Genomic DNA, 121,896 nt, shown 5'->3' on the forward strand with positions numbered 1-121,896 from the left:
ATCTGCAACAATGTCAACAATTCTGTGTTTTTCTGTCAGTATGGGGTGCTATGTGTACATTCATGAGGAAGAAGAATGAACTTAAATGATTTTAGCAAATGGCTGCAATATAACAAAGAGTGAAAAATTGAAGGGGGTCTGAATACTTTCCGTACCCACTGTATATAGATGGGGAGATATATATAGATAGATAGAGAGAGAGCTATAGAGATATATATATATATATACACAGGGCTCTTTTTCTCAGAGACTAGGTGCAGGAACTCCCTCTTTTGGACTTACCCCTTGTCTCCGCCCCTACCTACGTCCGTGAAGGGTTCCTTGGTTCCACCCACTACCCACCTCCCAGTACCATCACTTTTTGAAAATACAGAACCAAGTAACATTTTGTGGTACAAAGTAATTTTTATGGAATTTGTTAATAAGAGAAAAGCAGTGAAATAGATCCCCTGAAGCGAACAACAATACCCCAGCAACAACAGATCCAGCCAGAAACAATGGGCCATCAGCAGCAACAACAGATCTCCCAGCAGCCAGCATCAATAGACTGCTGCCTAAACAGTAGATCCCTCCCAGCAACAACTGACCCCTCAGCAACATAAGACCCACCCCAGCTAAAATAGACCCCCCTGCCAAACGAGATCTCTTCCAGAGACAATATATCCCCCAGCAGCCACACTAGATCTCCCCAGCAGCAATAAGCCCTCCTGCAGGAATAGATCCCCTCCAGCAACAATAGATCCATCGGCAGCCAGCATCAATAGGCAATGTAGGACAACCCAGCACTCCTTGCCATTACATACATTCAGTGCTAGAGGTGCCGGAACTGCGTTCCCTCCGCATTCCCGCTGAAAAAAAGCCCTGGAAATATGGGCAGGAAGGAGATGAAAGTGCCGATTATGAAGTGGTTAATCGTAGAGATGGCGGTGGGGTGGAGCCGCTTGGAGGGGCGAATCTGATGTTTCAAAGGGAAGCTAATGTTCTTACAGACTCTTGGTAACTTTGTAACGCCTTCAGGTATCTGGTGGTATTGAAGTTGTTTTATCTCCTAATATATGATTCATCTTCTCTTCCCAGGGTCACATGGATGCAGACGTACAGGATGCTTTATTACAGATTATCAACATGCGACAAGAGCTCGTCTGCTGATTTCTCATCGGTGTAATCTAGGAGTTGGTGGGGTAGTGGGCAGAACACTACTAAACAGAAAATACAACTTTCACTGTATACAGTGCTAATATTGGGTGCTACAGTCCCAGCATCAAATCACCCCACAAGACACACTCTGCTGTTAGAAAGTATGGAATGTAACAGATAAAAGAAGGAATGTAACAGATAAAAGAAGGAATGTAACAGATAAAAGAAGGAATGTTGTGATCTCAAAGAGGGGGAGAGCTGTTGTCTAGGAAGAGGAAATATAGACACTAACAAGGGGGGGGAGGGGATTGGTGGAGATTTAGGAACACTGGATGTGATATTGGAGGTTGGTGGTATATGTTATGTGAATCTCAGAGAGCAAAGAATGTGATGAGCCACGAAGCAAGACGGGGGATGTGATGGTTTGGATAAGAGGAGGAGAGGAAAGACATATTGATCCGATTATAGGAGATTGGTGCAGAAGGTGCATTAACAGAATGATGACCGTATGTAGAAAGTCTGGTGGAAACCTTGGGGGGTGAAGATGGCAGAAATACAAGGCGGTGAGAATTAATATCAGATAGTGATGGGGGATTAGTAGTATGTTAAAGCAATGGAAGGGAGGGACCTATGACATTTTTTTTTTTTTAATGGAGGTTCCCATTCAGAGGTCTCAGCATTCAAATACTTTTGACCTATCTCTTCACTTGGTGCACAAGAGACTCGCACATTCTTACAATTTGGTTGAACTGGCTCATGCAGTTACTAATTCTTGGGTTTGATTTTGACTGGTTAACTGTTCTTAATTGCTACGACTGGGATTCCTCGGGTTGGAGTATCTCACTATTGGTGGTACAGAACACTTTTTTTTTTTTTTAAAGCTGAACTCTGGGAATAAGACCAACCCTACTCTTGCAGTGATCCCCGCACTGCAAGAGTTAAAATGCTCGACTAGTCTAGGAGTGCGTGGATAAGGTGTATTAAGCTGGATACACACTATACAATTTTTTTTTTAGCTTTTTTTTTTTTCATTAAGAGTCGGTTCACACTACCGCGACCATAACGTCGCCCCATGAAGGAGCGACTTTTTAGCTCGACTTGCGAGAGACTTGTGACAGACTTGAATGATAGGCGACTTTGTCTGTGGGGAATGCCTGGCTAATCTTTTTTTCTTCTTCCTGGAAAGTCTGATCACAGTCGCTTGAAAATAGATAAGGATCCGACTTGGAGGCGACTCCCATTGAAGTCTATGTGCACAAGTCGGATAGAGGTCGCCTTGAAGTAGTACAGGAACCTTTTCTGAAGTCGGAGCGACTTCAGTAGAGCATATTAAGACAGCTCTCATTCATTTACATTGCATTTGTAATGACAAGCGACTTGGGGTGACTTGAGGGCACACAAGTCGCTTCCCAAGTCGGAGTAGTGTGAACCGGCTCTTAGATTTACCAAAACCATATAATATGAGGTCAAACCCAAACACTTTTAATTAGTATGCAATCAGGCAGACCCTTATACTACATAGTTGAAGGTAAATATAAAGGAAATCAACCAAAAAAAGTTGTATTGTGTGTATCCAGCTTTATTCTGGCTCCTGCAGGCCCTACTGCTCTGCCTGTCTGTGTCAATGGATGCAGCAGCGGGCTCGGGAGCGAGCGCACACAAGTGCCCCCATGGAAAGCGGCTTCCTGTGGGGAGACTGGACAGAGAGGAGGCCATTAGCTGCTGCTGCTATCAATCAACATCAGTGATGAGGGAGCAAGGGGGACTGGACTGAGAGGAGGGGCCAGGAGCGCCAGTGGGAGACCCGAGAAGAGGAGGTTCGTGCTTACTCTGTGCAATTCCATTGCACAGAGCAGGTAAATATAGAGACATGTTTGTTTTTTTTAAAAAAGGTTTTGTTTTAGGGTGTTTCTCTCTTTGACAAGATGGTTTAGGGCAGGGGTAGGCAACCTCGGCCCTCCGGCTGTTGTGGAACTACAAGTCCCATGAGACATTGCAAGACTGACTGCTGCAGGCGTGACTCCCAGAGACAGAGACGTGATAGGATTTGTAGATTCACCACAGCTGGAGTGCCGAAGTTGCCTACCTCTGGTTTAAGTAATTCCGATCCAGTTCAACCAGTTGGATGTTGGTGGAGGATGAGGTCAGACTGGCACCTTTAGCACTGCTTCAGAAAACGAGTCAATTTAGTCTGTTCCATAGATATGTCTGTCCTATCACAAGGCCTGTTTAGAGAAGGTGGTGGGCAACTGCAGCCCTCCAGCTGTTCTGGAACTACATGCCCCATGAGGCATTGAAAAACTGACAGTTGCAAGCATTACATACAGAGGAAGAGACATGATGGGAAGACTAACAGTTACTTCCAGAGGCATGATGAGACTTATAGTCCCACCACAGTTGCCCACCCCTGACTATTAATAGATTTTTGGTCCATGTGACCAAAACAGTTCCTGTTTGAAAATGTTGTGAAGAGTCTCACACTAGCGGTTGGGGTTGCGGTAAAATTCTGCAGTTGAGCCCACCCTCACCTCTTCCCCTTTAGATTTAGAGGCGGTGGGGGGGGGGGGAGGAGAATTCAACATGCCGCAGCATGAATTATACCCCTTGTCGCCCGCCGATCGTAACCCATTCGGTTGTAGCGCACTAGTGTGGGGTCAAAGGGGTTTAAAACGTGTGGCGATACAGTGCCCCCCCCCCCCACCTGTCAAATGCTCCCTGAAGAGCGATCTGAAAACAGACCACACCTTGTGTGAATAAACCCTTCCTGGACAGGAGAGACTTTCTATTATCCAATCGTTTTACGAAAAATAAATAAATAAGATCCAGTTTGTTACTGCGTAACGTCAGAGAAAGATTTGGTAATATTGAAGCCTCGGTTCACACTGCTGCCACTCCATTGTCATGCAATTTCCAGTGCAACTTGCTTGCGACTTTCACGTGACATTGGAGCCTCTGGGACTCAAGTTGCATGGAAGTAGTGCAGGAACCTTTTTAAGAGATAGGGAAAAGTCTACAGAGGGACAAGGAATGGGGGGGGAGGGGGATTGGGACTGTGCGATACCAAATAAAGAAAAATGTAATAGAGAATAGAAATGTAAATATTGGAAATTCATATTCTAAAAAAAGTATTTTTATTGATGCAAAACGCAGTAAAATACATTAATGAAAGATCATTGTTGGGTAAGATAAAAAAAAAAAAACATGAAAGCATGCAAGAGGACATTAATGTGTGTATGTATGTGTGTGTATATATATATATATATATATATATATATATATATAGGAAGGCCCCTGATACAAATACAGATGTCGAAAGTAGTGGACACAGAATATCCGATGCGTTTTAACCTGAAGACGACTTCTGGGTGGTGGATGTCCACTTTCCAAACAGTGGACGTCCACCCCCAGAAAGACGTCACGTTGAAACGCGTCGGGGGCCCACTACTATTATATAATATATATAATATAATAAATAAATATATATATATATATATACATACATACATACATACCAGGGGTCTTCCCATATATATATATATATATATATATATATATATATATATATATATATATATATATATATATATATATATATATATATATATATATATATATATATATATATATATATATATATATATATTTATTAGGATTTATATAGCGCAGACAGTTTACGCAGCGCTTTACAACTGGTACAAGTACAATACACTTTAATAGAGTAGAAATCAGGCTCGTTAGAGCTTGCTATCTAAGAGATATATACATTAATATCCTCTTGTATGCTTTCATGTTTTTTTATCTTACCCAACAATGATCTTTCATGTATTTTACTGCGTTTTGTATCAATAACATTTTTTTTTATAATATTAATTTCTAATATTTACATTTCTATTCTCCATTATATTTTTCTTTGATAATTGCATAGTCCCAATACCCCCCCCCCCCCCTTGTCACTTTGTGGACTTTTCACTATATTTTCTGGAATAGATACCCCCCTCCTTTTTTTTTTTTTTTTTTTTTTTGTATTATTACTTTCACATTTTGGAACCTATTTAAGAGCCGCATTGAAATTTAATTTATTTTCACTTAAGTCGCACCAGCGTGAACCGGAGCTAAACCGGTGCCAATCATCTGACATCACCCCCGAGTCTCTTTGTGCAAAGGCTTCGACCTTTTTGTGTTTGTCGAGTACCAACGAATGGCGCGATGGAGACCCAAGAAGTAGGAGGAGACCAGGATTAATTAGACCTCGCAGAGCAAAGTGTGTCACCGAGGGGCGAACCTGGCTGGCCGGGTTCATAGACAGCTTATTTTTATGAGACTTTTGGGGGTCGTCCTATATACCAGTTTACACTTTCCAATACAAGTTTACACTCCCAGTACATAGAGATCTATATTTATAAATATATATATATTTTGTATGGAGATTTTGATTTACTTATCTTTAACATGGAATAGATCAGCTGGTCTGATGATTTTTTTTTTTTTTTCAAGTTATCTAATCTTGTAGCACATAGTCTTTGGGGTGGTGGAACTGTACAGTAGGCCTGTATAGCTATAGATTTGCTGTCTGACTTTTGTTGCTGTCTAGTCTGATGTAATAGCAGGGTCTGCAAAGCAGTGTAGCATATATATATATATATATATATATATATATATATATATATATATATATATATAGCCTAGCTGGGCACCTCTGTGCTCTCTTAGGGGGTTGTCATGCTATAGGCTGAGGGGGGCTGTGTTCACCGGTTCATATAAACTAAAATAAAGAGACTTTACTTACGTGTGTTTGTGTTTTTATATGGCTTATATGTATCCCAATGACCCAGAACTATGTGGGACATTACAGTAAAAGTCAGTAAAGGATCAGCCCAAGTACAATAAACCAGCTGCTAGCAATAAAAGATACACATGCCTCTCACAAAAATAAATAAACTTCAAAATTGCAGCACTAATAAATTCTGATGAAATAGACCAAAATTATGGCATCAAAAAAATTCTTTGGAATAAAATTCATTTCAAAATTCACATGAAAAATGGGCAGCAATCCATAAAGGTCCCTGTAAAATCTGTCCTGATGAGAGGAGAGGGAGGTATATCTCAATTCATAGAGATTCTAAAGCTCGATTCATGGGAATAACCGTGAAAAATAAATAAAATAAAGAATATCATGGTGTAGTAGATTCAATATTCCATTGCAAAACAAACAGGAGGAGGTGCACCCGTGATGGAAAACATAGACCTGCTCCTTCACGCCGCATGCCGTGCAAACTCACCAGATTTTAATTAGTAAAACGCCTATTGCTCGCCAATGGTATCTCCACCCAAAGGTTCCGAGTTGGTAAGGTAGAAAGACGGGTTATCACACATCCACAGACTAGAGATGATCGATCCCATTCAAATAGCCAGGATAATGCCACACTTATTCCTCTCCATAAAGTCCAAAGATAAGTGTATAGTAAAAAAAAAATATTTATTGTAGTTACATTGCATATACAACAATAAAACAAAGTATAGCCACTCACATCTGAAACTCCGCTACGAGCAGCGATCACAGCTACGTGACGTCACGTGAGCAGCTCCGCCCAACGTGGACCTCTACTTGTAGGCGATAGTACACTTATCACATAGACCTGTGCGATTCCATAGTTTTAAGTGCTGCACTCGTGTCTAGCTAAAGTTCATGTGCGTATATGTGTATATACAGTGCTTTGCGAAAGTATTCGGCCCCCTTGAACTTTTCGACCTTTTGCCACATTTCAGGCTTCCAACATAGATTTAAAACTGTAATTTTTTGTGAAGAATCAACAAGTGGGACACAATCATGAAGTGGAGCGAAATTTATTGGAGATTTCAAACTTTTTTAACAAATGAAAAAACTGAATAATTGGGCGTGCAAAATTATTCAGCCCCTTTACTTTCAGTGCAGCAAACTCTCTCCAGAAGTTCAGTGAGGATCTCTGAATGATCCATTGTTGACCTAAATGACTAATGATGATAAATAGAATCCACCTGTGTGTAATCAAGTCTCCGTATAAATGCACCTGCACTGTGATAGTCTCAGAGGTCCGTTTAAAACGCAGAGAGCATCATGAAGAACAAGGAACACACCAGGCAGGTCCGAGATACTGTTGTGGAGAAGTTTAAAGCCGGATTTGGATACAAAAAGATTTCCCAAGCTTTAAACATCCCAAGGAGCACTGTGCAAGCGATAATATTGAAATGGAAGGAGTATCAGACCACTGCAAATCTACGAAGACCTGGCCGTCCCTCTAAACTTTCAGCTCATACAAAGAGAAGACTGATCAGACTGTGTGTGTGTGTGTATGTGTGTATGTATGTATGTATGTATGTATGTATGTATGTATGTATGTGTGTGTGTGTGTATATATATATATATATATATATATATATATATATATATATATATATATATATATATATACATATATACACACACACACACACACACACACACACACACAGTGTGTGTGTGTGTGTAAAGCTCCAATAGGGCGGTCGTTACCTGGTTAAGCGGACTCCTAGCCCGTGGCAGGCTGCACATTTTGTGATTACAGAATGATCAGCTTTTATTTTGTGGAGATGGGGGGAGTAGGTTGATCTTGGCAGTCTGGCAAGAGAAAGCTAGGCAGGGCTGACACCACATAGTCCATAAAATTGCTGTGTGTTGTCAGCCGACAGCAGGACTTAGAAGCTGATTACTTTTATATAAAAATCGGTATTATCCCCTGCAAGTACAAAAAATACCTAAGTACATGGATTGCAGAAAGACACTGCATTTGTTTTTTTTCTCTGACATACATTTGAATTGGAGGAACCCAAAACCACCAATCAGAATTCACTCTGCAAAAGTCAAACTTTTCTAAAAAAGAAATCTTTACTGATTATGGTTGTGTGTTTCCGTTTAGAAATTCAGTTCCTTCTAAAATATGATGTATACCTTTCCCCCGCTTTTTGGTATAATTTAAGCACAGAGTATCTTGTTAAATTACATTCAAAAGTGGTGCCGCACTCCCAAATGCTAATGTGCTAATATCCCTTTAAATCTGTTTGCATAGCAATTTTCAGAATCAGCATATCATAATAAACCATATATACCATAAAACAAACAATGCATCAGTCCATAAGGTGTCCTTTGGTATGAATTTGCTTTGCATATGGTCAGTCTTTCTTAAAAAAAACAGGCTTGTGTTCACATATCCAAATTCCTGCTTTCTTAATTAGTGTTCACCACTATGTGCTCCAATCATCCACATACATTAGTGATAATCCCCTCCCCCCTGATGTGCCCTCACCTGAGGGATAAGACCACCCAATGTGTCTCCTCTCTGGGGATCTGTTTTATGCGGTTTCCCTCCTTTGCTGCCAATCCTGAGATTAGAATCTTCCTCCTCTTACACTTTTCTCCATACACCTAAATCTTAAAGAGAGAAAGCTGGACATAGTGCTTTATCTTTTAAAATAACCGGTTTATTAAACACTAAGCATAAAAACACTCACATTTTCCTGGGGCTTATAGTGCAACAAACTGTGAATAGCATTCAGTCCTCACAGTCTGGGTATAAGACAATCAGACAATTACCACAGTATCACAGATATCCCCCTGAGGAGGCCACGTGTCCCTGTGGCGTAACATGTAGGGGAGGGGCCAATCTGTCGTCACGCTGAGGCACGCCTTGTAAGTATACCTTGGTAATACTGTCTGGTTGTCTTATACCTGCACTGTGAGGACTGAATGCTTTTCACAGTTTGGTCCACTCTAAGCACCAGGAAAATGTGAGTGTTTTTATACTTGGTGTTTAATAAACCTGTTATTTTAAAAGATAAAGCACTAAGTATAAAAACACTCACATTTTCCTGGTGCTTAGAGTGCACCAAACTGAGTGTTTTTATACTTAGTGTTTAATAAACCGGTTGTTTTAAAAGATAAAGCACTAAGTATAAAAACACTCACATTTTCCTTGTGCTTAGAGTGCACCAAACTGTGAAGAGCATTCAGTCCTCACACTGTGGGTATAAGACACAGCATTACCACGATATGCTCACAATGCGTGCCTTATCGTGGCGACAGATTGGCCTCTCCCCTACACGTTACGCCACAGGGTCACGTGGCTTCCTCAGGGGATATTTGTGGTACGGTCGTAGTACTGTTTAATTGTCTTATACTCGCAGTGATAATGCTTTTCACAGTTTGGTGCACTCTAAGCACCAGGAAAATGTGAGTGTTTTGATGCTTAATACCGGTTGTTTTAAAAGATAAAGCGCTATGTCCAGCTCTCTCTTTATGATTTGGGTGTATGGAGATAAGTGTAAGAGAAGGAGGATTCTAATCTCAACATTGCCACCAAAGGAGTGGAACCGCAAAAAAACGGATCCCCAGAAGGGGACACATTGGGTGGTCTTATCCCTCAGGTGAGGGCACATCAGGGGGAGGGGATTATCACTAATGTATGTGGATGATTGGAGCACATAGTGGTGAACACTAATTAAGAAAGCAGGAATTTGGATATGTGAACACAAGCCTGTTTTTTTAAGAAAGACTGACCATATGCAAAGCAAATTCATACCAAAGGACACCTTATGGACTGATGCATTGTTTGTTTTATGGTATATATGGTTTATTATGATATGCTGATTCTGAAAATTGCTATGCAAACAGATTTAAAGGGATATTAGCACATTAGCATTTGGGAGTGCGGCACCACTTTTGAATGTAATTTAACAAGATACTCTGTGCTTAAATTATACCAAAAAGCGGGGGAAAGGTATACATCATATTTTAGAAGGAACTGAATTTCTAAACGGAAACACACAACCATAATCAGTAAAGATTTCTTTTTTAGAAAAGTTTGACTTTTGCAGAGTGAATTCTGATTGGTGGTTTTGGGTTCCTCCAATTCAAATGTATGTCAGAGAAAAAAAACAAATGCAGTGTCTCTCTGCAATACATGTACTTAGGCTGGCCATACACTATACAATTTTCGGGGGAGGGGATTATCACTAATGTATGTGGATGATTGGAGCACATAGTTGTGAACACTAATTAACCACTTCTGGACCGAGCTAATTTCTGACACATGTTGTTTACAAGTTAAAATTTGTATTTTTTGCTAGAAATTACTTAGAACCCCCAAACATTATATATATATATATATATATATATATATATATATATATATATATATACAAAGACTGAAGAAAAAAGTGGCGGTCGTTGCAATATTTTTTGTCACGCAGTATTTGCGTAGCGTTCTTTCAAATGCCATTTTTGGAAAAAAATACATTTCACTGCATTTAAAAAAAAAAACTAAACAGTAAAGTTAGCCCCTTTTGTGTGTGGTTTGAACAGCGCTTTCGTTTGCGGGTGCGACTTCCGTATACGTTTTCTTTAGTGTGCGAGCTCACATCGATGGGGGCGCTTTTTACATTTTTTTTTTGTACTACTTTTAATTTTTGAACTTTAGCACAGGTTTTTTAAAAAAATAAAAAATAAATCTGATCACCTTTATTGCTGTCACAAGCAATGTAAACATCCCTTGTGACAGCAATAGGCAGTGACAGGTACTCTTTATGGAGGGATCGGGGGTCTAAAAGACCCCAAATCCCTCCACTACTCTTCCATTTATTCAAAATGCTGAAAACTGCATTTTTGAGCAGTCACTTTTTAAAATTTGGCGCCTTTAGCCACTGAGTAACCTGGACGTGACGTCATGAAATACGGCTTCCGGGTTACATCATCGGAGACCCGATCGAAGCCGAATCCGGTTTCGTTTGGGATTCCAACCAGCCCGTGGACGTGCCAGCTGGTTGCTCGTCTCCCAGTGGGACAAGAGACCTGGGCAGAGCTGCGGGAGGGTAGGTGGGGGGGCGCGTCCCCTCCCGCTTGCTGGGGTAACGCCCAAGCGGCTCCCACCACCTGAAAGCCGACCACCGGCTCTAAAAAAAAATGGTACCGGGATGATGCCTTTAGCTGCAGGCATCAACCGGTATAACCACTTATTGCAGCCGACGTAGATCTATGTGAGTTTGGGGAAGTGGTTAAGGAAGCAGACGTTTGGATATGTGAACACAAGCCTGTTTTTTATATAAGATTGAGCATATGCAAGCAAATTCATAACAAAGGACACTTTATGGACTAATCCATTCTTTGTTTTGTTTGTTATATATATTTTGATATATACTGATTCTGCAAATTGCTATGCAAAAATATTTAAAGGGATACTAGCACATTAACATTTGGGAGTGCGACGGCACTTTTTTTTTTTAGTATGGCACCACTTCTGAATACAAATTTGCACATTGATACACATTTAGAGGTTTAGAGAGTGTATATAGGTGTGAGCGATCCGCTTAGTAAGTTTTGGAGTCTTATAGCACAACATAGCAGCACACAAGCACACCCATTTTTAAGAGAATATCTTGTTAATTGATAATGACAGGTTGGTTACATGACCAAAGAAAATTAAATCTTTACAAAAAAAAAAAAAAAAGTTCTCACGCTAAACGAATGTTCATTCTGTGTTTTATCAGTAAAATACCAGGATCCTGTGGGGCCGGTGCACTCCCCACGGGCCCTATACCTTTCTTTGGAGCCAGAATGCATTCTGCATTTCGGCACATCTCTGCTTAAAAAGATCTGCAACCCCCCGGGCAATGATTTATGGGCCTGCGGGAGAAAGAGAACAGCATTGTAAGAATATGTTCTTGTCTGCTTTCTTCAACTCACGTGAAGAGTTCCATCTGGAAAGTGTTTGCTGAATCAAACATTTGATCTCCTTTATACTTCTGCACCTAAAGAGTATGGCTAAACAAAACCAATACATCTCTGCAATACATGAACAATTCCAGATGTGTTTCCCCCTTGAAAACGCTGAGAATTCTAAATGAACCCCTTTGCACACTGCTATACACCCTTGCACAGTTTTAGCACACTTTTGCATAAAAATGAATTTTTGGTTCATATTCACATAACTTGTTCAAACTGGCCAACTGTGCCTAAGGGCATTTTCACACTAGCACTTTTGGTGTGCACCCGGGTTCGATCGACGTCAAAATTCAGTTCTTTTTGATGATGTGAACACTGTCTTTGAACTCGGGTGCGCACCTGCGAACCGTACTGGAGTCCACTTAAAAAGGGTGGTCTGGGGTACGGTTCATGTGAACTCCAGTACGGTTCGCTGCTGATGAGAACACAATCGTACCAAAGCGAGCAATTCTATCCATTTTGGCACCTTCTCGTTTACAGCGGTTGCCAAGCAACATGAGTACATGCGGCTGCAGCTTGATGGCACAAGTATACTGCGGTTCGGATACAAAAATAGAATGTGAACATAGTCCATCGGGGGGAGCAATCGTACTCCGGTTCAGACCAGGCAATCGCACCAAGAGTGAAAACACCCTAAGTGATGCCTCTCTGACCAGTCCTTACTGTACTCTGCAAAATGCTAGACAATGGCTTATAAAACACTTTAATGGACATGTACAGGGAATTTAGCAAAGATTCCTGAGCCGTTATAATAGCACAAGTGCTGTGCTCCACCTTAACACCTTCCTGCCCGGCCTATAGCAGATTGCCGGCCAGCAATCTGCTATAGGCCAGGCGGGAAGGTGTTAAGGTGGAGCTCTGTAGAACTTGTGCCATTATAACTCACGGGCAGTGCAGGGTTGCGGTTTGTCACCGGCTGTGTCCAACAGACACAGTGGATGACTAATCACTATACCGGCCCGCCGCCAGTGTCATATGATTGCTGTGACCACTCACAGCAGATCACATGCCTTTCATGCCATCCATTGTATACAATTGTGTTGCTAGCTGTGATTGGTCACAGTGATCACTTGGTACAGACAGGGCCAATCAAAGCCCATCTGTACCATGTCATTAGCTTTGGCCAAACACAGCTAATCACAACAAAAGACACTGAATGAACCAGTTTCATTCAGTAAAAAATGGTTGCTTATAGCAATGAAATTGACTGGTATAAGCAATCATAATGTGTAAAAAAAAAATCCTGATCACTTCCTCAGAGTAGTATGGTGCTACTATGGTAGCACTGTATTTGTCTGGTCACAATGTGTTGAAAAAGAAATCTCTAAACAAAAAAGAAAATAATGTATTGATATATTAATATATATACACACACAGTATCTCACATAAGTGAGTACACCCCTCACATGTTTGTAAATATTTTATTCCATCTTTTCATGTGACAACACTGAAGAAATGACACTTTGCTACAATGTAAAGTAGTGAGTGTACAGCTTGTATAACAGTGTAAATTTGCTGTCCCCTCAAAATAACTCAACACATGTATACAAAGAAAATTCCCCTTTTGGAATGGGACTGTAAATGCCACTAGACACTGTGTATTGTATAAAAAAATAACTTTATTGAATTACCAAATTTTAAACAAACAAAAAAAGAGACAAAAAATAACAAGAGTCAAAAACACATACAGGGCATTAAAATATGCATGCATTTGATAGACCATATACCGAACCAAGATGAGGACGCTCAGGTGTACAAGGCGATCATGGAACCGGAAACGACCCTCAAAATAACTCAACACACAGCCATTAATGTCTAAACCGCTGGCAACAAAAGTGAGTACACCCCTAAGTGAAAATGTCCAAATTCGGCCCAATTAGCCATTCTCCCTCCCCGGTGTCATGTGACTTGTTAGTGTTACAAGGTCTCAGGTGTGAATGAGGAGCAGGTGTGTTAAATTTGGTGTTATCGCTCTCACTCTCTCATACTGGTCACTGAAAGTTCAACGTGGCACCTGAAGGCAAAGAACTCTGAGGATCTAAAAAAAAGAATTGTTGCTCTACATAAAGATGGCCTAGGCTATAAGAACATTGCTACGACCCTGAAACTGAGCTGCAGCATGGTGGTCAAGACGATACAGAGGTTTAATAGGACAGGTTCCACTTAGAACAGTCCTCGTCATAGTCGACGAAAGAAGTTGAGTGCATGTGCTCAGCATCATATCCAGAGATTGATTTTGGGAAATAAACATATGAGTGCTGCCAATATTGCTGCAGAGGTTGAAGGGGGTGGGGGGTCAGCCTGTCAGTGCTCAGACTACCCCACACACTGCATCAAATTGGTCTGCATGGCTGTCATCCCAGAAGGAAGCCTCTTCTAAAGATGATGCACAAGAAAGCCCACAAACAGTTTGCTGAAGACAAGCAGACTAAGGACATGGATTACTGGAACCATCTCCTGTGCTCTGATGAGACCAAGATAAACTTATTTGGTTCAGATGGTGTCAAGCCTGTGTGGCAGCAACCAGGTGAGGAGTACAAAGACAAGTGTGTCTTGCCTACAGTCAAGAATGGTGGTGGGAGTGTCATGGTCTGGGGCTGCATGAGTGCTGCTGGCAGTGGTGGCTGGTGCTCAAAATATTTGGGGGGGGGGGGGCGCAAATAAAAAAAATGTAATGGGCATTGCTTCGCAGCAAAAAACGCGGTAAAAAATAGCGTGACTTTGAGGTCACACAAGTGTGAAAGGGGACTTCAGTAATCAAGGTACAGCGTGCCCCCATCAATGCAGAGTGACCAGTGCCCCTTCAATGTAGAGTGACCACAGCATGCCCCCATCAATGTAAAGAAACTGGGAAATGGTCTGATGTTGTCTATTACATCCACTTCCATCCCTAAATCAACCAAAAAAGAGAAAAATGGCCCAGATGGGACTTTAAATGAAGTGGATTCATGAGTCGCTGATGCATAAAAGTAGATTTTAATGAGTAAAAAACATGTAAGCAAAAACATGCATTGACCAACAGATGGAGTACAAAATATGGCATGGCAAGATTTCAACAGCAATATTGATATAAAAAATCATATAACATGGAGTGAGCAGGGTACACACAAAATTGTCTTAAATATAATGTACAACATAGTAGAAAACTCAACGCGTTTCGTGGGTCTGTAGCCCACTCATCAGGAGTATGTACAGGTAAACCTGTCAAAGCAATAAAAGACTTGTATGTAATGTCAAAAACCAATAGATGTTGGAGATAAATCAGCAAGTATGGATTTTCAGCAATTGTATGACCCAAGTGGGGAAACCATACTTACATGGAGCCATATTTCACTGGTGAAAGCGACATTGCCATATGGTGGGGGCGCAAATTGTCTGACCCGGGAGCTGAAGGAACATGAGTCCACGGCAGTGAGATGGGAAGCCAGGGGAGGACACTTGTGGTAAATAATGTCTGAGCATGTAGGATAACGCAGCATTGAATAGAAAGATGTAGATATTTTGTATCAGAGTATAAGTACAATGTATCACTTAGTAGTAGTCAGAAAGGATATGAATGTATAGCACAAGGCTAGTACTTGCTGATTTATCTCCAACATCTATTGGTTTTTGATATTACATACAAGTCTTTTATTGCTTTGACAGGTTTACCTGTACATACTCCTGATGAGTGGGCTACAGACCCACGAAACGCGTCGAGTTTTATACTATGTTGTACATTATATTTAAGACAATTTTGTGTGTACCCTGCTCACTCCATGTTATATGATTTTTTATATCAATGTTGCTGTTGAAATCTTCCCATGCCATATTTTGTACTCCATCTGTTGGTCAATGCATGTTTTTGCTTACATGTTTTTTACTCATTAAAATCTACTTTTATGCATCAGCGACTCATGCATCCACTTCATTTAAAGTCCCATCAGGGCCATTTTTCTCTTTTTTGCTATCAATGTAAAGTGACCACAGCATGCTTCCATCAATGTAGAGTGACCACAGCGTGCCCCCTTCAATGTAGAATGACCACAGCGTGCCCCCATCAATGTAAAGTGACCACAGCATGCCCCCATCAATCTAAAGTGACCACAGCGTGCCCCCATCAATGTAGAGTGACCACAGCGTGCCCCCTTCAATGTAGAGTGACCACAGCGTGCCCCCATCAATGTAGAGTGACCACAGTGTGCCCCCCCACCACCGCCGGAGGAGAGAGAGGAGGGAGGCACTGAGTCTGAGGCAGCCGCTGCATTAACTCACTTACCTCCTGCTCTTGGGCTGGCTCTCTCATGACGACCGGACCGACTCTGATGCTCTTTGCTGCTGACGGTGGGACTCGGGAGACTCGGGACTCTGGAGACGAGACGTCTTCTTCCTCGATCACGCATGCCGCTGCTCCTCCTCTCTGACGGCGGGCGGGAAGGTGAAGCCGGGACGGTGAGTGATTGACGCACACACCGCCCCCACGCGACGTCAACCGGGATGTCCTCCTGTATGATTGATTGGTCCAGGTTGGAGTCTTGACCAATCACAGCCAAGACAGCACCACAGTGGGGAGTGTCGGGGCGCATTGCTCTGCGTCCCGATGACCCCCAGAAGGCCGCCAATCGGCACCTCTGCCTGGTGCACGTGGGGTGCAAAACCAGCAGTAGGTCTGGCGCCCCTAGTGGGCTTCAAATGCTAATTTTTTTTTTCCTTCTTTGCACAGATTGGGGGGCGGCGCACCTGCGCCCCCTATAGACCGGCCGCCACTGCCTGCTGGCACTGGAGAGCTACAGTTCATTGAGAAAACCATAAATGCCAACATGTACTGTGACATACTGAAGCAGAGAATGATCTCCTCCCTTCAGAGACTGGGCCGCAGGGCAGTATTCCAACATGATAACGACCCCAAACACACCTCCAAGACGACCACTGCCTTGCTAAAGAAGCTGAGGGTAAAGGTGATGGACTGGCCAAGCATGTCTCCAGACCTAAACCCTATTGAGCATCTGTGGGGCATCCTCAAATGGAAGGTGGAGGAGCGCAAGGTCTCTAACATCCATCAGCTCTGTGATGTCCTCATGGAGGAGTGGAAGAGGACTCCAGTGGCAACCTGTGAAGCTCTGGTGAACTCCATGCCCAAGAGGGTTAAGGCAGTGCTGGAAAATAATGGTGGCCACACAAAATATTGACACTTTGGGCCCAATTTGGACATTGTCACTTATGGGTGTACTCACTTTTGTTGCCAGTGGTTTAGACATTAACCACTTTAGCCCACGGAGGATTTGGCTGCTCAAAGACCAGGCCCTATTTTGTGATTCGGCACTGCGTGATTTTAACGGACAATTGCGCGGTCGTGCGACGCTGTACCCAAATGAAATGGACTTCCTTTTTTTCCCACAAACAGAGCTTCCTTTTGGGGGTATTTGATCACCTGTGAGATTTGGGGGTATTTGACCACCCTGGCCTGCTCTAAAGGGGGATCTATGGGGGTGAAAAGGGGCAGAGCATGGGTGACCTTAAAATGATGCCCCCCCCTGTAAAAAGTTCTGCGGACACCCATGGGTACATCGCTGTATTTGTAGGAGCCGCCTGTCCGCAGCACAATGCAGGCGGGTGGTCCTAAAGTGGTTTAACTTTCCCCTTTACGAATTATAAAAAAAAGATGGCATGTGATCTATTTTGAAAAGTCCAAACTCATACTGGAATTTTTCTGGCGATGAGTAATTCTTAGGGAAATGCGGCCAGGTTCTTCGTTCACCCAAACACAGAAGAAGACTCCAGGACTGACATTCCTTGGTCTGTCCAGATGGGAGATGGAATACAGACTCTGCCATGTGCTTGGAAGCAGAGGATAGAAAATGTTGGAGTAAACAGCCCAGGCGGAATATGTCATGTCTGCTGTATATCTCCAACTCAGAAGCTGACGGTGTAAAGCTTTTGTAAATAGCTGGGCTATGTACAGAAGCTTAGAACCAGACTGGAGACCACATCCCATAATTAGCTAAGACCCATTATAACAAGGATCACAGTCTGGAATGATGGGCATCTGACCTCCTTGTACCCTGAATATCCAGTAGCAGTAATTAGCTGGCTTCAGCTAAGCCTGCAGTCTGGATTCTCCTGGGCTTTCTTAGCCGGTAACAGCGAGAGGGACAGACTCCGGGTCTAGGCACTAATCTCACCAGAATTCGGGGTGACAACCTATAAATGTTCCATCAGGACACCGTGCCTCTAAATTTGGATAAGAGGGTGTCATCCGTGTTAAGGATGATTCTTGTCAAAAGTATTAAAAGAGAACTTGTCATGGAGTATTATTATCATCGCATACACAACCGGCGCTAAAGTTCAAATATGTGCTACAAATAATATACAATGTCACATTCTTTATGTGTAACTGTTTCATTCATTCACCACGCAAAGAATCATTTTGGAAATGGATCCACCAAGACCAGACCTTTTCTGGAACTTTTTGTTTAACCACTTCAGCTCCGGAAGTATTTGCCCCCTTAATGACCAGGCCATTGCGTTACTTTAACTAACAATTGCGTGGTCGAGCGACGCTGTACCCCAAAAAAAATTGATGTCCTTTTGATTCTTTTTTTTCCCCACAAATAGAACTTTCTATTGGTGGTATTTGATCACCTCTGCGATTTTTTGATTTTGTGCTATAAACAAAAAAAGAGACAATTTTCTTGTGCGACTCCGTATACATTTATATCGTTACATGTGTAACACTATTCAATATACATATACTCCTACATATTATTATTTCATTTTTTTTGCAGATAGATATAGCCTGGAGTCGCTATTAAACATTCTCATAATTTTGACCCTTTGTTACCTGGTACTCCCTCTGTTTGCCCAGGAGTTCGGTTGAGTTACTCCGCCACGGTCCCCGGCATAGACGTTTCTCCTTGATCCCCTTGCTCCATGGCTGCTGATTTTATTATTTTTATTTATTTATTTTTCTCCTTTTTGAGCTGATCTATATATTTCATGCATCCACTCCCGATGAGTGGACCAGCTCCACGAAACGCTTAGGATGACAAGCGATTATTTTAAAATGTGATAATATTTATGCCTATGTTGCGATGATTATGAAATTATATTTTTATACCTATTTATTGATTGTGGATTAGCTCATTCTATATAATGATTTGATGTCTGTCATTTGATTGTACCATTAAATCTATTTTTCCTACCATGTAATAAAAGTATTAATATGCTTATTTTGTGTGTTGCCTCATCTAAAGTCCCATAACCCATGTATGTTCCATTGTACTGACACTAAGTGACACTTTTTGGGGACCAGTGACATTAACCACTTAAGCTCCGGAGGATTTGGCTGCTGAAAGAAAAGGGCCTATTTTGCGATCCGGCTCTGCGTGACTTTAACGGACAATTGCGCGGTCGTGTGACGCTGTACCCAAATGAAATTGACCTTTTTTCCTCACAAACAGAGCTTTCTTTTGGTGGTATTTGATCACCTGTGCGATTTTTATTTGTTGCACTATAAACAAAAAAAGAGCGACAATTTTGAAAAAATAACAATATTTTTCACATTATTTTTATATGAAATTCTCAAACAAAATGTAAAAATCCAAATTTTTTAACATTTTAAGCCAATTTGTTTTCTGCTACATATTTTTGGTAAAAAAAAATCTCAATAAGGGTATTTTGATTGGTTTGCGCAAAAGTTATTGCGTTTACTAACTACGGGAAAGATTTACGTCATTTTTATTGTTTTTTTAACTAGTAATGGCGGCGATCTGCGATTTTTTTTTTTGCGGGACTGCGACATTGCGGCGGACAGATCGGACCCCTGACACTTTTGGGAGTACCAGTGACATTACTACAGTAATCAGTGCTATAAATATGCACTGTTACTGTAAAAATCACAACCAAAAAAGGTTCCCCTTGGGTGGGACTTTCAGGGCACCAAATTTAGAGGACAAGTAAAGTAGGTAAAATATAGAAACTTTATTAACTTATACAGAAAGATAAAAACAATGGGCAAGCTGTAAAATACTCCACATAAACCAGTGAAAATTAGACCACTGAACCCCCGGGTTTGACCCGACGCGTTTCGGAGTGTGAATTGAACTCCTTCCTCAGGGGTGCCCTTGGAGGGTGGTCTGTAGGTAATTGACATATAACAATTAATTGTCACATATTGCAAAAAACATACAATGCATTGAGGGTCAACATATACAATCTACTTACATAGTTCACTGAAGTGGGAAGTATGAATAGCCTGCCTAATGGTTAAAAGCAAAGGGTAAGCATGCCAACGTTGTCCACTAGGGGTGCCGTCTGGTTATCCTAGAAAGTCTAGGGATCTTGAATGAACTCCTGGATCCACGTGGTCAGCAATTGCCCGCTGGCTAGTCTCGGTCAGAGGCTAGATGGGAGCAGCTGAAACCTTATCACAGCAATTCTGCTGAACAAAAATTCGAGCAATTAATCAAAATGTATACTCAAACAAAAAATATAAAATATATAAAAGAGTGCCCAAAAATAGCTCAAAAAGGTCCATGGGAACAGACGGCCACCAGTGTTACGGGGTACATGGGAGACATAATATATGGGAATGAATGCTGGACTATAGTGTCAAACGCATAGAAAAAATCCCATACAGTAAAAAAGTTTGCAACACTGGCAAAATGGAGCAGAGTGTCTTCTTCATTAAAAGCATTGCAGTGTATCTACTTGATACAAGTATCTGGAGGCTGTCATCATCATGGATAGAGCTGGGCAAAATAGTGTTGGAGGGCAGGCTGAATTGCTTACCTATAACCGCAACAGTTCATATATACCCGATGGGTGTTGGAGCATGAGAGGTCCTGCGTGTCCGGCGAGGGAGCAAGCAGCTCTCATGTCAGACAGGCAGGGCTTAAGAGGCAGCGCCATCAGCTGAAACAATCATCAGCTGGGTGACACCGCTTGCTCAGCTGATTGCCAGTGAAGTTCCCTGAAGCGCAGCAGCCGCACACGCCCCCGACCAGAAGTGATCCGGCGGGAGCGCGGACGGCCGGTGCGTTCCACCGGCACGGAGTACACTCTGTCTGCGTGGAGCGCAAACAGAGTGTAGTGGGCATGCGCCGCCAATCTCAGCCAGAGATCGGGATGGAATGGTGCATGCATTTCAAGCGGGCGCCACTAGGTGGCGTCCGCTGTTACCGCGCCAGGCTGCTACCAAGGCGATTGTAGAGAGCAAAGGAGAGTTCTCTCTAGGAAGCAACTACTGACCGTGTCCAGGAGTGTCCAAGGGAAGAAAAAAAGCATATCTTTTGTGTTAATAATGTAAAGAAAGGGGAATTACAATCCACTGAACCTAAAATTGTCCAGGGTTAAATGATCCTCTCATAAATAGGCATAGATATCAGCTATATGAACATATGAGTGTAACCAGAACGTATTCGAGGGACTTATCCTCTAATGTGGCAAAGTAAAACATGCTATACCATTTGTTACAAATGCAGGAATATTGAGGCAGAATGCAGGTTATACACCGAAAACATGTAACACAATAGACAAAAAAAAATAATGATGTAGATGAAGAAAAAGGGGGATGAGGACTAAAAAAAGAAAGGATGGCTGTCTGGGAAAGGGAAAAAAGGGGGGGAGGGAAAAAAGGGGGGAGGAACGAAGGGAAGGACAGAACTGGATTGGGAAACTCAAAAGAAAAGAAAGGAGAGGAGGGAAGGGAAGAAGGAAGGGAAGGGGGACAAAAGGAGATAAGAAAACAGATGAGAAGGGGAAAAACAAGAAAGAGGGCCCACTTGTTGAGCCAGTTAAAAAGTCAATCTGGCATATGCCAGATTTGTCCACATATATAATGATGACAGTCTTGTCACGGGCCTATTTTTCCATGCCTCCAGAGGCAAACCCCTCAATGGTCTAAAGGATATTTGATCATTAAGTCCTGGTGGTTCAGTCGCTCTCAAGCGGTATATCCATCGTAACTCCATTTGGAGGAGGGTCTTATTCCAGTCCCCTCCTCTGGGGTTAGGATGTTTTCTGTCTAAGATCAAAAATTTGATCTTAGGGATTCTGTCTGGATGAACCAGGGCAGCATGGCGTCCTAGCGGTAAATCAGGGTCACGTGTTGTAATACTTTTTATGTGCCTACATGCATGTTTCGTAAATTCAAGTTTGGTCTTGCCAACATAGAAACAGCCGCACCCACAGAGAAGTAAATATACCACTCCGTGGGTGCGGCAGTTGGCAAAGTGTTGTGGCCTGAAGACCTGTCCATTTGGTAGTATTGGGTTTTTACTCGTGTACATGTATTTGCAGTACTTGCATGCTCCGCACATAAAGGTCCCTTTAAATTTACAATGATCTTTGCCTCTGTTGGCTGTAAATTCGCTTTGTACGAGTTGGTCTCTAAGGGCGGGCACTTTTTTATAGGTCAGTTGGGCATATGCCGCCACATGTTTGCCCACGATAGGATCGAGGGAAAGCATGTGCCAATATCTCGTTAGAATTTCGGGATGTTGTTCCGAGTATTTTGTGATAATTCTCAGGCTGTTATCGATGGGCTTAGAGGTCTTAGGAATCAACAGTTGTGCTCTGTCACTGGCCAGTGCTTTTTTTATATGCTTTTTTCAAAATGGATTTCGTGTAACCTCTAGATAGGAGTCTACATCGCAGAGCGTCCGCCGCTTTTTGAAAGCTGGCAGAGTCAGTGCAATTTCGTCTAGCACGAAGATATTGGCCATAGGGGATTGAACGAACCAAATTTTGTGGGTGGAAGCTCGAGGCGTGGAGTAAGGTGTTTCCAGCAGTGGGCTTTCGATAAAGCCCACTGTGGAGAACACCATCCTCGCCTTTGTAAACCTCCACGTCTAGAAAGGTGACCTGATGTATGTCGCAGTTCATGGTAAAGTTTAGGTTGAATTCGTTTTTGTTCATCCTGTCCATCCATTTTTCCAAGAGGTCCACTGGTCCATGCCAAAGCATGAACACATCATCGATGTATCGGACCCACATGATGATGTGGCCCGTGTACATCGTGGTGCCGTCATCATGCAGAAGAGTGTGTTCCCACTCCCCCAGGTACAAATTGGCGTAGGATGGGGCACAACATGTGCCCATCGCTACGCCTTGCACCTGGAGGTAGTGGGAACTGTTGAACGTGAACACGTTATGTGTTAGTATAAATTGTAGGATGGACAGGATGAATTCACCATAGGCATCAAAATTTTGTCCTTGTGTTAATATGCGTCTTACTGCTGCCAGATCCCGATCATGCGGAATAGAACTATATAATGCCTCGACGTCTATTGTGACCAATAGACAATTGTCGGGGACCACCACATTTTGTATTTTTTGTAGGAAATGTATTGTGTCTCGCACATAAGATGGTAATGCAACTACAAAGGGTTTTAGAAACTTGTCCACTAATTTGCTGGCGTTATCTGTCACCGAACCTCTCCCAGAGATAATAGGACGCCCTGGTGGATTTATGGCGTCCTTGTGTATCTTGGGGAGGGCGTAAAAAGTGGGGGTAACAGGAAAGACAGTGCGGACATATTCCCAGGTATGCTTGGGAATGATTGTATTGAGATATGCCATGTCAACAATCTTGTAGAATTCCAGCTGATATTTAGTAACAATATCAGCTGGAATTCTCCTATACCAATTAAGGTTTTTCAAAATCTTTAAACACATTGCAACATAGTCGCCATTGTTCATGACGACAACGTTGCCGCCCTTGTCAGCTTGCTTTATCGTGACCGATGAATTTTGTTTAAGTTTTTGAATCGCTAATTTTTGGTTGAAAGTAATATTAGTTTTGACTGGTTTAGCATGTTTTACTTTGCCACATTAGAGGATAAGTCCCTCGAATACGTTCTGGTTACACTCATATGTTCATATAGCTGATATCTATGCCTATTTATGAGAGGATCATTTAACCCTGGACAATTTTAGGTTCAGTGGATTGTAATTCCCCTTTCTTTACATTATTAACACAAAAGATATGCTTTTTTTCTTCCCTTGGACACTCCTGGACACGGTCAGTAGTTGCTTCCTAGAGAGAACTCTCCTTTGCTCTCTAGAATCGCCTTGGTAGCAGCCTGGCACGGTAACAGCGGACGCCACCTAGTGGCGCCCGCTTGAAATGCATGCACCATTCCATCCCGATCTCTGGCTGAGATTGGCGGCGCATGCCCACTACACTCTGTTTGCGCTCCACGCAGACAGAGTGTACTCCGTGCCGGTGGAACGCACCGGCCGTCCGCGCTCCCGCCGGATCACTTCCGGTCGGGGGCGTGTGCGGCTGCTGCGCTTCAGGGAACCTCACTGGCAATCAGCTGAGCAAGCGGCGTCACCCAGCTGATGATTGTTTCAGCTGATGGCGCTGCCTCTTAAGCCCTGCCTGTCCGACATGAGAGCTGCTTGCTCCCTCGCCGGACACACAGGACCTCTCATGCTCCAACACCCATCGGGTATATATGAACTGTTGCGGTTATAGGTAAGCAATTCAGCCTGCCCTCCAACACTATTTTGCCCAGCTCTATCCATGATGACAGCCTCCAGATACTTGTATCAAGTAGATACACTGCAATGCTTTTAATGAAGAAGACACTCTGCTCCATTTTGCCAGTGTTGCAAACTTTTTTACTGTATGGGATTTTTTCTATGCGTTTGACACTATAGTCCAGCATTCATTCCCATATATTATGTCTCCCATGTACCCCGTAACACTGGTGGCCGTCTGTTCCCATGGACCTTTTTGAGCTATTTTTGGGCACTCTTTTATATATTTTATATTTTTTGTTTGAGTATACATTTTGATTAATTGCTCGAATTTTTGTTCAGCAGAATTGCTGTGATAAGGTTTCAGCTGCTCCCATCTAGCCTCTGACCGAGACTAGCCAGCGGGCAATTGCTGACCACGTGGATCCAGGAGTTCATTCAAGATCCCTAGACTTTCTAGGATAACCAGACGGCACCCCTAGTGGACAACGTTGGCATGCTTACCCTTTGCTTTTAACCATTAGGCAGGCTATTCATACTTCCCACTTCAGTGAACTATGTAAGTAGATTGTATATGTTGACCCTCAATGCATTGTATGTTTTTTGCAATATGTGACAATTAATTGTTATATGTCAATTACCTACAGACCACCCTCCAAGGGCACCCCTGAGGAAGGAGTTCAATTCACACTCCGAAACGCGTCGGGTCAAACCCGGGGGTTCAGTGGTCTAATTTTCACTGGTTTATGTGGAGTATTTTACAGCTTGCCCATTGTTTTTATCTTTCTGTATAAGTTAATAAAGTTTCTATATTTTACCTAATTTACTTGTCCTCTAAATTTGGTGCCTTGAAAGTCCCACCCAAGGGGAACCTTTTTTGGTTGTAATTTGCACTTTTGGGATGTGGCACCTTGGGGATTATGCAGCATGAGCAATATTTCTTTGTTACTGTAAAAATGACACTGGCAGGGAAGGGGTTAACTTTATTGGTGATCAAGGGGTTAAGTGTGTCCGTAGGGGCGTGTTTCTAACTGTAAAGGGGCGTGGCTTTTGATGTAACCACAGAGACATACGATCCTACATAGCAGGATCGTATAGTCCAGGGGTGGCGAACAAGTTCGACAAAAGGAGCCAAAATTTTAAACTGTGAGAGTCAGAGAGCCACACCACGCAGTGACCTGCGAATGATCGCAGAGTGCCAGCCACACACTGCCCCCAATAATCGCAGAGTGCCAGCCACAGCATTGCCCCCAATAATTGCAGAGTGCCAGCCACACATTGCCCCCAATGATTGCAGAGTGCCAGCCACAGCATTGCCCCCAATGATCGCAGAGTGCCAGCCACACATTGCCCCCAATGATTGCAGAGTGCCAGCCACACATTGCCCCCAATGATTGCAGAGTGCCAGCCACACACTGCCCCCAATGATTGCAGAGTGCCAGCCACACATTGCCCCCAATAATCGCAGGGTGCCAGCCACAGCATTGCCCCCAATAATCGCAGAGTGCCAGCCACACATTGCCCCCAATGATTGCAGAGTGCCAGCCACACACTGCCCCCAATGATTGCAGAGTGCCAGCCACACATTGCCCCCAATAATCGCAGAGTGCCAGCCACACACTGCCCCCAATGATTGCAGAGTGCCAGCCACACATTGCCCCCAATAATCGCAGAGTGCCAGCCACAGCATTGCCCCCAATAATCGCAGAGTGCCAGCCACACATTGCCCCCAATGATTGCAGAGTGCCAGCCACAGCATTGCCCCCAATGATTGCAGAGTGCCAGCCACACACTGCCCCCAATGATTGCAGAGTGCCAGCCACACACTGCCCCCAATGATTGCAGAGTGCCAGCCACACATTGCCCCCAATAATCGCAGAGTGCCAGCCACACATTTCCCCCAATGATCGCAGAGTGCCAGCCACAGCATTGCCCCCAATGATTGCAGAGTGCCAGCCACACATTGCCCCCAATGATTGCAGAGTGCCAGCCACACATTGCCCCCAATAATCGCAGAGTGCCAGCCACACATTGCCCCCAATGATTGCAAAGTGCCAGCCACACATTGCCCCCAATGATCGCAGAGTGCCAGCCACACATTGCCCCCAATGATTGCAGAGTGCCAGCCACACATTGCCCCCAATGATTGCAAAGTGCCAGCCACACATTGCCCCCAATGATCGCAGAGTGCCAGCCACACATTGCCCCCAATGATCGCAGAGTGCCAGCCACACATTGCCCCCAATGATTGCAGAGTGCCAGCCACACATTTCCCCCAATAATCGCAGAGTGCCAGCCACACATTGCCCCCAATAATCGCAGAGTGCCAGCCACACATTGCCCCCAATAATCGCAGAGTGCCAGCCACACATTGCCCCCAATAATCGCAGAGTGCCAGCCACACATTGACCCCAATGATTGCAGAGTGCCAGCGATCCCCCGCACTTACCTCACGCAGCTTCTCTTCAGTCCCCGGCTCCCCGCGTCTCCGAGTCTTCAGTCCTCCCGCGGCGCCTCCTCCTCGTCCAATGGCACGGTGTTTGCCTTTCGGCCAATCAGGAAGCGGGAGGACCCGCTCCCTGATTGGCCAGGAGGAGGATCCGTGTGACAATAGCGAATTCTCATTCGCTATTGTTACAGAATGGGCGGGTCAGGGCGCACTGCTGCTCCCTGGCCGCCACGTCTGCGGCTGCGCGGTCCGAGCGCGGGACATTCAATTGTACTGCGCTCGGACGCGCAGAGGGATTCAGCCACAGTATACCATAAGAGCCAAAGAGCCGCATTCAGTTCGGCCGGGAGCCGCATGCGGCTCGAGAGCCGCGTGTTCGCCACCCCTGGTATAGTCTCTGCAGTTACACCAGGGAGAATGACAGGCGGCTTTGTTTACATCAGCCGCCTGTCTCTCTCCCTCTCCAGCGAGAGATTGCGAGTGACCGGCAGACATCAGAGCCGCCGGTCACTCGCGCGGGGATGTCAGGGAACGAGCGGGAGCGCGCCCCTGGCAGCGTGCGCTCGCCCCCTGCAGGCTCTTGGACGAGCGACGTAATCCTACGTCGGTTTGCCCAGGAGCGACTGCCCGCCGCAGTAAATAGTCGTGCGGTGGTCGGCAAGTGGTTAATACAGTAATCGGTGCTAAATAATATGCACTGTTACTGTATAAATGACACTGGCAGGAAAGGGGTTAATACTAGGGGGTGATCAAGGGGTTAAGTGTTAACCTAAATTTTGCTTACTGACTGTGACGGGGGGGCTCTGTGACAGGCACACAGAGATCGGTGGTTCAGCTTAGATCTCATTGTGCCTGTGTGACAGGAGAGCTGCCTGCTTTGTTTACATAGGCAGGCGGCTCTCTTGTCAGTTTCCCCCGAAGATCACGGGAGGCCGGCGGCGATCGAGCCCGCTCCTGCCACGGTTTGCATCCCACTATGTCTAATCAGAGTAGATCTACGTGATTATGTGTAGCAGAGCCACCCTGCCGCAGTAAATCTGCATGGGGCGGTCGGCAAGTGGTTGAAAGTTTAAATAGGTATTTTTTGCTGGAAAATTACTTAGAACCCTCGAACATTGTATATGTATATATTTTTTAGCAGAGACCCTAGAGAATAAAATGGCGATCATTGCAATTTTTTTGTCACACCATATTTGCACAGCGGTCTTTCAACACAATTTTAAAAAAATACACAGTACATTTTTCATGAATTAAAAAAAAAACAAAACAATATTTACCCCAATTTTTTTGTATAATGTGGAAATTTTATTAGGGTTAGTGTGGACATTTTTCAGCGTGTGTTTTATTTAGATTGTCATTATGGCTCCTGTTGTTGGTTTGCTTGTATGATGGGAGTCACTTTGGTTGAGGGGCCCATGGAACCCAGCTTACCTTAGAGAGGTTGGTAAATCCCTGTCTCAGCTCCCTAGGCTCCACTTATGTGTAAGTCACCATGTGTCTATTAGTGACACAGGAAATTATGGACTTCATGGACACTGAGAAAATGGTTTGGATAACTTCAAATGGGAGAGTAATATTCATCAACAATATCTCTCAAGGAATATGAAGATTTAATCCCACTTTACACTGTGAGACCTATAGCCTGTTGTCATGAAGTCTGTGACTCCTAAATAATCAAAGCAATGCTTAGATGTGGATTCCATGTACTTCAATGTAGGAGATGGACAGACTGCTACTGGGGTCTCTTGCTATTGTCTGTATAATAAGGTCTTCTGTGTTTATACTTAGGATAATGTGTAATTTTGTATTTTGTTTTAGCTTTGTTGCCGGCAGTCTTGTCTTCCAGGCTGGTTTAAGTGCACTGAATTAATTAGCATGTTAATGATAACATTGTCTAAATGGGATTAGCCATGAGTCATCTGTACCTCGTTATCTAACCATTGTGTGATGTTTTGGGTAAATATTCGGGTCATTGTTCATGTAGTGACTGACCTACTTCTCAAGTGTATAAAAAGTCTGTTTCCTATTCAATAAAGGCATTCGTTTTTTTCAGACACATACAAGCTAAGTTGTCGGCTAGTTTTGTATGTATGGCGGCGCGAAAATCTGGAATATCTATGTTCAAGACTGTGGGAAGCCGTATACTGACGGAAGCCCACAAGCACAGTGTGGGTCGTGGTTCCGATTTGCTTTAGGCCCCTTTCTCACGGTCGGGCCGATCAGGTCCGCTTGTCTGTTTTTCAGACCTGATCTGGCCACCCATTCTCCTCTATGGGGAGGCGGATGTCAGCGGACACATCTCGCATCCGATCCGTCAAGGTACGCTGAAAACAGACGGATGGCGATATGTTAGCCTTCCATCCAGCAGGTCGGATCCGAACGGATGAAAACAGACGTGCTGTCCATTTACATTTGATCTCCCCATAGAGGAGTGGGGGACTCTCACAGGTCTGTCTCTGCACAGTGAGCAGAGATGGACCTGCCAACCCCCTGCTCAGCGGGGATCAGCTGAGCAATCCCCCGCTGAGCTAGCGGAGTCTGCCAAGCGGATCTGCCCCATGAGAAAGGGGCCTTACTGAACTGTATTCATGAAAAAATTACTCTACTACCTACCCTAATTACCCTACCTAGCGAAACTAAACTCTCTCAATCAACATTATTTCTGTTTAATCCTTATGCTGCTGGAATTAGTAAATACAGTGCCTTGAAAAAGTATTCATACCCTTTGGAGACATTCAACACTTTTTCATGTTACAACGAAAAACGTAAATGTATTTAAATGGGATTTTATGTGATAGACCGACACAAAGTGGCACATAATTGCGAAGTGGAAGGAAAATGATAAATGGTTTTCAAATTTATTTATAGCATCTGAAAAGTGTGGGGGGCATTTGTATTCAGCCCCCCTTTACTCTGATACCCCTAACTAAAATCTCCTGGAACGAATTGCCTTCAGAAGTCACCTAATTAGTAAATAGAGTCCATCTGTGTGTAATTTAATCTTAGTATAAATACAGCTGTTCTGTGAAGCCCTCGGAGATTTGTTAGAGAACCTTAGTGAACAAACAGCATCATGAAGGCCAAGGAACACACCAGACAGGTCAGGGATAAAGTTATGGAGAAGTGTAAAGCAGGGTTAGGTTATAAATAAATATCCCAAGCTTTGAACATCTCACGGAGCGCTGTTCAATCCATCATGGGAAAATGGAAAGAGTATGGCACAACTGCAACCCTACCAAGACATGGCCGTCCACCTAAACTGACCGGCCGGGCAAGGAGAGCATTCATCAGAGAAGCAGTTAAGAGGCCCATGGGAACTCTGGAGGAGCTGCAGAGATCAACAGCTCAGGTGGGAGAATCTGTCCACAGGACAACTACACTGCTCAAAAAAATTAAAGGAACAGTTTTTAATCAAAGTATAGCATCAAGCCAATTTAACTCCTGTGATATTGATCTGGTCAGGTAAGTAGTAGAGGGGGTTGTTAATCAGTTTCAGCTGCTTTGAGGTTATTGAAATTACCGACAGGGGCATTAGATGGGCAACAATGAGACAACCTCCAAAACAGGAATGGTTTTACAGGTGGAGGCCACTGAATTTTTTTTCCCCTACTCATCTTTTTTTGACTGTTTTTCACTAGTTGTGCATTTGACTAGGGTCAGTGTCACTACTGGTAGCATGAGGCCATCCCTGAACCCTATAGAGGTTGCACAGGCAGTCCACCTCCACCAGGATGACACATCAACATGTGCCATTGTCAGAAGGTTTGCTTTGTCTCCCAGCACAGTCTCAAGAGCATGGAGGAGATTCCCAGGAGACAGGCAGTTACTCTAGGAGAGCTGGACAGGGCCATAGAAGGTCCTTAACCCACCAGGACGACCAGTTTCTGCTCCTTTGTGCAAGGAGGAACAAGATGAGCACTGCCAGAGCCCTACAAAATGACCTCCAGCAGGCCACTGCTGTAAATGTCTCTGACCAAAAAATCAGAAACAGACAACGTCCTCTAGTGGGCGCTGTGCTCACTGCCCGGCACCATGGAGCTCGATTTGCATTTGCCATTGAACACCAAAATTGGCAGGTTTACCACTGGAGCCCTGTGCTTTTCACAAATGAGCAGGTTCACCCTGAGCACATGTGACAGATATGAAAGGGTCTGGAGAAGCCGTGGAGAACATTATACTGTCTGTAACATCGTTCAGCATGACCGGTTTTGGTGGTGGGTCGGTGATGGTCTGGGGAGGCGTATACATGGAGGGACGCATGACAATGACAGGCTAGACAATGACACCCTGACTGCCATTAGGTATCGGGATGAAATCCTTAGACCCAATGTCAGACCCTACGTTAGTGCAATGGGTCCTGGGTTCCTCCTGGTGAACGACAATGCCCAGCCTCATGTGGAGATAGTATGCAGCCAGTACCTGGAGGATGAAGGAATTGATACCAATGAATGGCCTCCAAGCTTGCCTGACCTAAATCCAATAAAACACCTCTGGGTGTTATGTTTTGGTCCATCCAACACCGCCAGGTTGCAGCTCAGTCTGTGCAGGAGCTCAGAGATGCCCTGGTCCAGATCTGGGAGGAAATACCCCAGGACACCATCCGACATTGCCAGGCATGCATAAAAGCACGTGGGAGTCATACAAACTACTGAGGACCATTGTGAGTTGCTGCAATGTAATTTCAGGAACATGGACTAACCTGCTGCATCATTTTTTTACTTTGATTTTCAGGGTGTCTTTGAATTCAGCCCTCTGTAGGGTGATAATTTTCATTTCCATCAAACAATGTGGCATCCTTTTGTTCCTAACACATTACCCAGTCCATACCAGTATAGATCCTAACACATTACCCAGTCCATACCAGTATAGATCCTAACACATTACCCAGTCCATACCAGTATAGATCCAAATACATTACCCAGTCCTTACCAGTATAGATCCAAATACATTACCCAGTCCATACCAGTATAGATCCTAACACATTACCCAGTCCATACCAGTATAGATCCTAACACATTACCCAGTCCATACCAGTATAGATATCCAGCATGAGATTTTATTTTCCCCATTGAGATCTGATTCGTTTTCAAAGTGTTCCTTTATTTTTTGAGCAGTTTACAAATCTGGCCTTTATGGAAGAGTGGCGAGTAGAATGCCATTGTTGAAAGAAAGCCATAAGAAGTTTGCTTAAAGCCATGTGGGGGACACAGCCAACATGTGGAAGAAGGAGCTCTGGTCAGATGAAACCAAAATTTTACTTTTTGGCCTAAAAGCAAAACTAACACTGCACATCACCCTGAACACACCATCCCCACTGTGAAACATGGTGGTGGCAGCATCATGTTGGGGGGATGCGTTTATTCAGCAGGGACAGGGAAGCTGGATGGAGCCAAGTACAGGGCAATCTTAGAAGAAAACCTGTAGAGTGTGCGGCAGAGGTTCACCTTCTAGCAAGACAACGCCCCTAAACATACAGCCAGAGCTACAATGGAATGGTTTGGATGAAAGCATATTCATGTGTTAGAACGGCCCAGTCAAAGTCCAGACCTAAATCCAATTGAGAATCTGTGGCAAGACTTGAACATTGCTGTTTACAGATGCTCTCCATCCAATCTGACAGAGCTTGAGATATTTTACAAAGAAGAATGAGCAAAAATGTCCTCTCTAGATGTGCAAAGCTGGTAGAGACATCCCCAAAAAGACTTGCAGCTGTAATTGCAGGGAAAGGCGGTTCTACAAAGTATTGACTCCGGGGGGGGGGGGGGGGGGGTGAATACAAATGCAGCCACACTTTTCACATCATAAATTTGTAAAAAATGTTGAAAACCATTTATCATTTTCCTTCCACTTCACAATTATGTGCCACTTTGTGTCGGTCTATCACATAAAATCCCAATAAAATACATTTACGTTTTTGGTTGTAACATGACAAAATGTGGAAAATTTCAAGGTGTATGAATGCTTTTTCAGGGCACTGTAGATAAAGGTATATTTGTTTTAAACTTTTTTTTTTTTTTTTTAACATTTCTTCAGTTGCTTCTTGGTTTCTGGCCTAGGCCACTATGAGGTCATACATCCAAGGAATCTTCAAGGGGAGGTGGGGCTTTCTCAGCTAAGCACGCCCTCCTGCCTGAGCTATGAATTCCAGGAAGTGAAACCATTCCTTTTCCCAACATATCCTGATCTCCATCTCAAACCATTCTTTGAGTCTGCTAGTGTGTAGCTTGTAGAGAGCAATGATACAATAGTATCCCCAAAATAACTGGGGTTTGGGGATAGACTGAGCAGAATTTTTCTGTGATGATGCATTGTGGAGAAGTTTACTCACATTGAGTGCACCATTGTAGGGCAAGTTCTCTGCACTGGATGTGATACAGAGTTAAACACAGAGAGGAAAGATTGCCCTGGTTAAGGTAGAAGGAGGAAACCACCTTCAGAAGGAAGGAGGACTTGGGGCTCAACCTTATGTAACACTAGGAAGGATAAAGCCGCTGATTTGGTGACTCACATTACGGAAGGGAGGGCGACAACCTTGTGAGTGTAGACAGGGGAATATCCGATAGGTTTAGAGGGGTTTCTGAAGGACTGACATAACCAGATTGAGATCCCATGGTGACACCGGGGAACATCCCAAAAGAGCAGTATAAGCCACACTCTGCATTCAAGCTTTCACTAATGCCTCATACACACGTACTGATCGTCGGCCGTCTTTTGTCCGAGGGCTGTCGTGTCTGTTGAAAAGTGCAAAAGCACACGAATTTTGTCGGCCAACAACAGCCGACTGCAGAAGTGATGTCATGTGATGGTTAACTTTCCCTGTGTTTTTTCTTTTCTGAGCATGCCCAGTCTTGCAAATCTGCTGTCTGTCAGCCGAATTCTGTACTGACTGGCGAACAAGCGGCCGTTCTGTTGTCAGCATACAAAAAATTATAATGCTTGCACAACAGATTCTGTTCGGCCGAAAGTGCGCTGTCGGCTGTCGGAAGCATCATACTAACAAGCCTACAATCGGCCGATCAGTCGTCGGCCAAATCTTTTTTGGCCAACAATCTGCACGTGTGTACGGGGCATAAAGGAGAGACCAGTCTTTGAAAAATAAGCTAGGGCAGAGATTTGCATTTGGCCTTTGAGATGGTACCCAAGGCCAAAGGCAGATCCATGTCAGATTGAAGGAAAGACAGGATTCATTCCACTGGAGTACATCCTAGTTTGGAATTTCCTAGCCTCACAAAGGGCCAGATCTAGCCTAATGTGGGGTAAAAAAAAAAAAAGTCAGAGGGGCAGAGGATGGGAGGTCAGCAGGGCAGAATCAGACGTTTGTAGGGCAGGGTACAGAGGCTGTTTTTTTTTTAGGGCAGTGTACCAGGGGTCACCAGAGCAGAGTACAGGAGGGAGCAGGACAAAGATGAACAGTCAAGCAGGAGGTAAGCTGAGGACAGGGATCACGACTGGCACTGTACTTAGCGGAGCTCCTTTCCCATCCCAGCACTGTACACAGCTCCTCCTCCCCACACTACAGACCTGAAATCCCATTCTATTACTTACAGCCACGATCGTCACAGGGTGCAGCTGGCTGCTATGTTTCTGTTCTGACCTGTGAAATTCCCTGGTTGGAACAGCAGTGTAGCTGCATTAGCTAGATATAGGCACGATCTTCCCAGGGTGTAAGTAAAAGAAAGTGATTTCGGCTTTGTGTAGCATGGGGGGGGGGGGGGGAAGCAGTGTACAGTGCTGGGATGGGAAAGGAGCTCAGCAGCAAGGGAGAGCATCCAGTGTGGAGGGGGTGGTTAAGGGGCTTTTGGGGGAGGGGGCACAGCCTACCCCAGCACCCTTCTAGACATGGCCATGACCTCATTGACCTGCATAGCAGATTTTCTAGTTTTTATGGGCATAAGAATGACTGAATCCGATAAGCCCCAGACACACAGGCCTGGCCTTTAAAGTCAACTGAGAAGCAGGATGGTGGACCAGCCTCTGACAGAAGATATCTGATCAAGGTGGGAAAAACAATTTGCTAAAAGTCAGAGTAGGTCCAGATACTATGTCCTCCTGGGCCAGTTCAGTGCAATGGGGTCCACTGGAATACTCTCCATCTCAATCCTGTGGAATAAGGCAAGGAAGGCGCTTTAGAAAGGGGGGGGGGGGGTTGGAGGGGGAGACATAGATCAGATTGAGGCAATTCAATAGAGTTACCAGAGTGTCCACAGCAAAAGCCCACAAATTCTTGGTCCTGGCAACGAACCTGGGTTCCAGGAAGTCCACATCCAGTATTCTCTCACATCTCCCAGAGAGCTTGAACCCCCCCTACGTGAAGAGCCATTACCCCCAGACTAAGCAAGTTGTCTTGCCAATTTCCCACACCTGGGATGTGGACAGAAGGGGCCTAAATGTGCAGTTCTGTCCAAGAGTAACCAGTCTGCTTCCCTTGGAGCAGCACACCTTCTGGTACCTTCCTGGGTGACTGATGTAAAGTACTGCAGGCGCTGTTTGAATGGTCAGGTGACCATGGAACAGCCAGAGTTAAAAAAAGGGACAACTGAATCATCTTGAGTTCCAGGATGTTGATTGCAAGAGGACTTTGGCTGCCCAAGCCCCCTGCACAGCATCAGTCATGAGAAATTTTCAGAATTTCCCTGACTCCCGTACCATTTTGGAATTACACCACATCAGAGTATGGCCTGTCAGGCCAGATGCATGGTGATGTACAAGGATTGAACTTTTTTTTGCCCCAGGCTACCAGAATGTTAGGCTGCAAAGGTCTGGAGTGAAACTGATCCTTCAAGGAAGTACCATATGCCCAAAGAAACAACTCACCTCACGAAAATACATTGGTGCTCTGACTGAGGCTCCGGGTAGCCAGTACATGTAAAACAGGCCAAGTCCAGGGGGGGGGGGGGGGGGGGAGAGGGAGAATTTTTTTTTTTTTTTTAAATGCTAGAAAACTACTTGGAACTCCCATTTTTTTTTTTCATCAGAGGCTCTAGAACAGTGATGGCGAACCATGGCACCCCAGATGTTTTGGAACTACATTTCCCATGATGCTCATGCACTCATGCAGTGTAGTTGAGCATCATGGGAAATGTAGTTCTAAAACATCTGGGGTGCCAAGGTTCCCCATCACTGCCCTAGATAATAAAATGGTGTGGCAATTTTTTGTCACACGATTGTTGCTGTGTATCTTTTAAATGCACATTTTTTTGAGAAAATATACAGGATATTTTCATAAAAATTGTAGTTTACGCAAAACACAATACCCAATTTTTTGGCAAAATTTAAAAGATGTTACACAGAGTAAATAGATGCCAAACATGTCACACTTCAACCTCTCCATACGTGATTTCATGCAATAGGTCTTGGGCTGGCAGGCGCACCGCCGGCGACCCACTTCTGCTGTGATTGGACACAACGGGTGCGGCGGACCTGATGTTTGCCAGGACCTCGCGATCGTTCGGGAGAGAGGCAGAATGGCAGTCTGCCTATGTAAAAAAGCCACTCTGTGAGAGGGGAAGATGGAGATCTTGTGTTTCTGCTAAGCAGTAACACTCATCTCAGTCCCCCCCCCCAGGCCAGGCAAAGCACCTCCCCCACACAGAAAGCACTCCCAGGGACATATTTATCCCTTTGATCACCCCTGATGTTAATCCCTTCCCTGCCACTGTCAGCATAGTGATCATTGTAATAAAAGGCACTGTCCCCAAAAAAAAGTGTAAGTGTCTGATTTGGCTGCGGCAATGGCACAGTCCCGCTATAAATGACTGATCACCACCATTACCTGTAAAAAAAATAAAAATTCCATAAAAATATCCCATAGCTGGAAGACGCTATAAAATATCTATAACAAAAATGATCGATCTTTCCTCTAGGTTTGTAGACGTGATAACTTTTGCACAAACCAATCAATATACGCTTGGAATTTTTGTTAACCCAAAACATGTAGCAGAATACATATTGGCCTAAATTGATGAAGAAAATGGATTTTCTTCATTGGGTATGTTTTATAGCAGAAAGTAAAGAATATTTTTTTCAAAACAGACTTGTTTTTAGAGTATGGCAAAAAAAAAAATGGTCTGGTCATTAAGGGGGTACAACCTTCCAGTCCTTGGGCTCAGTTCACATTTGTGCGATGCGGGAAGGCTGCGAATATGCAGCCTGTTCCCGCATCGCATCCGCACATCTGGCAGTTCACACTGCCATATGCGACACTCAGGGGGTGTCAAATGTTAACGACACCCCCAGTTTGATCGCATATCGCAGTGCGATCTGCAAGTTCGCACAGAATCGGATCGTACAAGTGTGAACCAGATTCTGAAGCGGCTCAAAAAATGCCTCATGTGCGAGTTTGCTGCGGATGCGCTGCAAAGTCAGCCATACAAAGTGTATGGCTGAACTCGCATCCGCACAGAGATCGCATGTAATGGAGTAGTGCGCTCCGAATTACATGCGATCAGCGCATCCGCTGTATTGTGAACCAGCACTTAAGGCTGCATACACTATACAATTTTCTTTAGATTTACCAAAACCATATAATATGAGGTCGAACCCAAAGGAAAAAAATCTAAACCCTTTCAATTTGTATGCAGCCAGGCAGGCCCGTGCATTACATAGTTGAAGGTAAATCTAAAGAAAATCTAACAACAAAAGTTGTATAGTGTGTATCCAACCTTAGAAAATCATTTTTGGCCTGAGGTTAATACAAAACCCCCCAAACATTTTCTGAAGGCAGACACCCTAGGAAATAAAATAACGGTAGTTCCAATTTTTTTACGTCACACATTACCGCAAAGGTCTAGGGAACGCAAAATTTCAGTAAAAAAACACAATAAAGTGAATTTTAGGGCAAACGCAATAAATGACCCAAATTTTTGGTAAAATCTAAAAGATGAGGTTGCACAGAGTAGATAGATACCCAACATGTCAAATCTTAAATTTGCGTGCACCCATGAAATGGCAACAAACCTTTGTATCCTATATTTTCTATAGGCAACGCTTCAAAAGCCCCATATGGGTATTCGTTTAGTGTTACGGAGGTGGCCTTGTGTTAGAATTATTGCTCTGCCTCTGACGTGTGCTGAGATATGCAACGTGTATCGCAATAGTCGTTTTCACGCGTAGACGCCACAGACGCATGAGTTTACGTTCGTATGTACGTATATGTGAGGGGGGGGGGGTTATGTACTTGGGTGTAACATTTATGCAACAATGAAAATTTTTACTTCATTTTTTTCATTACATAGGGGACAAAAAGTCGGGGGGGGGTAGTGTTTGGGCAGCAGCGGAGCTGCCTGAATGCTCTTTACCTGACAGGCAGACTCAAGTTTCACCCACAACCCTGGTGGTATTTAATCACCACTGGGTTTTTTTTTTTTTTTTTTTTTAAAACGAAAAGCGACAAAAAAAAAAAAAAAAAAAAAAACTGATGAGGCTGCACTGATTATCAGTGTAAAATGTCCCCTGTAGCTGGAAAGCTGGTCATCGGCTTTCCTTTCCTCACGCAATGACAGCGCTGAGGACAGGAGATGCAGATAACTGGCATTTGTTTACATGTGATCAGCTGTGATTGTCTGAGGGACACAGATCACCACCGGGGGTGCACGCAAGCAGCACGATATGAAGGTCATATGATGCCCAGTCAGGATGGTAAAGCCACTGCCTGACCATCATTCTGCTATAGGCTGGGCGGCAAGGTGTTAAACAGGTCAAAGAAGATCAACTACACAGGGAGTGCATGGTTTTAAAACCACTTGCCGACCGCCTGCCGCATATATATTGTGGCAGGCTGGCTCGGCTGCGCGAATCGCCGTACCTGTATGGTGGTTCGCGAAAGCGCTCCTGGGGACGAGCGGCACGTGTCCAACCCCACTAGGCAGCGGAGATGCCGATCCATGGGACTGGCGGCCGAGATTGCCACCGGGCACCGGTGCTGAGCAAGAACGATGGTCTCCGGAATGATCACAGAGCGCCTGTGATCCTCCTATATACACAGGTCTCTGGTCATAGTCATTTCACATGTCCCTCCCCCATACAGTTAGAAAACACTCCCCTAGGCTCACACTTAACCCTTTGATCACCCCTTGGTTAACCCCTTCCCTGCCAGTGTCATTACAGTAACAGTGCATATTTTTAGTACTGATTACTGTAGTAATGTCACTGGTCTTTCCCCCCCCCCCCCCAAAAAGAGTAAAAAATGTCAGGTAGGTGTCCGATCTGTCCGCCGCAATCCTGCTAAAAATCACAGATTGCCGCCATTACTAGCAAAAAAAAAAAAAAAAAAAAAAAAAAAAAAAAAGGACAAAAATCATATCATTCCCCTAGTTTGTAGTCACGATAACTTTTGGGCAAACCAATCAAAATACGGTTATTGGGATTTTTTTTTACCAAAAATATGTAGCAGAAAACAAATTGGCCTAAAAAGGATGAAAAACATTTTTTTTTTTTTTGGGGAATGTTCTATACCAAAAAGTGAAAAATAGTTTGTTTATTTTTTCAGAATTGTCACATTTATTTATAGCACAAAAAAAAAAAAATAGCACAGGTGATCAAATACCACCAAAAGAAAGCTCTATTTGTGGGGGAAAAAAAAAAAAAAGACAAGCTTTATTTGAATACAGCGTCGCACGACCGCACAATTGTCCATTAAAGTAACAGTGCCGAATCGCAAAAAAATGGCCTGGTCATTAAGGGGGCAAATCCTTCTGGTTCAGAACTGGGTAATTGGACAGCCAATAGAAAACAGAGGTAACCAGCGCTATGGAATTGTGTGAATACCGTGTGTAAATAATAAGGTGTAAGCTGCCACTCCAGCAGACGTCCTGACGAACCGCCTAGGGCGGAGTCTATTGCGTCACTTCCGGCTCTTGGACATCCGACCGTGGAAGCTTCCCGGCGAGACCTAGCTGATCACGAACAGCCTACACCGTGAGTCTTTATGCTCGCAATTACTCGCTATATTTGTATACTGCATCAATGGGGTCCCCCCTCTTTTTCTTTATGAAAATCAGCCAGCGTGTGCCTGCTCGCTTGTTTGGAGGAACCCCTGGAACCTTACATGATCCGTTCCATTACAACTACGTTCCATTACAACTACTGATAACAGGTTGTATGCAAGTTGCGACACCTATTGGTCACACAGGTGGATGCAACCTTCTCTTCCACACATTGGGAAATTCTTATCGCCTTTATTTGCACTTTATAAGAATTCCCACATTTTACTTTAACACTACTTTACACAATTTTTATCTCCAGTAAATACTGATGTTTTAATGGATTTTGCACTGTATTTAATTTTGGAATAAATTATCACCCCTTTTTTTCCAACTCTTGTTTGTTTATTTGCACATTAGCACTTTGCACGCTGGTCACTGCACACAGCTGGATTCAGTTTTTTCCAAGTGGGATAATATTTATTTGTGCACTTATTTATTACACGTATTGATTTTGAACCTCACCACTTTGAGGTACAATATTGGTTTAGTTGACACTTTGTCACTTATAGGTAGCGCCGTGGCAACCTCTTTGCACTTTTATTTACTTGGGTAGCCAACTCTGACTTGCATTGTGGGAAGGAAAAGCGGTGCTGTTGTATAATACAGCAAAGCAGGGAGCAGAGCTTTGTATACAATGAGCAAATGTGGATGCCACCATTTCCACAATTACAAATGATAAAAACAAAACAAAAAGGGTTTTAAAACACAATTTCCACATCCAGCTGAGCCCCATACCATCAATCTAGAAAACACAATATAGGACACTTCCTATGGATAGCCCAGCATGTACAGGATACCTGGACAGTAAGACAACCATGCGGGGTTGCAGAGAAGAGTAGCTCTGGTCCTGTGAACCTGAATTTGGTCTTGTCTGGAAAGGGGATTTATTTTTAGTGCACCCCCCCCCTCCTCCAACACACACGGCCATGGGCGGCTCTTTCAAACACTCCTCTTTGATCATAAACCATTTTAACACGTTGGGCCTATTTCTGCTCACAGCTGAGCCGGCCACACAAGCAGCTAATGCTGGGAATATTTATGTCACGGGTGACAACTCTGTCACATCAGCTCCTGTCTGGTGCCAATGAAGTAAATTCCAGGATAAGATACGGACGCAGAGCCGCATCTCGCCAACAAAATATTAGCGTCTGACACAGAGAAAACACAAGATGCTACAACTCTATGGGATGTACGTTTATTGGGTACTAGTGTGAAATACACAGCAGTGCAAGAGCTGTAGCAGTAACCAGCTTTACAGATAAAAAATAAAATAAACCATTAAATACAGTCCTGTGCCGGCTGTCATACTATTTACAGACTGATTGTTCATTCTTGCATCAGAATTTGTGCATCCATTTGCCAGGCATACAGGTTTGACAATGATGGAAAGATATACAGTGTATGTACAAATCCTACAATCCACACAAAGTGACAGCTAGAGGGATGAACAAAAAACAAAAGACACTAATTTAAAATGTACACATGTGGCACAACATGACAAAGTAGCTCTTTGTAAGAAATGGGCTGCCATATTTATCCCTCACCAGATTCAATCACCAAGTAAAAAAATGGATTTTTGTATTTACCATTAAATCCATTTCTCTGAGTTCATTGACGGACACAGCGCTCCATAAATCATAACTACTGGGTTATATTGCCTCCTCCAGGAGTAGGACTAGGCAGAACAAAAAACACCTGGCTACACCCATGGGCTGTCCTCAGATGGTATACAAGCCCCCTCTCTGCTCTAGGTAATCGGTTTAGTAGCAAGCAGTATTAGAAGTATCCGAACTCCATAGAGGGGTGGGTGCTGTGTCCGTCGAACTCAGAGAAATGGATTTTACGGCAAGTACAAAAATCCTTTTTTCTTTTGTTCGAGGGACACAGCACTCCATAAACCACACTGAGATGGCCAAAAGAATTGGGGGGGGGGGGGGGGGGAAATCGGGAAAATAACCCAAGGCTAAACATAGGAGCCCTTAACCAGGTCACAGGAGCCATAATCAGGACACAGGAGCTCCGTCTGAAAAAATAAAAGTTTAAATAAAAAAAAAAAAAAAAAACACCCCTCAAGAGGGAACTGCCCCTCTTCAACAGCAACCTGCAAACCTTTGCGGCCAAAAGAAGCTCCTGCAGATGCCAAAGTATCCACCTTATGGAATTATGTGAAGGTATGCACCGGCGACCAAGTGGCCGCCTTGCAAACTTGCGATATTGATGCCTGATGATGGAAGGCCCAAGAAGCACTCAGCACCCGAGTAGAATGCGCCGTGACAGGGAAAGGTGGAACCTGACCTATTTAACCGCCTTAGCGGTATCCCCGAGCGTGACTCGGGGTAGGAATTTTCTGCTATTAGCCGTATCCCCGAGTCACGCTCGGGGTCAATGGGCAGAGCGTGCAGACAGTGCAGCGGAGCTTCTCTTACCTTATCCTGGCGATCCAGCGATGAGCTCTCATTGCTGTGACCGCCAGTGAGATCTCCGCCGCTCGTCTGTCGGTAGGAGGACTTCCTAGTTCCGTTCCCTGCAGCAGCAATGCTGCATGGGAGCGGAACTAGGGAGGGAAATTAAAAAAAAAAAAAACGTTGCACAAAACATATATATATATATATATATATATATATATATATATATATATATATATATATATATATATATATATATATATATATATATATATATATATATATACACACACACACACACACACACACACACACACACACATACATACATACATACACACACATACATATATATAATATATAACGCATGAATTATAATCTAATCAATAATATAATTTTATTATATTGTAGGCCTATAATACATAACGCCAAATTTCCATGAAAAGAATTGTACCGCTTTTGGAACAGAATTCCTGACAGAATCATACCGCCAGGGAGGTTAATGGAATAGGCCTGAGTCACTGTCTGTCTGATCCATCTGAGGATGGCAGCCGAAGAAGCGGCCAGCCCTTTTCATGGTCCGTCCGTAAACCACAAAAAGAGTCTGACCTCTGGAAGGACTCCGTAGCTGTCAGTTACAGCCGAATCACACAAACCACATCCAAGGTATGCAAAGAAAATTTCTTGGGATGAGTCAGCTTGGGACACAAGGAAGGCAACACAATGCCCTCATTTAAATGGAAGTCGGAGACAACTTTGGACAGGAATGATGGACGGGGACGAACCACCACTTTATCCCTATGGACCACTAAATAGGGACTGCGACAGGATGCCACCAATTCTGATACCCTGCAGGCCGAGGTAATAGCCACCAAGAAGGTCACCTTCTGGGATAACGCAGAAAAGGAAATCTCCCGAATATTATCAAATGGAGGTTTCTGAAGAACCGAAAGCACTAAATTTAAATCCCATGGCAGCAAAAGACTGTAAAGATGGAGCAATATGTCAAACCCCTTGAATGAAGGTACAAACTAAAGAGTGCGTTGCTAGGGGTCGCTGAAAGAAGATTGCCAAGGCAGACAACTGGCCCTTGACGGTACTCAAGGCCAACTTCAGATCAATGCCCTGTTGAAGAAAGGTTAAGATCCGAGCCACAGAAAAGGATCGAGGATAAACGCCAATCGCCTCACACCAAGAAATGTACGCTTTCCACGTACAATGGTATATCTTGCTGTTAGACTACTTCCTCGCCATAGTAGGGATCACCATCTAGACAAACCTCTATACCTGGCTTTCAATAGCCAAGTTATTAATACAAGCGAGCGTAAAGCAGGATGGTAGATTAGCCCTTTGAACAACTGGTCTTCTCTGAGAGGAAGCCCCAAGGGATGTTTATGGCCACAAGGATGATTGGAAGATCCTCCCAGGAAGTGCAGAAAAAGCCTGAGCCAAAGAGGATAGTGGCCTTCCCGTGGTTCTTGGATGCTTGCAGCGTCTGTCAGGTGACCCCGTCACCTCGTCACAAACTTTGGTATCCTCTTGTGGCACCGCACCGGCTAAAGGAGCTGCATGTAGGACTGTGCGAACAGAACTGTCTTGAAGGTGGATACCACCAGACTCAGAACCTGTATCCAAATCGGAAGAGAGAACTGTGACAGCAGCCGGTGAACCACAGCCTGTGGTTACTGAAATTTGTCCAGAGGAAGAACCACCCTGGTCAAAATTAGAATCAGACCTGGGTAAATCAATTCTCTGGACAGGGATAGGGGGGACCCTTAGGTAGTTCGGAGATCACCTGAATCTTTGCAGGAATTAAATCTGCAAAAGACTCCTCAAGACAAAAAAAAACCCCAAGAGAACAAAACTTTGCCCCCCTTTCCGGGAACCCCCAAATTAAACATTTTGCGGATCTCCTCGACCCTCACAAGAGAAGTCAACGGGACTGAAAACCAGCGAAGATGTCCCCCACCCAAATAATGGGCGAGGAAAGACCTTCATGCTGAAGGGGTCTTGTCTGCTGGTCCAGAAAAGCCAGCTCTAGGCTTACCAGACCAAGGTTGCTTGGAACCTCCCAGGGAAGATTCAAAAGATATATTTCCCTTATTCTCCATTCCAGAAGCACAACTTTTTCCATTGGCTGGGAAGGAGGGCAGACAAGGCTCCTTTCCTTGACTGTGGCAGGAAGGTCTCTTCCCTCCCCCGGTGATACCCTTAATGAGGTCATCCAGGGAAGCCCCAAACAGGCAAATGCCTTGAAAGGGCAGATCAATGACAGCTTTCTTAGATGCTTGGTCTAAGGACTAATTCTTAAGCCACAGCACGCGCCCAATCACCACTGCTGAAACAAAATTTGGAGTGCATAGCAGCTGTATCCAAAGATGCATCACAAAAAAACTGCAGCCCATGGACCAACTGGTCCACTAAATCAACATAAGCAGCGGGGACCTGCTCATCCCCCATGCCCTTGCGCTGGGGGGCGAGCATGATTCCCCTTACTGGGATCATGGTTGCTCTATTCAATCTGAAAAACAAGAGGGTCCACCACTGGTGAACTGGTCCACTTTTTAAAAAGTTGCTCCACAAAAGGGTAACGTACAGAAAAACTTTTGGGGACCACAAAGGGTAATTTTAGTTCCCATTTCTTACAGGAAAACCTGTCAGAAAAAGGCACATAAGGAAACACCTTTGGAGTACGATGCAACTTATGCGTACCGAACGACACAGTCGTGTCTGTGGCTATATCTGCAGCATCCTCTATTTTTAAAGTCTCACGCACTGCAGTGATGTGCGTCTACCAGCGCTTTTTTCATTCGCTGCTGCGACCATGGAGGAATCATCCTATCGCATGGATCTGGGGATGTGATATTAAGCCCCCCTTAACGGGCCGCGTCCACAGCGGCATCAGGCTCAGAATCAGATGAGATAGACTGAGCAGGGAACGCTTCCTCCTGGGCTTTTACCCACATACCACTTCCACTCAGGACTGCAGGACCATCGTCAGTGCAACCATGGGAACCTGGGGTTACGAGGGACATGCCACCTCCATGAAGGGGTCAGTGGGGGAGATGTGATCCTGAGGCTCAATAAGGAAAGGAAGACCTTGCAGTACAAAAATGATCTTTTGGCAGCACTAAGGCCCCGTTTCCACTAGTGAGTCTTGACACGTCAAGTCAAAACCTATTAATTTCAATTAGGACTGTTCTAACTGCTGCGACTCAAGACGCAGCAACTTGAGAAGGTTTTTGCACTACTTTTGGACGACTTCACTGCGCTTGTCCCTCATAGAAGGTAGTCGCACTGAAGTCCCCAGAAGAAGTTGCAAAAAAGTCGCACGACTTTGTAGGCGCATTAGTGGAAACGTAGCCTAAAGGATCCCCCTCAAGGCACAGGGTACCTATTAGAGAGAGAGATAACCGGGACCCCCAAGGACTCACCCTACCAACCAAAGGAGCACAGATAATTCGAACCCAGCATCATCATGGACGCCATCCCTGTTCATATGTCCCGGGCACAGGAAGAGGAAACTGAGGCGGAGCTTCGGCAACCCCACGAGGCTTCGGTTGTCTCCAGGACTATGGGAAAATGGCCCCCGTGACATCGGGCTACACAAACATGGCTGCCAACCAGACTAAGGGAAAATGGCCACCATCAGATACAAACACTGAAACATGCTGCCAGGATCTTCCCTGCACCCTCCGAAGGTAGGACACACGTTAGGGGGGACTCAGCTGTGCACTCTGCACTGGGATCCCTCTGTACTATGCCCACACTGCAAACAGTAGGGCATGCACCTAGGGGTCTCCTAAATTGGGACCCCTCCAGACTAGCAGGGCAGGACACACACTATCCCAGGGCCCATACAGGGTGGGGATAGTGGGGGAGACCCCAGGGGTCTCTGCTGCATTCTCTGCCCTGGGACCCCCACCAGACTCCAGGTCCAGACAGAGGGCAAAGGGAGTGGGGGAAGCCCAGCTCACTGAGGGATTTAAGGATGGGAAGGAGGGAACCTGACCTTCCCTGTAGGTTACCCGTGTCCATCCCAAAAAACACCAAAAGGAGAGACAGACCTAGCACGTAGCACTGGATCTAGATTATCCAGCCCGTCGCCCAGCAGTTGATTGTAGATTTCCCAAGAGGAAAAAACAAAAAAAAGATGTAAGGAAGGAGAAAAAAAATTGCTAAGACCAGAGATCCCAGCAGGGAGCCTAGGTCCTTACTCCTGACTAGACAGATTAAAACTGATTGCCTAGAGCAGAGAGGGGGTTATATACCAGCTGAGGACAGCCCATGGGCATACCCAGGTGTTTTTTGTTCTGCCTAGTTCTACTCCTGCAATATAATCCAGTAGTTACGATTTATGGAGTGCTGTGTCCGTCGAACGAAAGAGAAATTTAGATTGGTGCACTCACCTGTGTGCCTAAAACAGAATAATAAGGCAATATTGTAAAGTGATCATCTATAGCAGTGGTCTCTAAACTGTGGCCCTTGGGATACTACTCCTCCCACGGACATCGGCAATAATGGGGCGCTATTCCCCCCGCGGACACCGGCAATAATGGGGCGCTAACTCTCCCGCGGACACCGGCAATAATGGGGCGTTATCCCTCCCGCGGACACCGGCAATAATGGGGCGTTATCCCTCCCGCGGACACCGGCAATAATGGGGCGCTATCCCTCCCGCGGACACCAATGTTAATGGGGAGAATAGTGCCCCATCATTGGTGCTGGAGGGAAAAATAGTGCCACATCACTGGTGCCAGTGGGAGGAATAGTGCTCCATCACTTTTGTCAAAGTTAGACCAATGATGGGGCACTATTCTTCCTCTGAAACCAATAATGGAGCACTATTGTCCCCATTGACAGATATCGTTGGGAGGAATATTGCTCCATCGGTGTCAGTGGGAGGAATAGTGCCCCATCGTTGGTGTCAGTGGGAGGAATACCCCAAAAGTGGGGCACTATTCCTAATGATGGGGAAACTATTTCTTCTACTAACTACAGGAGTGCCATGTCTTTTTTTTACTCACACTGGCTACAGTCTGCAGGACATTTAAAAACTGGCCCTTTAGAAAGTTTGGAGACCCCTGCTCTATAGACTATTAGAAAGTGTTTAAGAAATTCCCGATGCTCGTGCAGTAGGATTAAAATCAATGACAATGAAATGGATTGCAGCATCATCAGTGTGATTACTGCCATCTACTGGTCGTATAAACACACTACCCATGATTATAGTTAATTTGCCCATGGACTAATTATGTGATTGGTGATTCTTAAAACAGTCTTCAGGTACGACTCGGCTGATCACGGACGGACAAGTAGGAACCATCCAACTGCCCATATGATCAGACAGGTCCATTTGTTTACAATTACCATGTTTTTGCTCTTACCTGAAGGTCTGGAAAACACGACATGTTAGGACTTGAAGTAAAGTTATAGAAACCCCAATTTAAAAAAAAAAAAAAAAGAAAATTCTAAAAATGTCACAGCTGTATATTTTTGGGGCTGATGTTTTGGACCCATTTTAACCCCTTCCCTCCTGCTACAGCATCCCTTTAAAGATCCGAGAGCCGGGGGATTCGAGAAAGATCAGCCAATCATGTGACTTGACTCATGCTCGTAGAGGGGACTCATGCTGACCCCAATGGTGGGGCGACCAACCCTCCCGCTGACCCCCAATGGTGGGGGGCGGCCAACCCTCCCGCTGACCCCAATGGTGGGGGGCGGCCAACCCTCCCGCTGACCCCCCAATGGTGGGGGGGGGGGGGGGGGCGGCCAACCCTCCCGCTGACCCCCCAATGGTGGGGGGGGGGGGGGGCGACCAACCCTCCCGCTGACCCCCCAATGGTGGGGGGGGGGGCCAACCCTCCCGCTGACCCCCCAATGGTGGGGGGGGGGGGGCCAACCCTCCCGCTGACCCCCCAATGGTGGGGGGGGGGGGCCAACCCTCCCGCTGACCCCCCAATGGTGGGGGGGGGGGGCGGCCAACCCTCCCGCTGACCCCCCAATGGTGGGGGGGGGGGGGGGGGCGGCCAACCCTCCCGCTGACCCCCCCAATGGTGGGGGGGGGGGGGGGGGGGGCGACCAACCCTCCCGCTGACCCCCCAATGGTGGGGGGGGGGGGCGACCAACCCTCCCGCTGACCCCCCAATGGTGGGGGGGGGGGGGGCGACTAACCCTCCCGCTGACCCCCAAATGGTGGGGGCGGCCAACCCTCCTGCTGACACCAATGGCAGTAAAGTCAATCCCCCCACCGTCACCAATAGTGGGGAAGCCAATCCTCCCACTGATACTATAGGAACATCAGCCACCCAGAAACCCGTGAGGCATGCAAGTTAAAGCAGACCCCTTTTGTTGCCGCACGTTAGGCAGTCATAATAGGGTTAAGTTCAGGCTCCCACTACCACAAGAACGGCATCTTAATGACATGCCATTGAAATTAGTCCTTATCAAAGCTATAGGCTGCATTTGCTTCAGGAGCAACTGTACGAGTGCTTCTCCATGTTTCGCTCTCTGTAGTGTTCACATTATTTAGAGCATAAAAAAATCCTGATAAAAAAACTCATTACTTCAAAGATAATCCATCCCTCATGCACCTATATCAGTGCAGGGGCCGTGCAGCACTTTGCTTACAAGAAAGGAGTGGGTGAGCACACGTCGTATTCTTACATTAAACTAACAAAGTCCAAACTAGTTCATGAAAGCTTCTGAAAGTTTATTAATACTGTAAAACCAGCCTGTACATTGGAAACAAACTGGTTCCCAGCTCTCACGGGTGTTAGTAGATGAATGTATATGTACAATACTCGGGACGCATTAAATAGTATTCTGAAGAAAAAGCTTTGGTAAAGTGCATTCTTGCCACAAAGTATTAGCAGCAATATTCCTAAATAACAGTATAAAGAAAAAAAATGTGGTTGATAAAAAAACCCTTTCATGACGGATGTAGAAGTGTGTGGAGAGTCTAGGAGGAGGACACCTCTAACCCGCAGGTGTGATGAGGAGTTCATGAAAGGTTGTATAAAAATCATACAGCACCACCGGCTGCATTGGATAAATGAGTCTTCCAGGTAGTAAATATCGGTTGGCCAGATGGAGTCACAACTTCAGGATATTCAGCAGGCTGGGTGCAAAATACTCTTCCACGTCTGACCCCCCCAGAGTCCTTGGAACCATTCCAGCAAAATCGGCCTTCAGTAATTGTTCAAGGTTTCCTGCGCCTGAAAAGACAACATGGACAGACATTAGGGCCCATTCATTGGGACATCGCACCCCCCCCCCCCTTTGCTCTGGTGCACCCCCCTATTGGGTGCTAAAGACCAAGAACACTAAGAAAATCGGAAGAAAAATTCCATACGAGGCACGACTGCTTGATTTTAGTATAGCATGGACACAACTTTGGACATACGATTCCAACTTTGCAAACGTAAATTTCTGAAAGGACAAACTCCAAAATTTTACTTGGACGTGAACAGAACGAACGATGAGTATCTGTACAGTTTTCAGACCAAAAAAAAAAAGTTTGGATTTGGCTTACAACATTCTCTCTGGAGAAGAGACGATTGAGGGGGGATATGATATCAATGTACAAATACTGTACTGGCAACCCTAGCATAAGGAACAAACTATTCAGAGAAAGGGAATACAATAAGACACGTGGCCACTCACTAAAACTAGAGGAAAGGCGGTTTAACCTTAAAATGCGTAAGGGGTTCTTCACTGTAAGAGCGGTAAGGATGTGGAATTCTCTTCCACAAGCAGTCGTATCAGCAGGGAATGAGGGTCAGTGGTTGCAGCGCTGCTATAAAATGAATATAGTTAAATAAATACGTGTTAGTAAAAACAAATATCCTGAGCTGAAGTGGTGATTAGTTAACCATCAATAAAGTGCCATTAAGTGCAATTTTTGTGCAAAATGCCAACTCATAAAAAGTGCAGATATTACAATGTAAAACTCATAAATTGCAATCTAAGTGCAAACAGTCCATAAATCAGTCCTTTGAGGTAGCAGAAAATGGATGCTTAATCTTGTGGCTTCGGGGTATCCCCCTTTGGGTATCTACTTACCACTATGTGGTGAAATTGAAGCAGGTTTAAGTAGAGTGAGCTGTTTATCATATGTCTCCTGCAAAGCTGATTAGGCTGTATCTTGGAAGCGATCCTTATTCACACTGCGGTATTCCCAGATGTCCTCATAAAAATAAAATTGCTGGACATAGGGAGGACCGTTTAAAATACATTTATTGTGTTTAAAATACAATGGGATACTCACAAACCTAAAACATGAAAGAGCCTGTAAGTGCCTATACTCGGTACGGTGGTATACCGCTCCTCAGCGTTCTCCTCACTGACCTGAAGTATAGGCACTTACAGGCTCTTTCATGTTTTAGGTTTGTGAGTATCCCATTGTATTTTAAACACAATAAATGTATTTTAAACGGTCCTCACTATGTCCAGCAATTTTATTTTTATGAGGACATCTGGGAATACCGCAGTGTGAATAAGGATCGCTTCCAAGATACAGCCTAATCAGCTTTGCAGGAGACACATGATAAACAGCTCACTACTTAAACCTGCTTCAATTTCACCACATAGTGGTAAGTAGATACCCAAAGGGGGATACCCCGAAGCCACAAGATTAAGCATCCATTTTCTGCTACCTCAAAGGACTGATTTATGGACTGTTTGCACTTAGATTGCAATTTATGAGTTTTACATTGTAATATCTGCACTTTTTATGAGTTGGCATTTTGCACAAAAATTGCACTTAATGGCACTTTATTGATGGTTAACTAATCACCACTTCAGCTCAGGATATTTGTTTTTACTAACACGTATTTATTTAACTATATTTATTCATTTTATAGCAGCGCTGCAACCACTGACCCTCATTCACTAAAGCACTAGCACTTTCCTTGCAGCAGGCAGCTAATTCTAAGCACTTGATTATTATCTCACACCCATAAGCGCGAGGTCCACAGCCCTAACAGTATCAACAGGGAGCATTGATAGTTTCAAAAAACTATTAGATGGGCACCTTAAAGACCACAACATACAGGGGTATGCAATGTACAACATACAGGGGTATGCAATGTACAACATACAGGGGTATGCAATGTACAACATACAGGGGTATGCAATGTACAACATACAGGGGTATGCAATGTACAACATACAGGGGTATGCAATGTACAACATACAGGGGTATACAATGTACAACATACAGGGGTATACAATGTACAACATACAGGGGTATACAATGTACAACATACAGGGGTATACAATGTACAACATACAGGGGTATACAATGTACAACATACAGGGGTATACAATGTACAACATACAGGGGTATACAATGTACGGTTAAAAGCAAACACACACACACACACACATCATAGGTTGAACTGGATGGACTGATGTCTTTTTTCAACCTCACTAACTATGTAATTATATTTCCTTACTTGGTTCCGACTTGCTGTGACACAGCGAGGAAAACTGGACAATCGATTGTTCACCTGCCCAATTTTAATATATAGTGTGTACCCACCTTAAACTGGTATTAAAGGTTGCTTTTTTAAAAATGAAATACATGTTATACTTACTTGCTCTGTGTAATGGTCTTGCACAAAGCAGCCACGATTCTTTGCGGGTCCCCTGCTTGCACTACTGGCCCCTCTCCCTCGAGCAGTGACCCCAGAGAAAGAAGCTTGCTCGTCCCTGAGCCGGTGTTCTATGCGTTCATAAGAGCTGTGGCTTGGCCCCGTCCCTGCGCTCTCCCTATTGGCTCACTGGCTGTGATTGACAGCAGAGGGAGCCAATGGGCTCCTGCTGCTGTCTTAGCCAATGAGGGAGAGCCCTGGGACAGCAGATGCCATCTTTAACATCGCTGGATCGGAGAGCTCCGGCAACGACTTGCACCTGACACTATCCCTCCCACAGACACCAGCGATAGGGCCCGCTTCCTTCCACGGACAACGATGTCAATAGGGCATAAAAACCATGTCAATAGGGCACAAAAACCAATTAAAGCGGTTGTATACTCAGTGTAAAAAAAAAAAAAAAAAAAAACCTGCAGGACAAAGGCATAATGAGCTAGTATGCATACTAGCTCATTATGAAATACCTTAAACCTCATTATGAAATACCTTAAAACGAAGCCCCGACACAGTTGCCTGGACAACGCTAAGGGCGCTGTCATGTTACCTCGGCGTCTCTTCCTGGTTCTGTGGCTCCGGCGCTGTCAGTGGCCGGAGCCGCAATTACGTCACTCCCGCGCATGGACCTTCAGAGCGCATGCGCCGCTGAGGCCAGCAGCTGCATGCAGGGCGAATATATCTCCTAAACCGTGCAGGTTTAGGAGATATTAATTGTACTTACAGGTAAGCCTCATTATAGGCTTACCTGTAGGTAAAAGTCAAATAGCGGAGTATAATACCACTTTAAACTGAATCTGATCAATGCAGATTTTTAGGCTGATGAAACAGGAACTCAAAAAGAAAAGAATCCAATAATGGCCTTAGAAGTTTAACTGCTTCAGCATCTGATCACGGTGAGATTTCTGAGGTCCTGACTGCCAGGTACATGCTCTTACAATTTTATAGACCCCAGGTGCCCAATCTGCAGCCTGGGGGGAACATGAAGCCCTTTGATACTTTTTGTACGGCCCTCGGGGCCCCTGCAGATTTTATTCTGGGTTTCCCTAATGCCCTGGTATAGTAGTGATTTCTAGCAGCCTCATGTAATATGTCTGCAGTCTATGACCACCTCCCCTTATTGTGTCTGCAGTCTATGACCACCTCCTGTATTAGGTCTATAGTCTCAAACCATCTCTTGTATAATGCCCATAGTCTGACTAGATCATGCTGTGTGCCAGCAATCTCTGATGATGACTATTCATTGAATGTTATGTGTGGCCCTTGGTTTGATGTCAGGGGCTGCACTCGAGTCATGCCGCTCATTTATATGAAAAGTTGATTCAGTAATTGTGGAAATATTTTCTACATGTTAAAAACTAACCAACCAACCAGAATTTTTGGACTGGGGAGAAGACACAAACACCGTCAAATAAATTCAATGAGTCTTGTATTGATTAAAGATGAAGTAAACTTCCTTTTTTTCTTTCCCTGCAAAGTAAATGCATGATGTGCTAGTATGCATCGCATACTAGCACATTATGTGACACTTACCTGCAAATATGTGACACTTACCTGCAAACAAAGCCTGCATTGTCCCCGCTGCTGGCCACATCCATTTTCACCTGTCTTCCTTCCGGGTCTGCGGACTCCAGCTGTATTACTGGCCGTAGCCGCGTGACGTCACTCCTGCGCATGCGCACGGGAGCCGCCGGCCACGACACGGGCGGCAGTTCCTTCAGAGCGCATGCGCCGATGACGTCATCAGCTGCATGCAAAGTAAGTATCTCCTAAACAGTGCAAGTTTAGGAGATATTTACAGTACCTATAGGCAAGACTTAATAAAGGCTTACCTATAGGTTAAAAAAAAGGGGGTTTACAACAACTAAGTGGGGAAAGGATCCTACTGTTTTATTGACTTACTTGGGAAGCGCATGATGCTGGTACCCAGGCCCCAGATTAGAGCCGGCTCTCATTTCCACAGCAACAGAGCACTGCAAGGGGAGGAAAAGAAACAGAAAAATATATCAATACCAGAACTGAAGGTCATCCAGAGAATACAAGTAGTACCAGATGAACATTGCTGGAAAACATTTTTTTAAAGTGCAAAGCAGAAGGGTAGGGAGTGGTGGGGTGTCCAGCACTTCCATATAGCATTACATTTAATGCCAGGGCTTAACTTTGCTTTGAATCCAAGAGCCAGCTAAAAGAGTTAGGAGCCAGTTTAAATCAGCGCCTGGCTCTAAAGAGGGTCCTCCCTCGAAACAAGTCAGCCAAGCCTACACGGACTCCACCAGGTCCCCTTGAATTCTCGGTGCATCGCAGCAGTCTTGGAGGCGATTGGTTCCACTTTTATTAAAATTGCGTGTATACATCAAGTGTTTTGTCAGTATTATGTATGCTGTTCTTTTAATTGTAATAAACTTCTAGTGGTAATGTACAAGGTCGGTGTGCCCTTCTCGTTGTTTTGCTGTATATTTGGATACCCATGGTCCTGAGCGGGCAGCATGACTTTAGGTTAGGTATCAAGGGTCACATATACCACTCACCTTCCCGCATACCACTTGAGCACAGGAGAATTGTTTAGGTGCGATATCTACAAACGGGCTCGACAAACCCCAGGTGCCAGGTCGCATTGGCGACTAGAATAAGCGGCTTGGCGCCTGGACTACACAGTGACAGGTGTCTTGTCGCCAGACATCCCAAGTCTCCTGCGTGGTGCGGCTCCCTAAAACCCACAAATTCAGCCTGATGTCCTGGCTGTGTCAGCTAGGAACATAAACGGAGCCAATGCTTCCTGTATAGTTCCAGCTCCATCCTGTCACAGACTGAGTGATATCAAATGCACTCCGCGTGTGAGGAGAGATACAGGAAGCAACAGCTCTGCACTCTTCCTCCAGCGCCAGAATTACCCGCCAGCAGTAAGTCACATGTGCTAGGGGTTCAACTAGCCCCAGCACATAATTGTAACTATCCCAGCATGTGCAGTGTTTGATTCCTACCAACATGATTACTTTAAATCACTGAAGTGGTCATGGTGGTTTGGTAAAATATAAAGCGGAGGTTGCACATAGTAAATAGAGACCCTACATATCGGCACCCTATATTTTCCATAGGCGACACTTTAAAAGCCCCCTATAGGTCTTTAGTTTAGCGTGGTGAAGGAGATCTGATGCTAGGACTATTTCTCACATTCGGCATGCACGGTGACATGCAATTTGTGTATTGCAATCAATGGTTTCAGGTGTAGGCTCCCCACTGCAAGAGTTTACGTTTGTACATGCGTATGTGGGGGGCCTCAATTTTTTTTTTGGGGGGGGGGGGGGGGGCGGGTTATGAGCTTGGGTGTCAATCTTTTTTTTTTTAAATAGGTAAAGAGCCCACAACCTGCACTAGCTGGGCGAAAATATGAATCCAGTGAATGCAAATCACACTGCATTACATTCTTTACCTGCCTTGATGGGTAGGGAAATGGTCAACGGGGACCCGGAAGTGACGTCACTTCCAGGTCAACGGGGACCCGGAAGTGACGTCACTTACAGGTCAACTAGGTGGTGTTCACTGTCCTCCCTCCCCTCTACCGCTATGTTGGCCCTGCAGATGGGCAAACAGCCTGGGATATATAGCCGGGGGAAAGTGCGGGGAGAGCATTCGGGCACAAGACAAAACTTCTTGTCGTAATGGTGACCTGGCATCTGGGGTTTGTCGAGCCCTGACCGACTTGCATTACAGTTTGTCTAACAGTGAAGAATAGTAATTGTTAAGAAAAAAGAAATGTATACTCACCTAGATGGCTGCAGTTGTCCCCCACCACCCCTAAGACTGAAAACAGAGATCAAACCCCGCTGAACCGCAGAACGGACTGCACTCCTGTGACCCACAGGAGAAGTACAGCCAAAGCAACTTTAGCCATATTTTAAGAACCATCACTTATATGGTTTACAAGACTCACAAAAACACCCATGTCACACATCTGATCATACTTACTCTGGTTTCTACATCTGTCCACTCCGAATCTGTGCTCTCTGCTGGTGGAGGCCGATTTTCAGAGGATCTCCTCTTGCGGCTGTAAGGCAATTCACAAAAATGACTACAACTTCATAGGCATTTTGTCAATGCCTGGAATTATCAGAAAATCTCCAACATAAAATGTTAGAGTTCTTTGTAAATAGCAATCCACAATGTCTACATGGTGACTACAGCATACCCGTTTCCAGGAGGCGATTCCTGTCTGAGGGTTTCAATGTCTGTAAACTGAACAGACTGACCTCCACCTCGAGTCCGGAAGACATCACCCTGAAAACAAAGATTTATACACTGTTGGCTGCAAATTAGAACAGAACGCAGACTGTCACAGATATACGGTGCTCACCGGAATGTGCAGGATAGGAGGGGTAACAAAAAAAGAAAAAAAGAAAAAAAAAAAAAAAAAAAAAAAAAAAACACCACCACACACAACTAGGAAATTGAATACATTATATAAAAAAATGTAAGATTGCATACAAATAAATGTTGCTGGTCGTGTGGGAAAACTAGGGCAGTTTTTGAATTCAAGAATTTTGTCTTCATAAAATGAAGGATAAAGACACACACTCCCCCCTCCCCCTTCTGAATATCTGTTACCTTAATAAGTTTAGTTTCCATCTCCCCATCCGAGGCCAGCTGCTGGTGTGTCAGCATGTACTTGTCACACTTTGCCAACGCCTTTTCGCTAGCCACAGATACTTTGATGGCATTGGGGACATGAGGCTGCATGACCGTCTCGGTCTCCACACTACCAGATGGCTTATGGTCTACCCATCTCTCCCCTGCGGAGCGAGAGCGGCGGTGTCTCGTGTGCACTGGGGGAACAGTCTAAGCAGGACCAGAAATCAAGATCAAAACAAACAGAAGAATCAGTCAATAAAATTATTCAACATGCAAATGAAGGTGCAGTCAACAGGCCTGGTACATGCCATTTACAAAGACAGGAACTTGTGTGCATAGGTACATAGGAGTCCAATGTGCTGGAACTTGCATGGTGGGGGGTTGTAGAAGCTCCATTCTCCATGTGAACAAAACAGGTACAGGCCCCCCCCCAGTACACAAGATCTTAATATGACAAAAATGTATCCATCTGGGTTCAGCATGATAGTTTCAACCCATTCTTATCTTGCATACAAACCCAAACTCCTCACTAGGTTTATTCCAAATGAAGCGGAGATCAGAATAAAAAAAAATAGTATGGATTTAAGTTTCCATCACTCCAGTAATGCATTTCAGCAGTTAAAAGAATAAATGACGACTAGCTGCTGTGTCAGACCTCGTCATAAGAATACATTCCTGCTCATCACTATATTGGCATAAATAGTAGGGCGGGCCCCCTTCACACGGCCATTTAGCCACATACCATGGGGGTTACCTGCACTTAGGGACATCTGTTTCTAACCGCAGGTAACTGCTTGGTGTGTGGCTACATGCAAAGTGTGGCAGCCAATGTCAGCCTGTCTTTAGTTTATATCGATCAGGGGTCTTCAAACTTTACTACAGTACAGTAGTCAAGGGACAGCTTACTGCACTTCAAGACTTGGGAGGGCAGACTTTGCCATTGGGAGTAGAGCCCCGTGGGTGGCGGAGGAGTAGAGCCCCGGTCGGTGGCGTCAGTGGGAGGAAGAGGGGGGGAGTAGAGCCCCGGTCGGTGGCATCAGTGGGAGGAAGGCGGCGGGGGGGGGGGGGGGGGGGGAAGAAGAGCCCCGGCCGGTGGTGTCAGTGGGAGGAAGAGGAGGGGGGGGAGTAGAGCCCCGGTCGGTGGCGTCAGCGGGAGGAAGAGGGGGGGGGGGCGGGGGGGAGTAGAGCCCCGGTCGGTGGCGTCAGTGGGAGGAAGAGGGGGGGGGGAGTAGAGCCCCGGTCGGTGGCATCAGTGGGAGGAAGGCGGGGGGGGGGGGGGGGGGGGTGGGGGGAAGAAGAGCCCCGGCCGGTGGTGTCAGTGGGAGGAAGAGGAGGGGGGGGAGGGGGGGAGTAGAGCCCCGGTCGGTGGCGTCAGCGGGAGGAAAAGGGGGGGGGGAGTAGAGCCCCGGTCGGTGGCGTCAGTGGGAGGAGGGGGGGTAGAGCCCCGGTCGGTGGCGTCAGCGGGAGGAAGAGGGGGGGGGGGGGGGGGGAGTAGAGCCCCGGTCGGTGGCGTCAGTGGGAGGAAGGGGGGGGGTAGAGCCCCGGTCGGTGGCGTCAGTGGGAGGAGGGGGGGGGGTAGAGCCCCGGTCGGTGGCGTCAGTGGGAGGAGGAGGGGGGGTAGAGCCCCGGTCGGTGGCGTCAGTGGGAGGAGGAAGGGGAGTAGAGCCCCGGTCGGTGTCGTCAGTGGGAGGAGGAAGGGGAGTAGAGCCCCGGTCGGTGGCGTCAGTGGGAGGAGGAGGAGGAGGGGGGGTAGAGCCCCGGTCGGTGGCGTCAGTGGGAGGAGGAGGAGGAGGGGGGGTAGAGCCCCGGTCGGTGGCGTCAGTGGGAGGAGGAGGGGGGGGGGGGTAGAGCCCCGGTCGGTGGCGTCAGTGGGAGGAGGGGGGGGGGGGGGTAGAGCCCCGGTCGGTGGCGTCAGTGGGAGGAAGGGGGGGGGGGGTAGAGCCCCGGTCGGTGGCGTCAGTGGGAGGAGGAGGGGGGGTAGAGCCCCGGTCGGTGGCGTCAGTGGGAGGAGGAAGGGGAGTAGAGCCCCGGTCGGTGTCGTCAGTGGGAGGAGGAAGGGGAGTAGAGCCCCGGTCGGTGGCGTCAGTGGGAGGAGGAGGAGGGGGGGTAGAGCCCCGGTCGGTGGCGTCAGTGGGAGGAGGAGGGGGGGGGGGTAGAGCCCCGGTCGGTGGCGTCAGTGGGAGGAGGGGGGGGGTAGAGCCCCGGTCGGTGGCGTCAGTGGGAGGAGGGGGGGGGAGTAGAGCCCCGGTCGGTGGCGTCAGTGGGAGGAGGAGGGGGAGTAGAGCCCCGGTCGGTGGCGTCAGTGGGAGGAGGAGGGGGAGTAGAGCCCCGGTCGGTGGCGTCAGTGGGAGGAGGAGGGGGAGTAGAGCCCCGGTCGGTGGCGTCAGTGGGAGGAGGAGGGGGAGTAGAGCCCCGGTCGGTGGCGTCAGTGGGAGGAGGAGGGGGGGGGGGGGGGGGTGGGAGTAGAGCCCCGGTCGGTGGCGTCAGTGGGAGTAGAGCCCCAGTCGGTGTCATGTGAGAAATAGCGCCTTGTTGTCTCATTGGTGCCAATGGGAGGAAAAGTGCGCCAAGGGCTGGATAAAGGCAAAGGGCCACAGTTTTGAGACCACTGATCGGCCTCTGCTATTTGCATGCACCTGTCATTACAGCTGCAATAAAATCGGCTGATCCTTGCTGCTGGAATTCAATTTATGCAGCTAAATGCTGTGTGAAGGAGGCCCCAATGCGCCAGATGCACAGACATAGTTGCACTCCAGACAAACAAGCAGTTTAAGAGTCAGTGTGTGTATGGTTTTATCTACTGTGCTGAAGGAATTGTAATCCTGTTTAACCAGGTACCCACAACAAGCAGTATAGACCGGTCCTTAAACCTGCTGCATATTACTGAGGCTGAGACACCACCTGGTCTATATGTCCCAATCTGTATATGTAAAGTGAACGAGCAGCAATAGCAGCCCAAGGTCCTGCTTGCACTTTCTACTCCTTTAAAATAAACCTGGCATTAAAGTTACATGTACTACACTAACCCACCTTCTCTTTTCCTGAATATCATCTACACTAAAAGTTCCCACAAATCTGATTCGTCTGCTCCAGGTCTTCATCCCCTGCCACTGGCTGTGACTAGTAGTGCACCGAATGGAAATTCCAGTGCCGAAACCGAAAATTTAGGATGCACTTGACCGAAACAGACAGTTTTTAAAAATGTAATTAATGAGGTGGCTGTTTTTGCATTGAAGTCAACAGGACGTGATTTTGCATTTAAGTCAAAGGGATGTAGCAGGCCATTATCGGCACCTTTTTTTCCTATCTGCAAAACGCAGAAAACCCTATTTTCGGCTGATCATTTTTGGCAGCTGATAGATCAGTGCATCCCTAGCTGTGACTTTTCCACAGACTTTTATTAGGTCCATATTCTAAGGCAGAAGACATTCAGAATACAGCCCCAATACAATTGAATTGCAGACAGAGCCCACAATGTTAACTATTTTGGCCTGGACAGGATGAAGACCAGAAGCAGCTGGGGTGGGGAGTTTTAGGTTCATATTTCAGGGGGGCTGGGGGATTAAAAAGGTGTTCATCTGCCTGGCGTTCACATATGTTCATTCAGCTGGGCTGATTTACTTAGGCCCCTCTCATGGCAGACCCAACTGGAACCTCTGTTCACCTCTATGGAGTGGCGGGTGTAAACTGATATGTGGCCGTTCACATCTGCCTGCGGCCAATCCGCCAGGGACAGATAGATGGGGATCCATTCCCCTTTCGTCAAGCAAATCAGATGGCAGTTGGGTGTAAAACAGACAGGCCATCCATTTACATCTGACCGCTCATAGAGGAGAGAGGGCCCCTGTCTGCTCTGCATAAGCAGAGACGGACCTGTCATTCATCTGCTTAGCAGGGATCAGCAGACAGATCCCCTGTTGACCAAGCAGACGCAGGCAGATTTCACCATGTGTGAACGGGGCCTAAAGAATTTGAGAATGCTCATAAACTGCGTAATTATTCACTTTCGTTATCCAGTGATACAAAAAATCTAAAAATTCTAGCTCACTTTGAATACCCAATCGCGCAGATAAAATAAGTATAAAATGGATTTGGATTGGATGACTGAAGTGAATATTTACAAAATTTAATTTTAAAATTCTCAATTCCTTTAGAAAGTCAGCCTCATTGTGTGGACAACAGTCTTATAATGCTATTAAAAACAGTGTAACAACATTACCAGGCCTAATGAACAGCAACCTTACAAAGATTTACATTATATTAAACAAAACAAAAAATCAAAATAAATAATTTAGTGGCATGCAGCATAACTGAAAGCAAAAGCAACAAGCCAGGTCTTCAAATAAAAGCAGCTCAACCCACCACAGCTCATTTCACCAATCAAAGAAAAAGCAGAATTCGCTTATTGATCTTTTTCAGTATAACAGGATTCGTGTACAGATATCACACGTTCCTAACGCTTATACATCAACATCCAATATAAATAGGTTTGGTGGATGTGGTTACATACTAGTGGAAATATTAGGGTGCACTTTAATGGAACAGAAATGAATGCGAGTAAAACAAGAAAAAAAAAAATGTTCCAATAGAAAAACGAGAGTCATTTTGAACACATTCTATTAAACGAGGTTTACAAATCGTAAAAAAAATAGAGATTATCTGTAGCAAAACTAGTCCTTTTGGTTCTCAAAGTACAAAGGATGGAGAAGAAGAAGTCTCGTCTACGGCAGAGGGCGGAGGAAGGAGAAGAAGAAGTCTCGTCTACGGCAGAGGGCGGAGGAAGGAGAAGAAGAAGTCTCGTCTACGGCAGAGGGCGGAAGGAAGGAGAAGAAGTCTCGTCTACGGCAGAGGGCGGAGGAAGGAGAAGAAGTCTCGTCTACGGCAGAGGGCGGAGGAAGGAGAAGAAGTCTCGTCTACGGCAGAGGGCGGAGGAAGGAGAAGAAGTCTCGTCTACGGCAGAGGGTGGAGGAAGGAGAAGAAGTCTCGTCTACGGCAGAGGGTGGAGGAAGGAGAAGAAGTCTCGTCTACAGCAGAAGGTGGGGGAAGGAGAAGAAGTCTCATCTACGGCAGAGGGCGGAGGAAGGAGAAGAAGTCTCGTCTACGGCAGAGGGTGGAGGAAGGAGAAGAAGTCTCGTCTACAGCAGAAGGTGGGGGAAGGAGAAGAAGTCTCATCTACGGCAGAGGGCGGAGGAAGGAGAAGTCTCGTCTACGGCAGAGGGTGGAGGAAGGAGAAGAAGTCTCGTCTACAGCAGAAGGTGGGGGGAAGGAGAAGAAGTCTCGTCTACGGCAGAGGGTGGAGGAAGGAGAAGAAGTCTCGTCTACGGCAGAGGGTGGAGGAAGGAGAAGAAGAAGAAGAAGTCTCGTCTAAGGCAGAGAGTGCAAAAAGGGATAAGTCTGGTCTACGGCAGACAGGGCAGAAGTCTGGTCTACAGCAGAGGGAGGAGAGGAAGTCTAGTTTATGGCAGAAGGAGAAGTCTTCTCAACTACGGCAGAGAGGGCAGAGGTAGCAGAAGACTCGTCTACGGCAGAGAGGGCAGAAGGAGGAGAAGACTCGTCTATGGCAAAGAGGGCAAAGGGAGGAGAAGTCTGGTCTATGGCAGAGGTAGGAGAAGACGACTCGTCTACGGCAGAGAGGGCAAAGGGAGGCGAAGTCTCGTCTATGGCAGAAGAGGGTAGGAGGAGGAGGAGAAGTCTCGTTTACAGCAGAGAGGGCAGAGGGAGGAGAAGAAGTCTTGTCTACGGCAGAGAGTGAAGTCTACCGCTGAACACACGCACATTTCTAATTATAAAGCTATGTAGAAGGAAAAGCACACACCTACCACAAAGAGCACTCAAGCTCCCCGCAGAACCTGTAGTGGTGCGCAGACTCCTTCAGCTTTCAGAACAAAAATAAGCAATCTTTTTTTAAGAGACCCTGTCACCAAACCATTCATTGCAACAACAATCTTACCATATAATGTATGCATTTAACATTTTATGTACGGTCTTTGCCTTTAAAAAAAAAACAAAAAAAAAAAACTTGTTATGTAAAGGTCCAAGGGCCTGACACTACTGCTGGGCACTGATGTGATGTCAACAGTGTCAAACCGGTCACTCAAGTGACACTCTAAAGTATGCTCCTTGGCTACTACCCCAGAAACAACATAGTGTTAAGTAGGGAGGGGAAGGGCAGAGAAGCCAGGCCAGCAAAAGGTAGCAGACAGCCCACTCCTTTTCTGGGAGTGTCTACGACATGCAACGAGGAAGGGGCTGTGATAGGGAATCCACTCTCCCTGAACAAACCCAAATTTGATAGCATCGTCAGCGGCACATTGCATGTCAAAAAATCGTTCATAGAAAGGAAAAATGCTGCAAAAAAAAAAAAAAAAACCCATTTAAAATACTCAAATTTTCTGTGGTTTAACCTGCAAATTTTTTTTTTTTTTGGTTGGTGACAGGGTCTCTAAGCAAGACAGACATTCATGATACTGCAGCAAACGTGCATATTCACAGCATGGCCAAACCAATAATGAAGAGCGCATTTATTGGCACAAAGTTGCACAGGTATATGATGATTATGGTAATCGGAAACAGTAATCATCATAAAAGCTTTCAAGAAGCGCGCCTAACACATTGTTACAGGACACTGCCTACTGAAAGCGCATCAATTAAGCTATAGTTAAGAATTTTGATACAGAGCAAATTACTTGACTACTGCTTTAAAAGAAGTGAAATGGATTTATGAACTGAGAGTGAGTTTACTCATCTAGTTTAAATGTTTTTTGCTTTCATGGTTTTTTTTTTGTTTTTTTTTAGGCGATTGAGACTAGACAGGCTAGGAAGTTTTAAATTGCTGGAAATCGCTAATTTTCCTCTTTTTCCTCTCTAGAAAGGCAGTTTCAGAAATCCATTTCTTTATGGAGGAGATTTGCTGCGATAACTACTGCTCCATGTAACAGCCACTAGATAGAACTACATAGCAGGCTGCAAACAGACTTAAAAAACAAATGGGATTTTTGACTTACTGTAAAATCCATTTCTCTGATGTTCGTTGACTGACACAGCTCCTGATGTTCTTAACCATTGGGTTATACTGCCCCCTACAGGAGTAGGACACTAGGCAGAAAAAAAAAAAGTCTGGCTACCCCTATGGGTAGCCCCAGGGGTATACTCCCTCTCTCTGCTATAGTTACAAGCAGTGTCCGAAGAATTACAACTCCACAGAGGAGTGGGTGGGGTGTCCAGCAATGAACATCAGAGAAGTGAATTTTTCGGTAAAGTCAAAAATCCCATTTTCTCTTTCGTTCATTGCTGGACACAGCTCCTGATCTTCTTAACCCATTGGGATGTCTCAAGGCAGTGTTAAACATGAGGGGTGGGAACAGCGTAAAATAAGTTCCCAAGGCTAAACTATAGCCAGCTAGGTAAACAGGAGCTCAACCAAAAAAAGGTCCAGGTCCTCTAAACAGCAGCCTGCAAAACCTTTGCGGCCAAAGGAAGAATCCGCAGATGCCAACACATCCACTTTATAGAACTTTGTGAAAGTGTGCACCGACTACCAGATGGCCACCTTGCAAACCTGCGTCACTGACACCTGATGACGGAAGGTCCAGGAGGCACTGAGCGCCCGAGTAGAGTGCACCTTGACTGGGAAAGGAGAAACCTGACCCTTGATGGAATAGGCCTGAATCACTGTTTGTCTGATCCATCTGGAAATGGTCGCAGAGGAAACGGATAACTCTTTCTAAGGCCCATCCGTACACACTAAGTGACTTCCTAAAAGACTCCATAGCTGCCAGGTACACCCTAATCACCTGGACCACAACCAAGTCATGCAAAGCAAATTTTCTTTGGTTGTTTTGGCCTGGGGACAGAGGGAAAGCAACTCAATGTCTTTATTCAAAAGAAAATCAGGCAACCTGAGGAAGGAACGACCAACAGGGGCGAAGAACCACCTTATCCGGTGAACCACCAAGTAAAGTGAATGACAAGGTAGTGCCGCCAGTTTCAACACCCTGCGCGCAGAGGTGAAAGCCACCAAAAAGGCCACCTTCTGGGACAGCGTAAGCAGGGGAAATCGCCAGAAGATTCTCAAAAAAGGAGGCTTCTGGAGGACTGAGCACCCCAAATTGAGGCCCCAAGGCAGCAACAGAGACCGCACTGGATGGGCGTCAAGTGCCTAACTCCCTAAGAAAAGTACGCACCAAGGAGTATGTGGCCAAGGGCCGTTGAAAGAAGACGGCTAAGGCCGACATCTGACTCTTGATAGTACTCAAGGCCAGTTTCTGCTTAACCCCCCTTTGAAGGAAGGTCAAGACCTGAGCCACCGAAAAAGAGCAAGGATGAACCCAAAGACTCACACCACGTGCAGTGTACGTCTTCCACGTACGATGGTGGATCTTCCTAGAAAAAGAAATAGATTTCCTAGCTTTTAACAGCATTAGAATCACAGACTCAGACAAACCTCTATCCATCAGCACTTGACGTTCAACAGACAAGCTGTCAAAGCCAGCGACTGTAAAGCAGGATGAAGACTGGTCCTTGGGACAGCAGATCCTCCCTGAGAGGAAGCTTCCAAGGAACGTTGGAGATCAGCCGCACCAGATCGGCGTACCAAGCCTGGCGAGGACAGTCTGGGGCCGCTGAGATGACCGGAACCCCATTCTGCCTTGATCCTGCATAGAAGTCTTGGCAGAAGGATGAGAGAAGGGATAAATCAGACGATCCTGACCCCACGGGGCCACCAGCGCATCCGTGGTGTCTGCCAGAGGATCCCGTAACAGAGCCACAAACCTCTGCACCTTTCTGTTGAGCCGGGACGCCAATTGATCCACCTCGGGGATGCCCCACCGGAGACAACTGATGAAACCTCCGGATGAAGGGACCACTCCTCTTGGTCCAACGCCTGCAGACTGAGGTAATCCAACAGGTTTGCATAAAACCCCTGAAAAAGTCGGGACCATCACCCTTTAAAGAAAAAAGGTCCAAAAAGTCTGTAAGCAGACCGAGGGCAGTCCCACGTTGGAAGGAAGAACCTTACTGGACGGTAACGAAACTCAATCTTATAACCGGACCGAATTACTTAGTTGACCAAACTTACTTGTACCAGGGGAGTCCACGGGTGAGGGGAACCAGTGAACGCCCCCAACCCAGATACAGGTGAGGGCGCACCCTCATGGTGAAGGGGCCTTGTTCGAGGGTCTTAGAAAAGCCCGCTCTTGACTTGACATACCAAGTTCACTTGGATCTTCCAGGAGGACAAAAAAAAAAAAAAAAAACGTATGAGCCGAGAAGCAGGGCCAATGTCTAAGAGGGTTCTTGTCCTTAGTAGCCTGCAGGAGAAAGGTACTCTTCCCCCTTGTGAGACCTTTAATGATGTCATCCAGAGTAGCACCAAACAGGCAATCTCCTTGAAAGGGAAGTCTGGTCCACACACCAGCATTTGAGTCAAAAGACAAGCCAAAGGACCACTGTCGAAACAGCCGAGCCACTAGGGGAGCCGCATCCAAAGAGACATTGCAGATAAAACTGTAGCCTGGACCAGCTAGTCTTCCAGCTCAGCAAAGGCAGGGGGAGTTACTCCCCCTCCAGGACACGGCACGAAAGCCTAGCCCATTCGATCAGAGTCTGAGACTCCAGGGCAATGGTGAATATCGGCCTCAGGGTTGAACCAGCCAGGGTGTACACATTGCAGGCCACAGCCTCCACCTTCCTGTCAGCCGGGTCCTTAAAGGCCAGGGACTCTTCAACCAAAATCATGGTTGCCTTGTTTAATCTGGAAACCGGAGGGTCCACCACTGGTGGAACAGTCCACTTCTTAAGGGACTCCTCATAGGGGCATCGCCAAGCAAAATCGCTTCGGGACCCCAAGGGGACGCTTTGGTCGTCCCGACTATTTAGTGACAAGTCTGTCAAAATAGGAAAGGGAACACTTTCTGCTCTGGATGACCTGTAAACGTCAAAGGGAACCTGCACCTCCGGACGCAGCTTCAGTTGCGTCCTCCAAGGTCTCACACACAGCTACAACCAGCGCCTCTTCGTATGCGGTTGCAGAAGTGGAGGAATCCTCCTCACTATTTGAGGATTCAGGGCACGTGGTCGCAGACCCAGAAGGGTGACCCATGTCCGCTGAATCAGATTCAGGATCTGATGAGACAGATGAGGTAGGGGGTGCTTTTTGCCCGCCCGACGCCCAAAAGCAACCTCCACCCCGGACACCAAGGACTCCAGGACTGCAGTCAGTGCATAGATGGATGGAGAGGACCCAGGGGACCCCGCAGCCTCAGAGGGGATCTGGTGCGGAAATGTGCTCCAAAGACTCCAGGAGTCACCAGGGGGACCCCACAAAAAAGTGTAACACTGCTAAGGGACAAAACCCACCGCTCTGGCAGCCCACCCGGTTGCCAGCCACAGAGCACCAATCGATCAGTAGAGAGGGGACCCCACCAGACTCCCCACCCCACAGAAACCAGGCACCGCAGCTACAAGGAGAATCTGCACTGCACGAAAAGCAATCAGGAAATGAAGAGATCCAGAAGTCAGCAGCAGGGGGATGAGGGGCTCCCACCACCTAAATCGCTGCCCAGAGGGCTCCACTGTCATGGCCTCTGCTATTTTCAATTGCAAACCACTGCAAAATGGCCGCCAGACTACACAAACATAGCTGCTGTGCATTAAGCACACAGGCTACAAGAAAATGGCAACACAAAACTCCCAGGAGGGATCCCTAGGCTTCAAAACAGCACAGGCAGAAAGGGGGGGCTCTGGCAGGACCCCCCCATGGCCAGCACGGCACCCTGCCCCCACCCTAGGTGGTGAAAAAGGCCACCCCACAGACCCAGCGTCAGTGAAGGGGGGGGGGGGGCACGAGATGGCCCACCAGACTGATGACGGAGGAAAACCCAAGGGTCCAACCGTCCCATAGAGGGGCCCACATGCACCCCAAAACCCTCCAGGGAGAGTGGGGGGGGGGGGTGGGGGGAAACGACAGTTACTTACCATACCAGGAACCAGACTGACACTGCTCCAGACAGAACCTCTGCTCCATCAAAATGGGTGGGGGCTGTCGGCAAGGAGGAACGCTACGACATGGGCCGAGAACTGGTCGTATGCGACTTCGCGAGGCGTTTAACTTGCAGGCCAGCCCCTCGTCCGATGGGGTGTCGCAGCCGACCTAGCGCAGAGCTGAGGTCTGCGTGCGCTCGCTGGCCACACTGGGGTGGCCACTGGATCTAGATTATCCAGCCCGTCACCCAGTCCTACAATTAACTGCCAATCTCAGAGGAGAGAAAAAAATAAATAAATCAGAGGGAAAAAAATTCTATCCAAAAACGCCTGGACCAGAGATTCCAGCAAGGAACTAAGTCATTACTCCTGACTAGGCAGAAAAAAAAAAAAACCCGAGTACCTATAGCAGGGAGAGGGAGTATACCCCCTGGGACTGCCCCATAGGCATAGCCAGACTTTTTCTGCCTAGTGTCCTACTCCTGTAGGGGGGCAGAATAACCCAATGGTTAAGAAGATCAGAAGCTGTGTCCGTCAATGAATGAAAGAGAAACATAGAAGCAGCAGCATCATAGCCAGATTAGCTGAAATTTTGTCAAAGAATTTATCAACTGTAAAGATTTTGGCATTTGCCAGAGCAGCTGCTGGAAATGCCTTGTTTTAGGTACGATTGTACCACAGAAGCTCACTAACCCTGGGAGTCTGCTCCTCTGCCTGTATGATGGCTGCATAACCTGTTCTTGTCTCAGGTGTATTATAATTCCTAGCTTCTGCTGCTAGCTCCCGCCTCCTGAGGGTGGGTCCTGTCCTGCTCTCGGAGTAGTGCTGTGGCGTTTTCTGCTCCCACAGTGAAACGCAGGAGGCCACTGAAAGGTTGCTGCAGGAGTTTGACCGCCTGTGCCAAGTAGGGTTGAGCTGGCTGTGTGGAACTTGGGATACAGGGGTAGCAGGAAGCTAAAGAAACCAAAGATATAAGGTAAACAACTAAAAATTAAAGCAACTTTTATGACTGATGATCCAGTATTTTAAAGTACAGTTTTAATCGCTAACTAAATGCTTGTTCACACGAAGTCGAGGAGGCAGTAAACCAGGCGGTTGAGCTGCAGTTTTACTCCCCCCCTCCCCCCCGAACACTAAAAATACAGCTGCTAATGGCTGTACATATGCTATGACAAAACAAACAGCATGTCTTTCAGCAGGTGGTGCTAGTGACCGCACCATTAACTACCCTATGACTAATCACCAGTGAAGGTGTGAAATGCGTCAGTTTGTTGTTCCTGTACCTCTGTTGTATGGATTTTAATTCATTCCAATATATGTGATAGCATCGATGTGCAGCTGTCCAGATCTCTTCTAGTCACATGCTAAAAGGTACAGCTGCTCATAGCTGTACACATGCTGTGACAAAACGTAAACAGCATGTCTTTCGGCGGGTGGCGCTACTGAATGGGACCGCGCCAGAACTGTACTGCAACCAAGTGCAATGCACACCATTGCCAGAGGTAGTACAACAAATAAAAGGTTCAATCAGGAGTGAGGAGGCGGCCTATCGCCTCCTCACCGCCAGTCAAACACCTATGGAAATCAATCTGAGTGTGGATCACTTTTCAGATTGGCGGAAGTGTGACGCACTTGTGCATAAGGCCCCTTTCACACAGGCGGACCGTTCAGATCCGCCTGTCTGTTTTTTTGGCGGATCTGAACGGTCCCCCCATGCATTCCTATGGGGCATCGGATGTCAGTGGAGACATGTCCGCTGACATCCGACCCAATCCGTCAAATCTGGATGGATGGAAACCCTATTTTCCATCCGTCCAGCAGATCAGATGGCATCGGATGAGAACGGACTGACGGTCCGTTCCCATCAGATTTCCCCTATAGAGATGCATGGGGAACTGACAGCTGTGTCTCCACACACAGCACGGAGACACAGCTGTCCTCCTGCTGCTCAGCGGGGGATCGGCGGCTCGATCCCCCGCTGAGAAAAACAGACTCCGTCCAACGGAGTCTGTGTGTGAAAGGAGCCTAAGCCTTAAAGCAGAGTTCCACCGAAAAAGGTGGAAGCTCCGCTTATCTGCTTCCACACCCCCCCTCTGGTCTAACGTTTGGCACCTTTCCAGGTGGGGAGCAGATACCTGTCAAAACAGGTACATGCTCCCACTTCCATGTTAGGTCGCCACAGTGATCTACGTCATTAAAAGGGCCCTCCTCCTTCCCCCCGCTGCCTTCTAGGAGACACACACACACACAGGTCCCAGAAGACAGCAGTACCATACAAAAAGTGCAGCACGACATGCACAGTAGGAAACAGGCTGTGAAGCCACAAGGCTTCACTTCCTGTTTCCCTTAGTAAGGATGTCGGTGCCTGAACCTGAAGCCAATGGATGGATCAGCTAGGGGTGCTGACACCGTGGGATACCTGGACAGGTAAGTGTCCTTATATTAAAAGTCAGAAGCTACAGTATTTGTAGCGGTTGACTATTTTATTTTTGTTTATTTTTTGTAAATACAGGCTGGAACTTCAAAGTGCCGGTTCACACTGAAGCGCCACGACTTCGGGGGCGACCTGTGAAGTCGCGTGCACAGACTTCGGCGCGACTTGCACAGACTTCATAAAATGAACGTCTATGCAAGTCGCTCCGAAGTAGTACAGGACCCTTTTTCTAAGTAAGGCGACTTGTGTCGCTCCTATTAGAACGGGTCCTGTAGCACTGCATGGACCACGACTTGTCAGGCTGACAAGTCGCCTGACAAGTCGCGGTAGTGTGAATGGAGTCTAAAAGCTGGTTCATACCAGATGAGGTAGGACTGTTGGGCAGCTATACCAGTACAGTGCCACCGCATGGATGAAGCATAATGCTTGGTCTCCTACGTGGCCGGGTCAAACCACTGAACTGCGTTGGTGTGCGGGCATGATGTACTGGGAAAAACAAAAAAAAAAAGTACTACATGCGGGCAAACCACTGCCTCACACCGCACCGCTGACAATTGTATGAGATGTCTTTGTGACACGTCAATAAAATTTGTAAAAAAAAAAAAAATCTAAGAAGTGCAATCTACTGAGCTCAACACTTCATTGCGCCGAGTCCAGTCAGCTCACACTGCAAAGCAGCCGCTGCTCTCTGCGGCTGGTGTTAACCAGCCCTAACAATCCTCCTTATAAGCAAATTGTCAGTTGCTGAAGCAAACTGTTTTATCAACTATACGGGAACAAACACATTACCTTTACATTCAGGTCATATTTACATGCCTGCTGTTTGGAATTTTGTATACAGCTGGATAGTCTGATGGAAGTTGTGCTGGCCATTTACAATCAGCTTTGGAACAACAAAAACCCAATCTTTGTCTTGTGTACAAGAAAGCCACACCAATATTAGAATTGTGCAACATGAGAAAGATCAAACCTACATAAGAGATACAATCAGACACCTCCTGTAACCCACCCAGGAGAGTGAATACTCAGCAACCCACCACCTATGTGCCTATATAACCCCTTCACCAAAGAACACCTTATAACCCACGTGACACATACAGGAACAGGTGATGGGGAGATAGATCTGGTGGGAACCTTCGGTTCTCGCTCCCGGTCCTTCTCGCGGGCTGGTCTTTCTGGCCGTTCGACTTTAGATTCTGTTACAATAGCTTTCAGCTGCTTTAGTTTCTCATCTTTAACCCACAGCTTGTTCTGCATCTCAATCTGCTTGGCTGCCACACGTCGTTCCTGGAATGAAACAAAATCTTAGAACCAAACCAGAAAAGAACCACTGATGCTTAGAAATAGATACAAAGAAGTCTTTGTTACAATCCAGCTAAAGCTTTACGGAAGCATACATCACATTTTCATAAAGTGGACAACATTGCTTAAGCACTTTCCAACCATATAAACATATATACAGCGGCAAGGTGGCACTGCGGTGCAGGATCACGTAACTAGTATTTGATACCACACTTCCGGGTAGGGGGCGCGCATGTGCGCCGTCAGCAGCCTGCTCCCACTGGGATTATACACAGTGGCAGCTGATCTGGGAGTACCGTGGACACGATGTCGGACGGCACACGCCGATCATTCAGGTACAGAGGCAGAACGGTGGTCTGCCTATGTAAACAAGGCAGATCGCTGTTCTGTCAGTATAGAAGGCATGGATCCCGTGTCTCTGCAAAGTAGAGACAAGGCTCTATGTCTTCCCCTAGTACAAGCACCTCCCACACTGTCCAAAAACACTGGGCTGAAACATGTAGCAGAATGCACATTAGCCTATGAAGAAATTGATTTTTTTTAAAAAAATTTATTGGATAGGTTTTATAGCAGATTATATATATATATATATATATATATATATATATATATATATATATATATAGAGAGAAATGCACAGGGGATCAAGTACCACCAATCCCCTGTGCATTTCTCTCATATATATATATATATATATATATATATATATATATATATATATATATATATATATATATATATATATATATATATATATATATATATATATATATATATATATATATATATCTGCTATAAAACCTATCCAATAAATTTTATTTGGGGTTAAGCGTTGCATGACAGCGCAATTGTCAAAGTAATGCAGTGCCCCTTAGCAGAAAATGGACTGGTCAGGAGGGGGGGGGGGCTTAAATCTTCCAGTGATCAAATGGGTAAAGACCAATTCCAGGCACAAGAGGAAAAAAAATTGCAATTAAAGTAGTTGTAAAGGTAGGTGTTTTTTTAACCTTGCATCATGTTATGAAGTAAGGTAGAAAACCTTCTGCATGCAGCTACCCCCGCAGCCCCCTTTAAATACATACCTGAGACCTATTTAGATCCAGAGGTTTGCACAAAAGCAGAGGCTCTCTCCCTTCTCAATGGCTCAGATATCAGCAGGAGCCACTGGCACTCGCTGCTGTCAATCACAGCCAGTGACAAGGGAGCAGGGGGCAAGGCCAGGCTCTGCGTGGCTTATGTGAGCACAGACACACACACACACACACGTGCCCCCATAGCAAGAGAGCAGCTATAAGCGCTGGCCCCGAGAAGAGGAGGATCGTGGCTGCTCTGTGCAAAACATTACACAGAGCAGGGAAGTATAACATGTTCGGGTATTTCAATATTAAAATAAAACAAAGCTCAATAACTTTAAAATGAGCTTGATCTTGACCTGCATGATCATTTTGCACCAGAGAACTATTGCGAGAGACACAACAGGTGGCATGGAACCTCACTTTAGTGTATGCAGTCACTGAGCTTCTGGACAGTAATCTCATTGTATATACCAGTGCAACAGATTCTATGTGATAGTTCTTGAAATCTGGTATAGGTTATCCAATTCTGAACCATGTAATAGACGTATGGGTGTTCCCAATCCCGCAATCACTTACACATTCTTTCTCCCACTTCACAGCATTCTCGACTACCATGCCATTAATCCGAGCCTCCAATCGTCTCTTGTCAGAGAGTTGCCGCTGCAGCTTTTGGCTCTGGGACTCCAGATCTTGTTGCAATGTGCGCTTTTCTTCCTCATAGATTGTGGTTGTCTTTTCCAGAATATCGATCTGCAAGGCAGCAAGAAAAAAGGAACATGATCAGTATTTTGTGATCTTCACTACAAAACTAGAATCATTTTTATATAAAGAAGCTCAGGGCAATAACTTTACTGACTAACATTAGTAGCAAAGTCATAAGCCTTCCAAGCACAAGGCCTGCTGGTCAGGTCAGCCTGTTTAAGGTACATTGAAAACTTGCTATGATTTCCTATAATCATTCAAGAGTACCTACTCCCCCCCCCCCCCCCCCCCTCCCCCGTGGTTAGTTGTGTACATTTCAGATACTCCCCGACCTAGAGGATCCAGCCATGCCCAACTGAAATCTTTTCTTCTACCACCTCTCAGTCCCCCCATCAATGATGTGGCAATAGACTGCCCCCTCCTATCTGAATGAAGTGCTATGCCCTATAACGTGCATACCACAGGGGCCACAGCGAGCACTATGCACATCATATGCCTAGGCAAGTGATGTACATTGGGGGGGCTCAGTCCTGCTTTTTTTTTTGTTTTATAAGAAAACAAAAAACCAGTCCCATGTAGCAGAGGGGAACTGGGGTTGAAAGGACTAAAAAGTATTTTCCGAGGGTAAGTTGCACTTTAAAAGGAGTTAATTTCTAGTACATTCGTGTAATAATAAAAAAATTACAGCCTTTTTTTACATTTTTTTTTTAATTGACACACTAGGAATCGACCGATGATCGGCAAAGCTGATCTACATCGAGGGCCGATCTGCACTTTGCCAGATATACATCGGAATCGGGCCCTGAGGTTACCGATATTTCGGGAAATTGCTGTATTGGAGTGATGCCTGCAGCTAGAGGCATCACCCCGGTACCGGCGTCCATAGCCGACGGTCGGCTGTCTTGTAATGGCAACCGATGTGGCTGAGAAGCCGCTCGGCTGTCATTACAAGGAGCGGGAGGGGACGTCTCTCCCCCCACGGCTCGCCCGGGTCTCTCCCCCCACGGCTCGCCTGGGTCTCCCGTCCCACCGGGAGACCCGGGCATCCTACCTGCACAGCCGCCAAAGACACGATCAAAGCTGCATTCAGCTCTGATCGGGTCTCTACATGTAAAAACCCGAAGTGATGTCATGACGTTACTTCCGGGTACTCTGCGCCAAACTACAAAAAAAAAAAAAAAAAAAAAAGACAGCATTCAAAACAGCCAAATTTTGCGTTTTTAATGCTTTTAAGTGCAGAGGAGGGGTTTGGGGGTCTTTTAGATCCCTCCACAAGAGAACCTGTAAAAAAAAAAAAAAAAAAAAAAAAAAGACCAAAATATCGGTATCAGCAAAAAAATAATATCTGTCGATCATAAGAATATGTGGTAAAAGGGAGACAGCGCTCAAAATTATATATTTAAATACGTGAATAATAATCATAAAAAAATTATATATATATATATATATATATATATATATAATTTTGAGCGCTGTCTCCCTTTTACCACATTTCACACAACCCACTGTTTTTGACCAGCAGCTCAATTTTTTTCTCTCTTTTCACGTTTATACATTTATCAAAAACCTAGGCGCGATCACGTGAGTATTACTCACATTTCTCCTTCTAGATCACTAGAATATACCTTGTATTCCAATGTTTTGACTTTCTTCTCAAGCCGCTCTATCTCCGATTTTTGAGACATTATTGCCCGTTCCTTCTCAGACATTCTACCCTGTGCAATGTTCTCTTTTGCAGCCACTACCCCATTCAGCTCTTGCAGCAAAGCCCTGAAGGAGACAACTGTGGAGACAAGTCAAAAGATGCAAATAAATATTTCAAGCCTACATCCATGCATAGGTTTACAGCAAAACCAGCATTATACAGCAATAAGCTGCTTATTGTCTAAGAAAAAAAAAAAAAAAAAAAAAAAGAAGATGGAATTATGAACATGGACAAAACTTTCAACAATGGCAGAAGCCTGAATTACAACTCACCGTTCTTGTTAAACTCTTCAGCCATCATCTGACGGATTCTGCGTCGTTTCTCCAGGGCCTCGATAATTTGCGGTAGAGTCTGATCATCATTGACATCCAGCAGCTCACAGGATGGAATAGGAGGAAAGCTTTGAATGAGCATCTCAATTACTGCCTGATCATCGAATTCTGGAAGAGATCACAAGAATTAAATGAGATCGGATTCCCTAAGACAGCAGCACCACACGTAGAACATAGATGGCAACGAAGAGTAGTGATGTTGGCCACTAGTAACATGGCCGTTATTATCCTGGATACCCTTAAGGGCTCAGAGCTGCCTACTTGCCACACACATCAATACTAATTGTATTAGAATATTGAATTAACCCATATAGAAGGTGTTTATTCCCCCCCACTTGCCTCCATTTACAGGACCTCCACGATCCTCCAGCCTACGACTAAGCTCATCCTTAAATGCCTGGTTCCTATAGCGGCGCCCAGGAGTAAGCCCGCAAATTGGTTTGTCAACAGGTCTGGCAACTTCTACTTCCTGAGTCATCTCAGCAAACCGCATAACTTGCTGTAAAACAAAACCGAGGTTAAAAAACTCGCTAACAAATGAGTCTTCAAAGGTCAAAATTAGCCAAACCTCCAACTTACTAGGCTCTCCTCATGATCATCTGCCTTGGGATTTACACACACTATCATTCGAACTTTCCCTTCTCCATCAAAATAGTTTTTGAACAGGTGTGTTAACTTGGAGTCTCGGTAGGGCACCATCTGGGGAAATTAAAAGGTGATTATAAATCAACTAAAGCATGTAATATTTTGGTTGTTAACGTTGCGCCAGCCTCCCACCAAAACTTCAGTTTTTGGAACATGGCAAGATCCATAACCAAATGTGATGCACTATCCCCCCTCCTTTGAGGTAATCTCACAAATAAACACATGTGCAATAAATAAATCACTTGAACTACTAATGTAATGCACTATCCCCACTCCTTTGAGGTAATCTCCAAAATAAATACGTGTGCAATAAATAAAACACTTGAACTACTGCAGTGAGTATAGTCACATCATAAAGGCCACACTTACACTTGTGGCTGGGGGGTGGTAAAAATGCATGGTCGAGGTTCTACTTTAACACGGTCCACAATACATTATACATGTTATATGAAAACTCATGGCGTTATTAGGCAATTACCTTGTTTGTTCCACACATCTGGTTTTCTCGCAGAATTTCTATACACGTTCGTAAAGTCATAAGTGACTGGTTAATGTTGCCTGTAAGAGAATTAAAATTAATCACAATGGCTTCTGGGTATTCAGATTCAGTTCATTGCCTCTTTCTTATCCACTTGCCTATCGGGTACTTTCACCCCCTTCTGTCCAGGCCAATTTTCAGCCTTTATCGCTGTCGCACAATGACAATTGCGCAGTAATGCAGCGCTACCCACATAAAGTTTATATTTTGTTTATTCATTTATTTATTTTACACAGAGCTTTCTTGTGGTGGTATTTATTCACCACTGCGTTTTTATTTTTTGCTAAGTAAACAAACAAGTTAAAAAAAAAAAAAATATGTTTCCTGGTTTTGTTTTATAAAATGTTGCAAACAGGTAATTTTTTTTCCTTCACTGATCTGCACTAAGGCGGCATTGATAAATCAGGACATGGATGATCAGTGCCCTGGTTATCAGTGTGGATGTCCCCTTTCACACTTGCTGGTTACCGACTAAGGGCCCTTTCACACAGGCGGACCGTCTGTTCAGATCCGCCTGTCCGTTTGTTTGGCGGATCTGAACGGTTCCCCAATGCATCCCTATGGGGCATCGGATGTCAGCGGAGACATGTCCGTTGACATCCGATCCATCAAATATGGATGGATGGAAACCCCATTATCCATCCGTCCAGCGGATCGGATGAGAACGGACTAACGGTCCGTTCCCATCAGATTTTCTCCATAGAGAGGCATTGGGGAACTGACAGCTGTGTCTCCGCACATAGTGCGGAGAACAGCTGTCACCCTCCTGCTCAGCGGGGGATCGGCAGATCGATCCCCCACTGAGAAAAAACAGACTCCGTCCGACGGACGGAGTGTGTGAAAGGGACCTAACAGAATGCAGATAACCGGAAAGTGTGTTTATGTGATCAGCTGCGATTAGGACAACAGCTGATCACATGGTAAAGGGCTGCTGTGAGTGGCCCTTTACCCAGATCTGTGATCAGCTGTGTCCAAAGAACACAGATCACACCAGGGGCAGGCTACAGAGGCGGGGCATGGTTCTGAGAGGACGGCTACAGCGCGCGGTTGGCAAGTGGTTAACATGGAACCCTCAGAAGGTTAGTGCCGTTTAAACATCGCCTTAGGGGATCTGACTTCCATTAAAGTGATCCTAAAGTCTTTCTTGGTTTAAAAATAACAAACATGTTATACTTACCTGGCTCTGTGCAGTGGTTTTGCACAGAGCAGCTCAGATCCTCCTTCTCGGGTCCCTTGCCAGCCGAGCCCCAGCTCTGTGTCCATTCAGAAATTGAGCCCGGGCTCTGCCTCCCCTCATTGGCTCACTGACTGATTGACAGCAACTGGAGCCAATGGCACCTGCTGTCTCAGCCAATGAGGGAGATTCCTGGACAGCCGAGCCTCTTGTGCAACATCGATGGTTCACAGAAGATATTTTTTAATCTAAATTCATAGAATGCATTAAGAAAAAAAAAAACCCAAAACCCCCCCAAAAAAAGACACACCCAACCTGTTCAGTTTAATGCCCTAAATGACAACCAAACTGCTGATTTGAGAGTAAAATTGCACAAGCCCGGGAAATCAAGCCCTTAGTAAAAGCAAAGTGGAAGCAAAGATGTACAATAAACTCCATCTTGTGGAGCCTATTCTTAGACTGGATATATATATATATATATATATATATATATATATATATATATATATATATATATATATATATATATATATATTTAAGCGCTTGTAAACCACTAATTAATTTTTTTTGGGGGGGGGGCCTACTGGGTAAAGCCATATCGCATACTAACACATCATGTTAAACTTACCTGAAATGCGAAGCCCCCCCCCCCATGCCGAGAAATCAGCGCTGTAGGCGCCTCCATCTTCACCTGTCTTGCGGACTCTGGCTCTGATTTGCCGGAGCCGTGATGACGTCACTCCATCACACGTGGGAGCCGCCGTTTACAGCGCAGGCGGCTGTTCCTTCAGAGCACATGCGCCAGTGAGGTCACTGGCTGCATGCAATGTAAATATCTCCTAAATAGTGCCCGCTTAGGAGATATTTACACTACTTATTAGGTAAGCCTTATTATAAGCTTTACTATACAGTAGGTAAAAGCAAGAGAAGGAAGTTTACTACCTCCCTAATGTTTAGAATGACTGTCCGGTTCAGTTTAATGCTCCAGATGCTTAGACTTTACCTGCTTCACGCAGTCTGTTTCCCTCTGCCTTTGTGCGGTTTGTTCTTTCACTTCCAGCCAAGTCTACAAGAGAAAGCTGACTCACTGTAACCTGCTCTTTTTCCTGCACAAACAACAAAACAAGAAGTCAATATGACGATCACAAAGAACAGATAATAAACCAGCAGACTGCTCATCATTGCTCATGATAACTAAGAGGGAAACATTGCTTAACTATTGTGGATCTGTCATGCAAAACACCTACTGTCAAACGTATTTCAAACAAGCTACATGTACACACAAGCAAAAAATTTTGACTTCTAGTAAAATCCATTTCTATGCTGTTCATTGACGAACGCAGCTTCAGATCTTCAGAACCATTGGGTTATACTGCCCCCTATAGGAGTAGGACACTAGAAAGAAAAAAATAAAATAAAAAAAGTCTGGCTACGCCCATGGGTAGCCTCCCCCTCTGCTATAGGCACTGTTTAGTTACAAGCAGTGTCAGAGGGGTGGGTGTGGTGTCCATCAATGATCAGAGAAATAGATGTTACGGTAAGTCAAAAATCCCATTTTCTTTCGTTCATTGACGGACACAGCTCCAGATCTTCATAACCGTTGCGACGTCCCAAAGCAGTGTTAAACATGAGGGTTGGGAACAGCAAAAAAGATTCCCCTGGCTAAACAGTGGCCAACCAGGCAACAGGAGCTCAACCAAAACTGGAGGCCACCTGAAAAAAAAACAAATACACCCTCAAAGAGGATCAGGTTCTTTCTCACCAGCAGCCTGAAAAACCTTGCGGCCAAGAGAAGCATCTGCAGATGCCAACACAGCCACTTTATAAAACTTTGTGAAAGAGTGCACCGACGACCAAGTGGGCGCCTTGTAAACCTGAGTCACTGATGCCTGAGGACAGAAAGCCCAGGAGGCACTAAGAGCCCGGGTAGAGTGCGCCTTGACAGGGAAAGGAGGAACCTGACCCTTGATGGAAAAGGCCTGAATCATGGTTGGTCTGATCTATCTGGAAATTGTTGTAGAGGAGGCGGACAACCCTTTACGAGGCCCATCCATGAGCACAAAGAAAGAGTCTTGACTTCCTGAAAGACCTCGTAGCCAAGTACACCCTAATTGCCCGGACCACATCCAAGGCATGCAAGGCAATTTCCTTTGGATGTTTAGGTCTGGGACACAGGGAAGGCGACACAATGGAACCAATATCCGGTCGCCAGACACAAGCGCCAAGCGATCCTGAGCAGAGGGGAAGAGACCCCCACAGACTCGCCAAGCAGCAGAAACAGACACCTGCAGCCACCAGGATAATCTGCACTCCACCCGCAGCGATCAGGAAGTCAAAGGATCCAGGAGTCAGCACCAGGGGATGAGGAGGGGCTTCGACCACTGAAATCGCCGCCAACAGGGCTCCACTGTCATGGCCGCCGCCACTATTTTCAATGGTAAACCACCACAAAATTGCCACTGGACTACATAAACATGGCCGCAGTGCATAGAAACAGGCTACAACAAAATGGCGGTACCATGAGGGTTACAAGGGACCCAGGCCTCAAGGACAGACCCAGGCAGGACAGGGGGCCCTTGCAGGAGCCCCCATAATGTACAACCCACCCAGCACAGTCGATCGTCAGGTTGCCGGCCGCGCACCGCCCCCAATCGCAAGCATGGCACCCCGCCCCCACCCCAGGAGGTGGACCAGACCACCCAAACAGCCCCAACATATTGGGGGGGGGGTAGGATGGGCGACAGATGAAAAAGAGGGGAGGGTGCCTGACAGGAACCCGCATCCACCCCAAAACCTTCCCCCGGGGGGGTGAACCGCTACACACCATAAAACGAACAAGGCGGGCACCCCTCCAGATAGAACCCCTCTCCATTAAAATGGGGGGCTGTCGGCCAGGAGGAATGCTGCGACTCGGGCTGAGACCCGGTTGTATACGAGGCATTTAACTTGCAGGCCACCCCCCATCGAATGGGGCTATGTCGTGGCCGATCTAGCATGGAGCTTAGGTCTGCGTACCCTCGCTGGCCAGACTGGGGTGACCACTGGATCTAGATTATTTAGCCCCTTGCCCAGTCCGGCTGTTGATTGTAGATCTCACAGGAAAAAAACCAGGAGAAAAAAAGAATTCTATCTAAAAAGAAAAAAAAAATTGACAGGACCAAAGATCCCAGCAAGGAACTAGGTCCTTACTCCTGACCAGGCAGAAAAAACAAAAAAAAAAAACGAGTGCCTATAGCAGAGAGGGACTATACCCCCCTGGGACTGCCCATGGGCATAGCCAGACTTTCTGCCTAGTGCCCTACTCCTGTAGGGGGCAGTATAACCCAACTGTTATGGAGATCAAAAGCTATAATACAAAAATGTGCTGCGCCAGAAATCACACAAATAAAAACAGTGATAATATGTGATAATAGATGAAAAACAGTTCATAAGGCACATAATATTTTTCATCTATCATTATCACATATTATCACTGTTTTTATTTGTGTGATTTCTGGCGCAGCACATTTTTGTATTATTTGTATGGTTTGTGATTTGTGAACACGATTGGTGTTTGCTGCCGGATTAGCATTTACACACTTGAGGATATATTTTTTCACACTATATTCACACACATTAGTTTTGTGTTATATTTTGGTTTGCGCTGATAGCTTTTGATCTGATACCAGAAAAACTATGTCCGTCAATGAACGAAAGAGAAATAACCATTTATTGGATAAAAGAGCAATTTCACAAGATAACAGTGGTGTAGCACTTGGTATAAACAAAATCATTCGCTGTGTTCCAGGATCAGTATGCCGTCATGGTATCTGTGGAGGCGACACGTTTGCGGTCCACCCCCACCACTTGCCCACACAGATGGCCCCCTGTATGGCCTGAAGGAGTACACATGCTGTAAACGCACGCCATGCAGGTGACACCGGTATCCGCCAGCTCAGCGTACCGGAGTTGACAGAAGCGCTGGGAACCATCAGCGCCACCAAGGACACTGGCTATACACTTGCCAACAGCATAGCTATCCCGGAAGACAGCAGATGATTGTTTATACAAAGCGCTACACCACTTATCTTAAGTTGCTCTACTTTTATCCAATAAATGGTTATTTTATTTAACTGCTGCCACTTAGATGGCACTGCTCTTCCCTCCTTGTATCTTCTCCAGAGTCCCTTCTAGCTCTTCATGAGCCAGCAGCCACTAAGAGCATCTCCTACAATTTAAAGCCTGTCATTTGGACTTTATGGACTCCACCGTATAGCCCTCACCTCTTGTATCAGTCCTTAATATTGGTTTTCATAGCATCTTGCAGCCTGGCTACAAAAGTATCATGCGATCCGGTTGCAGTGCGTTTCTAAAAGTAGCACATGCACTACTTTTGGTATGGTGCAATTTCAGGCAATTCAAAACAAATGGTCCTAAAATCTCACCGCACAGAACAGCATGTGAATTGCACAGGAACACTCAGTGTGTTTCTGTGCGGGCAAGGTGTGAACCGACCCAGAGAGGGTCCTGTGACATAGTAATTACCTGCAGCACATTATCCCCATCCGCATCAAGTGGGGCTTGTGCCAACTTGATAATGAAAACACTGTGGGAGCGGCTGGACTCGCGATTCAGTTGTGTGTTTGCAATTCTCCTTCTCTTTTGCCCTTCGAGGAATCAAAAAAAAAAAAAAACGAACAAAACAAGATTTTAGTGACAGACAGAAGGGTCATGCATGGATTAAAATGTGGCTGGCTTAGCATCGACTGGCGGACTTTCAACCCATGTATGTGTTGGAAGAATTGGCTGAGTCAGGAATCTTTCACTAAATGTAGCCGTAGATATCTATACATATCTATATTTATCTATATATATATATATATATATATCTATATAGATCTATATATGTGTGAACCTAGAAATTTAGATAGAGGTTAATATTTTATATATCAATAAAAGTCCATGAAGCAGTAACAATAATAAATATGATAAAAGCAAAGACTTGATAGTGGTGTTAAAAGCCTCCACACTTCCACCCAGTGTTCAAGCAAGGTACTTCTTACCAGAAGCCTATGGAATATAGGTATACTTTGTGTCTGCTCAGTGTCCTGTACCCCACCCTCCACTATCGGGAAGAAGAGATGCGTGTCACATGACAAAACTTTTTACACTTGTAAAAAAGTTGCAATGTGCAATATGCCTCAGAACTTTGGCCTATCCAAGAAAGGCTTAAAATCTATGCTGTGTATCATATACAAATGTTCAGTCCTTCATCCTAGTAGATCCTGGTCTTTGAGAGCTCACCATAGGACTATGGAAATTGGAGCTGAGGATCGTTCATAGATTGGATCCAAATGACTATGTAACCCCCTATAATCAAGGGGTCATATACTTCTGGTAAGAAGTACCTTGCTTGAACACTGGGTGGAAGTGTGGAGGTGGAGGCTTTTAACACCACTATCAAGTCTTTGCTTTTATCATATTTATTATTGTTACTGCTTCATGGACTTTTATTGATTCATTGTTGCCGTTTATGGACTTTATACTTTGATATTAAGCTATTATTTAGACTTTTTTAATCCCATTTATCCACATCATTATATATATTTATATTTGCACAAGCACTTTGATGTATGACACATGTGAAGCGCAATATTTCACTTTTTTAAAATTGTCACAGCACTTTAGCTTTTTGTTTGCAGCTCACAATGGGGAAGAAATTCCTCAAAGATTTATATTTTTTGTGCTTCTTCACGGGGCTGTTTAGCCCTTTTAGTTATTTAATCTTTTGCGCAGTTTCTTTGGTTTCACCATTTTTATATATAATATTTTATATATATCACAGTAGTTAGAGTGATGCTTTATGATGTACTTATTTCTAGTGATAGAGGCCGCCATCCCCCTCGCATGCATGAAAGGAGAGTTTGTGTCTCTCTATTCCTACAGCAAAAAACCTTGAAAGATAACGAAGCAGGATGCTACATTCCAAGACCAATTTTCAGAACCATCTCTGACCGGAGAGATTACAGCTAAAGGATGGGACAGTTGAATTAACCGTTATTCTACCAGATGAAGGAGTGGACATTGATTGGATGAAATATGCTATTACACTTTAGATCAGCCCAGAACACACCTATACCTCAAATAATCATCACTATAAAAAGTGCAAACCCTATTGCCTGGGTAGATTTTTATGCACGAGACAGGCTGCTTTGACTGAACTCTGTATATATCTCCATGCGCATGTAAATAAACGAATACCTCTTGTTTTCCAAATCACCGGATCTGAGTTTTTCCCTACAGTATGGCATAAACTTGAGTACAACTAGCCTGTCGCGTTTTTTTTTCTCAACATTTACTGTCACAGGTTATAAGCAGGCAACACGAACCATTGTGTTGTCCCGGCAGGGAAGGCTCCCCACTGGCAGAACACAATAGCACTGCGGGAAGGATTCCCTCAACATTGAATGTGTTAATGGGGAAAATTGAGCAATTTTCTTTCCTTCCACCCATGGTAGAAGGAAACAAAGCTGCATAACAGATGGACTGCTTAAAGTATTACTAAACCCCCAACAGTAAAATCAGTCTGTATATACTGTAAAGCATTCTTGTTATACGCACTGTGGAGCCAAAAGGGGTTAATCCTCTGCATTTGTGTAAAAAGGCTGTTTGATCCTGTCTCCCCCCCCTTCTTCCACTATCCCCAATCCGTCTCCTGGCAGAACAGAAGCCAAGCTGCACATGCCCAGTTTGGTGTGTATTGATAGTTTTTTTTTTTCCTTAGGAGAGTGCATGCGATCAGCACTGTCCAGAGGGTCAGGGGTCATGCAGCCTTATCGGACAGGGAGAGAATGAAAACTCCTACAAGCTTTAACCAGACACTGATAGAAGTCACATAACTGCTATATACTGCTGATGAGAAAAGGTATTTAGCAGTTTATATTTACTAAAATAATTGCACATTTCCATGTTCTGTGGGAGACCAGATATAGTGAATGCAGGGTGCTGGGTTTAGTAACTAAGTGTGAGTCAGAATATATACACACACTATAATATATATATATATATATATATATATATATATATATATATATATACATACATATACATATACATATATACATACACACATATACACACACACATACATTACACACACACATACATTACACACATATATACACACACAGTATTATCCCATGGATAAAACAATTTTAGCACAACATCCCTGGACTACAAATCTCACCTTTCCAGAACACATCGAACGCCTCCTCTGTAGTTTTAACTTCAACTTCTGTGCACCCAGCAACATACATGTTATGGTTCTGGTCTTCCCGCAAGATCTTAGACTGTGGGGGTCTGAAATAAATAACGGTAGTTCAGGTTGGTGGTTGTTGGAGGAACAAGGGCATACATATAGCTACAAAAGCGTACATTAGCAAAATAGGAGAGCATGCAAATCATGCAAATGTATAGATTAGACACATGACAAGAGAACAATGGATGGATGAAGAGGATGATGGACGATAAGCTTTGTCTACATAACTAGGGAATCAGGCAGACAGCTGGGCAACAAGGCAAAAGCTATGTAATATAAACATACATAAACTCTGCATTCTTTCCCGGCGTGTTCCATCTAACAAAGGAATAGTAAAAAGTTACAATCTTTATTTTATATCACTTCAAAAACTGCAACATGCATATAAAAGCACACGGCTCATGGAATGGAATTCCAACTCAACTCATTGAACAGAAGGAGAAAAGAAAGCAACTGTCAAACACACAAAAAAACAAAAAGCAGAACAAAAAACATTTACAGACTGGAAACAAAAAAAAAAAGAAAAAAAAAAAAAAAAAAAGGAGAAAATAAAATAAGTTTTAAAAAGTGGAAAAAAAAAAAAAAAAACACTTAAGATGCCACTTAACACATGGCTTTGGATATTAAATTAAGCAGTTTAGTCTTTACACTCAAGCATTTAGCTTACTTTGGTCTGATGGGATCTATAGGCACCTCTTCCAAAAGATCATATATGTAATTATTGTAGATTTCAATGTAAGAAACAAACACACTATATACACTATCTTCATCTACATCTTCCACCTGGCAGCTATCTTCAATGTTAATCATGTCTGCAAATTCAGGTTCCATTCTCTGCCTGCAAGACATATGTACATAATGTAAAACTTCATAAAAACAAAAGAAAAGAAATAAATAGAGAAAAAAACCAAAAAAATTACAGACAAGCCCATCTACATACCTCATAGGAGTCCTGGTGGCTACCTGTGTCTGAGCCTCTCTCCTCTGCCGCTCCAATAATGCATCCACCTCATTCTGAATTTCAATGCCATTTTTATCATCAGTCTTAAAGGTCTGAAAACACAAAAAGAGGGGATTTTACCACCTAACGTACGCCCCATTGCAGATTTAAATGCTACAGGGCGGCTCTCCTGTGCAGAATCATACATTTACACACACACACACACACACACACACACATATATATATTACTTCCCTTAGTGAAAGCAGCACTCTGTAAACACTGGCTAGGCACACAGTTAACCCTTTGATCGCCCTAGACATTTAACCCCCTTCCCAGTCAGTGCCATTAGTACAGTAACCTTGTATTTTTAGCACTGATCACTGTATTCATGTCACTGGTTCCCACAAAAGTGTCAGTGTCCACCGCGAAAGCGCAGTTCCCCTATAAGTCCCTGATTGCCACCATTACACACACACACAAACATTATATACATACACACAAAATAATTCCGTAAATATATCCCATAGTTTGTAGACGCTATAACTAGGGCCGAAATGACGAAATCGATTGACAACTAATCGATTATGAAAATAGTTGACAACTCCGCTCAGTACACCTTCCATACATGTCAGTAAGTGCCTGAGAACTTGTGAATGTGAGGAGCGATGCCTCATGGGACATGTAGTCCTGGGCAGGAAGTGAGTGGTTCTAAAAGGCAGAAGTTTTGTTTACCTTGCTTTAGGGGAACTCTATACTATCCTTTGCAGCTTGCTATTGGGGCACTCTGAAGGCAGGAGGAGCCAGAAGCGTCGGATCAGAGCTGCTCTGTGCAAAACCATTACACAGAGCAGGGAAGTGAAATGAGGTTTGTTAAAGAAATAAATCACTTTAAGGCTCCATTCACATGTAGGAGTTTTTCTGCTCTAGGATCAGCTCTCAAAACGCCCAACAAGACAAATCCTATTCATTTCAATGGCCCCTGTTCACATCTGAGCGTTTTGACGCTGTGAGCAAAACTCCCAACGCTCAAAAAAGTACATGAGCTTCTTTTTGGGCAGATTACAGGCGTTTTCCATTGGTCTCTATTCAATCTAAAAACACCTGCACAAAAAACACCTGTAAAAACGTCCATAAAAATGCCTGTAATAGCAACGCCAAGATGTGAACGTAGCCTAAAGACCATGCAGAGAAGATCAGCATATGAACCCAGAGAAGGTGGAGGCTGATCGACTGGAGTAACAGAAGGCATTACAATTACATTTAACCGCTTGCCGACCGCCGCAAGTAGATTTACTGTGGCGGTCAGCCCCTGCCAGGCAGAGTGACGTTAATTAACGTCACTAGCCTGGGAGGGTCTGGGGATCGAGCGCGCGCGTCCGCGGAGGCGCGGTCACGGACCCCCCCGCGCGTGTGACCAGCGGACCCGATGTCCGCCGGCCACTCGGCGATCGTCGGGGGAGAGGGAGAATGTCAGGCAGCTTGTGTAAACAAGCTGCCTGTCATTCTCCTCGCTGTAAAGACACTGATCATACGGATCTAGTATGTAGATCCGTTGATCAGTGTCCTTACAGCTAGAGCCACAGCCAATCACAGTAAGAATCACGCCCCTAGGGACACACACAGCCCCTCCCTCCCAAATAAAGTTAACCCCTTCACTGCCAGTGTATTTTTACAGTAACAGTGCATATGTATAGCACTGATTACTGTAGAAATGTCACTGGTAACCCCAAAAGTGTCAAAAATGTCAGTCAAGGGTCCTATCTGTCCGCCGCAATGTCGCAGTACCGCAAAAAAAAAAAAAAAAAAAAAAAAAAAAATCGCAGATCGCCGCCATTACGCGTTAAAAAAAAAAAACAACAAAAATGACAAAAATCTTTCCCTTTGTTAGTAAACGCGATAACTTTTGCGCAAACCAACCAAAATACGCTTTTTGCGATTTTTTTTACCAAACATAGGTAGGATAAAACAAATTGGCCAAAAATGTTAAAATTTTGATTTTTCCATTTTTTTGGGAGAATTTCATATAAAAAAATGTGAAAAATATTGTTGTTTTTGCAAAATGTACGCTCTTTTTTTGTTTATAGCGCAAAAAGTAAAAATCGCACGGGTGATCAAATACCACCAAAAGAAAGCTCTGTTTGTGGGAAAAAAAAGACGTCAAATTCGTTTAGGTACAGCGTCGCACGACCGCGCAATTGTCCGTTAAAGTCACGCAGTGCCGAATCTGGTCTTTTAGCAGGAAAATCCTCCGGGGCTTAAGTGGTTAAAGTAAACACTTACCAGTATTGTGCATTATGTTTAAAATGATTATATCCATGAAAAAAAGTAGTCTCAGCTTTTAGTACTACTTTAATATAAAAGATTTATATTCTCCCTAACCCCCTCCATATTTTTTTAACCCCATTATGACAGGAAATAAAAAAGCATGCTGCTGCTACTAAACGTCTTAGACCTGGATCACACCTATGCGTTTTTTGGTGCTTTTTACAGAAACGCACTACAGTTCGTTTAACATGGGTTTCCCATGGGACACATTCACATTTATGCTTTTTTTCAGCCGCTGCATAATGGAAAGGGTCAAAGACTTTGTTCAATGCAAAAACTGCTTTTTTGGTTTAATAGACTTCAATGGAGAAGCTGCAGAAAATCATGTAGTGTGTTTTTGCCAAAATTTGCATTTTTAATCTGCCCAACAACAAATTGGTCAAAAAAAAAGTATAAAATGTAAAACTCAAATTGCAGCACAAACGCATGTTCAAAAAACGCATTATCTAAACGCACAGCAAAAAGCACTGCATTAACGGATCAAAAGCAAACTGCATAGGTGGGAACCCAGCCTTATGCTGACCATACATGTATGGATTTTCGGACAATATTCTGACCATACATGTATGGATTTTCGGACAATATTCTGACCATACATGTATGGATTTTCAGACAAGAATATTCAACTGAAAAACCTTTGCACATTTGCTGAAAGAAAGAATGTCGTTTGAAAATTTCACTTGCTTTTAACATTCAGTTTTAAAATGAATGTAATTTCTGAACAAAAACCACATTCACTGCCTGAAAATTCTTTTGACCAAGAAGTTTTCCATCCTGCTCCAATTTTCCTGCCACTGTGGTTGAAAACGAGCATCGATTTGACCACACTAATGATTACAAATTTGAACAAAATGTTCTTAAAAACACTTTTTTTGAAGGAGACGTTTTAGTATGGCCAGCATAAGGGCTATTTCACACACTGAGTCCGTTGGCCGGACTCCGCTTTTCTCAGCGGGGGATCGATCCGCCGATCCCCCGCTGAGCAGGAGGATGACAGCTGTGTCTACGGGCTGTGTGCGGAGACACAGCTGTCAGTTCCCCATGCATCTCTATAGGGGAAATCGGATGGGAACGGACCATCGGAAAATAGGGTTTCCATCCGTCCAGATTTGACGGCTCGGATGTCAGCGGACATGTCTCCGCTGACATCCGATGCCCCATAGGGATGCATGGGGGGGGGGGGGGGGGGGAGACCGTTCAGACCCGCAAAAAAAAAAAAAAACGGACAGGCGGATCTAAGCGGTCCGCCTGTGGAAGGGGCCTTAGTGACCGCTTTTATCAAGCCACCTGCCTATGACAAGGGAGTCTGTCATACACAATATATTACAGTTCTGTCTGAAAATCTGCAAAACAGTCTTTTTTTCTTCTATTAAATAAAAAATTTGATCCGAGTCTGATATTTACTAGATTCAACCTCATACTATATTACAGCATCTCTCTTCTGTCTGTTCTTCTCAGAGTGGATTAGAAATTTTGCTCCCTAACCATATAGATGGCATTTATATTTAAAAATAATTTTTTTTTTTTTTTTTTTTAGAAAAAAGGCAAACTGTACATATTGACTGATTCTACACCACGCTTTTTAAAGCCTGTTATATGATCGAAAACCATAAATCGGCCAACTAATCGATTAGGAAAATAATAGTTTCAGCCCTAGCTATAACGGTGTAAACCAATCAATTTACGCTTATTGGGATTTTGTTTTACCAAAAACCATGTAGCATAATACATACTGGCCAACATTTATGAAGAAATTTGATTTTACTTTTTTTTATTGGAAGAATTTTATAGCATAAAGTAAAAAATGGGATTTTTGACTCACCGTAAAATCAATTTCTCTGATGAGGTTCGATACAGCTCCTGATTCTTAACCATTGGGTTACACTGCCCCCTACTGGAGTAGGACACTAGGAAGAAAAAGCTTGACTACGCTTATGGGCAGTCCCAGAGGGTATAAACCCACTCAGCTATAGGCATGCAGTTTTGTTAGTGTCTGAAGAAAGTCAACTCCACAGGAGGGATGGGTGTGGTGTCCATCAATGAACATCAGAAAAATGTATTTTACGGTAAGTTAAAAATTCTATTTTCGCCTTCGTTCATTGACAGACAACTCCTGATTCTTAACCATTGGGACGTCCCAAAGCAGTGTTAAACAGGAGGGGTAGGAAAAAGTAGAAAAAAAAAAATTGCCAAGGCCAACGATAGCCAACCAGGTAACATGGAGCTCAACCATAAACTGGAGCTCATCTGAAGAAAAAAATAAAATAAAAAAAAAAAACACCCTCAAAGAGGACCAGGCCCTCTAAACAGCAGCCTGCAAAACCTTGCGGCCAAAAGCAGCATTTGCAGATGCCAACACATCCACTTGTAAAAGTGTGCACAGACGTTCAAGTGGCCGTCTTGCAAACCTGTGGCACTGACGCATGATTGACGGAAAGCCCAGGAGGCACTGAGCGCCCTAATAGAATGCGCCTTGACAGGGAAAGGAGGAACCTGACCCTTGACTGAATAGGCCTGAATCAATGTCTGTCTGATCCATCTGGAAATGGTCGCAGCAGAAGCGGCCAACCCTTTTTAAAGGTCCATCCGTGAGCACAAATAGAGACTGACTTCCTAAAAAACTCTGCAGCTGCCAGGTACACTCCAATTGCCCGGACCACATCCAAGGCATGCAAGGCAATTTCCTTTGGATGTTTAGGCCTGGGACACAAGGAAGGCAACAATGTCTTTAGTCAAATGAAAGTCAGAGACCGCCATAAGAAGCAATGATGGGCAGGCGCAAAGCACCACCTTATCCTTGTGAATCATCAGATAAGATGGACAGGATAACGCCACCAGTTCCAACACCCTGCGCACAGAGGCGAAGCTACCGAAAAAGGCCACCTTCTGGGACAGCAAAAGCAGGAAAAGCTCCCGAATATTTTCAAAGGGAGGCTTCAGTAGAGCTGAAAGCACCAAAATTAAGATCCCCGGGTGGCAACAGAGCACGCATTGAAGGAACCAAAATGTTGGACACCCTGGAGAAAGGTACGCTCCAGGGAGTGTTTGGCCAAAGGTCTTTGGAAAAAACTAAAATATGTTCCAAAAGAAGGAATAAATCTTGCACTGCCCCAAAGAGACCTGTAAGTCTCCTGGGGACAAGTGCAGGTTGTAAGGGAAGAACCTTTCCGGAGGATAAGACTGAACAACTTTGTGGACCCACTCGTCCTGTACCAGGGAGGTCCATGGATCTGAAAGCCAGCAAAGACATCCCCCCACCCCAGATACGGTTGAGGGCGCCCCGTCATGCAGAGGCAGCCTTGCCCGCAGGCCAAGAAGAGCCCGCTTGTGGCTTGCCAGACCAGGTCCTCTTGGAACCTCGGGTGCAGGCCCCGACTTTTGACCCCTTGTCTTGAGACCCTGAGGGGCGAAAAAAACTCTCATGACCAAAGGAGAATGGCCCACATCTACGATGGGGCTTCTTGCCCTTGGTAGCCAGAGGAAGAAGAGTACTCTCTCCCCCCCCCCCCCCCCGTGAGACCCCTAACAATGTTATCAAAGGAAGCTCCAAACAGACGATCCCCCTACAAGGGGGAGATCAGATAAGGCCTTCTTAGAAGCCTGGTCCACAGACCAGCATTTCAGCCAAAAAATACGCTGAAGGACCACCGCTGATACAGACAGCCTAGAAATCAAAGGAGTCGCATTCAAAGAGGCATCACAGAAACTGTAGCCCCTGGATCAATTGATCCGCTAGCTCTCCAAGACAGAGGGAAGCGGTTTCCCCTCCAGGTCCCGTCGTAGAAGGTTAGCCCACTCGGTCAGAGTTTGCGACACCAGAGCAATAGTAAATACTGGCCTAAGTGCTGAACCAGCCACAGCTAACATACGGCGGGGACAATCAGCTGGATCTGTAAAAGCAAGGGACTCCTCAACCGGAATGAAGGTAGCTTTATTCAACCTGGAAATTGACGAGTCCGCTACTGGGACCGTCCACCTTTTTAGCAGTTAATCCTCATAAGCATTTTTGCCTTGCTGTATCCCTAGGAACCACTGCGTTTTGGACAATCCCACTGTTTTGTGACAATGTTGTCAAAGCAAGCGGAAAGGGGGAACACACCTTCGCTACTTTGGAGGGCCTGTGGGTGCCGAAAGGGACCAGGGCCTCCGATGCAGCATCAGCCGCCACCTGCAATTTTAAAATCTCATGCACTGACACACTGACCGTGCATCCACCAGCACCTTTTCATGCGCGCCTAAAAAGGAGCAGGAGTCATCCTTGATATGTGAGCACTGAGGGTGACCCAGCAGGATAACTCGTGTCCGCGGCAGATGAAAATTTCAGAATCTGATGTAACAATCAGGGGAGAGCTGCCGAGCGAGTGACCACCAACTGGGGATGTCCTGAGCCCCTCCATAGAGGCCCGCATAATAGTAATTAGCCTCCTTAAAAAGGATGCCACCCGCCGTAACTTGGATGTGCAGGCAGGGTACCAGAAATCCCAGCAAGGAACTAGGTCCTTACTCCTGACAAGGCAGAAAAAAAAAACAAAAACTGAGTGCTTATAGCTGAGTGTGGGTGTATACCCCCCTGGGACTGCCCAGAAGCGCAGCCAAGCCTTTTCCTTCCTAGTGTCCTACTCCTGTAGGGGGCAGTATAACCCAATGGTTAAGAAGGATCAGGAACTGTGTCAGTCAATAAATGAAAGAAATCCCGGGACGACGCTGTATTCAGAGTCTTCTAGTGTAGAAGCAATACTTTCAATTTTTTTTTTACTGGGGTGGCAAAGGAATGGAGCATCAGTGTCTAAGAGCTTTATGTTAATAAGTCAAGGTCTGTTTTAGCAAATAAAATACATGCCATGAAAATACCTTGTCTTGATAGCCAAGAATAATACAGTATACAGTAAATGCCTTGAGACCAACATCGGAGACTTACATATTTCTTGGCCTGAAACCTGCTAATGCTGTTAAATATCATGCTGAGACAGCGCGGCAATAGTCCTCCTTGCCCAGGAGATCCAGTCATCGTATAAGTCTTTCCGCTTCCCGTTACACCGTATGTAAAGAGAAGACCTGTAAAACAAACCAGATCATTTAAAGTAAACATACAAGCCTACATCAGACTTAAGGGCGGAAATGAACCCAAAACAACATACCATTTTTACCACGAATAAGGTCTTCCACTAAGGGCTTAGCAACAACATCAAACAGATCTTTTTGGGTCATCTGCGTTCCAAAAACTTGTTTAAATGAGTATTGAGTCTATAAAAAAAGAACATGTAGTTAATCTCCCTAATCTAATCTGACTGTGCACAGCACATGATCAAATGCGCAATTCTTTCATCATAAAGCTATCATTTGGTTACGACCTTTTTGTAATTAAAAATATACATTATATTAAAAAGACAAAAATAGGATTTTTGACTTACCGTAAAATCTATTTCTCTGATGTTCATTGATGGACAACTGATATTCATAACCATTGGGTTATACTGCTCCCTACAGGAGTAGGACACTAGGCTGAAAAGAAATCTGGCTACACCCAAGAGCAGTCCCTGGGGGTATACTCCCTCTCTCTGCTATAGGTACTGGGTCCGTCAATGAACATCAGAGAAATGGATTTTACAGCAAGTCAAAAATTGTATTTTCTCTTTTGTTCATTGATGGACACAGCTCCTGATATTCATAACCATTGGGGTGTCCCAAAGCAGTGCTAAACATGAGGGGTGGGAACAAAAAAAAAAAAAGGCTAAAACATTAGCACCCAAGGCAACAGGAGCACAATCAAAAAACTGGAGCAAAAAAAGAAGAAGGTACGCACCATGGAGTGTGGCCAAAGGTTGTTGGAACAAGACCGCCAAAAGCAGACACCTGGCCCTTGATGTTACTCAAGGCCAATTTCTGTTCAACCCTTGTGGAAAGCCAAGATCCGAGCTACCGAGAAGGCGAGGATGAACCTTGAGAGACTCACACCACGCAATGTACGTCTTCCACATACGATGTTAGATCTTCCTAGGAGGTAGATTTCCTAGCGTTCAACAGTGTAGCAATCACCGACTGGGAAACCCTATCCTTCAGCACCTGGTGTTCAACAACCAAGCAGTCAAAGCCAGCGACTAAAATAGGATGGAAGATCGGTCCTTGGGATAGCAGATCGTCCCTGAGAGGAAGCTGCCAAAGAACTTTGGCAACCAGCCACACCAGATCAACGTACCAAGCCCAGCGAAGCCAGTCTGCAGCCACTACGATGACCGGAATCCCTTCTGCCTCTATCCCATGTAGAAGTCTTGGCAGAATCTTGAGGGGGGAAGGCGACAGACGACACTTCAACCACTGGGGTCACCAACACGTCTGTGGCATCCGCCAGAGGATCCCCTGATGGAGCCACAAACCTCTGCACCTTTTTGTTAAGTCGGGACTGCAACAGATCCACCTCAGAGGTGCCCCACCGGAGACACAGCTGATTAAACACCTCCGGACGAAGGGACCACTCCCCGTGGTCCATCACTTGCTAACTGAGGTAATCTGCCTGCCAATTTTCCACCCCGGGAACGTGTACGGCAGAGAGGGCTGGAATGAACCGTTCTGCACACCTTAGAATGCCGGCTACCTGCAGAGCCATCAGGACACTTCTTGTGCCCCCTTGGTGATCGACATAAGCCACAGCCGTGGCATTGTCTGATTGAATGTGCACTGGACAACCCTGAAGATGATCCAGAAACCGTCTGATCGCTCGGAGTTCCCGGACATTGATCGGTAGTCTTCCTCTTAGCATCCAGACCCCCCTGAGCAGAATGCTTGCCAAGGATGCCTCCCCAGTCGGACAGGCTGGCATCTGTGGTGACCACTGTCCAATACAAGGGGAGGACGGAATTTCCCAGCCGAAGCGCCGGAGAACAAAGCCCCCATTTCCTGGACTCCTTCATGCCCTGACTCAGCCGAATCTGATTGTCCAGAGAATGCAGAGTCTTGTCCCATTTGGTCAGAATTTCCCTTTGCAGGGACCTCCGTATGGAACTGTGCAAATTGAACTGCCTCAAAAAGGTAGACACCATCAGTCACAGCACCTGCATGCAAGTCTGGAGGGATGACCATTTGTTGGACAGCAGGAGGCGAATTGCAGCCTGCAATTTTTGGCATTTGTCCATAGGAAGGAGCACTCTGGCTAAGGCCAAGTCCAGAGTCCGGCCCAGATAATCCAGCTTTGTGGACAGCACCAGAGCAGACTTCTGAAAATTCAGAATCCAGCTGAACTCCCGCAGAGTTCGTATCGTGATCTACAGGTTCTCCACCAGAGCAGAGGGAGACTGTCCACGTAGCCCAGTACCGCGATCCCCTGTAGCGCAGCAAATTTTTGAAGTCTGATCCGCAGACCAGCACTTGAGCCAAAAAAACACACAGAAGGACCACGGCCAAAACACAGGCGAGCCATTAGGGGAGCCGCATCCAAAGAGACACCACATCACAGATAAACTGCAGCCCCTGGCCTAGCTGGTACACAAATTTGGCCGGGGGGGGGGGGGAATAGCGGTTCCCCCTCCAGGTCACGGTGTAGGAGCTTAGCCCACTCGGTCAGTTTGCGACACCAGGGCAATGGTGAATACCGGCCTCATTGCCGAACCAGCCAGAGTGTACAGTGCGTGCCACAGCCTCTGCCTTCTGGTCAGCCGGATCCTTAAAGCCGGGGACTCTTCAACCGGAATCATGATTCCTTGCAAAAACTTTCCATTACTCTGCCCCCCCCTTGTGTGAAGGGAAAGAGGGGAGAATAGATCCAACGCTGTGCAAGGCTGTCCAAGCAGCACAAGCCACTGGCATCTGCTGCTGTCAATCAAACGCAGTGAGAAGTGGGGGAGTGGCTAAAGCAGGATACACTATACAGCTTTTGTTGTCAGATTTCCTTTAGATTTACCTTCAACTATGTAGTGCAAGGGCCTGCCTGATTGCATACAAATTAAAAGCGTTTAGATTTGACCTCATATGGTTTTGGTAAATCTAAAGGAAAAAATCTAAAGACAATTGTATAGTGTGTATGGCCCATTAGCCCCGCTGTCTGTATGGAGCTCAGCCTGCCCCTATAGAAAAATGTCTTGCTACGGGGACACACTAAAGAAAAAGAGGAAGAAAGACCGCCGCAGAGGAACCTGAGAATAGGAGGATCAGGGCTGCTACCTGCAATTCCATTACACAGATTACAGGGGAGTATAACCGGTTTGTTATTTTCATTAAAAAAAATAAAACAAACATTTACTTTAGTAACACTTTCATATAGGGTGCCGATTTATCAGTTAAAGGAATTGTAAAGGCAGAAGGCATTTTATCTTAATGCATTCTCTGTCCAGTGATGTCCACCAGTCCCTCGGCCGTCCCGGACTCCCCCTCCTGATTGGTTAAACACCGTGGCAGCGCCACTGGCTCCTGCGGCTGGCAAAGTCAGTTAGGAGGGAGAGAGAACACCAAGCTGCAGTTTGGCTTGGGGTCCCCCAAAGCAAGCTGCTTGCTGTGGGGGCACCTGACAGGAGAGAGGGGCTAGGAGCAGCGACGAGGGACCCGAGAAGAGGATCTGGGCTGCTCTGTACAAAACCAACTGCACAGAGGGAAGTATAACATGGGAAAAAAAATTTTGACTTTATAATCACTTTAAAGACAACATTGTAGAAGCCAACTTCTTTTAGATTCTCTCAAACTCCCTTCTGAACACAGCAGGCAGGGGAAGAAGAGGGACGATTACTTCTCTGACTTATGTATCACTGGAGCTCTGAAAAGATATTTTCTCCTCAAACCAATAGTTAACTTTTAAAGAAAACATTTAAGAATCAGCAGAAAGGTCCTCACCTCTTTGTATTCCCCATTCCTGTTGACTTTACAGCCATCTGGTTGGTGCAGTTGCACGGTGGTCTCATTGATCACTTCAATGCAGCACTCCTGGTCAGGTGGACTCAGTGGGCGCACCCTACAGTAAACCTGAGGAAGAAAATTTGTACAAGAACAAAGTCAGCACAATGCAGAGACCAGAGTACACAACATTCATTATCAGAGAAGCAAATAAAAAAATATCTAAAAATTCTGTTCAGAAATAAAACGACTGGATGAATACAAACGCTGATGAATGCTGTGGGGGAGGGATAAATACAAAAACAAAATTGCAACTTACACCAACTGGATCTTTCTGCACGGGGTTAGACGGCTTCTTGGGAGCGTGCCTCCGTGGAGGTTTGGCTCGGCTACAAAGAAAAAAAAAAAAAAGAATGTAGAACACATTTATTAGGCATAAAAGGTATGACTACATTACATATGCTGAAAATGCCATTAAGCTCCTGGTGTTGGACCTTCTTCCCCCAGCCTAATCCAATCGCATTTCTTTTTCCTGGGAAGAAAGTACTTTTTTTGGTTGTATTCACTTCCACTTACTCATCTAGGTGAGGGTGTCATCCCCTTGGCCCACCTGCAGCCTCCTAGGATATTATTACCTCACACATCCCCTGCATATGAGCACACAGCCGGGGGCCTTGCTGTATTTTTATTGCAGCCTCCTATGATATTATTACCTCACACATCTGCATGTGAGCACACAGCCGGGGGCCTTGCTGTATTTTTATGCAAAAAAAATGGTGAGGGTGAAGGGTCTGCATTAAAATGCAGCTTAACTTTGGGCTGGGCAAATCCCAAGTAGCCAATGTTTTTTAAAAAATACAAGTCCAAACCAGTATAGATCCCACCACATTACCCAGTCCATACCAGTATAGATCCCAGCACATTACCCAGTCCATACCAGTATAGATCCCAGCACATTACCCAGTCCATACCAGTACAGATCCTAACACATTACCCAGTCCATACCAGTATAGATCCAAGCACATTACCCAGTCCATACCAGTATAGATCCTAACACATTACCCAGTCCAAACCAGTATAGATCCCACCACATTACCCAGTCCATACCAGTATAGATCCTAACACATTACCCAGTCCAAACGAGTATAGATCCCACCACATTACCCAGTCCATACCAGTATAGATCCCAGCACATTACCCAGTCCATACCAGTATAGATCCCAGCACATTACCCAGTCCATACCAGTATAGATCCTAACACATTACCCAGTCCATACCAGTATAGATCCAAGCACATTACCCAGTCCATACCAGTATAGATCCAAGCACATTACCCAGTCCATACCAGTATAGATCCTAACATTTCCCAATCCATACCAGTATAGATTCTACCATTACCCAGTCCATACCAGTATAGATCCTAACATTACCCAGTCCATACCAGTATAGATCCTAACACATTCCCAATCCATACCAGTATAGATCCTAACATTACCCAGTCCATACCAGTATAGATCCTAACATTACCCAGTCCATATCAGTATAGATCCTAACATTACCCAGCCCATACCAGTATAGATCCTAACACATTACCCAGCCCATACCAGTATAGATCCTAACACATTACCCAGCCCATACCAGTATAGATCCTAACATTACCCAGTCCATACCAGTATAGATCCTAACACATTACCCAGCCCATACCAGTATAGATCCTAACACATTACCCAGTCCATACCAGTATAGATCCTAACATTACCCAGTCCATACCAGTATAGATGCTAACACATTACCCAGTCCATACCAGTATAGATGGTAACGCATTACCCAGTCCATACCAGTATAGATGGTAACGCATTACCCAGTCCATACCAGTATAGATGGTAACGCATTACCCAGTCCATACCAGTATAGATGGTAACGCATTACCCAGTCCATACCAGTATAGATGGTAACGCATTACCCAGTCCATACCAGTATAGATGGTAACGCATTACCCAGTCCATACCAGTATAGATGGTAACATTACCCAGCCCATACCAGTATAGATGGTAACATTACCCAGCCCATACCAGTACAGATCCTAACACATTACCCAGCCCATACCAGTATAGATCCTAACACATTACCCAGTCCATACCAGTATAGATCCTAACACATTACCCAGCCCATACCAGTACAGATCCTAACACATTACCCAGCCCATACCAGTACAGATCCTAACATTACCCAGTCCATACCAGTATAGATCCTAACACATTACCCAGTCCATACCAGTACAGATCCTAACATTACCCAGTCCATACCAGTATAGATGCTAACACATTACCCAGTCCATACCAGTATAGATGGTAACATTACCCAGTCCATACCAGTATAGATCCTAACATTACCCAGTCCATATCAGTATAGATCCTAACATTACCCAGCCCATACCAGTATAGATCCTAACACATTACCCAGCCCATACCAGTATAGATCCTAACACATTACCCAGCCCATACCAGTATAGATCCTAACATTACCCAGTCCATACCAGTATAGATCCTAACACATTACCCAGCCCATACCAGTATAGATCCTAACACATTACCCAGTCCATACCAGTATAGATCCTAACATTACCCAGTCCATACCAGTATAGATGCTAACACATTACCCAGTCCATACCAGTATAGATGGTAACGCATTACCCAGTCCATACCAGTATAGATGGTAACGCATTACCCAGTCCATACCAGTATAGATGGTAACGCATTACCCAGTCCATACCAGTATAGATGGTAACGCATTACCCAGTCCATACCAGTATAGATGGTAACGCATTACCCAGTCCATACCAGTATAGATGGTAACGCATTACCCAGTCCATACCAGTATAGATGGTAACATTACCCAGCCCATACCAGTATAGATGGTAACATTACCCAGCCCATACCAGTACAGATCCTAACACATTACCCAGCCCATACCAGTATAGATCCTAACACATTACCCAGTCCATACCAGTATAGATCCTAACACATTACCCAGCCCATACCAGTACAGATCCTAACACATTACCCAGCCCATACCAGTACAGATCCTAACATTACCCAGTCCATACCAGTATAGATCCTAACACATTACCCAGTCCATACCAGTACAGATCCTAACATTACCCAGTCCATACCAGTATAGATGCTAACACATTACCCAGTCCATACCAGTATAGATGGTAACATTACCCAGTCCATACCAGTATAGATGGTAACGCATTACCCAGCCCATACCAGTATAGATCCTAACACATAACCCAGCCCATACCAGTATAGATAATCCAGCATTATATTTCCCCCATTGAGAGCTGATGCGTTTTCTAAGTGTTCCTTATTTTCTTTGAGCTGTATATTACACTTTGTTTTGGAGAACATACATGAAAAACGTTCCCATCAGAGGGACACCTTTGCTGGTGGAAGCAAAAGTAGTCCATGGCTTTGTAGTCCGCCCTGAAATCTGTCAGCTACCAGAGTGAAGGACAAAAGAATAGGGAATACGTTTTACCGAGCTCAGTAAACCAACTATGGAGTCAGGGAAAACGTCCACAGTGCCCCATCTCAGCACCTGTGTACAAGGCCTCACGGCGTCTGTGCTACACTTAATACTAGGAGGCCTTGCAGCAAATATGTTTTTCAAACTCAGGAACAATTGTGGGACTTATCGTTCCCTCTATACACCCATTGCCTGTACATTCCTGTGCAGGGAACGCTGCTCCTCAAAACAAATACCGAGCATACCTCCAGCTACAGATCACAGCACTGTGCGATTTACATTGTCCAAATGTGTGAAAAGTACACAACTCCCTACCACTCCCCACAATCACTGACTATACAGAAAGACAACGAGTGTCTCTAGAGAATGATATAGAGAGCTCCCTGACTCTAGAAATTCTTCCTTTACAAATGGTTAAAGAATACACAGCATTTTACAGATTCTTTACCAAATCCTTTGTAAATCTGCAGCTCCAACACACAATGACCTTTGATCCAGACACTCCGCAGACAAAACACCTTTACTTCACGCATTAATTATGTTTGCAAAAGGAAGCAATCCTAAAAAAGGACAAAGTATCTTTTGATTGCCATGATTAGAAGACAACTCTGGTCTGAAACTGTAAATATTCCCTTTTGTCTGATCCTGGGAGTGATACAGGAAAAAAGCTGGCCTACACTGAATACAAGATCACAGGGAAACAAAGGGGGGGGATAAATAAAAGGAGGAAATCTCGCCAAAGTAAAAGCCCGGTACACACTACCATATTTTTTCCAACCCAGCAGAATGACGAAAAAAAAAAAAAAAAAAAAAACACTGACCACTCAGTTTGGAGCCACTGTACTATGCGATGTTAGTACAGTGATCTCCCCTAATTGTGTTTTGATAGGGGACACGCCCCCCCCCCCCTCCTTTTGGATGACAAGCTTCACGCAAAAAAGTTTTAAAAAGTATAGGTCAGGGGTCAGCAACCTTTTTCCACTTAAGGGCCGGATTCAATGTATATGAATGCATGAAGGGTCACATTCATCTGCTAATTAACATTACACAGCCCACCCCTCTGGACCCCTTTACATTACACAGTCCCCCCTGCACCTCTTTACATTACACAGCCCACCCCTCTGCACCTCTGGACCCCTTTACATTACACAGCCCCCCCCCCTCTGCACCTCTGGACCCCTTTACATTACACAGCCCACCCCTCCTGCACCTCTGGACCCCTTTACATTACACAGCCCCCCCCTCCTGCACCTCTGGACCCCTTTACATTACACAGCCCCCCCCCCTCCTGCACCTCTGGACCCCTTTACATTACACAGCCCCCCCCCCTCCTGCACCTCTGGACCCCTTTACATTACACAGCCCCCCCCCCTCCTGCACCTCTGGACCCCTTTACATTACACAGCCCACCCCTCTGCACCTCTGGACCCCTTTACATTACAAAGCCCACCCCTCTGCACCTCTGGACCCCTTTACATTACACAGTCCCCCCTGCACCTCTGGACCCCTTTACATTACACAGCCCCCCTGCACCTCTGGACCCCTTTACATTACACAGCCCCCTGCACCTCTGGACCCCTTTACATTACACAGCCCCCTGTACCTCTGGACCCCTTTACATTACACAGCCCCCCCTGCACCTCTGGACCCCTTTACATTACACAGCCCCCCTGCACCTCTGGACCCCTTTACATTACACAGCCCCCTGCACCTCTGGACCCCTTTACATTACACAGCCCCCTGCACCTCTGGACCCCTTTACATTACACAGCCCCCTGTACCTCTGGACCCCTTTACATTACACAGCCCCCCTCCTGCACCTCTCGACCCCTTTACATTACACAACCCCCCTGCACTCCTGAACCCCTTTACATTACACAGCCCCCACCTCTGGACCCCGTTACATTACACAGCCCCCCCCCGCACCTCTGGACCCCTTGTCCAGCCTTTGTTGCGCTAAAGGTGGCGATAATAGCCGGCAAATTAATTTTCTCTCAAAATCAAATTAAAAAGTTGAATATATATAAAATTGTATTAGACTTTTTAATATCCTGAATTTGAGAGAAAATTAATTTGTTTTTGTTGTGGTGATATACATACATACATTCATACATACACCTATTGGCCCAGTGTGAAATACTCCCTAGACCAGATGAATCGCACACTGAGCAGACCTCACTCACAGATCCTGCTCTCTGGTAGGCAGAAAGCAATATAGATTTGCCTGCTGCTCGTCTGATAGGCAGACAGAGCCAAAAACTATACTCTCTCACTAACACCTACCTAGGAAGCTGCTACATAACTCCTAAACTTGCACAGTTTAGGAGATATTTACTTTAGCAGCCCGGGTGAGGTCACCAACCCATGCGCACTGCGCTCTCGATGGACGGTGTGCTGTCCATTGAGGGAGCCGTGCCAGGGGATTGGCGTCACTGGGGCTAGGCCAAACACCTGCAACCCGTGAACCTGGAAGGAAGACTAGGTGAAGATGGAAGCTGTGTCAATGAACTGCTGGAGGGCTTCCTTTTCAGGTAGGCCTTTAATAATGTGCTAGTATGCAATGTATACTAGCACATTATGCTCTTATCTTGCAAGGAGAAGATTTTTTGGTTTTCTTTTTTTGCAGTTTACTACCTTTTTACCGGATCAGTCTAGAGGTGTCAGAAAATGTTCCTGGAAAGGGTAAAAGCAATTAAATGTAAGACCGCACTCAGCTCAATATCCCTGGTGTCATGGGGGATACTGGGCATGTATTGGGAATGTGCGCTCTAAGGCCGGGTTCGCACTATTGCAATGTCAGGCATCGCTTGTAATTCGCACTGCATTCCTGTGCAGATCACATGCGATGTCTATGCTATGCAAAATTTAGCCAAACTGTATGGCTGAAATCGCATCAAAATGGCGCAGGACCCTTTTTTTGGTCTGCACTGGAATCGGTACGCATGGGTGTCCACACCTATGTGATTCGATTCCTGCACCATTTGACAGTTCGCACTGCAAACCGGTCTGGGGGGTGTCATTAACCACTGGGACTGGAAGGATTTGCCCCCCTTAATGACCAGGCGCTATTTTGCAATTCGACACTGCGTTATTTTAACGGACGAATTGCGCGGTTGTGCAACGCTGTATCTAAACTAAATTTACGTCCTTTAATTCCCACAAAGATCGATCTTTTGTTTTGTTTTTTTTGTTTTGTTTTTTTTTAATTATTTATTTATTTATTCAAAAACACTGAAGATATTCCATTACATCATTTCAAGTCCAATCCACATTGTAAAACATTTAACAAATGATTATTTCAACCATCATCTATTATACCGAAATTGATCGAGATTATAGGACTTAATTCAGTCAACTAGAATCATCAGAACTCTCCCTTGTCCCTAATATTTTCTAATATTTTTAAGTAAAAAAGGAAAAAGAATATACAAAGTAGGGCTGGGCGATAAATCGATTTAATGATTTTTTAGTTTGAAACAATTTTTTTTTTCAAACTCGAGTTTTTTTCTACAATTGTTTTTTCCGCCTTGTGCAGCCAGCCCCCGCGTAACTACACACACCCTGGGCTCCAGCCAGCTCCTAGTCCGCCGCACAGGAACCGAACTCCCCTAGGACCACCGCCGCGCCTGGATGTGACGTCAGCTGCGGGCGGTGCGTCTGTACAGGGGCTGCGGCGCGCTGCGATAGGTACAGAGAACTCCCCGGCCTAGATGTGACATCAGCTGCCGGGAGAGGAAGCGGGCGGTGCGTCTGAACAGGCCAGGGGCTGTGATAGGATAGGTACCTATCCTATCACAGCCCCTGTACAGACGCACCGCCCGCTTCCTCTCCCGGCAGCTGACGTCACATCCAGGCGCGGCGGTGGCCGGTTACTGGGGAGTTCTCTGTACCCATCACAGCCCCTGGACAATCACCAAGCACACCATTTACTGCTCTCTCCAGCAGGACAGTCAGTCACTTAGCACTCTATACGGCTCTCTCCAGCAGGACAGTCAGTCACTTAGCACTCTATACGGCTCTCTCCAGCAGGACAGTCAGTCACTTAGCACTCTATACGGCTCTCTCCAGCAGGACAGTCAGTCACTTAGCACTCTATACTGCTCTCTCCAGCAGGACAGTCAGTCACTTAGCACTCTATACTGCTCTCTCCAGCAGGACAGTCAGTCACTTAGCACTCTATACGGCTCTCTCCAGCAGGACAGTCAGTCACTTAGCACTCTATACTGCTCTCTCCAGCAGGACAGTCAGTCACTTAGCACTCTATACTGCTCTCTCCAGCAGGACAATCATTTAGCACTCTATACTGCTTTCTTGAACAGAATTATTTTATGCTTTCTCCAGCAAGAGTCAACAAGTACGTTATACCACTCTCTCCAGCAGGACAGTCACTAAGAACTGTATTCTGCTCTCTCCACAAAGTCGGTCTACAGACTCTATACTGCTCTCTCCAATAGAATTCTATACTGCTCTCTCCAGCAAGACAGTCAAACATTCTACATTGCTTAGGACAGTCAACAAGCACTCTATTTACTACTCACCCAATAGAACTCTACTATGCTTTCTTCAGCAAGACAGTCTACAAGCACTTTATAAAGTTGCACTTTTGACACTATATCTGATGTCTGCAGTCATTTTTTAAATGCATTGAAAAAAAGAAAAAAAAAAAAAAAATCAAATCGAAACTCAAATTTTTCTTTAACCACTTGCTGACCGCCGCACGACTATCTACGGCGGCGGTCAGCCCCTCACAGGCAAAGTGACGTAGGTCTACGTCGCTCGCCTGTGAGGGTTTAGGGAGCGAGCGCGCGCCGCCGGAGGCGCGCTCCCGCTCCCGCGTGGTCACGGACCCCCCCGCGCGTGTGACCGGCGGACCCGATCGCCGCCGGCCACTCTGCGATCGGCGGGGGAGAGGGAGAAAGTCAGGCAGCTTGTGTAAACAAGCTGCCTGTCATTCTCCTCTCTGTATGAGAGATGATCACATGGATCTACTATGTAGATCCATTGATCACTCTGCATACAGTTGAAGCCACAGCCAATCACAGTTAGAATCACGCCCCTAGGGACACACACAGCCCCTCCCTCTCAAATAAAGTTAACCCCTTCACTACCAGTGTATTTTTACAGTAACAGTGCATATATATAGCACTGATTACTGTAGAAATGTCACTGGTAACCCCAAAAGTGTCAAAAATGTCAGTCAAGGGTCCGATCTGTCCGCCGCAATGTCGCAGTACCGCAAAAAAATCGCAGATCGCCGCCATTACGCGTTAAAAAAAAAAAACAACAAAAATGACAAAAATCTTTCCCTTTGTTAGTAAACGCAATAACTTTTGCGCAAACCAATCAAAATACGCTTTTTGCGATTTTTTTTACCAAACATAGGTAGCATAAAACAAATTGGCCGAAAATATTAAAAAATTTTGATTTTTACATTTTTTTTTGGGGGGAATTTCATATAAAAAAAAGGGAAAAATATTGCTATTTTTGCAAAATTTACGCTCTTTTTTTGTTTATAGCGCGTGATCAAAAAAAATCGCACAGGTGATCAAATCCCGCCAAAAGAAAGCTCTGTTTGTGGGAAAAAAAGGACGCCAAATTCGTTTAGGTACAGCGTCGCACGACCGCGCAATTGTCCGTTAAAGTCACGCAGTGCCGAATCGCAAAATACCCTCTGGTCGTTTAGCAGCCAAATCCTCCGGGGCTTAAGTGGTTAAAAATCAAAGATTTTTTTTTTTTTTTTTTTTTAGGCAAAATCGCCCAGCCCTAATACAAAGTATAAAAAGAAAGAAGAAAGGGGAAAAAAATCTCTTTTGATCACCTGTGCGATTTTTATTTTTTGCACTATAAAAAAAAAAAAAAAAAGCGACAACTTTGAAAAAAAAAAAAAAAAAATATATATTTTTCACATTCTGCTATATAACATTCCCCCCCAAAAAAATAAAAACTAACATTTTAGGCCAAGTTGATTTCTGCTACATATTTTTGGTAAAAATCGCAATAAGCGTATTTTGATTGGTTTGCGTGTCTACCAACTACGGGAAAGATTTTTGTAATTTTTATTGTTTTTTTTCTAGTAATAGCAGCGATCTGCGATTTTTAGCGGGACTTCGACATTGCGGCGACAGATCGGACCCCTAACTGACATTTGAGACTTGGGGGGGGGGGGGGGGTGGAGGGTGGACCAGTGACATTACTACAGTAATCAGTGCTAAAAATATGCACTGTCACTGTACTAATGACACTGGCAGGGAAGGGGTTAACACCGTGGGTGATCAAGGGGTTAAATGTGAGCCTAGGGGAGTGATTCTAACTGTGGGGGGGGGGCGTGCCTTCTGAAATGACCATAGAGACATGTGATCCTATATAGAAGGATCACATGATCTCTATGATCATCCCAGGGAGAAGGACGGTCGGCTGTGTTTACAACAGCCGACTGTCCTCTCTCTGTGTGAAACGATTGCGTGTGTCAGGCAGCAATCGGAGCCGCCCGACACCCGCATTGGCTTCCCCGCTGAGGGCGCCACCAGCGGCGCACGCTCCCCCCCTCTAGCTGCCTCCAGACAAGCCACGTAGACCTACGTAGTTTTGCCTGTAGGAGCCAGCCTGCCGCAGTAAAAACAATGTAAGAGGTGGACAAGTGGTTAACTCTACATTGACACCCCAAGCGTTTCGCAGATGTCAGTGTGCACCAGTATGCAATGCGGAAACCAGCACTGAATTGCAGGGTTTCCCGCATCTCACCAGTGTAAACCGGGACCATCCTCTTTATACATGTAGATGAAGGGTAACACCCAAACCCAGGCCTCGACAAAACCCGGGCGCCAGGTCGCATTTGCGACTAGAATTAGCGACCTGGCGCCTGGGGGTGCCCTGCAGAGGGTGTCCTGTCATTTTTGTATGGACTTCCGCGCACGGAGTGCACGGACTTCCGGGCCGTCCGAAAATTGAGGCCCCGGCTTTTCGGCCTACTTGAGATGAGGCTTCCAATGGGGAACTGGCGCCCTCTTGTGGTGACCGGGAGTAATGACTGTTGTAATTACTGTTTCCACTGTTTGTTCACAATGCATTACCATCTCCCTGTCCAGTTTGTTACCTTTGACAGGGAGTGTGGTTATTATTAATTTAAATTTATTTTTTTAATGTAAAAACTAAATAATATTTTTTTCTTTTTTTTTTTTAATTATTAAAAAAATATATATATTTTTTCCAATTATTATTATAAAAAAATGTTATATATATTAATCTTTTTTTTTTTTTTTTCTCATCGCCATGCCACAGCCGAAGGCCCCTTTCACACGGGCTGTCTGATCAGGTCCGCCTGTCAGTTTTTCAGGCAGACCTGATCGGACCCTTCATTCTCCTCTATGGAGCAGTAATCTGCCGCCATCTGATCCTGTCCGCCAAAAGCAGACGGATGGTGGTTCTATTTTCTATCCATCCCGTGGATCGGATCAGATGGCATCGGATGGAAAGAGACAGACAGTCTGTTTTCATCCAATTGCGCTAGAGGAGAGTGGGGTTCTAGTCGTATTTATGTGTAAATTTAGTATCCATTTTATTAAATAAAGCTTGGTTGTTAGTTTAAAAAAAAAAAAAAAAACTGGCTCCTAACTTTTTTAGCTGGCTCCTAGATTTCAGGAAAATTTGTCAAGCCCTGCCCAAACCTATTTATACAGCAAACCAACATTAGGTCAGAGAATGGCCCTTTGTGACCAAAGCCCAATGCACTGGAGGAGGGGAATACAATTATAATCCCAGCAATTGTTTGCAATAACGTTCTATAAGTGATGATCACACATCAAGGCAACACTGTTCCTTTTCTGTTTTGTGTCAGAACCTCACAACAATCACCAATACCACAAACATCAGCCACATCCGATTGCCACCACACTCCCCATTTACTGCAATTGTGCATAGAACTTCTAAAAAAAAATTGAGAAATTTTTAAATCGTTAGCTCACCTTTTAACGCTGGGTTCACACACGTGATGCGGGAACCAGCGCGATTCCAGTGCGGGTTCCCCCATCATGTCATTCACAGGCAGATCACACTGCCTTCTGTGAACCGCTGCGGTGTCAATGTAAAATTAATGACACCCCCAGATGGGTTCGCAGAGGGAACTGTGAAATGGTACAGGAATAGGATCGCATGAACACCTGTGTGATCAGATTCCAGTGCGGACCAAAGAAAAAGGGTCCTGCACCATTTTGGTCCTAATGCAATGCTAAATTCAGGTTGTATGGCTGAATTTGCATGGCATGTGGTGCGAGTCACATGCGATGTTTGGGTACGCACCAGTGTGAACCCAGCCTCAGGATAAATGAAAAGTGAACTCCTCTATACACCATGGTATGTTGGTAAGTGGCCCCATATGCACACTGTCTGCTCACCCGCACACCTGTCACATTAGGACCACAAGTTGCAGGAAAGAAAGTAGCTTGGTTCCCCCCCATCACCACAGACCGAGGCAATGCGGACTTTTTTGGTACCACCATACATTACAAAAGGTTTTTAAAAAAAAAAAAAAAGTATATTACAAAAAAAAAAAAAAATTAAAATGTAAACAAATATCATGCCCAAAAAGTCACACCAATAATTCTCACACCTGGCTTATATTGCTAATAAAATGGTACTATTAGCACCCCCTTTCGATCCAGGGATGTCCACAAGAGCCTTTCCTTTCCCGGGACTGACGCTTTTGATTGGCTTTTGGCAACTGCTGTCAATCACAGCCAGTGAGTCATTAACCACTTGCCGACTGCCTAGCGACTATTTACGTCGGCAGTCAGTCCCTCACAGGCAAAGTGACGTAGGTCTACGTCGCTAGCCTGTAAGGGTTTTGGGAGCGAGAGCGCACCGCCGGATGCGCGCTCCCGCTCGGTCCCGGACCCCCCCGTGCGTATGCCCGGTGGACACGATGTCCGCTGGGCACCCGCGATCATCCGTGACAGCGGGAGACAGGCAGGCGGCTAATGTAAACAAAGCCGCCTGTCATTCTCCCTTGTGTAAGAATGGTGATCATACGGTTCTACTATGTTGGACCATTGATAACTGTTACACATCAAGCCACAGCCAATCACGCCCCTAGGGTCACACAACCCCTCCCTCTCCAATAAAGTTAACCCCTTCACTGCCGGTGTCATTTTTACAGTAACAGTGCATATGTATATCACTGATTACTGCAGTAATGTCACTGGTACCCCCAAAAGTGTCAAAAATGTCAGTCAAGGGTGCGGTCTGTCCGCCGCAATGTCGCAGTACCGCAAAAAAAAAAAAAACACAAAAATCTTTCCCTTTGTTAGAAAACGCAATAACTTTTGCGCAAACCAATCAAAATATGCTTTTTGCGATTTTTTTACCAAACATATGGTAAAAAAAAAAAATTGGCCTAAAAGGTTAAAAAATTTTGATTTTTACATTTTATTTTTGGGGAATTTCATATAAAAAAAAAAATGTGAAAAATATTGTTTTTGCAAAATTGATGCTCTTTGTTTATAGCGCATAAAAAAAAAAAATAAAAAAAAAAAAAAAAAAATCGCACAGGTGATCAAATACCACCAAAAGAAAGCTCTGTTTGTGGGGAAAAAAAAAGGACGTGAAATTTGTTTAGGTACAGCGTCGCACGACCACGCAATTGTCCGTTAAAGTCACGCAGTGCCGAATCGCAAAATAGGCCCTGGTCAGGAAGGGGGTAAAATCTTACGGGGCCGCTAATCGGGAGCACGGCTGCTTGCTGTGGGGGCAACCAGCAGGAGTGAGGAGCCAGGAGCGCTGGCGTGGGACCCGACCAGGCTGCTCTGTGCAAAACCATTACATAGAACAGGAAGTAGAACGTTTCTTATTTAAAAACAAAAAAACAAGACTACTTTAAAGAGGAAGTAAACACGCTGAAAAACAAACCTGTAAAGAGAAAGCCATAATGAGCTAGTATGCATTACATAGTCATTCTGGGATGTAGTTACCCTTTATGAGTATGCAATTTCATGCACATTTTACCAAACAGTGTCGATGGGGGAATCCATCCCGCCAAGCCATTGTATTCTCCCAGTGGAGGGGGGGGGGGGGGTAGAGAGCCGTCCCGGCCGGGAGAAGACATTGATTGCCTATACCAGCCGCTAGCGATAATCAGTAAAAAGTGGCAGGCTGGTTGAGGGATCAATCAGCTTTGGTACACTCAGCCTGCCCATACATGGTTCCAATCTCGGCCGGTGTTCTATCGGATTACTGCTACCCGTCAGATTGTGTAACGGAAGGGACATCCTGACCAAAAAATACTTACTGCGCATGCGCTATGCGTTCCAAACACTTCATGATCAATGACCAATCAGCATCATCCATTGCACGCAATAGGTTGCTATACAGCCTCCAGAGCTGGTATACTGGCTGGGGAGAGGAGCGATGCAAAGAGAACATAAAGGGGTAGCAGAGTAGCTAATTAGTCCAAAAAGAACATCATGATGGTTTGCCAAAAGAATTTTCACAGTCATTTGTTTAAATTTGCAATTCTGCACCAATTAAGGTGAAACTGCCCTTCCACCTCACCCAGTCAGAGAATGTCTTGTTTTTATTAAATTAAAAATACAAGGCATACTATAAATGGTGGCAGTGCCAATGCGAGTGCCCCCTTGTGGTCAGTGTGCAGAGGGGAAGCAGCTTGGCACAGGACCACCAGGACCCGAACCCTGCTCTATGCATCCATAAGACAAAACCTCTGCTATCTCCTCAATGGCTGTGATTGACAGCAGTAGGAGCCAATGGCGCTGCTGCTGTTTTCTAGCCAATAAGGTGGGAGAGTTTATTTAATTTGGACACTTTACTTTGTTTTTTAATCACTTTTATTTCTATTACGAGAAATGTAAACATCCCTTGTAATAGGAATAGGGCGTGATAGGTCCTCTTTATGGAGAGATCTGGGGTCAATAAGACTCCACATCTCTCCTCTGGATAGATAAAAAAAAAAAAAACAGAAAAAAAACGATCTCAGCATTCCAGCTGAAGAAACAGCAGTGTTTACATCTGCCGATGCCAGATGTGACATCATAACTCCGCGCCCGGGCCTCCGAAGGTCAGATCTATGGTAAACAGCCGCCTGATTCCTTCTCCAGCTTGCCAGTTGCATGGGCAAGCTGGTAGAAGCACTGGAGGGCGGTGTCAGGGGGTTGGGACTAGGCTTGTGACGGTATCAGATTTTCATGCTGCGATTAATTGATTAAGGTTTTGCCACGGTATACGGTATTATCACGGTATTCTATTAAATTTAAATTATTAAATTTCCACCTCACTTCAATTTCATTGCTGAATTTAGGGGCTTTGGTTCACTTATGCACATTATTATATAGTCAGTCAGTACAGACTGTGAACCAGGCCTAAAATAGGTCATCAAGCAGTGTCTGGCCTAACTGGTGATAACTGGTCCTGGCGCTCTGCTCCGATCCGATGGCCTGGTCATTAAGAGGGCAAATCCTTGTGGTCAAGAAGTGGTTAAACCTGAAGGAGGTGTTGTTTATAAATTACTTTACTATTGCTTTAGGCCTGGTTCACATGTATGCGGGTTGGCGGTTCACATGTATGCGGGTTGGTGGTTCACATGTATGCGGGTTGGCGGCTCACATGTGCACAGGCATAGCAGCCCATTGATTTGAACGGGCTGCTATGCCCTCATTTTCCGCAGAAAAAAGGTGCATGCAGCATTTTTTTAAAATTCAGTGGCCTTGAAATCCATCCTGCTTTTGCACCATGCGACTAACCTGCAGTTCCTGCTCTAGCAGGCTTTCTGCATTTTTTGTATACGTGGGCACGGCATTTAAAAACAGTTTGCGTGTGCAGCAACGGCAGGTAAGTCGCATGGTGCAAAAGAAGGATGGATTTCATGGCCACTGCATTTTTTTAAATTCTGCATGCACCTTTTTTCAGCTGAAAACGCAGGCATAGCAGCTCAAGCCCATTCACATCAATGGGCTGCTATGCCTGTGCAAATGTGGGCCCCCAACCTGCATACATGTGAACCAGGCCTAAAGCAATAGTAAAGTCATTAATTGGTTAAACCTGCAGGAGGACCGGTGTTTTTATCTATTAATGACTTTACTATTGCTTTAGGCCTGGTTCACATGTATGCGGGTTGGTGGTTCACATGTATGCGGGTTGGTGGTTCACATGTATGCGGGTTGGGGGCCCACATTTGCACAGGCATAGCAGCCCATTGATGTGAATGGGCTTGAGCTGCTATGCCTGCGTTTTCAGCTGAAAAAAGGTGCATGCAGAATTTAAAAAAATGCAGTGGCCATGAAATCCATCCTTTTGCACCATGCGACTTACCTGCCGTTGCTGCACACGCAAACTGTTTTTAAATGCCGTGCCCACGTATACAAAAAATGCAGAAAGCTTGCCAGAGCAGGGACTGCAGGTTAGTCGCATGGTGCAAAAGCAGGATGGATCAAATCAATGGGCTGCTATGCCTGTGCAAATGTGGGCCGCCAACCCGCATACATGTGAACCGCCAACCCGCATACATGTGAACCGCCAACCCGCATACATGTGAACCAGGCCTAAAGCAATAGTAAAGTCATTAATAGATAAAAACACCGGTCCTCCTGCAGGTTTAACCACTTCTGGATCGCAAGGATTTGCCCCTTTAAAGACCAGGCCATCGGATCAGAGCGCCAGGACCAGTCATCACCAGGTAGGCCAGACACTGCTTGATGGCTATATAATAATGTAATGTGGGCTGCTATGCGTGTGTGTGTGTGTATATATATTAGAGCTGCACGATTCTGGCCAAAATGAGAATCACGATTTTTTAGCTTGGAATAAAGATCACGATTCTCTGTGTAACAAAAAAAAAAAAATTGGGATAACTTTACTGTTACGTTTTTTTTTTTTATTCATTAAAGTCTATTAATTGCGTTTGAAAGACTGCTGCGCAAATACAGTGTGACATAAAATATTACAACAATCGCCATTTTATTCTGTAGGGTCTTTGCTAAAAAAATATATAAAATGTTTGGGGGTTCTAAGTACTTTTCTAGCAAAAAAAAAAACTGATTTTAACTTGCAAGCAACAAGTGTCAGAAAAAGATCCAGTCTTTAAGAGGTTAAACTTCCTTTCTCCCTGGCAGAGGGAAGGAAAAGATACAATGTAATCATTTTTGTTTATAGTTACTGGGAGACTTAGCTGAAAGGGGTTAGCTGTGTGAGTGAATGAGTCATCCAGCTCACTGAAATGTATCAATTCACAAGTCAGACCCAGGAGCAGAGGAACTCGGTATTTTAAAAATGCCACAATAACAATACCGGGCTATGCAATACCGCGATATATCGAATTACCGAAAACCGGCATATGTCTAGTTGGGACACGTCCCCTCCACCGCCTGTAAAAACAACCAAGCGGCTAATCAGCTGCTATGATTTTTAAATGACAGGAAATCACCGGCAGAAAGAAGGATATCTGAATGAAGCCTGCAGCTGCACCCATTATCCAGATTTAAAGTGATTGTAAAGTCTCTCTTTTTTAACATGTTCTACATCCCTCCTCTGTGCAGTTGGTTTTGCACAGAGCAGCCTGGATCCTCCTCTGGTCCCTTTTCTGTGCTCCTGGCCCCTCCCTCTGTCAAGTGTCTCTAGTATCTACAGCAAGCAGCTTGCTATGGGGGCACCCGAGCCGAGCCACAGCTCCCTGTGTCTATTCAGATATGGACTGGCTGTCTGGCGCAGATAGCAGTGCAGCACAATTGGCTCCTGCTGCTGTCAATCAAAGTCAATGAGGAGGGGAGTCCCCAGCAGCTGAGAAACTCCTGCAACATCACTGGATAAAGATGGGTTTAGGTAAGTATTAGGGGGGGGGCTGGACACACAAGGCTTTTTTTTATCCTGATGCATAGAATGAACCTTCTGCCTTTACAATCACTTTAACCACTTAAAACTCCAATATGTCATAAGACTACCTAGGGAGAAGTGGTTAAAACCACTTAAAGCGGAACCCCACCCAAAAGGGGAAGTTTATTCTTTAAGAACTGGCCCCAACTCAGAACCCCACCCAAAACGGGAAGTTCATTCTTTAAGAACTCGCCCCCAACTCCTCTTGCACAATTGGCACTTTTGAGGAGCTGGGGGTGGAGGTTACGGGGGGATGGAGCAGGTATCCGATTTCCATGGGGCTTGGAATGGAAGTTCTCCTTCCTACCTCCCCCTGCAGTCTTCTGGGACACTGACAGGTCCCAGAAGACGGCATCCACCATTCACGATACGCCGCACAACTCGTGCATGCGCAGTGGGCACCCAGTTGTGAAGCCGCAAGCTGTCACAGCCGGTTGCCCGGCGACCTCGGAGCGGCACGCACGGGCTTCATATCATTGAAGTCAATGCAGGTCGTCCCAAAGTAGTTCAGGACCCTTTTTCTAAGTCGGAGCGACTTGTGTCACTCCTATTAGAACGGGTCCGCAGCTTCTCTATGGCAGGCGACCCACCGCGAAACTGTCCGGCGACCAAGCCGCCTGACAAGTCGCCCCAGTGTGAACCGGCTCTAATCGAAGGAAAAAAATAAAAATCAGAGACCCAGAAGTGATCAAATACCACCAAAAAAAAATCATGTGTGAAAAAAAAAAGATAAAAATGTCTTTTGGGTACAAAGTTGCATGACCGTGCAATTACCAGCTAAAATAAAACCTTCCGGAGCTGAAGTGGTTAATGGTGCCCAAAACGCAGCGAAACAGACGCACAATTTCACACAACGCTCATCAAACTGCACAGTTGCAAACCGCATGAAGCTGAATGTTTAAAAGGGTCCTGGAGCTGCTTTACTGCATTTTTCTCAAACAGTGCGGCCCACTGGGGGGGGGGACCACCTATGTGAGCGGCGCTCTTTCACGTGTTCTACAAAACCCTGCAATATCAACGCAACCTGCACCCGCTCTCACCCACATCGGTGAGCCGCATCAATCGCACACATCTCAATGTATTTCTTTTTTTCAACAGAACTTTATTGAAATGTTACAAGTGACTGCCCAATGCAGACCTATTCATGGAATGCCCTAAACCAGTGATGGGGAACCTTGGCACCCCCAGATGTTTTGAAACTACATTTCCCATAATGCCTAACTACACTGCAGAGTGCATGAGCATCATGGGAAATGTAGTTCCAAAACATCTGGGGTGCCAAGGTTCACCATCACTGGTCTAAACCCATGTGAGCGGATTCTATAAGAACACGGCATCTCCCCCGTCTCTGCTTTGAGGCTGAGCGGGAAATAAGACATCCCATTTCTTCCCTGACTTCCTGTTGTGACTCCAGAACAGGAAGTGAAGGCAAATCACCCCCATAGGCACTATGTCCGCCATTCTGGTTCCCGGGTACAACCTGAAGGATCCTCCGACACCCAGCCATATCCTCTACTTCCTATCATAGCTCTGAGGACAACTGTGGAGGTCCCCCCTCCAACACTGCACACTGGGACTTGTACCCCTCCCAATGGGGGATAATGGGACTTGTGTTGCTGATAGGGCATGCTGGGAGTTGTAATCCACACCATCCTCCTCACCTGACAGGGCATGCTTGTAGTCCCCTCTGCTCTGACACGGGCACCCTGGGACTTGTATTTACGCCCACCCCCCTCCTCCAGCTTTGAGGGGCACGCTGGGACTTGTATTGTCGCCCCCCCCTCCAGCTTTGAGAGGGGCACGCTGGGACTTGTATTGCCCCCCCCCTCCAACTTTGAGGGGGGCACGCTGGGACTTGTATTGCCCCCCCCCTCCAGCTTTGAGGGGGGCACGCTGGGACTTGTATTGCCCCCCCCCTCCAGCTTTGAGGGGGGCACGCTGGGACTTGTATTGCCCCCCCCCCTCCAGCTTTGAGGGGCACGCTGGGAGTTGTATTGTCGCCCCCCCCTCCAGCTTTGAGAGGGGCACGCTGGGACTTGTATTGTCGCCCCCCCCTCTCCAGCTTTGAGAGGGGCACGCTGGGACTTGTTTTGCCGCCCCCCCTCTCCAGCTTTGAGGGGCACGCTGGGACTTGTATTGCCCCCCCCCCCAGCTTTGAGAGGGGCACGCTGGGACTTTTATTGCCCCCCCCCCTCCAGCTTTGAGAGGGGCACGCTGGGACTTGTATTGCCCCCCCCCTCCAGCTTTGAGAGGGGCACGCTGGGACTTGTATTGTCGCCCCACCCCCCTCCAGCTTTGAGAGGGGCACGCTGGGACTTGTATTGTCGCCCCCCCCCTCCAGCTTTGAGAGGGGCACGCTGGGACTTGTATTGTCGCCCCCCCCCCTCCAGCTTTGAGGGGCACGCTGGGAGTTGTATTGTCGCCCCCCCCTCCAGCTTTGAGAGGGGCACGCTGGGACTTTTATTGCCCCCCCCTCCAGCTTTGAGAGGGGCACGCTGGGACTTGTATTGCCCCCCCCTCCAGCTTTGAGAGGGGCACGCTGGGACTTGTATTGTCGCCCCCCCCCCTCCAGCTTTGAGGGGCACGCTGGGACTTGTATTGTCGCCCCACCCCCCTCCAGCTTTGAGAGGGGCACGCTGGGACTTGTATTGTGGCCCCCCCCCCTCCAGCTTTGAGGGGCACGCTGGGAGTTGTATTGTCGCCCCCCCCTCCAGCTTTGAGAGGGGCACGCTGGGACTTGTATTGTCGCCCCCCCCCCTCCAGCTTTGAGGGGCACGCTGGGACTTGTATTGTCGCCCCACCCCCCTCCAGCTTTGAGAGGGGCACGCTGGGAGTTGTATTGTCGCCCCCCCCTCCAGCTTTGAGAGGGGCACGCTGGGACTTGTATTGTCGCCCCCCCCTCTCCAGCTTTGAGAGGGGCACGCTGGGACTTGTTTTGCCGCCCCCCCTCTCCAGCTTTGAGGGGCACGCTGGGACTTGTATTGCCACCCCCCCCAGCTTTGAGAGGGGCACGCTGGGACTTTTATTGCCCCCCCCTCCAGCTTTGAGAGGGGCACGCTGGGACTTGTATTGCCCCCCCCCTCCAGCTTTGAGAGGGGCACGCTGGGACTTGTATTGTCGCCCCCCCCCTCCAGCTTTGAGGGGCACGCTGGGACTTGTATTGTCGCCCCCCCCTCTCCAGCTTTGAGGGGCACGCTGGGACTTGTATTGTCGCCCCCCCCCTCTCCAGCTTTGAGAGGGGCACGCTGGGACTTGTATTGCCCCCCCCCTCCAGCTTTGAGAGGGGCACGCTGGGACTTGTATTGTCGCCCCCCCCCTCCAGCTTTGAGGGGCACGCTGGGACTTGTATTGTCGCCCCCCCCCCCCTCCAGCTTTGAGGGGCACGCTGGGACTTGTATTGTCGCCCCTCCCCCTCCAGCTTTGAGAGGGGCACGCTGGGACTTGTATTGTCGCCCCTCCCCCTCCAGCTTTGAGAGGCACGCTGGGACTTGTATTGTCGCCCCCCCCCTCCAGCTTTGAGGGGCACGCTGGGAGTTGTATTGTCGCCCCTCCCCCTCCAGCTTTGAGAGGGGCACGCTGGGACTTGTATTGTCGCCCCTCCCCCTCCAGCTTTGAGAGGGGCACGCTGGGACTTGTATTGTCGCCCCTCCCCCTCCAGCTTTGAGAGGCACGCTGGGACTTGTATTGTCGCCCCTCCCCCTCCAGCTTTGAGGGGGGCACGCTGGGACTTGTATTGTCGCCCCCCCCCTCCAGCTTTGAGGGGCACGCTGGGAGTTGTATTGTCGCCCCCCCCCCCCTCTCCAGCTTTGAGAGGGGCACGCTGGGAGTTGTATTGTCGCCCCCCCCCTCTCCAGCTTTGAGAGGGGCACGCTGGGACTTGTATTGTCGCCCCCCCCCTCTCCAGCTTTGAGAGGGGCACGCTGGGACTTGTATTGTCGCCCCCCCCCCTCTCCAGCTTTGAGGGGGGCACGCTGGGACTTGTATTGCCCCCCCCTCCAGCTTTGAGAGGGGCACGCTGGGACTTGTATTGTCGCCCCCCCCTCTCCAGCTTTGAGGGGCACGCTGGGACTTGTATTGTCGCCCCCCCCTCTCCAGCTTTGAGAGGGGCACGCTGGGACTTGTATTGTCGCCCCCCCCTCTCCAGCTTTGAGGGGCACGCTGGGACTTGTATTGTCGCCCCCCCCTCTCCAGCTTTGAGAGGGGCACGCTGGGACTTGTATTGTCGCCCCCCCCTCTCCAGCTTTGAGAGGGGCACGCTGGGACTTGTATTGCCCCCCCCCTCCAGCTTTGAGAGGGGCACGCTGGGACTTGTATTGTCGCCCCCCCCCCTCTCCAGCTTTGAGAGGGGCACGCTGGGACTTGTATTGTCGCCCCCCCCCCCTCTCCAGCTTTGAGAGGGGCACGCTGGGACTTGTATTGTCGCCCCCCCCTCTCCAGCTTTGAGGGGCACGCTGGGACTTGTATTGTCGCCCCCCCCTCTCCAGCTTTGAGAGGGGCACGCTGGGACTTGTATTGTCGCCCCCCCCTCTCCAGCTTTGAGGGGCACGCTGGGACTTGTATTGTCGCCCCCCCCTCTCCAGCTTTGAGAGGGGCACGCTGGGACTTGTATTGCCCCCCCCCTCCAGCTTTGAGAGGGGCACGCTGGGACTTGTATTGTCGCCCCCCCCCCTCTCCAGCTTTGAGAGGGGCACGCTGGGACTTGTATTGTCGCCCCACCCCCCTCCAGCTTTGAGAGGGGCACGCTGGGACTTGTATTGTCGCCCCCCCCTCTCCAGCTTTGAGGGGCACGCTGGGACTTGTATTGCCACCCCCCCCCAGCTTTGAGAGGGGCACGCTGGGACTTTTATTGCCCCCCCCTCCAGCTTTGAGAGGGGCACGCTGGGACTTGTATTGTCGCCCCCCCCCCTCCAGCTTTGAGGGGCACGCTGGGACTTGTATTGTCGCCCCCCCCCCTCCAGCTTTGAGGGGCACGCTGGGACTTGTATTGTCGCCCCCCCCTCTCCAGCTTTGAGGGGCACGCTGGGACTTGTATTGTCGCCCCCCCCTCCAGCTTAGAGAGGGGCACGCTGGGACTTGTATTGCCCCCCCCTCCAGCTTTGAGAGGGGCACGCTGGGACTTGTATTGTCGCCCCCCCCCCTCTCCAGCTTTGAGGGGGGCACGCTGGGACTTGTATTGTCGCCCCCTCCCCCCAGCTTTGAGAGGGGCACGCTGGGACTTTTATTGCCCCCCCCTCCAGCTTTGAGAGGGGCACGCTGGGACTTGTATTGTCGCCCCCCCCCCCTCCAGCTTTGAGGGGCACGCTGGGACTTGTATTGTCGCCCCCCCCTCTCCAGCTTTGAGGGGCACGCTGGGACTTGTATTGTCGCCCCCCCCTCCAGCTTAGAGAGGGGCACGCTGGGACTTGTATTGCCCCCCCCTCCAGCTTTGAGAGGGGCACGCTGGGACTTGTATTGTCGCCCCCCTCCAGCTTTGAGAGGGGCACGCTGGGACTTGTATTGTCGCCCCCCCCCTCTCCAGCTTTGAGAGGGGCACGCTGGGACTTGTATTGTCGCCCCCCCCCTCTCCAGCTTTGAGGGGGGCACGCTGGGACTTGTATTGTCGCCCCCCCCCTCTCCAGCTTTGAGGGGGGCACGCTGGGACTTGTATTGTCGCCCCCTCCCCCCAGCTTTGAGAGGGGCACACTGGGACTCAGTGCCCCCCCTCTGGCTTTGAGTCTGCACGCTGGGACTTGTATTGCCACCCCCCTCCAGCTTTGAGAGGGGCACGCTGGCACTTGTAGTGCCGCCCACTTGCCCTTTGAGGGGGGCATGCTGGGACTTGTAGTGCCACCCCCCTCTCCAGCTTTGAGAGGGGCATGCTGGCACTTTGTGCCCCCCTCCGGCTTTGAGGGGGGGCATGCTGGGACTTGTATTGTCGCCCCCCCCCCTCTCCAGCTTTAAGAGGGACACGCTGGGACTTGTATTGCCCCCCCTCCAGCTTTGAGAGGGGCACGCTGGGACTTGTATTGTCGCCCCCCCCCTCTCCAGCTTTGAGGGGGGCACGCTGGGACTTGTATTGCCCCCCCCTCCAGCTTTGAGAGGGGCACGCTGGGACTTGTATTGTCGCCCCCCCCTCTCCAGCTTTGAGAGGGGCACGCTGGGACTTGTATTGTCGCCCCCCCCTCTCCAGCTTTGAGAGGGGCACGCTGGGACTTGTATTGTCGCCCCCCCCTCTCCAGCTTTGAGGGGCACGCTGGGACTTGTATTGTCGCCCCCCCCTCTCCAGCTTTGAGAGGGGCACGCTGGGACTTGTATTGTCGCCCCCCCCTCTCCAGCTTTGAGAGGGGCACGCTGGGACTTGTATTGCCCCCCCCCTCCAGCTTTGAGAGGGGCACGCTGGGACTTGTATTGTCGCCCCCCCCCCTCTCCAGCTTTGAGAGGGGCACGCTGGGACTTGTATTGTCGCCCCCCCCTCTCCAGCTTTGAGAGGGGCACGCTGGGACTTGTATTGTCGCCCCCCCCTCTCCAGCTTTGAGGGGCACGCTGGGACTTGTATTGTCGCCCCCCCCTCTCCAGCTTTGAGGGGCACGCTGGGACTTGTATTGTCGCCCCCCCCTCTCCAGCTTTGAGAGGGGCACGCTGGGACTTGTATTGTCGCCCCCCCCTCTCCAGCTTTGAGGGGCACGCTGGGACTTGTATTGTCGCCCCCCCCTCTCCAGCTTTGAGAGGGGCACGCTGGGACTTGTATTGCCCCCCCCCTCCAGCTTTGAGAGGGGCACGCTGGGACTTGTATTGTCGCCCCCCCCCCCTCTCCAGCTTTGAGAGGGGCACGCTGGGACTTGTATTGTCGCCCCCCCCCCCCTCTCCAGCTTTGAGAGGGGCACGCTGGGACTTGTATTGTCGCCCCACCCCCCTCCAGCTTTGAGAGGGGCACGCTGGGACTTGTATTGTCGCCCCCCCCTCTCCAGCTTTGAGGGGCACGCTGGGACTTGTATTGCCACCCCCCCCCAGCTTTGAGAGGGGCACGCTGGGACTTTTATTGCCCCCCCCTCCAGCTTTGAGAGGGGCACGCTGGGACTTGTATTGTCGCCCCCCCCCCTCTCCAGCTTTAAGAGGGACACGCTGGGACTTGTATTGCCCCCCCTCCAGCTTTGAGAGGGGCACGCTGGCACTTTTAGTGCCCCCCCCTCTCTGGCTTTGAGAGGGGCACACTGGGACTTGTAGTCCTCCCCTCCCGCTTTTAAAGGGCACGCTAGGACTTGTAGTTGTTCCACCCCTCCCCCTCCTCAGCTGTCACTCCCTCAGATCCCCAACAGCAGCAAACACCCAGCCGCCCCTCCCCCGTCACACAGCCCCGGTCTACGGGGACCCCTCACACACCGGCCGACCCGGACTTACGTTTGTTTCATCATCTCGGAGTGTGGAACCGCCCGCCTCTCTCTCACTCTCCCCCCGGAGTTTCGGTCTCTCAACTCTCACTCAGCAATCCGGCTTCCGCTTCCCGCGCGGCGTATTTTTTAAATTTATCCAATCACAGCGCACGTACCGACGTCTCCCGTCCAACTACCACAAAGTACGGCCGGGGCTAGACAAGCCTCAGTTGGTCAACAGCGCCACCTGGCGTACGGGAAAGCGCGCAGCTCCCTTTGTAAGGAGAGTTTATTGGGAAGAAATAAGGGGCAAAAATTTTTTTTTGGGGTACCAACAAGGACATTACAGCAAGAAAAATGGTAAAAA

The 121,896-nt window shown here is 46.2% G+C and overlaps 2 protein-coding genes across 4 annotated transcripts in view; one reads left to right on the top strand and one right to left on the bottom strand.

The window, feature by feature from the left end:
- UACA (uveal autoantigen with coiled-coil domains and ankyrin repeats) overlaps nt 1-1,312 on the top strand; it is a 195,450-nt gene extending 194,138 nt beyond the window's left edge. For all 3 annotated transcript variants that reach the window (XM_082252996.1, XM_082252998.1, XM_082252997.1), the window contains one exon: nt 1,078-1,312. In XM_082252996.1, the coding sequence (XP_082109122.1) occupies nt 1,078-1,149 (72 nt within the window). In that variant the 3' untranslated portion in view covers nt 1,150-1,312. The remainder of the gene's footprint in view (nt 1-1,077) is intronic.
- A 52,464-nt stretch (nt 1,313-53,776) lies between these two features.
- On the bottom strand, nt 53,777-121,687 carry KIF23 (kinesin family member 23; the record flags this gene model as incomplete). The annotated part of the gene is made up of 22 exons (XM_082256314.1): nt 121,558-121,687; nt 97,097-97,166; nt 96,778-96,906; nt 93,099-93,204; nt 92,879-93,015; nt 85,633-85,745; nt 85,360-85,530; nt 84,621-84,733; nt 81,920-82,041; nt 78,399-78,501; nt 76,162-76,241; nt 75,618-75,737; nt 75,378-75,537; nt 74,979-75,146; nt 74,627-74,784; nt 72,876-73,049; nt 71,020-71,208; nt 68,181-68,441; nt 56,481-56,711; nt 56,065-56,153; nt 55,845-55,923; nt 53,777-53,851 (listed from the first exon to the last, which is right to left on the bottom strand). Exons 1-22 carry the CDS (start codon nt 121,569-121,571, stop codon nt 53,777-53,779), a joined length of 2,862 nt encoding a protein of 953 aa, XP_082112440.1. The 5' UTR covers nt 121,572-121,687.
- Nucleotides 121,688-121,896: the final 209 nt, after the last annotated feature.

This window comes from Pelophylax lessonae (assembly GCF_965119305.1).
Source record: "Pelophylax lessonae genome assembly, chromosome: 4".
Taxonomy (NCBI): Eukaryota; Metazoa; Chordata; class Amphibia; order Anura; family Ranidae; genus Pelophylax; species Pelophylax lessonae.